General features: G+C 45.9%; 4 protein-coding genes across 8 annotated transcripts; 1 reads left to right on the top strand and 3 right to left on the bottom strand.

Moving 5' to 3' along the window:
* Positions 1 to 6,608: 6,608 nt before the first annotated feature.
* Positions 6,609 to 29,313, bottom strand: LOC148821387 (uncharacterized). Of its 2 annotated transcripts, none has more exons than XM_088933268.1 (10): positions 29,227 to 29,313; positions 23,408 to 23,668; positions 19,098 to 19,281; positions 18,337 to 18,573; positions 17,663 to 17,775; positions 17,176 to 17,323; positions 16,074 to 16,126; positions 15,429 to 15,526; positions 13,789 to 13,948; positions 6,609 to 12,982 (listed from the first exon to the last, which is right to left on the bottom strand). In XM_088933268.1, exons 1-10 carry the CDS (start codon positions 29,245 to 29,247, stop codon positions 11,213 to 11,215), a joined length of 3,045 nt encoding a protein of 1,014 aa, XP_088789394.1. In that variant the 5' UTR covers positions 29,248 to 29,313; the 3' UTR covers positions 6,609 to 11,212. The 2 variants fall into 2 exon arrangements, with proteins under 2 accessions (XP_088789394.1, XP_088789395.1); XM_088933269.1 differs by having other exon boundaries at positions 6,609 to 12,979.
* Positions 29,314 to 32,664: 3,351 nt separating this feature from the next.
* Positions 32,665 to 48,951, bottom strand: LOC148821386 (hexokinase-2-like). Its single transcript, XM_088933370.1, has 11 exons — positions 48,876 to 48,951; positions 46,970 to 47,070; positions 43,503 to 43,665; positions 42,623 to 42,771; positions 41,779 to 41,898; positions 40,447 to 40,542; positions 39,749 to 39,848; positions 39,482 to 39,665; positions 37,556 to 37,711; positions 36,329 to 36,562; positions 32,665 to 35,439 (listed from the first exon to the last, which is right to left on the bottom strand). The coding sequence occupies exons 2-11, from the start codon at positions 47,048 to 47,050 to the stop codon at positions 35,253 to 35,255; spliced, it is 1,470 nt and encodes a 489-aa protein (XP_088789496.1). The 5' UTR covers positions 47,051 to 47,070; positions 48,876 to 48,951; the 3' UTR covers positions 32,665 to 35,252.
* Positions 48,952 to 50,711: 1,760 nt separating this feature from the next.
* Positions 50,712 to 69,549, bottom strand: uimc1 (ubiquitin interaction motif containing 1). Of its 3 annotated transcripts, none has more exons than XM_088932984.1 (17): positions 69,173 to 69,549; positions 68,096 to 68,165; positions 66,907 to 67,031; positions 66,152 to 66,226; positions 63,397 to 63,933; positions 62,606 to 62,669; positions 62,047 to 62,159; positions 60,553 to 61,464; positions 59,576 to 59,631; positions 59,143 to 59,222; positions 58,403 to 58,464; positions 56,940 to 57,156; positions 54,137 to 54,215; positions 53,763 to 53,862; positions 52,652 to 52,703; positions 51,634 to 51,676; positions 50,712 to 51,032 (listed from the first exon to the last, which is right to left on the bottom strand). In XM_088932984.1, exons 1-17 carry the CDS (start codon positions 69,281 to 69,283, stop codon positions 50,849 to 50,851), a joined length of 2,880 nt encoding a protein of 959 aa, XP_088789110.1. In that variant the 5' UTR covers positions 69,284 to 69,549; the 3' UTR covers positions 50,712 to 50,848. The 3 variants fall into 3 exon arrangements, with proteins under 3 accessions (XP_088789110.1, XP_088789108.1, XP_088789109.1); XM_088932982.1 differs by having other exon boundaries at positions 65,705 to 66,226; positions 69,173 to 69,546; XM_088932983.1 differs by having other exon boundaries at positions 50,865 to 51,081; positions 65,705 to 66,226; positions 69,173 to 69,546.
* A 2,094-nt stretch (positions 69,550 to 71,643) lies between these two features.
* Positions 71,644 to 79,221, top strand: znf346 (zinc finger protein 346). 2 transcript variants are annotated; one of them, XM_088933256.1, is made up of 7 exons: positions 71,644 to 71,770; positions 73,439 to 73,542; positions 74,097 to 74,192; positions 75,188 to 75,335; positions 75,616 to 75,843; positions 76,348 to 76,447; positions 76,816 to 79,221. In XM_088933256.1, the coding sequence occupies exons 1-7, from the start codon at positions 71,713 to 71,715 to the stop codon at positions 76,928 to 76,930; spliced, it is 849 nt and encodes a 282-aa protein (XP_088789382.1). In that variant the 5' UTR covers positions 71,644 to 71,712; the 3' UTR covers positions 76,931 to 79,221. The 2 variants fall into 2 exon arrangements, with proteins under 2 accessions (XP_088789382.1, XP_088789381.1); XM_088933255.1 differs by having other exon boundaries at positions 71,712 to 71,770; positions 75,598 to 75,843; positions 76,816 to 77,574.
* The last annotated feature ends 23,758 nt before the right edge of the window (positions 79,222 to 102,979 follow it).

Genomic DNA, 102,979 nt, shown 5'->3' with positions numbered 1-102,979 from the left:
AGCTGCTTACATGATGATGGAGTCCCCTGGCAAGGAGTTTATTCATGTCTAGCCCGGTGAAAATGAAGAAAGGGATACACAGAAAGGAACCGATACACTCCACTCCTCCAGAGAAAGACGCTTTTGTGTCCTCGGTTTGTTGGAGCCACACCTCAAGTGGACAGCTTCGGTGGAGTCCCCTTGAGAGACGAATCAAGGCCTTGCGTTGACCGCCCTGAAGGACGTCTGCGAGTGTGGCGCAGGGGTGCAGAATGCTATTCTAACTGTGGTGTTCAAGCCCGGTCAACAGAGAGGTCTAGGTATGATGTTCTGGGCAGGAGTGTCCAGCGTCTGCAGAGCAGCTCCTGTAGAGACCGAAGGCAGCCCGACTGCACGGAGCTACACTGGGACCTTCCTGAAGGCTCGTCCTGATGGGACAGGGTCCCAGCAGGACAACACACAACACACAAGGGCCTTCTTGCCAGGTGAGCAGCTGTGCCAGGGAGGCCCTGTTCAACACATATAAAGCCTGATGCACATTTGTGTGTTGGGTGGGCGTGTTGGGAATATGTGTAGCATTTAGGGATCAGAGACCAGTGCACAGGTTTGTCCAGGAACATCGAGAGGAATCATGCTGGGAGAGAAAGTTTCACTAAGCATCATCTGCAACCTGGTGTACGCTAAATCATGCTAATGTAGTTTTTGTACGGCTTCCAGCATTCCCCACACATGCCATTGGCCTCTGAAGACCTCCCATCAACTCTGTGGATCACATATTTTAATCAGCATAATGAGTTTACCTACTGTACATCACATCTGTCAATGATTCTCCTTACACTGATAACCTTGTGAATTTGAGTTATGCAGTTTGTTTTGATGTTTAGTATATGTACCGAGTATGTCCCCTTTATACACGATGTTAAAGATCATCTCCAATTAGAAAATGTAGGCATGCTTGTTGATATCACATTCAGCTTCTGTCTTCTTACGTTCTACATTTACACGATGTTCCAACACTGAGAATATTCATCTCTGCTGCTGGAGAGCCACTGTGTCTATTGGCTTTCTTTCCAGCTGGGCTCTGAAATGCCTAATTCCTTCTTCAAGCGAAGGAGTTCAAATACTTTTCAGGTTTTTGCTCATTGACTATTTAAGATTGGCTACAAAACCTGCAGGACTGCAGCTCTCTGATCCTTAGATCCTGAAGAATTTGGTTTCCTTTCATGTTTCAAGTTGAGACCCAATGATGAAGAGCTCCAATTTCCACTAGAAAACTCTGAAACTGACTGAATTCAAGGAGCTGTTGCAGCAAAAGTAACCTTCGCTGACAAAGAAAAACAAACCTAGTTTTGTTAGTGCTAATCATCCAAGAACATGACATCATCAGTGAGGATGTTTACAATTTACCGTGAACCAAGTGTTTTAGTAGGGATGATCTTGTTATGATGGCCTTAAATCATTGCTTTGTAGGAGTCTTTGAACCCTTTATTTACCTTCCAAGGGGCTGAGCTCATAAATGTTGAACTTAACCCAATCTCCCTTCTGTCTCTTGATATAAAATGATCAGTTGTGCACTCTTTCCTTCTGTTTTGTCTGCTTTTCAACGAGTCTTCATTGAAAGTAGCATGAAAGCTGTGGCTATTTAAGTTAAAACCTCTGGAAACACAGTAACCACGCAGAACCTACATCCGCAGTCCTACTCCTGAAGAGAGAGTTTGGAAGGTCTCCTAAGTTAAACCCGAACAGTCCTTGAAAAGAGACCAGCATACTCCATTATACTTTTCAATGAAGCAAGTAACTACTAATATTCAAAGCTTAACTGGCACTAAACACCAGAACACATTATGAGTCTTCAGGAGCAGGGCTAAAGTTACTTGTTTTATAGTATATGGTGATTCTGTAAGAGGTCTGCAGATTTAGATGAGCCCTTGTGAAATTTAAACCCAAGCAGTGGCCATGGCATCATTCAAGCCTCAGACCTTTAGCTCCTGGAGACTCTCTGCCATGCCTAATAACCAGGCCATTAAAACGTTAAGCGATCACAACACCAGTCATGACCACTGGTACCTATGGGAGTGCTGTTGCATTCTTCTTCCAGGACGACACTGTGTCGTCTTAGATATTGCAGCGCAAGGAGTTCGAGAACAGGGTTATGCGAGATGAAAAGTGCTCATACGTTTGTCAGTCTGTAGACACACCAAGCATGTTTGTTAAACTATGCTCTCCTGTGAACGTGTTCTATATTCAGCACATTAATTCACCCTGGGAAGGTGTAGTCTCACTGATTTATTTAATATACAGCATGGAAACGCTTGCCTCCGCAACTGCATTTTTTTACACATGTACAGTATGTACTGTATATATAACCTATACAGAGATCAGGTAGTAAACAGGCAGTTACGTGTTCTCCCTGACTATGACACACACAGACAAGAACCCCCTCCCCCCACCGGCTCTCCCCACTGCCTAATGGGGCACCCCACATCCTGCAGCCTCTCCTCTCCGTAAGTGGGTTAACAATAATTAGTGCTCAGTGCTCAGCCAATCCCTGAGCCCCCAGACGGGCGGATGGTGGAGGTACCAATTATTTCAATTGTGATGTTGATTACTCTCGGGGAGACATCTGCCCAGCGCAATCTGGGCTGGGAACCCAGAGCCCCCCTCCTCCCCTCGCACCATGTCAGACCAGCATCGTATTTCAAGCTCCTCTGTCCCCCGGTGCAGCAGCGCTGGGCTGCCACCCTCCATCAGAGCGATCAGAAGGGCTGCCCTTCTCGGCCCGAGACTGACCGCAGCTGGCAGCTAAGGGCTGTGCATTTGCACCTGCTCTCAGACCTGACGCGAGCCGACGGAGCTGCGCTGCCAGGGAATCGTGGAAGGGGTAGGAAAAAAAATGGTGGGAGTGATCAGAATTGATTCATTTTTAAGTAATCCTAATACCCAGAGCTCCTCAACCTACAGTATAACAGTTTCCATGAGGTTCATGCTTATTATAACAGCTGTTCATCAGAAAATGAGAAAGATTGCAAGCGAGAGGAGGTCATTCAGCCCATCTGGGCCGTTTATTAGTTAATTGATGTGAGGATCTCCACCAGGTGTGTCTTCGAAGGAGCCAGGGTTATTGGCTTTGACAAAATGGCTGGGTATCCTGTTCCACTCCTCCACTACCCTTTGCATAGAGAGGAGCACCCTGTCCTCAGTTTTACAAGCACTTCCAGTTGCATGCAGATGCAGTTGCTGGAGTCCATTCCCTGGGCTCCTTCAAGAAATGGTAGGGAAGTCTGCTGGATCCACAAAAGAACAGTGACCCAGCCGGCGAAGGGGGAGGGGTTGTTTACTCTGGTAGCCGATTGTATGCTCTCATGGAAAATTACAACCAGCGGTGTTTTCATAACGTTAACTTTGATTATAACTTGGGGATCTCAGCACAAGTCAACACCAAGCTGCAAAGCAGATGGCTAATGCGTGCTGGGAAGACAAGGCAGTCAGATTTATAGATCCAAATGACAGAAGAGTAAAACCAATTCATTAACTAAGCGACCCACTAAAAATTGTTTTTGTTTTTGGCACAGATAAAGCACATGCAGGCTGGCTAAACAATAACCCATGGAATGTCCCATCAAAGATGGGAAACTTGGAAAAATTCAAAGTGCTTTGGGGGAAAACTGAAACCTTCTGTAAATACACCATCACTTGACTCACAAACATAATTTGCACCTTGAAAGCTGCTTTCAAGGTGGAAAATTACAAACTGATACCAAAAATTCCCATTACTTTACCTGTAAGACTTTTCGGGTCATTCCCAAGATATAGCAAATTAGTTCTCATCATTTGTAGTAAGATTATTACAAGTTTCTTATTAGTATACTGAGAGAGTACCAAATCGTCAAAGAACACCATTGCACCCTAGTATGGCAATTAACAACCTAATTAAAATGTATATAAACTCTGAAAACACAAACGCACTGAGGACCTGTAATGGGGAAAGTCTCTCTTTGAGGATGATGTCTTCCGCTGAGCTATGAAGGACGTGCTTTTGTTGCAGCCAAAATCTTGTTGCTGCAAAAAACAGGTGTGAAAATGCTTCACCACCCTGAAGGCCCATTAACCTGGGTGTTTGGCCATGGAACCGCAGGGCATGACTGCAGCGTGACCACCCTGTAGCCTGCTCCTCTCTGGCCTCAGGAGCCAGGCAGGGCTGGAAGTGAGGGTCCGGACCAGACTTTCCAAACCCGTCCCCCAGTGTGGTGAGCAGAGAGAGACCTTGTGCTGCAGGAGGAGCTTTCATTCAGATGATCGCTGAGGTCCTGATTTCTTTTTCATGAAACATCCCACGCCACAGTTTCTAAGATAACATACAGTAAGTGCGACAGTTAGGGTTGGAATAATTTCACTTCCTCCGATCCGGACACGCGGCTCTGATGAGGGATCGTTGAATGTCATGCCCAGGCAGAACGCCCATGAAAGAAAAAATGGAGCAATGGCGCATCAGGGGAGGAAAATGCCATGTTTCTCCCCGACTGGTTCTTACCCGTGCACTCTGCAGTGAACCATGTATACTGTACATATCTGCTCTGGTGAGAGCAGGAACGCGCTTGTTTTCTCTCCCTGTGTCCTTGTTTAGGCTGGAGGTCCTGACAGGCTACAGAATTAGCTGAGCAGCTCAATTCCTGTCTGCAGGGGCACCACAAATGTGTCAGCACATCATGCGTGTGTCTGCTGGCTAAATTACTACAGAAATGCAGACACACAAAGACCATGTTACCCAACGGGTCATCTTAACTTAAAGCGCAATATAAATTTAATTCCAATGCAAGAACAGGACATACTGTATATACTGCTTCAGAGCTTGCATTCTTTATGCAATTTATAGAATCAATCAATTATTCTGCAATAGAATATAGAATTACCTCTCAGTATGGTGAGGAATATTCAAGTTTACCTGTCTACATAAAAAAACATTACATCACCACTGAGAGTAACATAGTGCGTGAATACTGCATGACCCGTACTTTGCTGCACAGAAGCTCTCACCAGTGGTGGGATTTTTTCTGCACTCTATTCACCTATCAGGCTGGACTGACTGCAGAACTGCCTGACATTCATGCATCATTCAGTGGTGGGATGCATCTCTTAAACTGTCCGCAGGCTGCTGCCAGAGCAGGCTGAGCCCAGCAGAGAATTAAATGCTTACAGTGAGAATAAATGACACAGGAAGGAGCTAAAGCTACCAATCCATCCATCCAGGCCTCACTGAGGAATGTTGAATGATCAATTCAGCATCATGAACAGAGGAGACAGACAGCCCTGTAGGCCAGAGCTCTCTCAAGGTAACAGACTTACAGAAAAATTCCCATTTCATGATATAATAAAAGGTTGTGGAAGTGAAATTGTAGCACTCTTTCCCTAAATGGCTGCAGGAGCAGCACGGAAACAGGGCAGAATAATGAACCAAAATATTTTCATCCCTGCAACTCAAGAGGTATGGCCTAAAGTATCTTGCATGCATGACACCTTATAAACTCCGATCCACGTTTCCTGAAAGCGCAGGGAAATGAAAATAAAGGCAGTCTAACAAGGATGTAAAAGTCATCATATACACGCGAGGTCAATGAAAACCACAGCCCCTTCCTCAGCCCCATGCTTTAGAGAACTGGCTCAGTCTGATGACCCTCATGACAGTGCAGGTGAAACTACAGACAGCAGCTACTGTACATCACCCTGCAACTCACGCTGGGAGCCCCCTGGAGCCCAGCAGTGTGAGGCAGGTGGGGGCTGCACACTGCTGGTGGTGGAGGGGATCCTCATTAGCTGTGAAGCACTTTGAGTGGAGAGTCCAGAAAAGCGCTATAGAAGTGTAAGGAATTGTCGTTATTAATTACAGACAGGCATCTTCTAAAGCCAAGGTGTGAACACCAGGCTTGGGATGAAGAGGGCGGACTGGTACAGCTCCAAACAAACCAACGGGCTTTACACAAGCGGTAATAAAGATCCATTACATTTCCCAGAATCACATCCCGCAAAAAGGACATCAGTCTGGAGGTCATCAAGCCTGCCGCCCCGCAGGGGGACCACAGCTCTCCAGGTTTCTCCAGAACTCCACAGTTCTCCGGCAGATGCAAAGGAATATGGGGTCATCCTAATCACTGGGCTCGCTAGGTTTCAAAAGTAGGTTATAATTTATATATACAAATGTAAAAACTGTTCTATTGAGCAAAACTCAGCTACACACTTGATTCTCTTGAAAGCTGCACCAAGCTCACTAAGAATATTCAGCTTGAGTTGCAGTAGGAGGGCACTTTGAAGAGAAAAAAAAAGAAAAAAAAATCTTGCAAAAAAGCTGTAAACACTCATTTATGCTTAAAAAGGGTTGGATGAGGTCAGGCTAGGTGGAGGGTTTTGTGAACTAAAGAAAAAGTCCTAGCATCTGACCAAAGTCATTTGGTACCCCAGACGAATATCTCCACCTAGTGGCTCTTTTCTGCTACTACATCACATAACCTAAAAAAAGCCTCACCAATCCCTACATTTTTTCGTTAAAGAGATAGTTCCTTGACTTTGTTTTATTTACGACATCCAGTAATAATAATCCAATAATGAACTTCAGTACAATTAACACAAGACAGTGCAAGGTGCAACACAAACCTTTAATATAAATATACAGTGTTAATACAATTCGATGACCATCTGAACAGGTTTGAAGTGTCATTTTTAAAATAAAGATAAAACCAGTATCACTGAGTCAGCCACTGTATTTACAATGGCATCTATTACACAAAAGAAATCATTTAAGGTCTGTCAAGAGAACAACAGCATCTGCTGAACAAAGTGACCATGAGCAGAACAGTTCATGTCTTATACACAGGTTTAACAAGACCAGCAGAATCCCAAAGTGAGTGACCATAGCAGGCATCACTCAGGCAATGGAAAAAACAATCTTTTAAAATTTGCAGTGAACAACAAAAGTAAAATGCCTGTGTAAAAGCCATGTTACACAGTGAAAAATGAATAATAAGACCATGGCTTTGGAGTGTGGAATGATTGAAAGTAAGACACTGATTTGCAGCACTTCACACTTGACGTGCTTCTGTAATTCATACCATTTGTTTACTGATCTTTGTCCCAGTTGTGGTGGAATCAATCTTCCTGAAACACATACCATCCCATTAACTAGCCCTTTCCACAGAATGCAGAATGCTCGAGTTAAGGAGCACAGTTCAATTTTAGCATCTTATAAAAAGTCACTGGGATCATGCTGTAAAAAGAATGTAAACCATTGCATAAGCTTTTCTTAGGATATTGCAGCATTCTCATGTGCATATAGTGTAGACAAGAAGCGTGGTTACAGCTTGCTCTGACACGGACAAGTTCATATAAAATTGAATTAAATAAGCTTAAAACATTACAAACTTGTAGTCACAGGGAAAGATATGGATTGAAACTGAACAACGACAAAACAGCTGACTGAAGACATCTGAAAACAAGAACGTGGCGACAAAGATCAGGCTAAATGTCCGACATCTCATCTTAAAGATTACACTTCCAAAAAGTACAACAACAACAATTGCAAATCACAACAATAAACATCAAAATGGAAATGACAGTTTAATAATTAAGATTTCTAATTTACAGCCTGGAGTAACTGCAGTGCTACGCCAGTGTGAAACGCCACCATACCGCAGTAGTGGATTATCTCTGAACATGGCCAGACTTCGCCGTATACACTGAAATGAGCTATAAGGGTACCATCCTCTCATCCACAGATAAAGCAGAACTAGTCTATGGACTGACTTATTTACTTGGAAGTGGCTTGAAGTCTTGGATCACTGATGAACCAATAGGAGGTAAAGATAAGTTTGAGAGAAATGTCAGGTGTACAGTATTTCCACTTACACACTTGTGCAGAAACCTAGCCCTGACATTCACCCCCTCTTTATTTAATAAGTAACAAAACACAAATAACTTACCCTTTTTACCACTGACAAACATCAAGATAGGAGGCAATTCAATGTTTCCGAGTTTCTGAAAAATTAATGCTTGCATCACTTCTACAGTTCAGTCTTGCAGGTTTTCCCCTGAGGCGATGAAAAACATAGGAAACTGTAAAAAAAGACAAGCTGCATACAGTACATGAAGGCTCCTGAGAGGCTGAGCTGATCCGGAGACTGGAGGCCTGTTCAGGTCACAGGCACGGTGTCCACAGGCTGCCTTGAGCCATGGGATTCCCTACACAGCTGTACACCACTGGCCCAGTACACAGGGGTTGTAGCAATAAGATAAGCAACAAGGAAGTACACAATGGCAGAAAAATAAACATTTTGGAGATTCCAGTTTAAAAAAAAACTGGACCAGTACCTACCAAAAACCCATGGTTTGCTCCCTAGGATCAAATAACCAACATCGTATAAAAACATATCTAAAAAGATATTTTTGCTCCCAAAGAAGAAGTATGAAAAAAAACAACTCAATCTTCAATGACAATCATTGAATTATTTTATGAAGAATCAATAACTCCTACACTTACAGGCAAAAATCACTGGCCCGTACACCGGATACATTTAATTTTTCAAAATTAAAAATAATGTCAAGCCAATTGATTAACAATCACTCCTAGACTCAATATAGGATAAGATCAGCTGCAGTATTTCCAGCCCTCTATCTGCATTTAATCAATACTGCATGATCACACACTTACAACTTAAATCTGAAAGATAAACCACAAAGACAGTGTGCTGGCATTTCTCTTTAAAGAACAAAAAAAAACGTTACCTCAATACCAAAACTATGATTAAAACCATAATCAACCTAATAGCCATCAATAAAATCTGACAGATGTCAAAATACCTCGTCAAGGAGATGATTATACAAAAAATTAGTTGATTTGACAATCTTAGAATATTTAATGCATTAAATACATAAAATTAGTGTTTGCTTAGAGTTAAGTATGAAGGCAGCATGGTGTGTAATACAGTATCCGTTGTTCAGCACAAGGAAGAGCTCATCGGTCGTTTACAGCCTTGCTCTGCTCCCTGTATGTGTCCACTCTAGAAGAAAAAGGCGTCTAGGACCCCTTGGAAAAAAAATTAAAGATAAGGAGCTTGTAACAGGCTCCCAGAATTTTACATGCCACCACATATCCACACAATCCTTTCTGTAACACGGCTGACAGGCGCAGGACTTCGGTGAGCGCCTCCGCTTCCGAGCCCAGGCCCGCGCCCATGAAGGGCTGTGTCCTGAGGGAGGTCTTCCTGTCCCGACTGCAGAAACCCCCCTTCTCCCACACTCGGGGGGCGCAGGAAGAGCGATGTACATCCGACACCGGCAGCTACTCCAGCGACACGTGAACCGGGGATCAGCGCTACTCCTGCACCTGACGCCCCCCCAGCAACCCAAAGATCTCTCTTTTCTGCTCCGCGTTTAAGCGTCAAGTGGAGTCCCCATCCTTCCCTCCAGCACCTCCCGCACTTCTGGGATGAAGTCCCAGTCTCCCGAGAAAACGTTTTCCTTTCTGGAAGGAAGGTTCACTCGAAAACGAGGACCCGGGACACGACTTGCGACGTGTTAATGGAGGCCCAGCGTATGACTTCGGGGGTCTTGCACTTTCGAATGAAAACCTGCAGCCGTCAACCTGCTGGCTTGCTGGCCGCTGACGTCGTGGCCATCTGCTGTGAGGGCCGCTGGGCGAAAGCACGGGGCTTGGACAGGAGTCTACAGTTCGCCCAAACTCGGACGCGTCCTTTTTCAAAAGAAGGTGCCGATACGGACGCGGCACGGTGCCACACAGTTTGGAAAGATCGGGAAGGACTGTCCAATTGTCCTCTTTGCTCCTTCTCCCTGCCCGCTGGCAAGAGGAGCAACATGACAACGCGTGGAAAGATGCAGGGGTGGTGCAAGATGGGACCGGACGCTGGGCCCAAGGGCGAATTTAAAGCGAGGGCTTCTGACACGGGATTTATCAGCACCATGTCGCCTTGACCTGAGCCTCAGCTGGCCACTTCAGCAGCAACATCTTGGATCTGCTGGCTTCCAGGAGAAGGGCAAGCTGTAGACGCTGCGAATTAGCGAAAAACAGAACGTCGTCCTGTGCAGCCTTTGCCACCATCAACTACGAACTGACAGGTCCACTGCGCGTGTCTGCTCAGACTGAAGGGAACCGCAAGACAAGTCTGAATGCCAGGTTGCATACTTTAACGGGGGATTAAATCTACTTTTTGGATATGCGTCCGGTGCTAAAAGAGGAACAATACACACCAGTGCTCTAAAAACGGATCTAAAAGATTTCTAAAACAAATGGCAACCTTTCCCGGTCCTTTTAACTGTGATTAGCAATGAAGACAATTTGGTTTGATCTTAAACTTTCCAAATGATCTTGCACGTATGGTCCTGAAACAGGGATACGTGGAGCAAAAAGTCCACTTGCAATGGAACAGCAGCAGAGAAAATCTTCTGGCTGCTGGTTATGTTTCTTGGCCATCATACTGAGGGTCCTTACATCTCGGGACAGACTACACTGGGATAAAATATATCCTACCCATAGCGAGACATCACTTGCTAAAATCTGTCACATAGACAAGCCTTGAAGACTTATCTGCTGCACAGAAGGCGCTCAAAGCACTCTCACATTTTGAAAACACAAGCAGGGATGTTCAAGTCAGTTGGATTATTCAAACTACTGCATCAGGAACTGGAACGGAATAATCTTGTTTGGATACTTGATTCTTTTCGCAGGGAAGTGACCCCAGTTTCTCCTTCGGTTGAGCCCTCCGGCGTGTATTTTTCCTGCTCGTCCCAAAGAAGTCCACCGGGTCTATTCCGAAGCAACGACGAGCAGTACTCGATAACGAGAGTTTGCATAAATAAGAGAAACGGACTCTAGAGAGCGCCAACTTCAATGGTGCCCACCCGAGGACTGCAGCGTGCTCCTCAGGAGCGCGAGAACAACGGATAGGCGTGTTCTCAGGGGGCGCCTGCACTGCTCCAGTCCCACTTACACATGGTGCACAAGTCACTGCCCGCAGTGCAGGTTTCATGAGACAGCCGTGTCAAGAGAAGCCCCTATGCTCCGAGTACGCGATAGGACTTAGTACTTCCAGAAACTTGCCAGGAGGAATTCTTGACCACAGCTCATCCCTCGAGAAGCCCAGCGATGCCTTTTTTCAGAACCTCTGCTAACTCCCACGTGGGGGACCCCTGGCGGTCCTCGTGTGGCACAGAGGGGGGCAGGGGGAGGGACTCAGCGGCCATGAGGGGAGACGGGCCAGGCGGACTGGCTCTGCAGCGCGCGCTGGGGGGCGTTGAGCAGCGAGGCTACCTCCGAGGAGAAACACTCGGGCTCCACCTGCTTGGCACAGCTCACCTCCGTCTCGCCCAGCGGCCCCTGCCTGCCCCTGAAGCGGTACAGGGGGCAGGCTGCGGGGCTCGCTCTCCTCTCCTCGGCCGCAGCCGGCTCTTCCTTGCCAGCGGATGTCCTCGCGCGGCGGCTGGCACGCTCCTGCCTGGCCTTCGCCAGCGTCGAGCCCGGCGGGGAGACCTCCGGTGCCTCCGCCCGCCCGGGGGCTGCAAGCCCGCAGAGTCCGGCGGGGCTTTCCGATGCTCCTCGTCCACCCGGCACGCCCGCGCAGGGAGAGGCCTGAGCGCCCGGCTTCGCCGATCGGCAGTCGAGGTCAAAAGAGGCGGGTCTACCGCTGCAATGCACTCCCTGTGGGGAGCGGCTTCCCTGCTGGGCGCGGTCTTCCTGCGGCTTGGCCCGGGCCCGTTCAGGAGAGCTCAGGTCGGCCGGCTCCTCCTGGGCCGCCGGGGCGACCGGGAACCGGCCGCTCTGCTTCAAAGGGCGACCCGGCTCGTTCGCTGCCTCCCACTCCGGTCTCGGTCTCTTGGCCGGCTGCGACGATGGGCTCCCAGAGTGGCAGGGCGGCAGACCCTGAGCCTCCAGGTCATCGGCTGGCCTCTTGACGGTGCAGCGCTTGCTAAGGTTAAGGGGGACGATTTGCTCCGGAGAGCCTGAAACGGGGCTCCCGTGCTGACGGGTCTTGCTCAAGTCCTGGGCCAGCACCTCCGAGAGCTTCTTGGTGAAGCAGTGGAACTGTGAAGACCCCAGTGGGGTCCGCATGAGCTGCCGTACCTGCAGGCTGCAGTCAATGTCCAACGGAATGATCTTCAAGGGGGGCATCGGGTGCCTGGTCCTGCCATCCCGAACTGGCGCGTCAGAAAGACCGAGGCTCGGTTTCTGAATTTCACCTTCGGCTCCACTCCCCAGGGACAGGGGCCGCCCTTCCTTGCCAGACGCAGTCTTATTTTCCGCTGAACCAGCCTTGTGCTGGAGGAACAGGAAGGATGGGTGAGGGGCAGAAGTTTTCCCAGAGTCCCCCGAAGTCATACTGGGGTGTTCCGGAGTCCCCAAACCCAGTCGGGTTTTGAGATAGTCTAAGGGAGACATGTCCTTCGGCAGGCTGATGCTTCCCATGGCGTAGAGCCTCTGTAGTCCAGCCAAAGAGGAAGGGGAGAGAGGCTGAGTGTGGTCGATCTTCTCCGGGGAGAGTGGGTCGCCGTCCCCCTTGGAACCGGCCCTCCTCCCTGCTTCTTCTGCGCTGGGCTGGAGCAGAACGAGAGGCAGGGGTGTGGAAGAGAGCTGCTTCCTCCGGGGGTCCTGAGAAGATGAGGCCAGGCTCTCCGAAGCACCATAGCCCAGACGGCTCTTGAGAATGTCAAGGGGGGACAGCCCCTGGGTCAGGGGAAACGCCCCAGAGACTCTACCAAGGCGCAGCTCCTGTAGAGGAGAGAGCGGGGGGGCGGCTCCATCTTTAGGGGCCACGGGAAGCCCACCTAGGGCTGATCCCGGCTTCACCTGCTGGGCGGGGAGCACAGCGCCCGAATCCTTCGTCTTGATCTGGTGCTGCCTGCTGCCGCTGCCAGGCCTGCTGGCTCCCCCCGCAGGGGACGCCCGGCTCCGCGCCCTCGCCTGCTTCGGTCCCTCTGCACCCTTGAGTTTCACGCGGCTCTCCTGCTGGGACAGAGAAGGGCAACACCAGCGCGAGCAAGTCAGAATCTGCTGAAGCACACACAGAGCGGCCCACCGGGCGCATTCTAGATAGCTCCAGCGAAACGTCACTTCAGGGCCATTTTTAAAGTCAATTACTTCCGAGTCGTACATGGCTTATTTCTCCTAGCTTGGGTCTCCCTGGTAATTATTTTCCGACTTAACTCCAGGTCTAGCAAGGTTAATCGTTTCATTTTATGTATATTGCTTTAGGAAGTCGGGATATTTGCAGGGAACGTCTTCCAAAAAGAAACACTGTAATACTGGGACTTATCCTGAGACAGCTTGCATCTGGTGGCGCTGACCATTTCAGACAGACACACACGCAGAGACCCTAAGACTTCAAGATTAAGAAGTGCTGCTCCTTCTTCTAGGTCACTCATCTCACCTGACCGGGTCTTGGAGAGCTCCCATTCAGGCAGGAATGGAGCTGTTCAGCGGTGATCAATCAAACAGGCGCTTTGTTAACTAGTTTAGAGTTCTGAAGACCCTTCAGCCCTTAAGAGCAGGAGTTACAGTAACTGAACTAATTATATGCAGAACTGATCAACGGGTTACCTGTGTTCTCAGTCTTCACAAACAGGTGACGTGGGGTTACCTCGACGACATAGGCTGGAGTTTCTTTAAAGGACTACGATTTCCAAACTAAGAACTTAGACCAGAACTAAGCCGTATTTTCTCTAAGAGAGCTATGTTTTCCAAGGTTCTCTCACCGGGGAAGCACGATTTCAAGGTTCAGGAATTGCACAGCAGAAACCGAACCCAGCGCTCACCTGGCTCGGCACACTGCAGGTTTTCGTCTCTTTCTCGATCTGCTCCTGTGCTTTCCTTTTTGTCTGGGCCTCTCTGCTGCCACTGGGCGTCTGGGGTGTGGGCAAGGGGTCCGATTCATCATCCTCTCCTTTAAGGTGCCGGGCGTAGGGAAGGATGAGCCTAGACGACGTTGACATGAATTTCAGAGTCGCACGCAAGACTGGCTACGCTCTGAACTGGGCAGTGTTGACACAGATGGCAGTGGTGTTGAAACTAAATGGAGTGGTCAGCTTTCGGTGTTCAGTTCTGTTCCGAAACTACTTTGTTTTTAAATGTCTCTCATACTCACACTTAAACACATCAAACTAACAAGAACTTGGGATCCAATAACTTTATTGCTCCTTTCAGGAAAAGTGTCACATGATTGTCCCCACAGGTGCACCGAGCCTAACAGCCAAGGGCAATTTCAAAACCACACCTTTTAAATGAAATGTCTTTGCCATTATGTTTTACTTGAATTGTTTTTTTAAACATTGTTAAAAGTCACTCTGCAGAATTAAGACTTTATAAAAAGGATGGTGGCTGTATATGAACTACTAGTGGAAGAGCTTACCCTCATTGCAGAAAGAGCTACATTCTCGTAGTGTTTACAATGGACTGGGTGAAAGCAAACCTTCAGTAGTTTCCTGAAAGGTTCATTTACTTGGCTGATGCTTTTATAAAAGGGACTTATATTTGGACACCTGTATACAGCTCGGCATCCCACTAGACAAATGTGAGGTACTTTGCTCATGAGTACAACAGCAGTGTCTCACCCGGGTTTAGAACCCAGAGCCTTGCAGTTATAAGTACAGACGCCTGATCAGTGCTACACACTAAAGGTCCCGGAAAGCCTTGTTCTTGTTGCTTGCACAACTGGAACAGTGTGCAGTACATTAAAGTGAATTAACATAATTATTCGCCCAGATGGGGTGATAAACATGACATTTGGACTACATTTCTGGAGAGGTACGCAGACAAGACACTAAGGAGACTTTCAGTAAGGCTGTTTCGTGGATTACTCTTGATTATAGCATAATTCTTCTGTGCATCAGATAAGTAATGCTCATCAGAAACATGCTACCTGAAGGAAATGCAGTAAACAAAGGACTCAAATACACTCATTTTGAAAATGGCCATGTTTTTTAGCTTATCATGAGACTGCAAATTTTTTAAAAGAACAGTAATTGGCTTAAAAATGTACGTCCTAAACCACAAAAAGCAGTAAGCATACCCTTTTATAGTCTAGAAATGCACTATTTTTATGCCTGGCTCTTGCATAGAACAAAATAGTCTATTTACTCATCTGGCTTCTGTATGCATTTTGTTGTACTCGGGTAACCCAGAATTTAGGACTGAACTAGCATTTCCAGCTGAATTTCACATCGCAAGTTTTCAGTCACATCAATGATTGAGAGAATCCGGATCATTTTATAAGTGATCATTTTGTACCTTCAAATAAAGGACAACTTCGTGCCCCAAAGATGTCAGAAGAGGTGCAAATACAAAAACTAGATTTTAAGATGTATGGCAACATTGAATTAAGATACAGTATTTAATATAAAATGAAGACCGAGCCTGGAAATGTTAGTGCAGTCCAAAGATAAAAGCCCTCGCTCACCTCTCGTAGTGCCTCCGCGTGCACGTGGCCGCACTGGTGCTGCCCGGGCTGCCCCCCAGCTCGTTGTACACCTGTTTCCAGAGGCGCTGCGCCGTCACCTGCAAGAGCCCCCGCACACGGTCATGGGCCACCCCCAGCGCGCATCCCGAGACATCCTGCCTCCCCCGCGCTCAGTTACAGCCGCCACTCAAGCACAGGCTTCGTTTACTCATGAACTCATTCATTCTTTCATATCAATATGATCCAGCAGAATGATGATGTATATAGAATTATCAACACCTGACACCTGAAGAAGGCTCCACGGCTGAAATGTTGTGTTTTCTTTCTTCTCTTTGCAGCACGGAATAAACCTTTACTTGTTCCATAGAATTATTAATATTATTAATAGTATCATTCGTTATTTATTTATTCAGACCTTAGCGTTTATCAGCTGAAGCAACTTGAACGACAACAGCAGCTAGGGGCACAGTGGCATCCCGGTTTCCAGAGTCCGGGAATCCGTCGTGCAATCCCGAGACGACAAGGGCAGGAGAAAGCTCTCCGGTAGCGCAGCTGGCAGCCGTCAAGGCGTCCTCAAGCCCCCGCGCTCTCGTTCTGCAGCTGAACCGCACACGCCAACGAACCCGCGCCCAAACGCGTGCTTACCGTCTCGTATCCTCCCATCTTCTTGACAACCGTGAACAAAAGGAAGAGGTCGACTGGAAAAAGAAAACACACACACGAAGTGACTCATGTCGTGAGTGAAAGGGCTGAGACCTGACGTGAAACACATTTACTGCAGTGTGCTGGCATATCGTCCACTGGGCTTGTACATCAACATTTCAAGGCTTTCTTCTTTTAGGAAAACATTTAACTCACTGGCTTTGTTCCCTCAATCTGAGATTTTCTAAACAAATTAAATGAGGACAGGGAATGTCTACAGATAACCAGACAGTCCTATCCAAATTATTTCATATTACAATTTAGTTTCTTGACTTCACTGATGGTGTCCATCTGTCTTCTGCACAGTTTATACTCACTAACAGGATAATCAAAACACACAGCGCTGTTTATTTCTTGTGTGGTTAGAGAATACAGAGGATGGCAAAGCACTTTGTAAACTAAAGCTCACAGTGATCTGGCACGTTAAAGAAAGATGTTTGTGGAGAAAAGCAGTACAGTTCTGAACACAGGAACTGTATTAGGTCGTCGCCGAGCAAAACTACAGCTGCTCGTCTTCAAAAGAAAAGCATTTTGAACTTGTGAAGCCAGCCATATTTTCTCCTGTTCCAGTTCTGCTCCACACATTGAGAAGGCATACAATAACGCTAAGGTGTCTGAATTCTGAAAACAACATTTTTTAATCAAAGTAGATCCAGAATGTATAGGCCAAAACCTAGTGCATCGGGCCCCCAGAAGTAACAACAACATCAACAACAACAACAACAGCTGGTACTAAATTCTGAAATATCTGTAACTGTCCCATTTTTCTAGGACTGCCCTCAGGTTGGCGGTTTATGGGACTGAACCGTACTACAGGGACTGTGGGTTTACAATAGGATTTTTCCAACATCTGGGAATAGTTCTGGTACAGGAGGGTGATGCATCAGTCTTTTGGACTGTAGGCAGATTACTTTCATCTGGTACCCGCCAGATGAACAAGAGAAGACCGAAGTCTCTTTGAGAGCTCCACAAGGCAGGAAGTGACCAGGGCCGGGGACAGGAAGCAGGAAGTGGCCCTGGGGCGGGGCCCGGGCTGCGTACTCACTCTTTTTGAAGCCCAGGTTGGGCACCTTGCAGATGGGGGAGCCCCTGCGTTCCATGAAGAGATAGAGCTGGTCGAGGAAGTGCTGCTCATCCGCCTGGGGCAGCCAGGTGCTCTCGCACTGCGCCTCCACACTGCCCATCACGTTCTCCTGCGCACAGACCAGGGGAGATAGTGAGCCGCACGCCCCTCACGCGTCTGGCCCTCTTTAGTGCAGCCCCAACACGTCCATCCAGCCATCCTTTTTCTCTAAATGCTTCTTCCAGGGGTTACTAGAGCACCTCCCAGCAGGCAGTGGTACACCCTGGACAGGATGCCAGTCCCTCGCAGGGCACACACACACGGGCACACACACACTCATGCCAGGGCCCTTCCAGTATGTTCTTGGACTGTGGGAGGACACCAGAGCATCCAGAAACCCACACAAACGCAAACTCCATGCAAATAGCACCCCAGGTCCCCATTGTTGCGAGGCAGCATGCTGGCCTACCTTCATTCGCTCGATCCAAGCTTCTGATTGGTTGTGATGCCGAGACTCCACCCCCTTCCCATCCCTCCCTTTCCTCTTCCGAGTGCGACCCTTCAGGCTGAGAGAGTTGCATCCTGGGACAAAATTGTCTCCATTACAAACAAGAGAAATGGACCAGAGGCCTCATCTGCAGGCTTTTGATGCTTTTTTAGCAAAAGAAAGTGGTTGACAATCATGACAAACCTCACCTGGCACTAATTCATAGCTACACAAAATTATGAATTCGTTTTTTTGTATCTGAATAAGTTAACTAAAAAGGATGTTGTAATCCTTCTAAATTTTTATTAAAATAAGTTTTGAGTTTTTGGATCTAAAAATCATGGTTGGTAAAGGCCAAAGGGAAACATGCTGGGATTTTTAATGGGACCTCGGTTTTACGTCTCATCCGAAGGACAGCACCAGTTTACAGTACAGTGTCCCCATCACTATACTGGGGCATTAGGACCCACATGGACCGCAGGGCGAGCGCCCCCTACTGGCCCCACTAACACCTCTTCCAGCAGCAACCTTAGCTTTCCCAGGAGGTCTCCCATCCAGGTACTGGCCCGGCTCACGCTGCCGGGCACCAGTGGGCTGCCAGCTGGGAGCTGCTGGCACGAGACCGGGAAGCAGACGGGGCGCGCTCGCAGACGTACCGAACTCCGTCCAGACGCTGGAGTTGCTGTCCAGGGTGGGGTGGTTGAAGGTGTCCCGGCAGTACAGGATCCTGGTGTTGCGGCTGGACACCCGGACCCCCCCCAGGGCCAGCAGGTGGGGGTCCCGCAGGCCGGAGCTGCGGGCCCGGTCCTGCATGCGCTTCTGCAGCGAGCGAAAGCGGCAGTACTGGGGGTAGCTCAGCACCTTCACCCGCAGGCACTCCTCCGCCCCCTCGCCTGCAAGACACAGAGGTCACGGCCCGGTCAGCACTCCCCGGGGAACGCAGAGCGTCAGGCTGGACACAGGCGGCTCGCTTGGTGGTTAGCAGCTAACTGCCCCGAGAAGCCAGGGTGCAAAGCGTTACAGGGAACGAGGAACACGCTGCCCAGCCGCCTTGTTACTTTCCATCAAGAAACGACATGCAGAGATCCCTTGAATCAATAGCTACCAACCAGCTAACGGACCAGCTGGGCCGAACGGCCTCTCGTTTGCAATGCGTCTTGACGCAGATGCACAGTCCATCTGTCCCCAGGGTGCACAACCACCGTGAGCTTCTCGTTCGCCCCCGAAGAAAATCACGTCTGGTTTTTGTGCATTTCGAATCAAATCTCACCTCACTACCTGAGCTGAACAAACCGGATATTCACTGCCCACTTATTCCCAGGTGTAGACGTCAGTTCAATGATAATGAGAAAGCCGAGCTAAATACGTGTGAAATACATTTTTAGATGGCGGGTGGGTTCCTTCAGGGCAGACGTACCTTGAGATCGCTCCTCAGACGAGTCCCCAGCCCCCAGCAGCTGGGGGGTCCCTTCTGTCTGCACCCCACTGGGCTCCCTGTCCTTCTCTCCGGTCCTCCTCCAGCCGACGGGCTCTGGGCAGGTCCACTTCACCAGGTCCTCCACCCGGATCACGATCTTCCTCGACACGGCCAGAACCTCATCCTGGCATCAGACAACACGCGATGGGAATCCGCCGCGACTGACACACGCGCAGACACACAGACACACGCATGCACACGCATATGTGCTGGAGACCACAGAGCTCACTGGTCTGTTGCACCTTTTACCCTCGTACCAGGACCACCTTTTCACTTGTGAAAATGTTGACGAGCTGCACAGCTCAGAACAAAGTCCGTCTGTACATTATTTAGCCATTATTTTGACAGCTAAATCACAGGATACGTTAGCCCTACAATAACTGCTACTAAGTCATCAGAAATGACAGTTTAATTGCTTTTTTCAAGTCAACACCAGCAAAGCTGGCTGAAGCCACAGAAATTTTTTGCATACATCTGAATTCCAGCATTATGTATCCATCGTAACCAAATGAAAATTTTTCACAAAATAACTGGAATAACCAGAAATTTAACACATGCATAAATCCTCCTCAGTTATTTACAAATCTTCCTGGTGAACCCAGGACTGAATAATCTGTTCACATACCTCTGTGTGATCAATTTTTGTCTTGGGCAAATCTACTATCAATCATACAACCCACTCTTCCTTTAAGACCTTACTTATCCAAGAGCTGAGTTGTATGGCACTGTATAAAACCGATGTTTTTTATTTGAAAAAGGACGTTTCACCTTCCTTGCCCGTTACACACTTGAAACAAGAGGGTGTGGATGCATCTGCATATAGAAAAATAAGACTACAAGGACCAGATCTTAGCAGTTTCCAGTTCCCTCTTCAGAACACAAACACATTTACAGCTCTGTGGAGCACAAGAAGATCCCGATGCGTGAACGAGTGCCATTCAGAGGCTGTTAATGGCGATAATGAAACACCTGGCCCGCAGGCTAAAAGAAATGAGCACAGTTACATTTCTCACAAAGACGAGATGACGGGGAGCCTGTTTGCCATTTCCAAAAGGGTTTTCAAATTCCATTCCTTGCGAGTCAGAGAGATAAGACAAGTATCTCTTACCTGATCCTATTGTGTCTGGCAGATTGCTCATAAAAAAGACGGAATTTTCTGCAAAGACAATGCATCACACTAACCAGACTTGAGCTCATTTTCAGAGGGTTTTATTTGACTATTCTCAGGAGAAAAAAAAATGTGCCTTGCTGTGCTTTTTGCTTTTCCAAGTAATTAATCCATATTTATTTTCATAGATTTCCCTGACAATTAAAACGTTGCTTTTTATTTTCCTCAATGGAAGTCTCGTGCACTGCATGCTCCTTACAGGATATACTGTATAGGGTGTACCTTCCATGGGACATCTCACCCTTCTAGAAAAACAAAACATGAAGAGCACCAGCTTTCTGTTCCCTATGACATCACCTGACATCAGTGCACTGGACAAGAAGACTCGGGGGTCAAAGTGCACATCACAGGAGAAAGAAGCCCCCCCCCCACGCACACGCACACGCACACGCACACGCACACGCACACGCAGAAGGTTAATTCAGCAAACTAAAAACAAAAAGGGCACCAGATCACTGTAAGAAAGGGAAATGACACGGTCTCTCATATAGCTCCGATTACTACTGGGACAGTGCAATGCTCAAATTCCTGAAAAGCCTATGACTTCATCTTTAAAGAGCAGATGCTGGCAGAGAAATGAAATTACAGAAATAGAAATTCAAGTGTGTATGTAACATTCTCCACCATCACAGATTCCTGCACTCATTTTTCACTATGCCTTCCAGCTTCTTCGTCGCAAACCCAGAAAGAGCCTGTTGACACCCCACAGGCTGGATTATCACACAACCTCAACACTTTAACGAGCGATCTATTCAATGACACAAACATGTCGTTCAATTAATTCTGCTGAAGTCGGCGTGCCCAAGACGCGCTGACGATCTTCAGGATTCTTCTCTTTCTGACGACTTCATCTTCTACCCTAACGCAATCACCTGGCCTGAAAACTCATTGTCTTCTTTAATTAATCATTACTGCCAATCAGCACTTGTGTTTCGTCACTCCTGCGATTAGACGGGGCTAAAAACAAGTCTGATGACTCAACTATCTTTCGGCAAACAAAGACTGGATTTGCTTACAGGCGTTGCAGTTTCCTAAGAAAGCATGAATGCTGGCGTATTTGTAGGGCCTTCCTCCATCATACAGAAAAAAGAAACCTGACTAGTTGGAGATGCACATAAGGATGAAAGAGAACACAGAAATTGATAGCTGGATCCCGCATGTTTTACTTCCTGTCTCAGTGAAAAATACTCGTGGCTAGCCCACGACACTCCAGCTCCTCGATTTTGCAGAACCGCAGCCGAGAACACTTTCCCATTGTGAGGTGCAGCGGGCTGCAGGGTCACCCTCTGTGACCTCAAAACCCTGTCTTGGAGACTACGTACATTGCAAAAGTAAAAAGTGAGACACAATTACCTGTGGAATTTGGCCTTTAAACACCAGTAACATGTTTTCTCCTTGCAGGTGACCATTCCCTTGGAATCGATTTGAAACTCAACGATAAATAAGGTCCACCCTGTCTATCCAGAACACACAAACTCCAGGCATCTGACCCTCGCCTAATGAGAGGCCTCTGGATAACGAACGGATGGAATTAATAAGAGGATAATGAGCCTGTAGGGTGGGCCTGACACCTGGCTTGGGTGTGACCAGCAGTCCTCAGTACAGACGCAGACGCATCACGGCAGGCAAGGAAACAGCAGCAGCAACACGACAGGAGAAGAAAAACTACACATCCGGAACCAGCGTTCATCCAGAGAGAGGGTGGTGCATTTACCCCTAGATCAACTTCCAGTCTTTTTTACACCTGTGTGAGGTCGCTTTGCAGCCTGCACCCTGCCATCTTTCAGCCCTCGCACCCCATTCCCAGCAGCCTGGCGCACGGAGCGCATTCCACGCTGCTGCGGATGTCAATGCAAATGTTGAGGATTCGTGGTCAAACGCTCAAAACGCACCCAAAACGAAATGCGGTTTGGGACCGACAAAACGGTCTTAACCCAAGGACCTAAAGTTTGAGTCCCCTGGGACCCTCATTTTAATGGGGTTCACTTACATGGTGCTTACTGACTTAAGGAGATCAGCCATTTCCTCAAAAAGCACAATTGAACACGTTCCCTGACCTCTCTGTATAGGTCCCTCTCCAGGACGAGGGCTGCCTATGTGTGAAAAAGTAGAGCCACACAGGACAGTTATTTTCGTGCGGGTTTGCGAAGGGGAGCAGATCATTTCTCAGGGCAGGGAGGGGCTGTTTTTTTCCCTCTGTATGTGGACCAGATGGCTTCTTCAAGATCGGGAATTACACTGAAACGCTGCAACATGTAGAAATGAGGTTTGGGAGCAATTCAGGACAGAAAACCCCAGATGCTTCGCGACACAGAGCATCCTGGCTACAACGTCGGTGCTGCATTCACGTGATCTTTTAAGACGCACTGATGAGATTCTGGGAACTGAACAAGTGAACAGGGCCACAATGTTTATGATTCCGATCAACATGAAACAGCCTTAAGCCTCTTTAAGCCTCCTTAAAGGTCTCACTTGCTCTCTCGCAAAGTGAAGCAGCTTCTTTTCCCAGCTCCCCACAGTATTAGAGATACGGTCTTCTAGCCGTTGTGGAATCATACATTTAAAAATAAATGCCTCCATCCTGTCATGCAAAACCCGTTCCAGAGATCTCAAAAACAGAAGAATCCCATCCTTTAGTCATCCAGCAGGGGGCGCTCACCCTGAGGTCTGTGTGGGTCCTAATGCCCCAGTACAGTGAAGGGGACACTATACTGTAAAAAAAAGGTGCCGTCCTTCCCAGGGTGAAAATCTCAGGGTGTTTCTCAAAAAGAGTAAGGCTGTTACCCCGGTGTCCTGGCCACATTTCCCCCTGGCCTCCCAACAACCCCCCTCTCTGAACTGGCTCCATCCCTCTGCTCTCCTCCGCACTGAGAGCTGCTGTGTGGGGAGCGGACTGGCGCATCATCCAGGTGGGGGTTACTTTACCAGTAAAGTGCTTTGAGTGGAGTGTGCAGAAGAGCGCTATATAAGCGTAAGGAATTGTTATTATTATTATTATTATTATTATTATTTAGCGTGGCCTGCGGATGAATGCCTCGTCACAGCTAACCTGCAAAGCGCCCCCTCCCGCGCTCCCCCTCACCTCTCCGTGCTCTCCCGTCCGGCCCTGCGGCGTGTCCTCGGGGAGGAAGTAGAGGCGCGAGCTGGCCAGCAGGTGGCGCTGCGACTGGTCCTCCCAGAGCAGGGTGACCTCGGCGATGCACACGGGCTCCTGCGGGCCGCAGCGCACGAAGTAGAACTCCCCCAGGCGCCACACGCCCGGCCGGCGCCCCGCCTCGCCACAGCAGCGGAAGGACTTGTAGAAAGCATAGGAGCCACGAAGGCAGCAGGGAGCCCCCAACCACTGCGGAGAAGAGGGGAGGAGAGACGGGCTGGTCACACCTCTGTCACAGGCAGCCACGAGAGGCCGGAGCGCCTCGTCTGGGTTAAGAGAGAGATCACTTTATTGGCGGTACACAATTTCTTGCATTAGGAACTTGTCTTTTCGCAGACCCCAACCTGCTCTCCATGAGACACACAGGAACACAGACAGGGAGAGAGAGAAGCTGGGGGGTCAGAGGGCAGGGTCAGCCAGTTATAGTATACGGCGCCCCTGGAGCAGCTGGGGTTAAGGGCCTTGCTCAGGGGCCCAACGGAGTAGGATTCCTCTGCCGGCCGCGGGATTTGAACCGGCAACCACAGGCGCAGATCCTTAGCCACAGAGCCACTGCTCCGCCCCTAGGGGTTAACCAGTGCAGATTGGCCCAGACCTATTCCCTCTCCTTACAAAGCAGCCGGTCACAGACATGGAGTTCCAGCAGGGAGCTGCGTCAGCAAAGGCTTATTCCCTGCTGGAAAGAGAAGAAAAGAAACACGTCATCTCAGCTGTGGAGCCTTTTCTGGGTGTGAAGAAGAAGGCTCCACAGCCGAAACATCACATTTCTTTTCTTCTCTTTCCAGCAGGGAATAAACCTTTACTAAATCCTGGTCATAAACATTTTTAAACGATGCATGCCAGTTGAATTCTGCACCATATAATGTTAAGTACTTAAGAGAAACACCTATTAAACTGTCCTTTTTCTCATATTTCCTACAAATGTGGACTGCCCCTCTTTCCTGGATGATTTGGATTTTTGGGGGAAGCTTAATCATTAAATGTTTTTCACTTTGTAAACTACAATGAACTGCACATTCGAATGTTGTATTCTAATACTATTCTAATTAAGGGGAACAAAACTCACAAATAATAACAAAGGGATTTGCAAAGCTCCAGAAAGACTGTGTTCCCAGTTTTCTGAAAGGCAGCAGCAGTCAAGAGCTAGTAGAAGCAGCGGGTTTGACCCAGGAGTTTCGGAAATTGTCATGCGAATGTTTTCACCCAGAATGGTCTCAAATCTTCCAATATGAAAAAGGTCTCAGTATTGGATGGGTTACTTAATGCCGGGCTGTGCTCACACAGACAACACAGCGCTGTGGGATCTTGTGGAAGCAAGCATTTAAAGCATTAAAGAGCACTTTTAGTCAGAAGGATGATTTAGGATGTTAAGTACAGCTATTTATGCACAGATAACAATCCTAATATTCTGTGATACATCTTTTCAAATGGCAGAAATCTAAGCAACCCAGCCGAATCCACACAACAGGTTCCACAGACAGAGGCTTGGCACGGCACCTGTGATGAACCTGGCTCATTTTGTGTTTCAGAAGGACATGAGAAATCAATTCCCCCGGAGTCACCAACAACTGCCTCAGTCTCCTGAGGGCCAGAGAGAGACAGGTTTCAACTGAACGGCCAGCGATTCCCTGGAATAAGGTAGAAGTTCACTCGCACCAGACTCTTTCAGAGCAGGCAAGACTGCCAACAGAAGTCAAATATCATACTAGGAGGGCATATAATTTTTCATTTGTTCATGAACAGTTGCTGAGAGAGTTCTCAGCTTCCTTTAGAAGTTCTTCCCAGTTCTTTTTAAAAGTTTTGATCACAAAGTCATGAGCCTAAATACCTGCTGAGTAACACGCAACAATGGAGGAATTCCATGAGCTCTACTGCTGCTGCAGTAACAGGAGGTACTGTTTCCCTTACTGAAACAGAAAAGCAGCTGATGGAGTCCTTGAATATCTTCTCCTTTCAACCTGCATTCCTTTTTAATTGAAGCATTGGCTCTTTCTGATGTTATCAAAGAAGTTCTGCTCTTGTCCCAGGCAGGTCTTCCTTGAACATCACATCACCAACAGATGTGAGAAGGGTAGAACACTAGACCACAGAAGAGACTAACGTGTGTTTGATTAAGAGCAAATACAGTCACATGCAACATGTGAAAAAATAAATGTGATTTAATACCACACAATGAACTGTGTCCTGACATTTTTATTTGCAAGATGCTAAGTCTGCATTTATTAATACAGGCTGTACACTTTGCCATCATTGCTTCTACCATTTGCTTTCTATAATAATTGTTTGAAAGAAAGGGGCAGCAAAAGGTCTATTCTTAATTTGTCCGTATACTGCCAGTAAGATTTGTACCACATTTTTCAGCAGTTCAAGAGCTTTTAAGTTAAAAGAAAGAAGGAGATAGTAGAAATTTAAACTTGATTTTCAATTTCAGATTACACCAGAGATGAAGATGCTCTAAATACAGTACAGACACATTAGACTACAAGAAATTACAAAAAAAAGTCTTTGGTGCACTATTTACAGAGCACCTCTGCCTCCCAAAGGCAGGTGTTGCCTATGGCAGTATAGGAGTTCCAGAAAGTTCGAGCGACACCCATTAAATCACCCCTTTCTAAACACGTGGCACAACTGGTGATCAACCATCATTTTTGCTAAATAAAAGCAATAAACACATCTAGAATACAAATCCCAATGCCTTTCAATCTAAAGCGACTCTGGCTGGCTTTAATTAAACATGCTAATTGCTTAATTGATTAATGACACACGAGTACACCCAAGCTGTGATTTAGGGTGACCCGCGAAATGTGCTGAACTGGGGCTCTCCAGCATGCATGGTAACAGAGAGTGTTATACTGATTTGTCTGAAACCGTGTATAAACTCATCGTTAGGCCAGTTTCAGCCCCGCGTGCCTGTGAACTCCTGAGTCCCACATCCAACACACTGCCACTTGTATTTACCAAGAAGACCCCAGACTCGCTCCCCTCTATCTCCACAGGAGCATAGTATTGGCTGGTTTGTGACCCTTAGCTGAAACCCTTGAATCCATCAACAGCTCGCCTAATTGGCAGCGTCCCTTTTCAGCAGCCAAACAAACGTTACAGCTTTGAAACGCGCTTAACTGCAAGAATAAAACTCTGCACTCTTTAAAAGCCCAAAACATTTCAGTCCTTCAGATTTTAACGTCACTTAAGGGTTAACTACCAGAACTCCCCCAAGACACTGGGTCCAGCAGAACCAGGGGAAACATTCAACCCGTGTTTCTTTCAAAACACAGATAAAATGTCACAGTTGCCTACAAAAGTTTCCTGATTCCGTTATCCAATATGCTACTCTTCAATTAGAGTCAAGACTGAACTTTATCACTCTTCTTCTGCACTGAGTGCAACAGAGCTCAAACTCCCATCACTATCAGCTTCTCGCGGAGACACAGACCTGCTCGAAACCAGTAACTAATTTAGTGAATCAATCAATTGATTAACAACATACACATTTTCCCCAACCCCATTAGCAAACCACAATTTAGGGTGATCTACGAAATTCACTGAACTGGGGCTCCCCAGGATTAAGGCCGGAGTCCTGGGGTGTAGTATTTACACAGGCGTAAAAGTGAATTTTTCACCATCACATATCGCCTGCCTACCGCAGGTGTTCCACGTCAAAAGGTAAAAATTACATACAGTATTATATTTCACAGTCTGGTTCAAGACCAGTACTCCTGTAACACAGCAGGAAGATACTTCATGTACAGTGGAGCTGAGGAATACAGCTGTAGAGCTGAAACAAATAGCACACAGTGACTCCATCCTTCTGAGGTATATACAGGAGAAGCAGTGTGGGCAGTGGGCAGGGGTCTGGGCTCAAAACTGTAATATGGAGGTTGCGGGTTCAAATCCCAGGTGAGACACTGCTGTTGTACCTTGAGCAAGACACACTGTTCCTCTAACATACCCCGTGTGGATAAGAGAGGACGAACAGAAGACACTCTGGATAAAAGCGTATTACCAAAATGTGCCATTTGCCATATTACCGTAGTGTCAAAACGGCTTTAAGAAAATAACACTCACTTTACAGCTACTGAAACTTTTAACATTCAAGTCCCGTTTTCAAATGCAAACAATAAAAAAAGAGACATATTGATCAGACAGAACGACGCGAAACAAATGATTCCACGTGACCATTTCACATTTTTATAGCCGGTATATATATATATTTCTTACTTTCATTTCTGTCCGAGTGCCTAAATACGAAACCGTATTTTTTTTTCTCAGACGTGTGTCTCTATTCATATTTCACTCGCACATAACGCCGGCGAATACGGCGTGATATTCAGTTCTCCCACGAAACTGCGAAACTACACTTCCGTTTATGTAACTGTTTGAATATCTGGGTTTTAAACAAAACAGCTACACCTGAATTCGTCAGCGCCTGATGTGTAATGGCTCCAAAAATTAGCTGAGAGGAAGTCAAGGATATGGAATAAATTCATACTGCTAGCGCCTATAGTGACCTTGGGAATTTCCATCATCCTTAAAAGTGTTTCATTAAATAAATATCCGAAAAACTTTCAACTAGCATACATAATACCTCTACGGTATTATTAATTGTTTAATTTTTCACATGCTTCCGTCCTTGGTCGACCATATTCTTTGTGAGTCGTTTTCACATTAAAAACGATACAATGACGGTTTTTTCATAGCCAAATTACGTGTTCTCCAAGGGGGGGAAAAACGCTGAAAATACATTAATTCGCTACAAAAAAAAACCCGAACTGAATTGTTTAAGGAGAAGTGCTAATCCGGTAATCTAAAAAAAATGCAAGTACAAAGTACAGTAATTTATTCCTCAACACCAGCATTCCTTCAAATTCCTTCAACTGTACAAGGGAAGTACAGTTTGAGAGTAAATTAAAAACTCGAGAGAAAAAAGCCGGCCATTTATGTAATAAATCAAATGCTCCACCTAGTTATGCCAGCAGAGTTTTTAATTTTTAAGTAAAATTGATATCGATAATTCCAACGTTCACGCTCCGGTTTATCTATAAAGGATCGGTCAAAAAAAAACACCCGAAATTAAAACTAAAAGTCGAACTCGGTCCGAAACAAAACAATCTGTCTTACATCGGGGTTTCTCTGATTATTTACAGATGCCCGAGAAAACAGAGATTAACACACACACACAAAAATGCTTTTTAAAAATAATTTCAAAGAAAACTTCTTTCATGTGTACGTGTGGGGGGTTGGGAAAGCGAGGAGCAAACTCGACACGACACACACAAAAGGGATTATTAATCATTGACAGAAAAAAATATCGAAATTTTTGATATTGTAATTTAAAAAAAAAACCCCACCGCGTTTCATCGCGTTACAAAATTATTACTCGCTTATGTCAGCGGCTGGCGAGGGGGGAAAAAAAAGCCTTCTGCCCCCTTTTATTTAAAAAGAAACAGCTCAGGGCAGGAGGTTTAGAAAAAAAAACACACACAAAGTTGCCACTCGGCATTCAAAGCGAAGTTTAAAGATTTCAGAAGCGCCCCCCGAACAATCAATCCCGAAACAGGCGAATCCAATCTTTCAAACTTTGGTTTTTTGTTCCTAGAGACCGGGAACGCCGGCCGCGACCGACAACGAGCCGGGTCCCGGACCCGAACGGGCTCGAACCCCAGAATCCGAACCCGGGTCTTTGTTTTCAGAAGCGCCCCTGATTTATTTTCTCAGCGCTATAAAAAACCGGGGGGCTTTGACTTTACCTGGATCGTATTGTGCTCCATTGCTCCTCCGCATTCCCTTATACCCCCCCCTCCGCTGGCTCCTATCGAGTTACACAGCCGGGTCCTCACCGGGACACACAAACAAATGGTACTGAAAAAGCCTTCTCTTTTTGTTAAAATAGGACAGGATCTAGGTGTGGCCAAAACTCAGCTACGCTCAAGTACAACTTCGTGGAAATGCCGGGGCGCATAAATATGTATTAAAAGTTTTTTTTTTCACTCCGCAGTTAGAAATGCGGCTATTATTATTATAATTTCCACCACCACCCAGCCACCCATCCACTCCCCCGTCCCGACTCCCCCCCAAGCCGAAAACTGCAAAACATGAAGTTCACGTTTGACGGAATATGAAATTGCAGCTTTGCAGGTCTGGCGTTTTTTACGAGCGAGCATGCGTAGCCAAACTTTTTTGAGGGGTGATTTATCCAGAATTTGGCGATCGCTAATTCGATCCCGCTGTTCACACCGAAACGGGAAAGCGAAACGTGTATTGAAAATGTTTTTGGGTTTTTTAAAAAATAAAAATAAAACAGAGAGACGGACTGTTCTCGGGGAGGGTTTTGTAAGGCTGGAATTGTGTAATTGATCGCTCGGCTCGCTTACACCAGCGGTGTTGGAAGACGAGGAATTGCAAAAGACTGCTCTCTGGACGCGTGTGGTGACGATGAAGTTGATATTAATTGTTGGTTGTTGTTGTTTTTTTTTTTAAAAAAAAAAAAGGCTTCAGAATTGTAGACGGTGTCGATCCCCTATATTAGCGGGCCCTCTCGGGAGTTTGCAGCCAATCGATCCGATCAAAGTATATTTAAAGGAAAACGGGAACAACAAAAAACAAAAAAAATACTCAAGTAGACAAGGCGTCGGATATATCAACATCGACCTGAGCACGTGTTTACAGTCGGTGCCCTGTACAAATTTGGATTTTTTTTTTTAGATTTAGTCTGTAAAACCTTAAAAATAAATACACAGTGCTCTGGAACACATCATACAGATAAGCGTTTGTGTAATTTTTGTGCATTTTTCTTAGACCAGAACGTATAGACACTCCCTGCGGCCCGACCACAATGTACTGCAGTGGAAGATCACACAATTACACAAACTACACAATTGTGCACAATGGTTTAAAACTATCTGGATACGCAATTTTAGTTTTATGCATACGAATATACATAAATTAAACGTATTTTTTTTACGAAAAATAATTCAATTAACGCCATTAACTTTATTCTCTTAATGATTGCTCTTTGATCACATATATTGAACATTTAATGCTGTACTAGTTCTTTAGAATTGATTTCGCTAGTTGTGTTGCACCGGTTTTGTTCTGTTTTTTCTCCGCTAGGGGGAGCCATTTTAGCTTCTCTTTTGGAATGGTAAAAACACTAATCATTTCCTTTCAACTCTTGAATTCATTCTCATTTTTCCAGCCAGCTTTTAAAAATTGAGAGTTGACCACAGAGAACAAAATGTCAAACTTTTAGTTCAGTTTCAGTTTTACTGAGATATTTTTCTTTGGTGTGCTTGATGTTTAGCACAACAATAATAAAATTATTATTAAATAATACAATTTAATAAAAAGGTGTATTTTATACTTCAAGAGAAAACAATCAACGCAGGTGAAGAGCATTTTACTGTGGAGAAAGTATTTTATTCGTGGAAATGTGTGCATTCCATTTAAGAACTGTTTAACAGAAAATTTATTAAATTATTAAAGGGATGACAATAATTTAATAATTTATTGAAGGGGAGACAAGGGGATGAATGCTCAGGTTATGGAGGTTTAATTAGCAGAAAATTAATTTTAAAAAGATTTGGTGAAAAAATCAAGATTGCAAAAAACACCTGGCAGATTATGTTTTATGTAGACAAATGGAGAGTTTTGCATGCAGGTAGTAAAAACATAAACTATAAACACAAAATGGGAAACACTGAGTCACATTGTTTACATCATCCAAACAATTTAGTAAAGCAATTAAAAGGCAAGCAGTTTTGGGGACACAGTCAAAGGTGTAGAATTTAAACCAAGGAATGTGCTGTGAAAATCGGATAACACATCAGCTTAAGCCTCATTAAGAATATTCTGTATAATTGTGGTCACTTTGTTACAGACTAGATATTGCTGCTTAGGAATGAGTATAGTGACGAGCAACCAGAAGCATTCTGACAGGCTGGAGGAGCTGGTTTCTTTTAGCTTTGAACAGAGAGCATTACAAGGTCTGATCCGAGTACTCAATAATAATAAGAACAACTGCTTACACTTATATAGCTCTTTTCTGGACACTCCACTCAAAGCGCTTTACAGGTAATGGGGACTCCCCTCCACCACCACCAGTGTGCAGCCCCACCTGGATGATGCGACAGCAGCCATAGTGCGCCAGAACGCTCACCACACACCAGCTATCAGCTAGTGGGGAGGAGAGCTGGCCAGGACGCCCGGGTTACACCCCTACTTTTTGAGAGACACCCTGGGATTTTTAATGACCACAGAGAGTCAGGACCTCAGTTTCATGTCTCATCCGAAGGACGGGGCCTTTTTTTTTACAGTATAGCGTCCCCATACAATATTAGGACCCACACAGACCACAGGGTGAGTGGCCCCTGCTGGCCCCACTGACACCTCTTCCAGCAGCAACCTTAGTTTTTTTCCCAGGAGGTCTCCCATCCAGGGACTGGGCAAAGCTCACAACTGCTGAGCTGCAGTGGTGAGTTGCAGGGTGACATGGCTGCTGCCTTTAAGATCATTAAAGAGACTGACAGTGCCATTCCAGTAGACTTCAGACTCAACAGTGAAACAAGGACCAGTGGACAGAAGTGGAAACTACGTGGAAGTGCATCTAAACCCAAGAAAATGGTTATTGGGGCACTTCTTTACCCGGAGGGTGGTGGGAGTAGGGAACAAGCTACACGGCCGTGTTGTTGAAGCCGATATGGTGATGTCTTTCATGAAATGGTTAGATGAGATCCTGGGATCAATAAGGTTCTTCTAAATGTCCAGAAGGGCCAAAAAGCTTCCTCTTACTTGAAACATCCCTTATGTTTTTATGTTCTTTTTCACAGCACTCCGATTCCTTGTCCAGCAATGATGTTACAATGTGTCGAGCCTCTTGTTGAGCCACTGTCGTTATTGGATCTCTGCAATTCACTACATGTGCAATTCTGCACTAGCTCAAAAGCTCTGCACTGTAAGGGTTAAAATGCCTCTGATTACCATCAACATTATTTTAATTCACTTATTCGGGCTCATTGCTAATGACAACCACACAAAAATCCAGAGCATAAGGTGCAAAGGAATAAACGTACTTGAGTGTGTGGACCTTTTTTCCTTTGGTGTTTTCAAGCTTTCAGATTTTTTGCTTTCAAAACAATGCATAGAGAATAAAGTACAACTTTTATTTTTCAGATTTATTTTGTTGCAGGTTTTATTTAAATTCCATTGGAGCACCAGCACAATGAACACAGTCAGCCATAAATAAGAAACAAAACATTGTATTATAAACTTATCAAAATGTAATACTTTAAACTATACTGTACTTAAATACAGAAATATAATTTCAACGCATTATTTCAGAAGAACGTTGTGCAGCACTTGCATGATTTGGCGTGTAATAGCTAAAACTGTTTTTATGTTGCTTAAAAGCAGAACTAAGCTAAGCTTACGTAGTTCTGAAACAAACTCAAGCAGAGCAATGAAGTCGCTTCTCATACATTTCCTCCTGCTTGTCCACAGTCCGATTTTCAAATATTATCTTATTACTTGTTACAGACAAATTCTTACGTTTTAAATGATGTCTATTGAAAATAAGGAGTTTAAAAAAAATCTCACCTGCACTCAGATTTTGGAAGGTATTCAAAGTCGATGCCAGTAAGATTTATTCCATAACGTGTCAAAATAGGATTTTTCACACGGCGCAACCAGTATTCTATATTAAAAACTGCAATATTTAAACACTGTGCTTTTCAATACGTGTTTCAGCATTAGAAACAACTTTGCCCCCTTTTACAGTATATTGACAGCATACAATATTTAGGTATGTATAACTGTTTTATTACCATAAATTTGATGCATTTGTTTAAATTAATTTAAAGCTATTCAAGACCACGATGATGTCAGTGACATCATTCATCTCTCAGGTGCTTGGATGAACCCAGTCTGATGACTAGTCAAGTCGTCTCTGTCTGTTCCAGTTCTAGCTCAGCTCATAAAGCCTGCAAAACTCTGGCCCTGGAAATCCATTATCTCTGTCCTCCACCAAGGTCAGAGCCACCTTTAAAATGACGATTCGGATACAGCTTTTACAAACTGAATTAAACTTAAATTTAAATTTACAAACAAGATCGTCTTGCGCCTTTTGGAACAGGAATGTCATATTGGAGAATTACACAAAATAACGAATGGCCTGCTCAGAACAGAGAGGGGAAAAAATCAAGGAATATTTTCTACCAGGAAACCGAACCTCTCCCATGCTGGCTGACTCTGAGATTATATTATTATGGCTGTGCAGCAGTCTGATTCATACAATTCAGTACTTCGCACTAGGGAGATGTCTCACAGATTGCTTATTTCAATCAACGCGTTAAGTACTTATAATGAATACATGTAGAGAATATGCAGTACTGTTACACATACATCATGTATGTACTGCCTATCATTTTGCATTACAAATTATCCTCAGATGTGAAACCAAGTATCACTAAGCATAATTTGTTTTTAACACATTGTCAATTTAATTATAAAAAAACGTATTAATTTTTGAGCCTGACTTTGCAATCTCACGTTCCTTCAGTTAGATCTAAAGCCTGAATTCAAAACACAGCTCCGGACATTGGAGAAATCTGTTTCAAGTGCCATTATTTTCCAATGAACAATCTCTCGGTATAAATTCTGAATGCACTGCTCTCATTTTCTTAGACAAAATTCAGTTCTCTGCAGGTGATTACTGTATGTTGTACTGCGAGAAGACAACAGACCTACAAATGGTTAATTTTCAAACTCTTCAGCAAATGGAGGGTGTTTAGGGTGACATAGTTAACTAGACGTCTCTGGTCTCATGACTGGTGGGTTGCGGGTTCGAGTCCCAGCTGTAGACTCTGCTGTTGTACCTCGAGTGAGGCCCTGTGTCCCAGGGGCTCCGGTCCACCCAGCTGTGTGAGCAGGGACAAGAATGGCTGGGGGGACAATCCCTGGGACGGACAAGTGTGGCTTGGATATGAAAACTACAGCAACATGTGCCTTGTCTTAAATCCCAGGACTCTGTAAAAGAATATTGTTCCGCGCTCCAGTCCGGTCGGGGTGCTAGAAGGACAGGGAGTCAAAGGATTCTTAAATCCCACGTCCGTGTTCAAAATACTGTTTTTAGCATTACGTGTATCTTCAACACCAACTCCACCACTGGCAAACTGGAAGATCTAGTGCGATAACCCCAGTCTTATTATCGATGGTCAAAGAAGCCGTTCACTGAATTATTTAAAACAAATGACCAGGTTTCACTGTTTCTTCACAAAGCCATAACAGGAGGCTGGTCACTATAGGCCAGCTAGCTGAGTTTTTGCTTCAGATAGCCCTTGCCCAGTATTACTTACTGGTCTGCATGTTCCATGCCTGAAGGAAGAGAGATCAGAGCGATCGTTTCCTCTCGCTCGCATGGCTCAAGCCTAAGAGCTCCCTGCAGCAGCGCACAGGGCCGGCCCACGTAGCAGGAGTGTCACCGGCGGGCGTGACCTGAGAGATCGCCACAGAATATTACGCGCGGGTGTCAATAAATATCGAGGGGGTAGAACAGTTTAATGACTACAGAAAAGAAAAGATCGATGTACCCCAAAAAGGACTGTACCCACGCAACTGGGAAGGGGAGGGAAGGGGGGGATATTAATTCTGTTCGTTATCTGAAGACATGAAGACAAGAGTTCCAGCTTCTCAAGCGATGTTCCCACCACGTGCTCGAGGTGCGACTGGGACGCCCCCCATTCCTGGTCTCCGGGCGGAGGAAGGCGTCCCGGGACGGCGGTCAGCACCGCCCCTCCGCCGCGGTGTCCTCCTCGCTGTCGTCCAGCAGCCGCGACTGGCCGGCCAGGCGCTGGGCCACCGCGGTCACCATGGCGGCTCCCTTGCCGCTGCCGTCCTCCGAGAGCAGGAAGGAGACCTGGCACTGCGGGGCCAGAGTCCGCACGGCCTGCTGCAGGCGCTCGCTGAACCTGCGGGCGGCAGGGGCACGGCCGTCAGCTCCGGGGCTGGACGCAAATCCCCAGTCACGCGGTGACTCCGCGCGGCCAGAGCCGCTGCCTAGCTCCGGTGTGCTGCACACGGACAATACGGCATGTACAGCACACATCTATCCTCTCATTTGATGTCAGAAAATGTGCTGTCCCCCCCGATATTTCTACAGCCCTGGGGTTAACAACAGTCTTCTGTATCTGTACCTGCAGCTTCATGCACAAGGCCGAGCTGCCAGATAATGAGGTGTTCGTGTCTGCTTGGTGTTGTGCCTGGTGTTGTGTCCGGTCACGTCTGTGTCAAGGACAGTCATTTTGCAAACATTTACGTAATGCAGATGGTGATATGTGGCAGTTCCTAAAGTCTGGGGACACATTTCCAAGTCAATGTACTGCTGAAGTGCTGTTTGTTGACTTTCAGGTTTTGAAAGAATAAACGTAAGAAAGAGCTTTTTACACATTGAAACGTTACTGCATGATTTGAGGGAATGTGATGAACTACATTACTGATCAGAACAATAAACACCAGTTTTTATTAACTTTCACTCCTGACAGCTGCAGAATTATGCAAAAGACCAGGTCTCACAGTGCCTTATCGAAGCAACACAAGAGGCTTGGCACGATGGAAGAGATCTTTGGCTACTGTTCAAACACATGCAAGTCACATTGTTTCCACAGATCTTAGAATGTAATAATAATTCTAACCTTAAGCACAGCCACAGCTCCAACACCCTACTTACCAACGTTAACTCACTAAGAACTCACAAGACAAAGTCCAAAGCAGAACAATCTGGTTGCCCCACAGCTTCCACTTGAGCTGCCCCTTCTAATAATGCCTCACGTTAAATCGGCTCTTGCCTCACAGTCTTACTTGGGGTGTTTTTTGTAGACGGTGCCATCCACCCCCACCGTGGTGCGGAGATGGTCCAGGCCGCGGTTGCTACGGATCCGGTTGGCGACGGTTGCCAGGGCTGCGGCGCAGAGGTGGGCGGAGCGCGTGGACACAGTGCTGCACACGTGCCGCACAATCCCACAGTCCTCCTCGGTGGGACGCAGCCCCAGGTCTTCCAGGATCTCTCTGGCCCGAGTCAGCCCCTTGCCGTCCCTAGCACACACAGCAGAGGGGCACAAGAGGCGTCATCAGGCCAGGCCTCCGGCCCCAGTGTTTAAAAGCTCGCTAACCGTCACAACTCACTGACACACCTTTTCACAGCCAAGAAAAAATGTTATTTTGGACCAAAATATCCTCATCCCGTTTTTTGCTAACAACTGAAAAAATTAAAAACGTGCACAGCCAGCAAGAGACAAGAGCACTGAGCACAGGACAAAAACAGTGTCAAGTCTAACATGGAAAACATTATAATACTACATGCTGTAGTAAGGTCGCACAGTGTCTCTCATAACATTCATTTCATGCAGCTACAGTACCTTCCAAGATAACAAAAACAAGTTTTAAACTCGTTTTGCTCTGCAGAGTTGTGGAATTGTCTGAATCGAACTGGAAACTTGGTGATAAATGTGGGACAGCGCTTAGGAACTGTGGGTTCTGTGTGTGGTCTTGCAGACATGTTGTATCATTTAAAGGTAAAAGGACTTGAGGAGCCAGTCTGTACTTGCTGCTCTTCCCGCTGTCTGCAGAGATATGAATGAGATCTTTCATACACTGCGATATACATATGGAATGATCTGAATGTTTCAATAACTGAACAGACGAGAGCCAAGATTTGTATACTGCTCATCTTTCTACATTTGTTTGTGAGAGAGCAATTCTCTAACAACCAGTTTCTTTAATTTGAATTCCTATTATTCCGCTTTTAACTCTGAAAAATACATTTTCGCAAATGTTCTGACTCTGTAAGGCAGAACATTTATAAAATTAATGGATAAAATTAATGGATATCATTTATTCAAATCAATGGATAAAATGAATGGATAAGATTAACTCTGGCTCGATTCAAATCTTCTTTAGTGTTGTCAATCAAATAAATAGCAAATAGAGTGTGGAAGAGCAGGTCACATTTGTAGTACCGTTTTTGTCCTTGCTCAAGGCCTAGTGTTTACAGTTCTGTGTAGGTAAGTGGGCTTCTTTCACACATACTCCTCAATTTCAGAAATGTGCTTCGTTTCAAATTTGCCTGGAGTGAGCAGGGCCTCAGACATCTCTCCCCCGAACAGCAGCTTCTCCTGGGCCAGTCTGATCAGAACCAGTCGGGCCAGCTCTCCAAGGTACATCCCACTGATCATCTTTTCAAACCTGCTCGAGTCAAACACAGCAGCACAGTCACTGACCCTCACAGGAACAACACTGCAGACACACAGAGTCACTGACACTCACAGGAACAACACTGCAGACACACAGAGTCACTGACACTCACAGGAACAACACTGCAGACACACAGGGTCACTGACACTCACAGGAACAACACTGCAGACACACAGGGTCACTGACACTCACAGGAACAACACTGCAGACACACAGGGTCACTGACACTCACAGGAACAACACTGCAGACACACAGAGTCACTGACACTCACAGGAACAACACTGCAGACACACAGGGTCACTGACACTCACAGGAACAACACTGCAGACACACAGGGTCACTGACACAGGAACAACACTGCAGACACACAGAGTCTTTGACACTCACAGGAACAACACTGCAGACACACAGAGTCTTTGACACTCACAGGAACAACACTGCAGACACACAGGGTCACTGACACTCACAGGAACAACACTGCAGACACACAGAGTCACTGACACTCACAGGAACAACACTGCAGACACACAGGGTCACTGACACTCACAGGAACAACACTGCAGACACACAGAGTCACTGACACTCACAGGAACAACACTGCAGACACACAGAGTCACTGACACTCACAGGAACAACACTGCAGACACACAGAGTCACTGACACTCACAGGAACAACACTGCAGACACACAGGGTCACTGACACTCACAGGAACAACACTGCAGACACACAGAGTCACTGACACTCACAGGAACAACACTGCAGACACACAGAGTCACTGACACTCACAGGAACAACACTGCAGACACACAGGGTCACTGACACTCACAGGAACAACACTGCAGACACACAGAGTCACTGACACTCACAGGAACAACACTGCAGACACACAGGGTCACTCACACAAAAATGACACTGCAGACACAGGGCAACTAATTGCACTGCAGTTCAGTCTGTTTCAAACATTTATGTCATACAGCTAGAGTCACAGCCTTTGTATTGTGGATCTGTTATCCTGTTTCATCTTTTAACTTCAGGGCTCCATGAGACCAATAAGACCCGCTGGAATCTGGCCCTTGAGGAAACCGTTAGAAAGAAATTTGGTGGGAGATTATGTGGAGCAAGATGCAACTCATTCACACATATTTTGGTCATGCCCAAAAATACACCAATACTGGAAATCTATACATATAACTCTTAATAATTTAGTAAATGTGAATATACCATTTGAATTTCCTGTTATATACTTGGGCAATGTTGACTTTGATGATATTGAAGTAAAGGATAGATATATACTAGGGATTCTTCAAGCAGCTAGTAAAAAAGCAATTACATGAATATGGCTTATAAAAGAACCTCCAACACATGAACAATGGGTTAATGTTGTGAATGAGATCTATATAATGGAAAAAATATGTTTTTCTCTCAGATTGCAGGCAGAGAGGTTGAGCAAATACTGGGAAACATGGATTAAAATGTATCTCCCTACAGGGACCTGATTCTAGTTTACGAGAAGATGTGCAGTGATATCTATGTGGGTACTTTTTTATTGTTGGTTGTGTTTCTTATAAAATTTTTTTTTTGTATAGCCCTCCATACCTGCTGGCGTTGTGTAAACAGTTCATTTCATGTATACAATGTAACAAAAATGTAAGATGAAGGCAAATGTTTATGCTGTTTTTCTGGTTATGTTCTATTTGTAAACCCTTTCATCACAAGATAAAAAGTTTTTAAAAAAAGAAAGAAATTCGGTGGCACCCACATGTGCTGACCAGGATTGAGGGAGCGGCGATCCACCTCCAGGTCAAATTCTGTCTGGATGTCGCTCAGAGACCCGTCGTCCCCGAAGCCACCCCACTCCATATTTATGCACATGCGGCCATCCTCTCCCTCCACCCTCTTCACGTTCTTCATGTCCTCCATGTAGCACGCGTTCGTCCCGGTTCCTGCAACAGCGGCAGAAACGCTTTACCCAGTGTGATCCAGCTCTGCCTCGCTGCGGCGGGAATCTCGCTTCGCCGCGTCTCACCGACGATCATGCCGATCTCGCAGCTCTGGTCTCTGTACCCGCAGCTCATCATCGTCCCCACCGTGTCGTTGACCATGGCCACCGAACCGATGTCATAATCCTGGCGGGAGAGCAGACAGCTGAAAAGCAGAGGCCACCCCCACGCCTGCCCTCGTTGTCCCACTGTAACCCCCCGTGAAACAGAACAGCAGCTGGTGGCAAATCCCATTCCAATCAGCATGAAGGGGACAGGACTCTGAGACACATCCAGCTCAAGCGGTCTTTCTTCCCTGCGGTGGCCTGGCCCAACACAGTGGGCTCCTTCTCCTGTCTGGCCCAGTGAGCCTAGAGGCAGGTCATGTGAGTGCCCAGTGAGAGCAAGCACAGCCACAGGGGGGCTCAGCAAGGCTCATGCATTTTCACCTGGACGGCCAAAAGACAGAGCTGTGCTTTCACACTCCAAAGAGACTTAAGACAATTATATTTAAGTTAAAAAACAAATACAGCATCTTGTTTTGGTACCTTAACGGTCTCCTGCTACATGTGCAGACTTCAAAGTCAGCAAATGTTGTACAGAGGAAGCTTCCAAGCTCTCCAATTTTATGTCAGAAATAAAATATGCCATCGTCCCTGTCGTCTAAGACACAGGAAGTCAGATACAGCTCGTAGCTCGGAGCAGCTCGGAGCAGCTCGGAGCAGCCCGAGATCCTCTCACTCACCCCCCGCCTGTGGATGGCGTCTTTGAGCAGTTTGGCCACATCCTGTCCCTCTACTCCCGAGCATTTGAAGCCCTTGGTCCAGCAAATCAAATAACTCTGCAACAGCAGAGGGAGAGAGACCTGTGAGAGGCTGTTTGAGGACACAGGACAGGTCAGAGATGAGAGGAGCCGCTCAGCTCATCTAGATCATTTGGTTCCAGATCAGAGGTTCTCATCCAGCTGCTTCTTGAAAGAAACGAGGGTATCAAACATCAACAGCAGGGCTCATTCTAGACACCCACAAGCCTTATTTAACCGATAAAAAACACTTTTGAATGCAAGGCTAACTGTTCAAAAACAAAATTTAAAAAAAGGAATATTTAAATATATCATAATAATCTTCAATTTAGCAACAGTGTAATTTAGCCCTATGTATTAATATCTTTCCACGTACGAGCTAGTTTCATCTTTAAATCCTTATTAAAAATTCCTCATAAAACTGTCTACAACAGCAGGTAATCAGAACGCACACAGGGGAGCAATATAAAGTCAAGAAAGCAGAAACATATTTCAGACTACAATGCAATACCTACAAATGCACAAGTTTGTATTAAAAAGTGTCTGAAAATATTTTCTTAATTAAGCTTATTATACACTGGTCACATGCATTATAATAATTATTAATTGTTTATACAGCGGTTTTCTGGACACTCCACTCAAAGCGCTTTACAGGTAATGGTGATCTCCTCCATCACCACCAGTGTGCAGCCCCACCTGGATGATATGACGGCAGCCATAGTGCGCCAGAACGCTCCCCACACATCAGCTATTAGCGGGGAGGAGAGCAGAGTAATGAAGCCACTTCAGAGAAGGGGGTTTATTAGGAGGCCATGACTGGTAAGGGCCAATAGGAAGTTTTGCCAGAACACCAGGGTCTCACCCCTGCTCTTTTCAAGAAACACCCGGGGATTTTTAATGACCACAGAGAGTCAGGACCTCGGTTTTACGTCTCATCTGAAGGAACAGCACCTGTTTACAGTACAGTGTCCCCGTCACTATAGTGGAGCATTAGGACCCACATAGACCGCATGGTGAGCGCCCCCTGCTGGCTCCACTAACACCTCTTCCAGCAGCAACCTTAGTTTTTCCCAGGAGTCTCCCATCCAGGTACTGACCGGGTTCACACCTCCAGTGGGCTGCCAGTGGTGAGTTGCAGGGTGATATGGCTGCTGGCCATAATATTGATGTTTGACCATCCAGCTTAAAACCAAACTTTTCCGGTCAAAGGGCTCGTCCTCCACTGCTGCCTGCTGTCTGTAGAGGCTGCTGCCGCTGTGCTTCGGAGGGACCCACCTTGTCGATTCCTTTCTGCTTGCAGGGGAAGGAGAAGGTGAAGCCCAGTGGCAGGACCCGGTGCTTGATGCCCTGAGACTCGAGGAAGTCCGCCAGGCAGGCCGCGATGTGGTCGAACAGCTGCGCGGTTCCGTTCGAGAAACACAGGGCAGCTCTGTCAGGCCTCCATAGCGGAAATACAGCTTACAGCAACAAAACAACACTGATCCGGGAGAGATGTGTGTGTGGAGGAATGTGTTTAGTGTGTTACCCTGCTGGAAGATGAAAAAACCATCTTGAAATTGAAAGCAATATTTTCTATTGGATTAAAAGAGATGGGTTTTACAAGCCCGCTTGTTTACAACATCATAGCTCCGCATACGTCACTGGAAGTTATGTCGCCTCGCTCTGAATTACAGAACAATGCGCTGCGCAAACCTGGAAATTTAGTCTATTTGGTCCTGAAAATTGGAGGTTTTACACATTACTGTGCACATTTTATTGTTACTGCGGTTTGAAATGCGCTTATCAATGCTGATTCTTTCTAACCCCCAAAATATGAAAATAGCGTTGCAGTTCCCCTTTAAATGGGTTAAGCAGCTAGAAAGAAATAAAGAAAGACAACACAGCACTGGGAATGTCTGCTGCGCTGCTGTGACTGGTTATATGCGAGAGTGGACGAGGGTGAAATTCCAGTGGATTTCAGGACAGGCGCTGAAGAAGACTGCCTCCTGCTGCTGGAGAGAGGGCTCCAGCTTTCATTCTGCCCTCTGTACAACACCACGGTTTTGCACAGCCAGACGCAGAGCCTGCTCCAGACCTGGAGTCACAGCACACAGGGGACCCTTTGCTGAAGACAACTGACCTGTGTGCCTGTGCCCAGCATGATCTCCTGAGGTACAGGACACGTCTGGCTTTCCATCTTCACCACTTTCCTCATGGTCTCCTCCACTCGGACGTGCAGCACTCGGAAGTTGGTCCCTCCCAGATCCAGTGCGAGGAAGTCACCCGACTCTGTGGAAACAGGAAAGGCCCGCTGGGTCAGTGAGGGCGTGCACACAAACTCATGGAGGTCAGGACTGTTAGCCCTGTGAATGTGTGAAACCCTGGCTGTCAATGCTAATTGCTGTCCCATGTTCATTGAGCACCCATGCAGGAGGACCTCAGGGTGGAGGTTCTTGTCTAAAACCACATTCCCCAGAAGGCAGTTGGGAATGACCTGCCATCCTCAGTCACCTGAGCAATCGATGGAAGACAACTGGTCAGGTGACAGACAAAACGAGGAAGTGGAGACGTCCAACATGGCCAAACCTTTTTTTTTTTTGCTCTCCGGGATGAGCAAAGGAAGATTCTCTTTGTGCAGAAGAGTGGAGCAGAAGGAAGCAACTGACAGAGGAGCATGTGTTTTTTGAGTCTCGGTGAGAAACTGGCTGTTGGAACAGTATCAGAGAGAGACTTCATCCGTGCAAGACTTTTCAGTTGAAAAAAAAGAGTTTTGGAGCTAGTCAGTAGAAGAAGTTAGTAGCTCCAAGAGAAGAAACCTCGGCTTTCATTTATTTGTGAAATTTGGTTCATGAAGAACCACGCTCAGTCGCTCAGGCCTGTGAGCCGGGCCCTGCGCTATGAGAGAGCACATTCAACGACTGAAGCACATCATAGCCGCCCATCGCCATCTCCAGATAAAACCTCCAAACCCCCCGAGTCATTGCTGTCCCAGCTGAAACCCCGGCTGTATCTCTATGCACCTGTTCCGTCTGGAGTGGACCTCACGAATGTGGGCAGCATCTTGACCGGGGCTCCGCGGTGGCTGTGCTTGTCCAGGCCCTTCTCCATGTCCCTGAGCAGCCGGCTGGAGATGTCCCGCAGCTTCTCCCAGGAGAGTCTGAAGGGCTGCAGCCATTCCTCGACCTGAAGGGGACAGTCTGGATCAGGACAAGCGTCCAGTATAGCAGGACAACATCTGCGATACAGGAGAACCAGACTGGCTCGACTCTCCGTGATCTCTACCGAGGCTATCATTTCACAGAAGCGACTCTGACAGTCTTCAGACTGAAGGCTGGATTGTTAGGATCTGAAGAAGTGATGCAGCAGCAAAGATTTTCGGTACAAAGTCAGGATCTTATCAACCTTCAAAAGAAGCTGAAGAAACAAGACAAAGCTGCGCTCAAACTAGGAAAACGAAATTCTATTCTTCCCTGTACTTTAGAGCACACGTGCTGGAGAAGCAGATTTGTCCAACTTAGTGGAGAGGAGGTGAAAGTGAGTTGGGATTCTTTTAATCGCACTCCACAGAGTGTTCTCACACCAAAGTCATATTCAGAAACACTGCTGTGCAGTTTGACAGGGTAGCTCCCTTGCACGCACAGAAACTTGTAATTTTTTTTCTAAAGTTACAAGAATTTTTCGGTAGGCTAGTGCCTCCTTGTTAAGAATTGCATAATGTTTCTGCTGACTTTTCTTTCAAACACAAAGAATTAATCATTTCAGGTGTCTTTAAATCTCCCCCACCAGCCATCTTAATTATTAACAATTTATCTGGCTGAGGCTTTTATCCAAAGTAACAAAAATCATCATCCATCTATATATTATCATGCAGCAGCATCTCACCTTCCCGAGACTAATGCAGAGCCCTGACCACTGCTCCACACAGCTACCCAACCCCTTCAACACCACAAGCCCCAGACACAACCACATAACACCACAAAGCTACTCACAGAGTCTGTGACTTGCACTTCTCCTACGGCTGTTTATTGCTACAATATGCTTTCATGTTTCTGAGTCTTAGCACATGAACTGAGATTCACATGATGTCAGATTCTCAGTGCCCTTCTGTGCCCAGTCACAGCCCCAACCACAGCAGCGGAACAGAGATACAGCACCAGTGTGTGCAGCTCTCATGTGGTCAGAATGGTCTAGAAACATGACCTCAGCTCTTTCGGCAGCGACACAGGCATCAGGCACAGGAATGAAGTTTAGAAAACTAACCTGTGCTTCTGCCTCACAAACACCACATTATACCCCAATGACAGCTTCTTCTTAGCCAGGCTGTGCAGTATTGTTATCGTGTGTCAGCCGAACAACAAAAAAACAGCTGAAAACAGTTTAAAAACAGTTACAGGCCTTTATTCATGGATGTCGTGTATACAGTTGTACTAAAAGTCATTTTTAAACAAACTTTTGGATACTATTAATTACTTTCTTGCAAATTGGAAGGGAAGATTGTTGTCAGCAGTGGGAAGTGCATCAGAGACACATCTTCACTCCTTTACAGTACCTGTCAGTGAGCCCTTTATATTAATTTAATGATGCCATTTATATTTAAGTCTTACATTCCAAATCATTTTGGTAAGGATTATTATTATTATTATCATTATTATTATTATTATTATTATCCAGTGTTTCTGTTTGTAATCTTTCTTATCATCTTGCCTGTCTTAATACTTACCCATGATTTATCTCTTGCACTGTGCTGTGGCTGCATTGTGAGGGTACAGAGAGTGCCTGCAAAGGTCACCTCGTTTTTAAACTGTACTTCACCTTCTTTCTGCCCCCTTCTTCTCTTTGTTTTCAGAACGTTTTAACAGGCATAAGAAAGCACGAACACACTGCCCCACAGGCTGACCAAAGAACTGAAACTACAGAACAACTGAAAACGATCCCCTCTAGCTGTAGTGGTTTTCAGAACAAAGCAGTTAAACCTGTCCTGGATAGACCACGCTTGTCCAGCAGGTGGCGCTCTCACACAAGTGATTATAGTTTCCTGATCAACCCGTCATAAAGCACATCCTAGGACAGATAAACCCAGAATCCGAAACGGTCCCTTTCTACACTACTCTATATATACTGTATCTGAGCTCCATACAGTTATATATTCCATGAGATATCGTATGCTCACACTGAATAAAAAAACAATAAAAATCCCCTTCACTACAACAAATAATTTGTTATTTATAAAACTAAATCTAAAAAAATCTTTAAAGCACACCAATATAAGTACATCAGGAAACATCATAATCAATGTGTTTATATCAGTACAACACATCAAATCATGGCACTAACCTCGTTTTTCCTGTAGTACAAAAATAGCAAAAAGGGGTTTGAATATAAATAAAAAGCAATTCCTTACGTATCAGCAGTCCACTAATTACTGCTAAGAGCTGTCAGGGACCTGCAGGAGAACAGGCTGCGCAGCTCAGCTGTTAAGGTGAGTTAGTTGCCAGAAAAGGTCTGTAATTGAAACTCTGTTTCAGCTTCAGCTGTTCAACCTGTTGAACAGGGAGTTTACAGTAGCAGCTATACTGTCAGTTCAGCATAGCCAGCCTTTCTTATAAATGCAACTGGCTAAAATAATTTCCATCTTTTTCATTAGAGTGCTGGTGAAATTTGGCCTGAACTTCCCCCCCGAGTCCACTCACCAGTGGTCACCAGTGGGTGTCCACTCAGGAGCTACTGTCTTCGCTCTCAGCATTTATTTACCACAACAATGCTGAAATCTCAAATCAGAAAACGTCTAGCTCAAATCCGATCGAGATAAAAGAGCAGATTTTCTTTCTGTGCTCACCTGGGAAACATACAGTAGGTGTTTCCTAGGTGAGTAAGGAGATATACTCCCCAGGTTGATCTTGTGGAAATCAGAAACGTGTTTCCAGAGAGCAGGGAGTGGATCACAGCGCTGCTGCGAGACATACAGTACCTGGCTGCCAGAGGTCTCAGTGCCAGCTCTCCTCCCCAGAGGGCTCTGCTCGGTGGCTGCGGGCTCCTGCATGTGCCTGCCCTGCTCAGCCCAGCTCATTAATGGGGAGGCTGATCATTCTGTCTCACTCATCTGTGGCTGAAGCATCTCACTCCAGTACTTCAACTGCTATAAGGTGTCTTGGGCGTTGGGAAGGGGTTGCATTTAGTCCAGGCTTTTGTACAGTAAACACAGGAATCCCTTTCTTAACAGCATATCAGCCACTACCCTGACTGTGTTCTGTTTTGCACACAGAGAAAGGCACTATATACCTTTGGTTCTCATTATTACTGTAACGAATGACGTCTAAAGTGAATAAATCGTGCAGAACGACAGAGCAACAGGATGACTCTCAGAGCTTGTTCCAGCTCTTTCAGTTCACACCTGCCCCTGCTCTGCCTCTCCCCCCTGCGCTCTGTGAGCTGGACTCAGGGCTGCCCTGCCCTGCACTTTACTGAGGGAGGCGGAAGGGGGTCTCACGCGAGCCGGGACGTCCTGGCGGAGACTGGGAATCTTCACCGGGGCAGCGCCTGTGTCTCCATGGCTGTCCGTGCTGCTCATTGAGAGGTGAGTGTACGGGTCTGGGAGAGAAGGACAGCACAGCATTTAGACTGGATAGACCTCACGTGTCCGGCTGATTGTGTCGTGCCTGCTCATTCTCCTACCCGTTTAATTATTCTCTTACACCAACGTCCTCACTCTCCTACCCCCATGACCTCACTCTCTCACCCTCACTCTCTCACCCCCATGTCCTCACTCTCCTACCCCCATGACCTCACTCTCTCCCCCCCATGACCTCACTCTCTCACCCCCATGTCCTTACTCTCTCACCCTCACTCTCTTACCCCCATGTCCTCACTCTCTCACCCCTATGCCTCATGGGGTGGGATTAAGTACCTGTAAACTTCACAACTGCTCTTCCTGATTTCAGTCTATAGACCCGCAGTCCCTCTCTCTCTGCCTGGCACTGTAGACACTGTTATCACCTGCGCGGTCCTGCCATCGAGCTACACCACTACCAATCAGGTCCTGGACATCAAAAATAACACCTTGAATGACAGATACAAAAACCCTGTCTCTTAACTGTGTTATTCATTTCAATGCGTTCTGCTAACTTGTGCAACACCCTTACACCAAAGGAGTAACAGTAACAATAATGAGTATCTGAAATGTGAAATGTTAGGAGTGAGGATCTGGGTCAGCAAATTCGAAATGTTTTTGCAACCTGCCATTCACCACAGGCATCCAAAGGAACCAAGTTTGACATCCACAGTCGAAAGTCAAGGGCCTATATCACGCAGACTGATAAAAGCTAGGTTAATTTACTGTAAAAGAACTCTTCCCACGTCCCGGCACCCTGGTGAGATCAGAGGACACCCACTGAGCATGACAGGTGATGGTGGCCGGTAGGTAAGTAGTGAAGAAGACAGCATCACGGTGCCTTGAATTACGCTCTTTCTTCCCCTGCGTGCCCTTGACGAAAACATGTCGCAATTTGAAAAGTAAACGTATTTGTAGTGTTTGGCCAATACTGTATGTTGTTTTATTTCAACGCAATAAATAGGCACTAGTCTTCGGTCCCAGGTCTGTGGGTTTTACACTCTTAAATATATTAATATTTAATAAGTAATATGTATTTATATCTTAAACAAGTAAATATTTTGAGCCCTATCATGCCCCGTGTTAAAATATGAATTACAGTAAGGAGGAACTAAAGGGCAACGATCTCTCTCACCAACCCATGCAAACCGACGTTACAAAATATGTAATCCCGTATTTTTTCCTAAAAAAATAGTATGGATGCTTTCCACAGAGGACTCGCTGATTAATTGAGTGCAACGTTTACTCTGCTTCAGATTCACAAACGTGCTCGCGCTGTATTCCTCGACCTGCAATGAGAAGCACTCTATATGCGCTTCAGAATTAAAGTATACGGTGAACTGTGCGCAATGGGCCGATTTATCACAACAGAAAAATAAACTATTAAAAAGCAGCTGGTACATTTTCTAGAAGAATCACACTTTTCGCCAGACGCAATAGTCCTTTTAATACCTCAATTAATAAACAAGTTGGACCACAGTATCCTGCACGGCTTTTCTTTAATGTTAAAACTTTAACATTAAATTTAAGCAAGCGTGCTGTTTTGCCAGAAAAAAATAATTGGGGTAATATTAGATGATTAACCAGTAACGTCCTTGTACCTTTTTTTCTTAAATTTGGATTGCATTAAAACTGGACAGTAGCTAATAACTAATGCTCAGCGTTAACGGGCTTCTTCAAAAGTGCTCCTAAAACATGTTACCAGTCCCCCAAAACACAAAATAAAACCGTTTAAGCTGACTTTCTAAACATTACTATCCAAAAGGCATAAAATATACGGTTTTACCTTCAAACCACAGGAACGTTTTCCTTCTGTATGTCTTGGGTGACTGGGACTGTCTGAAGTTCAAGTTCCTGGTATTAAAATCATTCCACTTGTTACTACAGTATACCCCGCAATATTCGGACACACCCCGAAGACATTACGCACTGTTAAGGTATGGAGACTTACAAGAGACTTTTGCTTAAAAAAACTTTGATTAAACCGCCTTTTCGCTTTGTCATAATTACGAAACTCCCGTCATCCATTCTTACAAATGTTGATTACATTCTGATGTTGCCCAAGAACGATTCTTAGTAAACTGATGGATGGCACGGTACAGCAACGATGATTACGACTGTGTGCAATTGTTAAGAGACAATTTTGTGAACATCATGTTAGGGTGCATTTCCTTCAATCTAAATATCTTCTGAAACTCTCATTGCATAGCTATTACATACTTACACGCTAGTCTTGGGGATCTACTAATGAAATGTGCTGCACACGCGAATTTCCATGTTTATGCATTCATAAAAAATATATACTAGTATGCACCATGTAAATTCAACAGCGATGTGAATTCGTTTCCGTTCTTCCGTTGCTATGAAAGCACATGGACAGTATACATGCCATTAACTTCGTGCTGTAGACAAGGATGTGCGAGCGCACTTTGGAAATGCATGACCGTTTGACTAAAGTGGCACAAGTGTCATGACCATTCCAGTCTGGGCAACACAGGGGAGAACCGCTGCACTAAACTGGCGCCATCAAAAGCAAACCTATTTCAATATGTGTATTTTAACAGTACTCATCCCATAAGATCCAGCTAGAAAAAAGTTTTGAAAAAAAACAGTATGAAAAAATGCTCTTTTTTAAAAAAAAGTCTGTGAGAAATGCGTTACTGGGTGAAATATATAAACAGGTAGCCATATCGGACCACATACAACCACAGAGCAATCTGGTGCTGGGAATATCAGTGCTACAGGTACCGTATGACGCAGAAGGCCCTGACGATGGCTTCTGTTCTGTGCCTCGGTAGCAGCAATGAGCAACCCCTGTCTGTGGGCTTTTTTCAAGAAATCTGTTTCCTTCTGGAATTGTTTGACCATGGCCAACAAAACTGGAGTTAGTCTGTGATTAAACTTCTACTAAGCACTCTTATTTTGATGCCTTAAAATAAATAATTTCCTGACTTCAACAACCTGTACACAAAGTAGCAGTTTTGAGACTTTCAAGCCGTCAGAGCACTGCAAGACCATGTGGGGAAAAACAGCTGGAATGTGCGGGTAGCTGGAGAGATGAGTGCTGTTGAGTTCCATTTTATTTCGAACAGCTTTATCAATGTAAAAATGAACTTAAAATAGAAATGGGACTGTTCAGGAAAAGATGAAGTGTGCTTTTGTGATCTTGTTTCTAAGGAAGCTGAGAAGCAGGAGATGTCATGTACTTGGGTCAACAATTCTAAGAAATAAAGCTGTGCTGATACACATCCTGGAATACTGGCAGAACTGAGCGGCATTTCTTGACTTGGAGAACTACTGTAGTTCAGGCAAAAATCAGTAAGGCAGGTCATCCATCTTGCATTAAAGCAGTTCATATTCTTTCTTAAGTCTTTTGTTACTAAACCAAGTAGGGCGATTTTTCATATAGTACTGTGTTTTCAAAAACCGTGTCTCTTGTAAGGTTGGTCTGGGACAGGCTGGGAATTCAGAAAGGTCTCCATGTGTGAGATTGTGTTATGAATTCACTTAAAAATAAATAAAACATCCAGGGCCTTCACATAAAAAATAACATTACGGCCATGATCTCGGAACCTGAGAATTCACCGTTACAACAAACCTACCACAGAGACATCACTCTCACTTGAAAAAGATAAAAAAAAGAAATTTAATATAAAACTAATATTAACTGGGAACAGTTTACAAAAAAAAAAGATTCAGGTGTAAGAACACAGTAAAAACTTCCAAATTCTGCAACAGGCAGTTTAGACACATGAAAATCTATCTCTTCAGCCTCCTTCTCTTCCCAGCCCTCTGGCCTGTCCTGGAGGCAAACTGCTGTTTGAAGTCCACAAGGCAGTCCTTGGCCTCGGAGATGGGGGTGAAGGCTCTAACTGGGGAGTCGCTCGGCACCTGGTCCTCTCCAGCAGCGTCATCCTCGTGGTCCAGGAGGGAGACCGGCTCGCTGGAATAAACCAGACCCGTGTCGAACGCTGAGCCTTGCAAGGCACCGTCTTAACAAAAAGGAAACATCTGAGCAGAATACCGGGAACATAACTGATCACTTGCTTCTAGCAAGTGAAAGTCAAACAGATCAGAAAGCCCCATTACTGACTGGATTCCCGGAAAAGGTGAGAAAACCAACCGCACGTTTCACCGGACTTTAATTTAATGAGCTGGATATAACTTCATAGTCACTGCATATTTGGTCCAAACACTGGGCTTAGCACCCCTACTCTTTTACTGTAGATCTCAACAGGGATCTTTAATGACCACAAACAGTCAGGACCTTTGCTTCATGTCTCAGTCAAAGGGCAGTGCTTCTTGCACTGTCCCCTGGTAGCACACTGCGGAATTGGGTTGCAATTCTGGTCCAGAAGGGAGACACTACTTGTCTCCACCTGAGTACCACCTCAGGCAGCAACCCAACTTTTCTTGCAGGTTTCTCACTCAAGTACGGACTTACCATGGATAGTTCCTGCGATCTTATCTGATCGGGCTTCAAGGGAGGCAGTGTGAGGCACCATGTTATTGAAAATAAAAATCATATCCATAACTCGGCTTACCTGTATTTTCTGTGCTTGAGTGATGAATGGTAAGATTCAGCTTCTGCATTTCAAGGAGAGAAAAAAAATTGAATCCAACATGTCCACTGTTACCTAATTAGTTCTTTACGAATATGGATGTGTAATGCTGTTGTACAGCACAGTGTTGGAGAATCTTCCTAGCCTTTTCCTTGATAGCACATTTAATGGATACGGGGACATAGGTGTTGTTCACATGTGTATATTCACATTCCTTTGAGTTTGGAACCGTGATACTCTGGCATTTCTGATTTTAATAAAATGCCAATTGTGTTAATTATAACCTTTAATGCATAACTGCATTTATTTAATTTTTAAGCTTCAAATAGTTTATATTATATATACTTTATTCTAATTTAATTTTAGAGCAAAGATTCATTATTCTTTAGCACCGCCTTTATAGAAATATGGCTATATACTGATTTATAGCCATGTACACATTAAAATATTCAATAATGCTGCTATAGTAGGTTTAGTAGTTTCATGCAAATTTTCAGAACAGCTGAATACTGAAACTGTAAAGAAAATTAACAGTTCTTCTGTGCAACAGAATTGCAAAACCTGCTTATTACTTTAAGAATGGTGAAAGAGGACCAAAGGGTCTCTTTGTCAAATAAGAAACAGGAAGGAAGTGTAAGAGGAAAGCATTGGCACACAGAGAGCTTTATGCGAAAGTACCACTGTTACTGCAGCTCACTTTTTACACTCTTGAAATGACATTATATATAAGAAAAGCCCGTGACTGATTTAAAAAAAAAATCTACGAAATAATGCATAATCACAGTCACGGTAGTGCACTTGTTATAGTCTGGCATTCGTCTTAAATGAATTTTCTACGTTTACACGTGGTGCAGTGTCGAGTGTGATCATGTTAGAAGAGAAGCACACACGCGGTCTCATTTCAGACTGTCTACTTTGCGTTCTGAATGAAGGCAATGGTTTTAGCAGGCCGTTTCCTCCAAGCAGGAAAGAACAGGAAAAAACCCTCCTGCAGGCTTACCGATATTCTTCTGTTCAGACTGCTCCAAAGCAGTGAGGAAATCCTCTCGTCCCTGTACCAGAAAACAGGTCATTCAATACTTCAATAAGGGTACTCTAGCTCTTCCTTAGTCATCCATTTACAAAAACACTAGCCTATCATTGCATCAGATAAAGCTTACCGCCTAGCTTGAAATTGGTAAGGGAAAAATAATTTTTATCATATTATTATCCTTTAATCTTTACAGGGCAAGCTGCAGGTTTGTCAAGAATATAGCATTATTCATCACTCAGTGATGGTTGCTACAACCATTCTGGTGGCGTTAGGCCTGTAGCTCATCTTTGCAGAGCTCAAAAGTCACAAGACCTACAGTCCACAAAATTAGCTTTCAAGAGAACAACAACAGAGATGTTACTGTCTTAACTGCCTGGAGACAACAACGCAAGCATGTTAAACAGGTGCAACAACATGTTCCAATATATTAACTGACAGTTCTTACACCCTTCAAAGATTTGTGCACCAGTGCAAAATTTGTCCCACTTTTTTCTTGCTCCTATTAGGCACGCAAGCATAACTGTCCGCATGAAAACAATAAATGTTCATTTCCCTTAATTTTCATACCTAACTTCTTTCTAAGCTTCTTTCTGAAGTTGCACAAGTTGCATGGTGGAGAGCGGAGGGGTGGGGGGGTTTGCTCTCGAGAAGAAAGTTCCAAAAACGGCTTCCCGTTTGTCTTAGTCATCCTCGGCTGAATTTCAACTGAAATTCCTACAAATAGGAGGCGACTACTTTCATCCCCCACTGGTGTGACACACTGCAGCCTTACTGCACAGCATAGCAGGGGGAGGAGTGAGAGGTTGCTGCACCAGTTAAGAGGGAACACTGGGTTGACCAGAATGTATGAGCCCACAGTGGAATTCAGGCCGGACACCTGGATTAACACCCCTATCCCTTACGAACGGTGTCGTCAGGACCTCAGTTTATTGTTGCAATGGAAGGCAAGATCTCCACAAGCCTTCAGTCATCTTGGTACACAACTGGCTTGCAGGCGACAGCTGAAGGTTGAATTTGCCATTCAATAACATCGAAAACAAAACCGTCAGGATGAGCACCTACAACACAAACAATGTACCTCATCTCCTCTTCGGCGGATGCAGGACTCCGTGTGCCTCTCAAAATCACCAACAGGGACATAGCCTCTGCAGATGTAGCACTTTTCCCGTGAAGTCGACCTGCACAGCGAGGAGCAGCAGCATGAGAGCAAACAGAGAAAGTAACCTGTATGCACGAACCTCTTTTCGAAGACCACATTTGTTAGTTAGGCACTTAGTTGTAATGGTATACCTCTTCAGTAGTACCACACTTAGGTTTTCAAGACTTAATTAAGGGTGCTTAACATTTTATTCAGTTTAAGCAAAGAAAAACAGAATGAATACCCGGACTCTATAATGCAGTCCTTTACAAATTCTAGCTTGCAAGTTATACATTTAAATCTGCCATACTTACTTGCTAAAGGCTGAGGAAGTGGGTTCATTCTCATCAATGACTTGTGCTTTCCTACTACTTCTTCTTCTTCGGGCACAACCTGAAAATACATCACACACTGCTGAAGTGCACATTTGCACAAAGCATTGTCAGACTGCTTGGCACCTGCACCTGTTATACTCTAAACTGCGGTCTGACTTACAGCTCAAAAGATATTCCAGTCATTTACTCATTAGACAACCCCACCACCTCAGAAGTAAAGGTTTTATATTTCGGTAGTTTTGCTGACATCTCTCATGATGTTTGGAGTGTATTGTATAATTTGCTGTTAATAACACTGTAGGTAGGGGTCCCGATCTTTCATGTGATCACAGATTTTAAGGACAGGGAGCATTAACCACTACACTCACCTCCCACCACCACTGAGCATTTAAGGAAAACTCAAGGTGCATTATTTCAAGGGGATTTTCCCCAGGAAGCCTGCTCCTACATTTCATGTGCATCTTTCTGCAAGCTTTTCACAACACGATTACAGATGTAGCCCTTGTCCCGTGAAGTCGACCTGCACAGCGAACAGCAGGAGTATGAGAGCAAACAGAGAAGTAACCTGTATAAGCCATAGCTTATAAACATATATACTGTATAGCTGAACCCTGGCACACCTGTTATGATGGCAATTATACCACATAAATCATACAACCGACCAGCAAAATTGACACTTTCAATTTCTCTGCACACTGCACTTTGGGGATATTGTAACTTGAGGAAACAGATACTGGGGTTTGCGCAAACAAATGACAAATAACGGCAGCATTATTCACATGATATTAAAAAAAGCAGAAGCAAATCAAATCGACAAAAAACACAGGAAGAGACCTCATGCATTGCACTTCATGTTAAAATGTAGACGAAAGGCCAGGCCGAGCTCTCTGCAGCTAAATACTTTACCAGGCTTAGCCCTGTGCAATGAGCTCCCCACTGCCCTGCAATTCACCTACCATTACGCCATCGGGCACTAGAGTTTCAAGCAATCGTGTTCCCCCCAGGACCAGTTGATTGCCCTTGGTATTCTTAAGACAACCAGTTTTGTCGCAAATATAAATACAGTATCTAAGAAAAATACATCTCTGCAACTATAGTGCATTCTGCATTTCACAATATGTCTGCTGCTACATTTCTAGGACATCAATACTATTTTTCAAAGGCACCATGCAGATATCCACACGGGACTGAGGAAAGGCCACTCAGAATCAAAACGGCAGATGACCAGCCAGCTGACCGGCACCAGACGACAACGCTAGTTGGGAGAATGAATGGAAATGTAAGCATCAGTCACCAGCTGCCACTAGGTGTGATGATGTTCAAGTCCAGTCCCAAACCACTGACAAGCTGCCCTTCTCTAATAAACTCTTGTGGTGTGGTATATTATGGTCTCATCTAGGAGCTGCTGGAGGACCTTTGCCCTTTTAAACTGCTCACCAATCAGGCAGTAAGAGGCTCTCAGATAAAATCTGGTCGCATCCCTTCGAACATAAGGCTTAAAAGCTGCGTTGGCTGAACTATCAACCACAACCACGTCCAGACAGCTTCAGCACCTGTATTCTCAAGCGGCACCCTCCTGGCATTGCGCAAGTGTGAAGAGCTGCAATGGATAGCTACTGCAATGGTCAGCGACATACCAATGATGAGACTGGTGAGACAGTGTCATCACAGCGTGAGCTGTGGCAAAACAAGGAACAGGTCAGCATTCTTCTCTCCCTGCAAGAAAATCTGCTATGCAGGCTCGGTACCTCAACAGGCATCCACCTCGCATCGTGATCATGCTTCACGGTAGGAGTTAGCCTTCAGGGCATATTACCTTGTCCACTATACAGCCTTGCAGATCAGGCATCATCTACTGCAGTTAAGCACCTGTTTTCCAAGGTCTAGGAAGACCTTCAGGCCCAAGAGATGATCTAAGATGATCTAAGGTCTGAGAAGATGACATTCTCTTAAGAGGCTACTATTAATTACTGAAAACCTTTGCTTGTGATTCGGCCAGTCAAACATACATTCTTTTTCTGTATTTCAGTACAGTTACATTTAAACACTGATTACTGAATAAAGCGCCAAACAGATCTTACCACCCAAATACCCAGCGATTTCAGACACCTTCTCTCCTGCTTTGCCTTTCAAGACGTACTGCTTGGATTAAAGTGTGCAATCATTTCAGTGAACAAGACCTTAACCAGAAGATTCCCACACATTATCCAAGTCCTCTGAGTACACTGTCTCTGGCTTTTACATAGAGTAGTGAATTATACTGAAGAACTAGGTCTTTGACTGCCTCTGTCAGGCTTGCAAATTCATACAAAGGATTTTTCTTCAGACATGTTTCCCCATTTAAGCCATAGGTGTAAGAAAACATTCTGTATGTGCTGCTGTGTAGGTTACCAGTCATGACATGGGGACAGTTGGGTCCAAAGTACTGCTAGTACACACCGAGACGCAAAAGCTGCTGGCCCTGTTCCTACTGTATTTACGAAACTTTGTGAATGAATGACTCTAAACTCGAAAACACGCAGGAATGGCCCTCATCTGGGGCAAAATAAAAAGAACTAGAACCAAGAGGAACGTTTATTGCTAAACACAATAAATACACAGACATCAGGTTGATCGGTCCAGGGTAGGCGCTCTGCTGCTCCTGCAAGGTGCACGTGCGTCCCGCTAGACCGAACCAGCAGGAAAGTTCCCAGCCCTTCATGACTAGTTTTGAGTCTTCCCTGGCTCCGCTCAGCGCGGGTTCAGAGGTCAGCGGAGTTCGGCCACGAACGACCCATCTCACCCTGCGAGGCTGCCTCCTCCAGGAGCTCCTCCTCCCGGGGCCCGTCGCAGTAGGCAGCATGCACTTCAATGCGCAGGAGAGGAAAGCTCTGCATGCAGATGGGGCACTGCACGTGCTCGGCCGGCGTCTCTTTCTCCGTCACCCCCTCGTCAGCGGCAGCACTACCCTCCTCCTCCTCCTCTTCCTCCTCCACCACCACCACCACGACAGGCTGAGGCTGAATGAACAGGGAGCAGCAGGATAAGACAGGTGTAGGACTGTGTCCAGTGAAGTAAGCCGTACGCTGAGCCAGTGCAGTGTGTCAATAAAGTTCATTAGTTCATTTCACAAGAGCGGTTCAGGAGCTTTTCATACCAATGTAGTTTGAGGCACACAAATGAGACGCAATAATACACACCAGACGGCACTATCATCGCGGGTTTCCAGAGTGTTCAGAAGGCATAAAAACCCCAGCACAATTAATAATACTAAATAATATAATAATAATACCCTTACAGTTACATAACGCTTTTCTGGACAGTCCACTCAAAGCACTTTACAGGAGACTCCCCTCCACCGCCAATGTGTGGCACCACCTGATGATGCGTCAGCAGCCAGACAGTGCCTGTACGCTCGTCACACACCAGCTATCAGCAGGGAGGAGAGCAGAGTGACGAAGCCAGTTCACAGATGGGGATTATGAGGAGGCCATGATTGGCAAACGCCAGGGCAGCAACTTGGCCAGGACACTGGGCTAACAACACTAGTCTTTTCGAGAAACTCCCCTGTACAAGTGCCCGTACACGGTCACACCCACACACATATCATGTGCATTGCTCCACAGTGCACTGTCAGAGACAGTGTTGTAAGAATAAACCAATAAAACTTCAGAAACACCTGCACAACTGCATCAGGATACCAAGCAAAGGCAAGAAGAGCACAAGCCAGACTATCTAAGCTTCGTAGCTCATGCAAGGCCTGAAGCAGAAACTCAAGGACGAGGCCAGGCGTCTACGCATATTCGTTTTAAACACGGGAGCTTAATTACCACAAGAGAATTTGAACTCATGTTAAAATAGTAGGGATGTGTATATCAAGCCAAATTCTGTTTATAACAGATCACTTCATACCTTGCATTTCAAAGTGCTGTATAAAGTTTGCAATGCACATGCACATGCACATTTATTGATCAGGAAGCTATTTATTCCCCATTAAGGGTCATGGCAACCAGGAGCCTATTCTGGAAGTACAGGGCTCAAGGCGGGACTAACACTCTTAATAGGCCAGTCAACAGCAGGGGGACACATCATAGACAACTACAGGTGAGAAGATTATTACTCAGTTTTCACAAAGAAAATTAGTTGAAGGCTAGGGCATATACATAGGATGACTGATTAAAACCACTCAGCAGTACAATGAGATAAACAAATATCTTTGTTTACCGTTTCAGCGAGACAGTTTTACAGTCAGATGATTAACATTACCTGGAAACTGGCAGGTCTCTCAGAAGACAATTGCTGGGTGCCCTCATCACACAGCTGGGTCTCTAAAAATAACAAAAAGGGTACTTTAAAAAAATCAGATTTCCTCTGTCTATACACACTTGACTCTAAAGTACTTTATGTAATCTGATTAAACCTAAACCTTCTCAAACCACAAAAGAAATAGTTTAAGTATCCATAGGGATCGAACTCTATAAAGCATTTTCAAACTGCTCCAGTGCAATTTACTGGTTTTGCATTTATCTTAGGGAGCGCAGATAGGTCAGCAGAAGATGTGGCACATAAGCTAATCTACAGTACACACCTCGCATTGCAGCGCTGGTTAGCCAAACTGGAAGATTAAGGGACTGCTATAAAACACCACCAACACCTGCGATCCCTCAAGGGAACAGCTGAAAGCCTTGCATCAAGGAGCAGCAATGACTCAAACGAGCAGGTTGGTAACTGTTCTGATGTACTCCGAGCAGTCTCGGCATGCCGACAGCACAACCAAGAAACATCACATGACACCTAAAACCAGGAGCACCAGACATCAAACCAGCAGGATTTGGCAGGCAGAGGTCAGGTGCAAATATTTAAAATGGAAAGCCGAGTTATTTCAGCAAGAGGTGGTGGGGGGAGAGGGTTCTCATTTCGAGACAAGAGAGATCCATTTAAAAAACAATAAAATCCGATTGTAAAACTCGCACGCTCGATTCGCAGCACTCTGTGGCTCTAATTACCAGGACAGACGTCGAGCTCTGGCTCCTCTTCTCGCGGCTGGGCTGCCTCAGGTGGGCTGCTCTCTCGCAGGCCACGCCTCCTGTTAAAGGAAAAAGAGCTCAGCACGCTGAACACAAGAGCTATGATCCCGTTTATATGCATTAGCACTGGGTCGCTCAACTCCAGTCCATCCTCACAGAGTTCCAAGTTTTCTATTAAAACTAATAAACTAGACTATATCAAAAGACCAATATTCCATTATTTTGTAAAAAGTCTTGGATCTTGTGGCATGATGTTCACCTTTAAAGCCACAAGAAATCACAACTACAGAAGCTTAAATGAACGTTTACAACAATACATTCTACTTTTTATTTCTGGTGTTGTAGAAATGTTACAGCACAAATTCAGCTTCCACTCTGTGGTGAGCTGATTTCGGCACTTGGCTTGTCTCACCTCAAAAACAATCGCTTCCTATGGGATCTTTCTCCACTGAACAGCAATGGAGAATCCTATAAAGACAGACAACACAAGCCATCACCAAAAAAATATGGCTTCTGATTACAAATGATATTGCTTTAATCATTAAGTCCCATTCCCTTTTATAATAAATCCCAGCACATACAATATTTGAATTAGATAGAATTAGATTAGTGCATACTCAGCTCAAGATGCATATTTTGTCATCACAGCTGTGGTCTCTACCACATTTATTATTTTTAGTTAAGTCCTGTGCAGGTATCCAAATTTGGGTTTGAACTGTATTCTCAATGGGGTGCCACCTCATCAGGAAGACCTAATCAGACTTTGCATATGTGTCTGTACTGCATATCACGTACCGCTGTGATTTGTCTTACTCTTTTTCCTCTTAATTTTGCACTTAACAGATTTGAAAAAAAATCTGTCCTGGAACAAACCGCCTAGCCAAGTTGCCAAATATCAGGCGTCACTCAAGACATGACTGAGGATCTTTGATCACGTAAGACACTATTACATCGAACCGCTTTCTAACTGCTCTACCCGATACAGGATGGTGGGGGAGCCAGCGCTAATCCCAGCAAGCACGGCACACTCTGGACAGGACACCAGTCCATCGCAGGGCGCACACAGACACACTCACACCAGGACCAATTTACCCAGAAGCCATTTAACTTGCCAGTATGTCTTTGGACTGTAGGAGGACACAGACATACACACAGAACATAGGGAGAACATGCAAACTCCACACAGACAGCACCCCAGGGCTACGGTGTGGCCAGGCAGCAATGCTAACCGCTGCGCCACAGTGAAATACTACAACACTGCAAACTTAATGAACAAGAAGGGTTGAGCGGCCTTATTGATTGGTATTACAAAGATATTGCTTTTCTACAGGCAGCTTTCTGGCGGTTTGCAGAAAAAACAACCTGACCAAAAGAAAAGCCACCACGCACCTCTTGCTCCTCCTTCTCCGCATCGTTCATGCCCCCCTCACCGTCCTGCGGGTCATCTTCCCCCCGTCCAGCGGCCGAGACACCCTGCCGGTCCTCTTCGGGGGCTCCCTCCCCTTCGCCCTCTTCCTCCTCGTCCCCCCAGCCTCTCTCCCCAAGCTCCTGTATCCCCCGACTCTCGTTCCTTCTCAGCCTCCGGCGTTTCTTGCACGGGGGCTCCTCGGTGGGGGCTGGCAGTACGGGGTCCCCCCACTCTGCCTTGCGCAGCAGCCCCCTCTGCGCCGCCTTCAGACTCCTCTGGTACACGTCCATCTGAGTCAGGATCACCTGCGTGTACTCGTCCGGGTCCAGGCCCTTCGGGCAGAAGGGCACGCCCCAGTAATAGAGCACAGCTGCCTGGTCTGGCCCCCTCTTCCCCGGTTCTTGCTGTGGACCGTCTCTAAGCGACGAGGCCGGCCTGGAAGGGCTTCCCCCCTCCACAGCTGGGCTCCCTGCAACGCTGGAGGACTTCTCTATTAAAGCCCCTGGATCTTGGCCTCCAGATGCTGCTGCGGCGCCGGTATCTGGGACGAGGAACTTCCCTGGGAGGCAATTTCCTCCGCTCTCTGCCCCCGGCGCAGTGCCTTCGTCTCCTGGGCCTCTCTTGGGAAGACGAGGGCTCTGCCTGGGGTCAGGAGCTCGAGTCTCCTGGGTCCGCAGCAGGAACCTCGACTCCCGGAAGCTGCCCGCCAGCTCCTGACTCTGCCGACTTCTTTCCTCTTGCTCGAGGACACAATCAGTGACGTTCCCAGACTTACACGGGGCACAAGAGAAGGTCTTCAGCCGGGTCTCAGACTCTGAGGAGCTGGCATCCTCCAATAACGCATTTTTTTGAGAAACATGAGTCTGGTCTGTCTTGTGCCTCTCCTGGTTTTCCTGAACCAAAGAACCACACATTTATAGTCTCGAACAAGGAAGACTACAGGGAGACCTAATCCATGTGTTCAAAAAGAGACCGACAAAGGCAAGGCAGTCTTGAGAATTGACAGTGAAACAAGAACCAGGGGGCATAAGTGTAATGGAAGTGCATTTAAAACCAAGGACAGGAGGTGTTTCTTTAGGCAAACATACAGGAGAGTGCTGAACAAGCAGATATACTGAACACGCCCGACAACCTGGTTTCATTTAAGAAGCATCTGGATCAGATGAATTAGCTACTATCAAACTGGCTTGATGATACAAAAGGCTTACTTTTAACCATTTTTACGCTCCCTAAAACCAATCAAAGACTTCCACTGATAATCAAAACAATTATTTTCATACCACTCATCTATGTAGATTTATGTGAAGAAAAACCTAACAAGCATAAAATACGTGGCATTCTGAATTTCAACATCTACAGCCTAACACACCTCAGGACTGGAGAGATACACGCTTTAAGTGTTATTATTAATTACACTAATAAACCCAATCAAAAATACTGAGAGAGAAAACTGAGATACCAGACTGTTCATTAACCTTCTTGGGATCTTCCTCTTCATTCTCGTCTTCTTCCTCAGCCCAGTGCAAGGTCATTTGACTTGGAAACCCATCGTTCAGTTTCACACTACAGGTGGGCAACTCGTCCTTGTCTGAAACAACAGACCCGCAGGAGCTTTTATAAGCTTTCCCAGTGTGCCCTGCCATTTTTAATTAGAACAGAACAGGGTAATGACATCACTCTTGCACAATGCACAGTGCACAGACCCTGTATAACGCACAAGGCCATAATACTGTATTTGTGCATGGTCCTGCTATATATATACAGTATACTGCTCGCTGTTCCTATATCCTTACACAGCAAGTTATTTTTTATTCTTGCAAAATGGCTTATCTTCATGCTAAACCAACCTTGCACCCTGTGCTTCCAAGATAAGCCTCAGGGTTGTTGTGATCGTCACTAGGAATTAGCGTTGCTCTCCAAACGAATGCATGGATTTCACATGCTACGGCTGCTGCTTTCGTTGCACTAGGTTTGCCGTCATTTTACAACGCTATTGCTCGCGCACAGAGTGAGACGATACACGGGGAAACTTACTAGGCGTCTGCAGCCTGCTTTGCTGCTCCCTGCCCCTCTGCTTCAGCTGTCCTTCAGCAATTTCCTGAGGTCAGAACCAAAGCAAAACAACAAAAAATAAATACATGCGATACATTCTGGCATTTCATTCTAGTAGCCACGGTGTTAAAACGGTGTAAGAATAAGAAAGAGGACAATCAATTTCTTTGTTAGTTATTTTTTTGTTAGTAATCATATTTCTTCCCCGAAGTTACCTCCCTATGCGAGTTTAGACATGGAGTAGCAATATTTATGTCTGCATAAATATGTACAGAGATTGTAAGCACGTCATATCTGATGGTTGGTTAATTCGCATGACATTTTTAGTTATGCTTGCTAGCATGAATAAGTAATTAATAAACTTCAGAGGCCAGCAGCAGCAAGTATTGCTTTACTAAGTACTAAAGCTTAACAGCAGACATGTTTTGTTGTTACTTTCAGCTGCAACTTGAAGCTGGCGTGACTATAACACAATACATTACCAATTTAAATCCCAGTTGACGATGAAATGATGCAGATGTTTACCAACGAATATACTATGAAATCAGTGAGTTAACTCACTGTGTTATGAAGTCGTTCTTACCAATGAGGATGAGGAAGCATAAAACGACAGTAAATTTGTTTAATTCCTGAAAGTCATGTTCATCAAAGGCATATGATCATTTTGCAATAACTTGCACAGATGTGGAGTAGGCGATCCCAGATTTCTCTGCAAGAGTTTGCTTTTAGGATTGTCAAACCACAGTGATTAATCTGCTCCAGTTCCCTCCTACCTCAGTGCATCTCTCCTCCTCATCTGCCTGCGGCCTTCTATTCTGAGCAGGGCTGTTAAAGCTCCCCTTCCTTCTTGTGGACAGCCTGCGTTTAGAGACCTCCTTGTCCCCGAGATCCAGGCTGCAGGAGGGCAACTCTTCTAAATTCTCTTGTCCGCCCGCACCTCCATCCGCCTGCTCGCTGCCCTGGAGAATCTGCCTTCTTCTGGTGCTCACGCTTGGGGCTGTCGGTCTCCCCCCTGCGCCCCCCTTGGAGAAGACAGGGCTCTCAGGAAGTGGGGGGCTGAGTCCTGGGGAGGACTGAGAGCTCTCCGAAGGCACGTGGTCTTGGGAACACAAAACAAATCCCGTTTCCTTGCAGCTGCCCACCACTTCTTGACTCAGCTTCTCCAGGCGCAGGACGGGCTTGTGAAGTGTCCTGAGCAGGGACTCGGAATCTGAGGAGCTGCCATCCTGAAGCTCTGGGAATTCATTTTGGCCCTCTTTAACCTGCCTGGATTGGGAATTTGGGCGTTTTTTCCTGGTGGGACGTCTCTTCTGCAGAAACATTTAAAAAACAAACAAAAATTTAACGAGAAACAAAACACACAGGAAAATCACAGCAATTTCACATGGCACAAGTCAAAGACTATCACTTCAGGTTCTTAAGACTACTGAATGGGACACGGAAACAAAAGGAACAGAATCCAGTTACAAGGCTCAGCGATAATTACACGGTTGCTCTGGGCTCTCTCTGTGTCCTGCTCTCTGGCCCCAGAACCGTGATCTGCAACAACAAGGCAGTCAGAAAAAAAAAACGAAAAGACAATCAGATGCTTAAGGAAAAGGAAAACTTATAACTTATGTTTGTTCTCCTTGAGTCAGATTTGGAGAGAGCTCAAAATAATCAGTTGGTAACATGGTGAGAATTGTGGTATGTTGGTGTAGTAACAGGTTTTTTTAAGAACAGATTTCTGAAGAGCTTGGAAGTCAAAGAGTATGCAGCTAAGCACTGACCGGGAACAAAACCACAGGGCAAGTGAATAAACAGGGATTCATGCAAAAGGGACATTAACCACCTACTCTAGATTCTACCCACACCAAAGAGACGCCAAAACAAAGTGATTTTTAACCAGTTTTGAATCAATTGCATTTGCCACAACAGAAGTCAAACTAGTTAGCTAATTACTGACTTACTTGGCTGACACTTTTATCCAAAGCTGACAACTGAGCCTATTTACACAGCCGAGTATTTTACTGAAAGAGTGAAGGTGGAGCACTCACTCCAGGGTTCAACTGCAGTGTCTCATGTGGGATTTGAACCCACAACCGTTCAATTTCAAGTCCAGAATCCTGACCACTGCAGCCCAACATAGCTGCATAACTAACAAATAAAACCTACCAATGGTTTGTACGTTTCTCCTTTGACAGCCTTTGCGTTTTTTCTGGAAAGATTTCTCTGATAGTGTTAGACACTGAAGAAGAAAACAAATATTTAAGTTCAATTGTAAAATTAACTTTTTAGTCGTGTATTTGCCCAAGAAGCTGACAAAAAGGAATTAAAAACAATCTTAAATGAGCCTAAATTAACAGAAAACCTGTGGGAGAAATTAGCCTTGTAATTACTGTAGGTTGACTTACAGTGCATGCTGAGTTTACTCAAATACTCAATACAAATTTCAGCCCTTCTTGCTTCCAAATTTACACTTCCGCTCCTACAGGTAGGTCACAGCGTACAGTACTAAAAACAATTATCAACCATTGAACAAAAGATATCCGCATTTTGTACCAGCATTGTACCAGCATTTTGAAAGGGTTTTTTTAAAGTTTCAAACATGAAAAATATATTCCTTTGAACTTTTCCTGCTGAACAAGAAAATCCAGGCCAGTTCTGCGGGACACAAGGCAGACCCTCAGAGTACAGCTTGAAGAATTGTCTCAGTTTAGCTGTGTTTAAGAACTATATTTCACACTTAACATTTGTTAAAGTCTTATATGAAAGAATCACATACCCTGCATTCACAGTTTGAACTAATTATTTACAGCCACACCATGCTATCTGACATGCCTCCATTGTTCAAGAGCAGGGTATTGAAAATCTGGTCTGTATCTGTGGAGGCTGCCCATACTACATTTATTACCGCACTAACATATACAGACAACATCTATTTACTATAGTCCACATTGTTTAGGACTGCACAGGAATTTCTTACTCCCCTAAATGTTTACATTATGTCCACTTAGAAAGGAAATGTCCAAACAATGACACAGCCCACAGTCAATGACAATATTACATTGCAGAAAGACGTCAAGCCTGCGTTGTACTGACCTTCTTGGACCACAGATCGGACCCTGTGCTCTCTATGAACGGAGAGTGGGACTGCAAGCTGCCCTGTCTCATTCTCTCGACGGTGCCAACCGGCGTCACTGGAGAGATCCCACCACTCCTGGCTCCCTTCCCTTCAGCACTTTCCCAGACTGGGAGCACAAGCTTCCACCTCGGACACTGAAGTGACCTTTCGGGGACCGCAGGGCTCCAGGTCAAAGGAGGAGGAGGTCCAGAAGCTTGGCTAGGTGTTGGCGTTACCGGGAGGCGTTGAGAGAAGATGACACACCCTGACTCCTGGCAACTACGCAACACATCTGGGCTCAGTTTCTTCAGGAGGAGGACAGGAGTCCGACCCAAAGTGCTCTTTCCCGAGCGGAACCCGGGATCTGACTGGCTCTCACTGCTGCGACAGGGCTCATGACGGGAGTTCTCTTTCCTTTTACTTACTGTTTTCTGGGCAGCAAACTCTTCTCGCTCTTCAAACGAGCTGGTCTGGTCAGGATCATCACACCTGCTGCTTTCCTGAAATACCAGAAACGTTAACTCATTAAAACAAACAAATCGCAGACAGATTTCTGTGCATCCTAATACTTTATTTGATTACATTGTTAGAAATTAGTAAAATAAACTGCGTCGCCAATGCCCTAAACTTTACGAAAAATCTAAACTCATGTTAAGAGGGAACATAAAGCACCTGTGAAAACAAAAGCACTACATACTGTACATAATTTGCAACAGGCTGCTGGAAGTTTCGATTGAATCTACAGCTAAACCAAACTAGTGAATGAGAGTGGCACACGTGCTTGTGATAGTGTCAGGGTAGAGGTATACAGGATTAATAGATCAGACCCTGAATACGGCATAGTGTATTTCCCCTCTGTAGTCTGAAGACTACAATTCCCAGAAAGTGCTGGGGTTCAGAACAGAGTTTATGATTAGAAACACGTTACCTACTAGTAATTCTAGTCGTACTTAAAGGGAAGGGCTGCACTACGAGAGGGAGACTGTGAGAAGTCTTTGCATGAGTACAGACCTACGTATTGGACAAAACCCTCGAGAAAAGGACGTTTCTGTATGGAATTTCCCCCCCCCCACACACATCCAGCAGCATGAAGGAAATCCCTGAGCTTTGCCTTCTCCCCACGCGCCACACTTCCATTCAGCATGCACGGGACAGCTCTTAGAATAAACACATGAAGTACATGTAGACTCTCCGCTATTGCCCTCCTCACGGCTTCGTCCTCCTCCTTGTCCTGCTGCTTGGTCCGCCTGGCTTCCTGTTCGCTCATTCGCATGGCCAGGCTCACCATTTCGTCTTCCGTCATCTCTGAAGAACAAGAGTGTTTCCATGACTCAAGGGACAGGCCTGTCTCCCAGTTAGGTTGCTAAGCGGCTTAGTACAGCATCTGGGTAGGAGGGGGGAGGGACAAAGTACGACTCTCAAGGTCATTTTCCATGTCCCACAGAAAGAAGGGCCCCCCTCACTAACTTTCCTAACTTTCTTCTTTTGGTGGCACGATGAATTTTTATTGTTTATTGTACACTGTACATCCCCTTAGAAGGCAATTAACAATTATAATATCTTCATTGTTAAGAAGTCCGAAAGTGTTAATTAATCATGGATATAGTATCGTATTTTCTACATTACTAACCATTACCGTGCCTTCTGTCACAAAAAAATATAATTGAGATGCCTTGTCCAGCAACTCTCCATGAGACACACAGACAGGGAGAGAAGCTGGGGGTCAGAGCGCAGGGTCAGTCATTTATACAGCACCCCTGGAGCAGTTGGGGTTAAGGGCCTTGCTCAGGGGCCCAACGGAGTGGGATTCCTCTGCCGGCCGCGGGAAACAAACCTGCACAAATCTCAATTGTTAAGGCAACCTTTCAGAACGAAAACAATTAAACAGTTCAAATTAAGGTCAGTTAAGGGTCCAACCTACAGGTTCAGGACTGGGAGCACCTGACCTAGACAAAATGACTTAACATCACCCAACACCGAGCACACAAGGGGCTCGTGCAGAAGCCTGTCATACGAACATGAAATGCACTGGAGCCCGTGGGGAAGAGCACTACTCCTGCTTTAGGAGGCACTTAATGTGGCAGAATAATAATAACAACAACAACAACTATTTATAGAGCACATTTCATACAAATAGCAGATCAAAGTGCTTTACAAACCAAGTGTAAAAATAAAATCTTAAAATTAAGAGATATACTTCCAGTTGTAAAGGAAAACAGTAAAGTAATACAGTAAAGCAACATTAAAGTCAATTTATGCTTCAAAAATAAATAAATAAAAATTAGGAAAGTCGTAATAAAATAAGAACAACAAAAGATAAATAAAAAAGAAAGATAAATAGAAAGAACACTTAATAATTAAAAACCTACCTCGAGCCTGTCCGCTCTGCTGTCGTGCCTGCGGCCTGTCTTCCCTTGACAGGAGAACGTCGTGCTGTTTCTGTAGGTAAGGACACAAAGGTGGAGCACATTTCATCACCAAAGCTGCTGTTTCAAACTACAAGAGATCACTGCATCGTGAACATACGAAAATTGGCAAACGAAAGGAGGCCATCGGGTCCACTTGGCTTGTTCGATGTTTTAATCGATGACCGAATTTAAAATCTTTATCGGGCAATTTTTTTTTTTAAGTACCCCAGAACTTTGACCTCAACCAACCGACTGTTCCAGACACTCCTTATATATAAAGGTGCATTTCCCATCCGCCGACCTGAATCAATTTTAGGACAGAGAAAAAGCTTCCAGTTGTGACACCACATTCTTATTTCACTTCCGATCCTGATATAGTCCTCTGTTTTTACTTATTTGAACTTCAGATACTTGATCCAAACCTCCTCTTAATCTTCTCTGCTCTAGAACAGGGGTGGTTAACTAAATTCCTGGAGGATGTAATGTCTTCTGCTTTATTCTTCTTCTTCTCCATCAGAAGCTCACACCCCTGTTCTAGACTCAAGAGGTCTAGTTCCTTTAACCTGTCCATATGTAACAGTCCCAGAAATCAGGATTGGTAAGGGCTGATCTTCTTTGGAACTCATCTAAGACAAAAATACACTTTTCGTGGCATAGGGCGGAAAACCCTATACAAGTCGAAAACAGAATCGGGTAAATAAAAAATAAAGGCATGCAGAGCTCCTATGCGTTTCAGTTCCCGACAACACTTCAAAAGCTGCGCCCAAAGCGGACAGCCGGAACTCAACCTGTTACTGTTGACAACCCGCAGACTCGCTCGGAGGGCTCATCTCGCTCGATTCCTCAGTATCCTGGCCCGAACACGCGTGAATATAGCCTAGTCACCTGGGTCTTTGGTACGCCCCTGTAGACTTTTTCCTCCCCCCCCCCCCCCAATAAGAAGGGCAATACTGAATAAAACATTAAAATGAAGACGGTACCAAAGCCGCGTCTGCTAACTATGATAAAACACTTTGAAGGACAAGGACCAGCACAAACCTCGCTTTCTGCGTCAGACACAACAACAAACTCGCCATTGTTTTCAGCGAGATGTCTCTTCTTGGGCACTTGGTCCGCTTCTCTCGCACGAATTCGCCTTTTCTGCGGCATACCGTCAACATACTACATACCACCACCACCCTGGCTTTTACAGTATGGAAACAATAGCCGAACAGGCTGGAATAACTTTCTGTGCTGTTTCCAGACGTGCTGAGAGATGAAAACCTCAGTATGGCTGCTCAGCCTTGGTTGCTTGGCGCACTGGTGGGTACCACTTATTATTCAACTCGCAAAATACGAATTATTGCAGTTGCACTGACAGCAGACCTCTTACTGTAAGAGAACTCGCAAAGGTCGCCATCTTTCCCTCGCTCACGTGATCTCCCAGCCGCAAAGAATGCTGGGTGCATTCTCGTCTGCAACTGTTCAGTAACGCAAACCAAGAGCAGGTGTTAATGTTTACGCTTATCTAAATGTGGCATGCATAAATATCAACACATTGTATTGATTCACTCAACATATTGAATCAATTGTTTTGGACCTCGTAATTCCAGTCTGTAAAAACCCGCTGAAAATCTGAAAGCTATCAAAACAAGATTCAGAACATGATTTCTAAGAATTGTACTAAGCGCTCTTGTTTGCTTTTGTTGTATTTTAAGAAAAATGTCTCCGGTTTATGAGTACATTGACCGAATATTTATTTGTGAAGTGAGGAAATGTAGAACACAACGGTGTTTTATTTCTAATTTATTACTATTGAAATGTGGGAGAGTAATCTTATTTGCATTTGCAATCACAAGGGATAAATCTCATGTGTCTTGGGCTTTAAAGGATATGGCGTCTCCAACAAAGGCAATCTTCACCACGAATTAATTACTCCATTTAATGGTTTGTCCGTACGAAAGCCCAATCCATCATTCAGGATTCCAGCCATCCCAGCCACAAGCCGGTCTCCCCCCCTGCGGTACCGCACTACTAAAGCAGTGACCATTAGACTCAAGAACAGCTTCCACCCTACTGCAGCGAGCATCATAAACAGCTAACTGTGCATTGTCTCAGAGGACAGGGCACCTCTGCACTCCTGACTTGAACTACCATGCATTTGTGTTCACTACCACATATTTGTTCTCTACTGTGTATTTATTGTTCTGGTTCATTTGTTGACTGTACATACCATCATTGTTTGTTACGTACTGTTTTGTAATGTACTGTCTACACTGTGGTGCTGTACTGTACCTGTGCTGAGAGATCAGTGTGAATAAGAATCCCACTGTACATGTACATATGGCAATAAACTCCCCTGCTCTATTCACCCCAGCAATTGAAGCCAGTGTCCCATCCCCGCAAACCAACACTACTAACCCCTGTGCCACACTTGAGCCACCGTTAACTATAAATAAAAACCAGTACATGATTTCTTTAGAAAAGCACCACTTTAAAAAGGAAACACTCGTATTCGTTCATGATGTGAAGGAATAATTCTACAGAAAAAAACAGAACTAAAATAGGAAACACCAGGTGAGCCTGGCAGATATAGATTGTGCTAGCTTCATTTTGTGACTGCTGTGTTGTTCCCCCCCAAAAAAAATACAGTTACTCATCACGGCCGATATGAAAGACACTGGTGCTAGACTGTCTTCTGTAGGACACTGAAGTTTAATTGACATTAAACACGTAAGAATAGTGGACAGGCTCAGCTGAAGCAGCCCGGACTGGCCAGCTCGCAGGGGCTCAGTAGGCCTGGTCAGTAGTGGGATTGGGTCTCCGAGGAAGAACAAGGTTTGCGTTATAAGCTTTATCCCCCGTCCGAGGGGACACAGGGGCTCCTTGCGACAGAGGTGTCATCCTTAGGACAGGGTGTTAAAATTGAGATCAACTACTTCATTTGTCTGAACGCATTTCTCATTCCTCCACACTCTACCGGCGCAGAATCCTGCTGCACGTCAGCCAGCTGGGGCCGACTTCAGTAAGGGCTGAAAGTGGGTTCCCGCCTTTCTAGAAAGAGTTCTAGGATATTTTGGGAATAAAAGTACTATATAAATGGAAGACATTTTACCCGGGTGCAGTTAACACTTAAACTGGGGAAAAAAAACCAAAGCATGTTTATTGGGATGTTTTGTTCAGAGTAGTGTACTACACAGGTTCTCGTCTTTATTAATTCTTTCATACGTCTTTTCTTAAGAGGAGCTCAAGAAGTCCCTCGACAATTTATGTAATGATGATTACATCTTTTAAAAAAAAAAAGAAATTAAGTTTATTATTGTTTATTAGAGGTCAAAACACCGTACAGAAGTCAGAACGCACCGGGGGTGAAAAGAGTTCCGTGCGATCCAAAATATCAAGACGTTACTTGATGAACAGACCTGTTACACTTGGGGGGGGGGGGGGGGGGGCGAGATATGAAGAGTTCCCTTTGCCCCCCCCACCAATTTAAACAGGTAGCACACAGCGCCCCCCACCGACCGGAGAGCAGAGACCTCAGGCTGCAGCTCCCCCTCCTGCCGCTCGCCAGCGTGCGCGGCTAGGCGGCTCTGGGAAACATGGCGGACGGAGAGCGGAATGGAGATTTACCCGCTGTGCCGTCGGGGCTGGAGGAGGGTAAGCGCCTTCACCCGAGGACCCGGAGTCGAGCGGAGTGTCGCAGATATCGGGGAGACTTGTGCGAAGCTGGTTTTCCCCCCCACTAGAGGTGGAGGAGGAGTCGAACACACGCGGGGAGCTCGGCGGCTGACTACCTTGGAAATAAGCGCTCCGAGATGGAAGCTGTAAAAAAAAAAAAAAAATGCATCATTCAAGGTCGAGAAAGCGAGGCAGAAAACAGTTAATGCTGTCCGCGGACAGGGTATATAAAGTGTGCACGGAAATTCCTGATCAAATGCATTCTGCTACTCCCGCAGTCTCGGCGAGATGTTTTACGTTACTGTCAACATGCAAAACCGAGCTGCGGGTCTTCACTCTTAAAATGCCTCAGTGGACGCCAATAACATCGCTCCCGGTGAATGAAAACTTTTTCGGAGTAAATGTCCTCGCCCCTTGCGCCTAGATACTGTATGCTCAGCCGTGGCCTTTCCGGGAAGCTGCTGCACTCTCCAGAACCCTGTTCTTATTGAGCCCCAATCCAGACAGGTTTATAGGTCACCTTCTTAACAAAGATTGGCTGCACCTCTGTGTTATTAGCGTATTAACTCTAATAAAGGATGAAGGATGAAGAAAGAGATCTTAGATTTGGGTCCCAGATCAATGTCTAAAGTACTTCATTTAACTAATCACCCACTTAACTCATCACAATGAAATCATATCCTTTCTTCACATTTCGGGGTGACCTACATTGGGGATGTCCTGGTCTATGGCTGGAGATCCCTGTTCTAGAGATCTAATTAAATATTTCCCATGTTGCAACAAGGGGGTTTATGTCATTCCGAAGGTCAAGAGTAGAAATCGTTTTGCTACATGGGGGTGTTCAGTCTTTGTGCCCGAAGTCCTTCCTCTGGCTAATTCTAAATTAATTAACTGACCTGCAGCGCCTGGACTAATTAAGCAGTTAAGGGTCCTTTCAGTGCTGCACTTAGTGGAAGTTCCAAAGTGCTGTAATGACCTGGAATCAGGTGTCAAGGCTGAGATCCCTGTGCTAGTGACAGATTTTCACTCCGAAATGCACCTGAATCTTGCAGCTGTTTGTTGGCAGAAAAAGTCACTCTGCATTAGTTCAGTCCAGTTTTGTTCAGTTCAGTTTGTCATATGCACAAGTGCAATGAAATGCTTATTTGCACGTGTTCTCCAATACAGAGACATTAAAGGAATCGCCAAAAACATAAACACACAACAGCAGCAGCAACAAGTTAAATAACATACAACTTTTAAAAAAAAGTCGGACAAGCAAGTGTGAGAAAAAAAAACATCAGTGTGCTGATTACTGAGCTCTGCCTAACTCTCGGTAGACAGTCCAGCTACATTCTAATACCAGAAATATCAAGTATTGGCACTGCCTGAACTGTGCCTGGATTAATGACATTGCAGAGAATTCTGCATTTGGGATCCAGCTGCTCGTAAGTGCTTTCAGTGGGTTTTTCTGCTTTATCATTTAATCAACATAATGTATTGATTTTATTGAACTGTACATCACCCAGGATAAGAGCACCTACTAGGCAGATAATGTGTGTTGACGGAAAAGTATAGTTTCCAGTGTACATTGGATGAAGCTAACTTTTGCTTCAGTGCATGCCCCAGAGCTAGTGTTAATAGTGCCCCGTTTTTGTTCTTCAACAGTGAACAAGATGATCAGCGAACACAGTCACCTCTTCTCTGACACGCAGTGCAAAGTGTGCAGCGCCCTTCTCATCTCCGAATCACAAAAGCTTGCCCATTACCAGGTGGGTAGATTGCTTGGCTGTTGTTTTCTGTGTTGTGTCTCTGCGCTGCGTGCTTCGTCCGGACGGCCCCCTCTGCCATGTGGGAGAGCGCAGCCTTGAGACAGACTTAACAATGCAATACCACAATGAAGTGAGTTGGGAAAAGGGAAAAAAATTGGACATGTCAGGCATTCGTTTGTCTTTTTAATTGCTAAATATTATGACTCGGAGAGCCATCACCCCTCTTCTCTTGCAGTCATGGGCTTATTGACAAGTGTTACAGTGCTCTCTCTGATAAAAGGGTGTTCAATACAAAATGTGAGGCAGCACTGTGCTTATTAAATACTCCCGCTGAGCAATGCAATACATGGTCTAGGATATGGATCATCACTACTTCTTTGGTTCTGTAGACATCATCTGTGTGGCATTATCAACCAGTCTGTGCATAGTCTTCATCCGGGGACTGGACCAGCGTAACGGTTCCCAGCTCTGGGAGACATTTAGATCAGGAATTCAATGCTTTTTATTCTTCATTCTGATGTTTAATAGTTTAATGTTTTTTTCCACTTTTACAGAGTAAAAAACATGCAAATAAAGTACGCCGATACATGAGTATCCACCAGGATGAGGAACCGTCGTTGAAAAGGTTCAAAGGCCAGTCATCTGACAATGTAAGCATGAAGCAGTGTTTCTCTGAAGAGCAGGATAACAACAATAAGTTCATGAGCCCTGATCAGGGGAGCAGGCAGGGGTGCTTTAAATTGGCACATTAAAGTAAAGCTGAATAGTAAGCACCAAAACAGTGGTTCAGTATTAAGTAAATTTTAACCTCTCTGAAATAAAATACTCATTGGGGTTTACTTATTTTTGTTGGCCTCTGGTGTTGGAGTAGCCCCTGTTTGTGTAATGTGGTGAGTCTCTTGTCCTTGTTGCCACTGTAAATCAGTTATTTCTCAGAGTAATTCTGTTACATAACGGATAGCAAGTGAGTTTCTGAATGTTTTTGTTCCAAATGAGTACTCAGGTGCTGAGTTGCAGCGTTATGAACTTTCTTTTTTGCTTCAGAGAGAACGTGAGTGTTTAATATTTTCCCCATTTCATAACAAGTCTGCTCATTCGGCAATACAAGAAGAAAATGTGAGAGGACTCCGTGCACTAGAGCTGGGAACACACTGCAGTCATGTGTTTTGCAAGTAAAAATGTTTCCTATGAACAGATTAATCCCCTGGTCCATCCCCTGCACATTTCTACTCAAGGCACCCAGGAATGAAGTAAACGACTACAATAGAGCCCCCACGAAACAGGGCCATGGCTGTGTTAGTAGCAGCAGTGCCAGACTCCTCTGTCCCCTGTTGGCACCGTGGAGCACTGCCAGGCCAGGCTGAGGATCCAGGGACAGCAGGAGAGGCGCCCAATGCAGCGTCAACATTAAAGAAGCAGCCAGGCCAGCTGGCCAGATCGGTTTCTACAACCTGGGCTTTTAGCGGGTGGGAGTCATCAACCAACAAGAGCATGAGCGATCTTCCCTGTTCAAGTTAAGGAACGGGGAAGAGACTTTTCCTTAGACAGGCTGCTTTCATCCCATCTTCTCCAAGGCTGGGACTTAGGTCATGGGAGGCTCCTTCACTCCATTAATTGACTTTAGTGTTTCCTGTTCCTTCCTTAGGCAGGCAGCAACGGGGTGGTGGATCGCAACAAGGCGTGCTCCATCTGCAACATGACGTTCTCGTCGCCCGTCATGGCCGAGTCCCACTACCAGGGCAAGGTGCACGCCAAGACCCTGAAGCTGAAGACTCAGGGCTTCCAGGCTGCAGGTAAGACAGCCAGCTCCTGTTCTCTGCCGCCGACAGCCGAGCTGGTGGGGGGGCCTTGTCTTGTCCTGGAGGGGTCCTGACTCTCCCTGGTCATTAAAAATCCCAGGGCGTTTCTCAGAAAGAGCAGGGGGTGCTAACCTTGGTGTCCTGGCCAGATTCCCCCCTCAGAGGGAGGCGATGTGATGTAGAGTAGAAAGCGAAAGGCCTGCTCGTGTGTCGCTGTCGGCTCTGAGGTCTCATCCCCCGGCCTTTTTTGACGGAGGCTACAACTCCTGCACAGCCTCCTCCCCGCCGCCGGCCGGGACCCAGGCCAGGAACCCCCCGGAGGGACAGAGCGCGGCGGGGACTCGGGGGTCTGCCGAGGGGGACCCCGACCGCTTCTGCGCCATCTGCCACGCCTGCTTCAACAACCCACTCATGGCCAGGCAGCACTACGTGGGCAAGAAGCACAAGAAGCAGACGACCAAGATGAAGTTGCTGCAGACCTACGGCCCCTCCGGCGCGCCAGGTGAGCTTCCAGCCTCATACGGAGACAAGAGCCAGGAAAACGCACACTCCCTAATCACCTCTCAGATCACTAGCGCACACACACACACACACATTCACTACTCCCCTGTTGTGAGCCCAGTGATGGACACCGGTCCACTCCACGGCCCAGTCACCCCACTGAGGACTGCAAGGGCTGCCCGAGAGCGGTCGCTTTGGCACCTGCTGCAATGCAGAGAGCTGGTACTGTGGCGTGTTTTTTAAGACTCCGTCCAGTCTGACCTGCCTGTTCTCCTTACAAACTGGACATAGAACGGAATGAAAATGAATGGATGTGCTCGGGCACAAAAAAAAAACGGGCTTTGGTCAGTGTGTGCGAAGTGAGAAATTCTGTCATTTCTGCCCCAGTAGCAGAAGTTCGGTTTTGTTTTCTTTTTTTAAAGATATCGAGGTTTCTTCTTTTTACAAACAGACATGTGAAACGTTTAACAAAGTTCCTCCTTCTGAACAAGCTCTTTGCTCTCAGCTTCCACAGTGAGAGGGTATCCCTGTACGATATGCAACATTGAGCTGAACTCTGTGGAGCAGTACCAGGCACACATCAGCGGCTCCAAACACAAGCTCCAGTAAGTACCTGTTGTACAGAAGCTTAAGGCTGTATAGCATTCACCATTTTCATGGTGTATGGTACCGTACCCAGCTCTGGGTACTGTGGGCCACAGTCGATCAGCAGTCCACATGCCTTATTCAACTCAAAGAGGCACAGCAGTGAGGTTCTCAAAACGGTTCTAAAAAAAAAAGATGTCTCAAAGAAAAAATCTTAAAATGTGCCAATTGCGTAGAAAAAAAGAACAAATAAAAAAGGGGCAAAATTGCCTGGGTGAGGTGAATTTGTTCATGCAGTCCGGTTGAATAAATATGTCCAAAGCGTCTGTCTTGATGGTGATGCTTTGGGAACAGATGCTTGTTAACTGTGGATGTTGTGTGTTGACAGTGCGGAAGCAAAGAAAAGGGACTCCAGTCTGATGCCCGTGGCACAGGACTGCAAGTCTGCCCCCCAGTCACCCAAGACAGAGCAGTCACAAGACAGGGAGGACTGCGGCCAGTGACATTCTTCTACTTTTTTTCACCCACCAAAAAAAAACTACAGATGTCTCACGGCTTTCACCACAGCAGACAGAGGCGATCTCTGCGGAGCTCAGAGCATGGACTCAGACCCCTCAGGGCTTCTTTCCCTGAAGACTGCTCTGTTCCTCAGTCCTGCCACGCGGCCATTGAGAGCTTTCATGTTGCCTGGGTCTGTGAAAAGACAAACAAGACTGCTCCTTTTCCATCTCATCTCAGCTCTAGTGTGCAGCTCGTAGAGTAGGTGTATTTAACAAAGTTCTCCTAACCACAGCGGCACTTATCCTGACGTGGGATTCTCTTTAGACTTTATTTCTGTTAGTCTTGTTTTGAACCTGCATCTCTGGTCAGAGCTCTGGTCATTTTCTTTTCTTATTAAGATGTTTTATTGCTTTATTTTTTAACTGTTTTTAAAGACGAACTCCATTTTAATCAAAGAGAGTGTTTAGAGTGGATCAGAAATGTGGGTCTCTGCTCACGGTTGGTTAGTTTTTATCTTAGTCCTTTTCGGCAAAGGAAACCCTCAGATTTGTCCTATATTTTTTTAGTTTTTTCTTTGCTTTTGTTTTTACTTACCTCTTTTCTGTGAGTGGTGCATATCAGTTTGGGGGTTCTTCTGTTTGTGCATTTTTTTCCAGCCAGTTCTTTTTGTTCTTAATAGTTGCATCCATTTGCAGTTGAGCCTTTTTGCTGTTATGATGTCGTTTTAAAATGAAACTTTTTGTTCAGCTTTCATTTTTTGTGTCCTTCAACAGGCAAAGTTGGGTTGAGTTGAGTTTTTTTAGTATGCGCCAAGAGCCTTATGCTTTGAGTACTATGAAAAGTTTCTAGTTACCAGGAGATGTTCTCGTTTTTATTTGATGAACATTATCTTTGAATGTGCTCTTCATATATATCAGCGCATCTTGCAAGAATATTTGCCCCCCTTGTAAAGTTTTCTGTATTTAATTTTATTCAAGGCACTGTCAAATAGGACTTTATATTAATAATCTAAATAAGATAAAAATATAAAGTGTAGTTAGTGTGTACATAAATGTGATGTTTAAAGAAAATTAGAAGATTCTCATTTGCATAAGTATCCAGTCTTCTTTTGCTACAGCAAGCAAGTGAATACTATGAAAGGTTCCAAAAGTAGTGTCTCTGTGTGAAATCAAAGTGATTTTACTTGACTTTGGAATAAATTAACCTGTCTCCCTAAGTTCAGAGGTTGAGAGGCACAGATCAGGATAAGATTACTTCCCTCATCAAGAAGCAGAATTTTTACACCACCCAAACACTGCACATATCAGGCCACCCTTCCAGACAGCAGTGGAGCAAGCAGGGGACTGGTAGCCAAAAATGAGCCTTTGTCAGCTCGTCTTATCATCTCGCATGAGAGGTACCGCAGACAAGAAGTAGCGGGTTGTATGGTTGGATGAGACCTACTGAGCTTTTTGCAAAGCCTAAATGCGACGTGTTAGGTCTGGCACTGCGCATGCCCCATACAGCACGCCACCCAGTGAGCACCACCCCGGCTGTTGCCTTTCAGTGGGGTTGGCGGTGAAAAGCTTGTCCAGCAGGCTGCATCCTCACCGCTACCGCATCTGAAACCCTTCCTGAGTGAATGCGTAGCAAGGTTAATGTAAGAGCATAAGGACTTCGACCTGTTGACCTGGCAGAAATCCCTGGTCAGTTTTATTCTTCATTTGTGATGTCATTATATAGAGACAAACCTGTGAACATGGGAAGGCGTCATAGCCGTCATTTATTACAAAGACCTTAGTTTTCATTAAACATGACAAATTTAACAAGCAGCACTTCCTCCACTGTACGGATTTTACTAGTCACTAGGTCATATTCTGGCAGCACTGGATTCCAAAGTTCTGTAAAAGACTTTCACAAATGAGAATTTTTTTTTTCTGCTGGCTTTGATATCCATAATAGATTTAGGTCTCAGGTTTTGTGACTAAAATATTCAGTAACAGTGCTTACAGTGCTGTTCTAATAAGGGTTAGAAACATTGTCAGGTATTATTGATCGTCATGGAGCTTTAAAATATTCTGTAAAATACACATGTATTTGAAAATATAAACATCTCTGTATTCCTCCATAATGACTAGCTTACGTTATCGTATTGGGCTCTTTTGTTTGCCCAAATAATGCTAAGGAAATGTAAGTCTGATATTTACATTTTAATAAAATGTCCCTTTTTTAAGTGTTAACAGACATACAACATTCTCAGATAAGATTAATCCTCCTGTACATTAACAAAATAAATGAATGTGGTTTCATAGCGTTTATTTGGCTTGTTTTCCTTGTGGGTAGGATAGTTTCCTGGTTACAGCTGTAGTGCCAGCAGAGGGCGCCCTTGCCCTGTCATGATTTACCCTTGATTATGACAGCAAAAAGGCATCTATGTTCTGTAGAGGTCACTACATGCTGTAAAACAGAAGACAACGAGGTTCTCATTTCATTCATGTTTCTCTCACAAAGTGAGATATTAAAAATGAGGGATTTTTTCACACATTGTTTCACTGATTGCTGTAAACGTGGAAAATTCAAAAAACGTTTTGGTGCAAATGCAAAGTTGCCGAAATAAATTTCCTGTGTAATACAGATTGCCGTGACTGAATCACAGGCGAGCAATTTCAAGTCCTCATGCTGCAAAACAAACATGTGAAACAGAGTTCGTGAGCATGCTTCAGACGTGTTCAATTTCTGAACTGGAATGGCAGGACACAGTGTAACTGTAGGGAAGGTGTTTGGCGATGAGAGCAGTGGGGGACAAGTTTTCTTTTCACTCTGTACATCCCCCATGTAAGGTATGTAGGCGTCCAGGGTTAAAAAACACATTTTGGTGTTTAATGTTTAAGGATTTATAAATATGAAAATGTGCTCTGTATCAGTTGGGTTCTAAGGCAGAACTGTGGGACGCCCCACATTTCTTACTGTGCTCCTCTCTTCCCAGCTGGTGCAGATGGATGACTAAAGGAGCAAAATGGAATTTCAGAGGATGACAGAATGATTCGAAAACCCTAAAGGTTCCAAGAGATTGTAATCGTTACGTCAAATACTACATAATCAGATTATCAGTACATATTATTGGTATACCTAAGGATATCAGAGTCACCCTCCCTGATCTCTTTCAAATCGAGACTCTGAAGCTTCTTAACAGCGCCTTAATTGAACTGGTGCTGTGTCTGCTGGCCCTTTGCTTTCCTGCTGTACTCCAAACCTCAATTCTAACTGGAATTCTGCTGTCTGCTCTCATTGTGTGCTTTATTCCTGTTATTATTATTGTTGGGGACTATTCGATCTTTGTACACACTGCAAAGTGTACCTTTCTTGTTTGGGAGTGTATATGGCAGAACAGCATTAGCCAAAAAGCATCAAAAGTTATTGAGCATTTAGCACGTCTTGTACTTCTAATCTAGAACATCCATGTAAGAGACGTGCTCTATCAGGACATGCTAACAGAGCAGAAATGGAGTGCACACAACAAAACTGCAAAGACACATTCACAAACCAAACAATCTGTGCCCATTGGGTGGGTTTGTTTGGGGGTTATTTTTCCCTCCGCAGGAATAATTCTCCATGAATTTCTGTTTTTATTTCCCTTTCGTTGAACAAAAGCCCCCAGTGTGTTCTGAGCTGGCACGGTTACAGCTCCCATTCATAAAAAGAGGTGGGGGGAAGATAAGGTCTGTTTACACTGCGGCTCAGGCTCCCCATTCACAAACCAGCCAGCCGGGTACGGAAAGCAGCAGCAGCGCGGAGCCAGAGTCTATCTTCCCCCCCAGGCGCCAAGGTGGGTAAACACACAACCGGCGAACTGCTGGCTGCTGGCCGCGCAGCACCCAGATTCACCTCGTGATTAGAGCCCACCACTAGAGGGCAGCAACGTCCCCTCCCTGGAGGAGCAGAGTCCAGCAAAGCTCAATGTGCAAAGGCTTATCAAGGGCCATCTGAAACTCTGGGAGTGAGGAGTTCAGTCTTCCCGCAGCATGGACAACGGACATCCTCATTATTAAATGAACGTGCTCACAATATGTCACGCAGCTGTAATAAACCCAATCTCGTTTTCCCTTGTTGGAAAGGGCGAGATCGCAGAGGGCCAGTGATTTATGGTGCGAATTTAAGAGTCTTTCGGAAAGTTTAAATGTTTCTCTGTGTTTCGGGAAAGTTGGGAATTTTGCTTTCCCTTTAAAAAATGTAGTTGGCTTGCAGTGGTGGAACAGGGAGTTCTGTGCGTGGCACAAAAACACAACTGTCTGGCACGGCCTGTGAGCTACGAAGGCTCTCTGAGAGGCGGTTATGCTGTAAAAACTGTTACAGCTCCTGAACAAACTCTAGTCAGGTAAATGGTTTGGAATAACATTTATGAGGCTTGAAGCGAGGGCTCGTTAGCAAAAACTCTGTTAATAGAGAATATTAAAATGAATGATGTGAGATTCTGGGAGATTGAATGGGTTCTTTTCTGCCATTTTAGAAAATACTCTGACATATCACAGCCAGCCAGTTATTTGTGGTGAAGGAAAACTGTGTTCTGTGCATTTGCACAAAAAAAATGCGCTTTTGATTCTCAGGCAAATTTCGTTCACCAAAAGAGAAGGATTCAGCTGTTCAAAAACATGTTGTAATTTCTGGTTCTTAAACAATTTGTCTAAAAGACAGCTTTAGCCAACTGCATCAGAGACTTTACTAGAATTTGCTGCCAAGAAATGGCTTGCATTGCAAATCAGCCCAGGTTAAAGAGTGACCTTACGAAAGGGATCTTGCACTGCTTGTAGACCTTATGCTTAATCAATGTTTGACAGCTGTCTGAACCTACATCACCACTCAAGCCTTAGTTTAAAAGTTAGGATTGGTGTAGTAAGCAATTCTTCATATTTGCTCTGTGGTTTTCGGCTGTTCTGTATCTATTTCTCAAAGAGGCTGTCTCGTAAGTGAAAAGACATTTATCATCATCTCCAGCCTTCATCAGCCCTCTGCTGCAGCCAGTGCCTCCTCAAAGCTTGTTGGCAGTCTTCTGTCTTCAGCCACCATCATCCACTTCACCCCCAGGAACATCTTGACTTCATCTGCTCTTAACAGGTGACATTCTTCAAGTCTTTTTTAGTCTCTTGAGAAGCCGGTTCGCTTTCTTTGTGGTCTTGCTGTGTGTCCTTCCCATTGGCTGCAATGGCAAACATGATATTCCTGCATGATATTATTTTTAATTTGAAACTGACAAAAGAAAAATGCATTATCATGACTCTTCTTGGTATTATAGAAAGAACTATTTAAGTTTCTAACAGCTCAATTGAAACAAAGGTTTAATTCTTAGTTAGCTAATTTATTGCGTGTCTTTCAGGGTTGCCTTTAACAGTCTGTTCCTTTAACAGTCTCAGAGGGTCCTGGAATGATGTAGTTAGCAGTACAAAGCTGATAGACCCCTCTGGCTCCCTGCTGACAGGTCATGAGGCACTGTTTAAAGACTCAAACTAGGTTATTTCCTCTAAGGTCCTTTTACAAACTTTTGTGACTGTGTGAAACTGTTATCTTGTGTGTTTGTGCTGAAAAGGTATTGCTGAAATTAGGTCATGGGGCTCACAGTTCATAACAGTGACAAGTTAGAGCCCTGTTGTGCTCAGAAGCTAGAACGCACGTTACCTCACAGAGTGTGAACTGGGGCTGTGAGCTGAGATGGCCAATATGCAGCACAGAACTCGAGCACCTTCATTGGAGCTGTTTCATAAAGATTTGCATCTTGTTTGCTTGGATCGAGGTGCCATGCAAGTCGATGCCTGTGAGTGATTTTCTGTTTGTGTGTATTAACCTGCCATCTATAACAACAGCAGAAAAGACAAATGGGCCCATTCTGCCCGCTGAAGTCAAAACTCCTAAGTGAACAGACTTGCCCAACTTATCTACCTTTTTCCTGCCAAGCGGAATTAAAACCCACAGGAATTTTATAATTTCTCTCAATTTTTTCAGGTTTGGGGGTGGGGGGGGGGGGGGACAAAACAAAAAGGAGAACAAAGATTCATACCAGGGTCAGGTAAAATATACACTCACAGGCAATTTTAATTCTACAAATTCCCAGGTCTTGTTTGTAAAGTGGACTCGTTTTTTTTTTTATCGTGTTATTGATTTTCCTTTTAGCCCAGTTCCTCCGTGCAGCTGTCCTTTCTTCTCAGGCCTCCTACTGAAGGCCCTGCTGTTAGCTTCAGCCCCTGCAGCTCAGATTTGATAAGAATCTGGGGCCTCGGAGAGTGGGGTTACATTCAAAAAAACCAGTGGAGCCAGTTTGGGGGCAACAAGAACAACTTTATTTGTCTAATGTAAGGCTTTACTGCGTCACTTGAATGTCCATTAGTCTCAGACCATTGAACGTCTCCTTGACTTCGGAGGCAAAAAAAACCAACACAAAATATAAAAGCTTTAAATTGCAGGCAATACCAGACTTACTGTCTCTACTGCCAACAGGCTAGTGACCCAAAAACAACTATGTTCTTGTAACCAGCACTGGTGGTGGAGAGGGTTGATCTTTTTGTGTTGAAGACTTTGTTTATGGATTACGTGCTGGGTTAGCGTTCAGATTTTGTGAGTGTAAATCTGAGGAATAAAACTAAGCCAGGCTGGACCTGGTCAGTACTGGGCTGGGAGACCTCAAGGGAAAACCTGTTAATCTTCTACGTGCAGCATCCTCTTGAACGTAAACACGTTTGTGATGTGATCAAAACAAGTTCAAATGGATGTGGTTCTGTACTTTCTTTCTCACTCGGGCTGTTATTTCCAGTACTTTCCGTCCTGTGTGTCTGGATAAACGGCCCTGGAGATGCGCTGGGTGTCAGGGGAGCAGAGGCCTGCTGGGATTGTGCGGCGCTGCCAGGTGCCTCCCCTCCTCAGAGGCGACTCACCTGTATTATTTTGGCTTGATATCCTTCCGATAATATTCCATATGCCGGGGGCTGTAAGCCCTCACACACTCCAGGACACGTGCTGACAGCAAGGAAAACCTGTGCCGGGGGAAATGGGCTGCAGCCACTGGCTTGGTTCTGATTGAGCAGCTTAGTGCAGTACTGTTTCCTGTTGTCTCTTAGAAACCTTTTCCATTTTGGAATGGGCAGGGTCTCTGTTTAAATAACCCGATCTTATAAGTTGCAGCTTTAGTTTTCTCAGTGGCTTTTTCTCTCACCCAGGAGTTCCACACTATGCCGGCCCAAAAATATCCAAAACAAGGGTACTTGAGGGAGCTGCATTCTGTGTCATAACATCAAATCTGTTCTCCCGTGGGGAGATTTTCGGCTCTTGTGGAACATCTACATGTTGTGATTCACTTCCTGCCAATACTGAGAGAGAAAAAAAGAGCAGCCCAGTGCTCTGTGTCAAGTCATTTTTGTCAATATGGCTGTTTGCGAGGCTGTAGGCTAACAGAAATTATTCTCTCTCACGTTGGAAAATTAAAATGACACATTGAAGCAGAACGTACAGTCCAGGCTTTGCAACTACCACAGAGAAGCAGGGTGTGGAAAAGAAACGTGATTTTCACTTGCGTCCTGGGTGAATGGCAGATGGGGACAAGAGGGGGTGGGTGTTCAAAGTGAAGGACAGGCCCATCATGTTCAAGGGACAGCTGGCATCTTCCTGGTCACCCTGGAAACTTTAGAACAGCAGGAAGCAGGAAGCACTGGGCCCTCTCTGGGTCAGGCAGGGGTCAGGTCTCGCGCTGCAGCATTATTTTTGAAAATAAGAGAGGAAGAAGAGCTCAAAACAACTCTCTCCCCTCATCAATCAGCCATTGAGAGGCCTGTCAAGAGCAGGCAACTGTCTGTGTGTTTACTCTCGGAGCGCCAAAGCCAGGATGTGGGGGCAGAGGGTTTACCAAACCTGTACTGCCGCCAGCGAGGGAAGAGAAAGAGGGAGAGTGAGGGGGTGTGGGCGGGGAGGGGGCTCCTGCTCAGGACTGTGTCTGAGCCCCTCTCTGTCAATTGGCAGGTTATTGTCCTGAATGGAGACATCCGGAGGTCAGTGCCTCTCCGTGTTTGAATCGGGGGCTGAAAAGCACCATTGAGAAGCAGAACGCAGCAGAGGAGGACAGCAGCCGAGGGCATGTATAGAGCCATCCGTGATTAGGCAGACTGAAAAAATAATACCAGGTCCTTTTCATCTTCTTAATCCTGAGCATCATCTTCCCTCTGGAAAACATATTAGTGTTCCCAAATGTAGATCAAATAAGATACAAATATTAGCTGTTCCCTTATTTATGAAAGCCACTTATTCCAAATGAAACGGCAAGGGTAAATGCAATTGTGTCAGTATAAACTGATTACGCTGTAATAAACTATGTATGAGTAATATGTGGTGAGCAGGGTGCAACGAGTCATGCATGTGCAGCAGAAGTGATGTGTAATGGTCTGTGATGTATTTTGATGTACAGAAGCGCCGTGTGTCCACAAAATCCCCCTAGGGGGACAATAAAAGTTTATCTTATCGTATCTTAACACTCTCACTTGAAAAGGGCTCTGAGCATGTGTGCAAAGAAAGGTCTTCTAGTGTCAAAACATGGAAAGCAGCTCGGGGCTGATTGATTTCCTTTATATTTTAAGCCTCCTTAATGGAGGGTGCTCCTTGGATAAAAACAAATCCAGTGTCTACAAAGAACACGCTCTGGAGTAACTGATGGAGTAGGGAGAGCAGCAGAGAGATGGTAGAATGCAGAGGTATTGCTGTGCAATAGAAAATACATTGTTTGGCAGCAAGAGGACAGAGCTCGCTGTCCTGCGACCAGGCTGCAGAGAGCACAGTGGTCTGGGTGATAGGAAACAAGAGAAACCGTTCTTGGGATGTGAATGAACAAGGCTGGAAAGAGCAGTACAAGTGGTGATTTTTATTTCTGGAAAAGCCTGGCAGGAAGTAAGTACAGGAATGTCAAGTCTCGTGAGCCAGAGTGTGAATTCCTGGGCCTGTTTTCTGTAAACAGAGAGCGAGGAGACCAGATCTGTCACTCTGAATGGGGGGCTAGGGAGGCGGGCCGTCACAACAGCGGAAAAGGAGAAGCAGGTGTAAGTCAGGGCTGCTGTAAGTAGTATCAGTGGACCAGTAGGTGGCGCTCTTCCACCTCAACCAGTATTTTTAGATCAGTGCCCCATGGTGCCATGTGGTAACATGGAGTCTTGTTTCAGGTCCGATATTAAATTGACGATTTGGTCATTAGAGATCTCGCGATCTCGCTGTTCCTAAGAGGAGGGGGTGTTAACTTCGTTAAATTCCTCTTTGTGTGCCATCTGGCAGCCCTGAAGTTCTTCTTTAGTCTACCTGGTGAAGCAGTTTCTCACTTCTCCGGAGGATCTGCTGTGCTGTGGGGCTGCTGGAGCAGAAGCTCTCCCGTTCATCAGTCGGGATGAGGTGCCGCTCTTGAGATGAAATTGGTGTCTTCTTGTACTGTATGTAAAGCACACTGGGGTGCTTTGCAAATGACATGTGCTTTAGAAGTGCAAGCAATCAATTTTTAATTAGAGTAATAAAGTATCAGTTGGTGTTCTATGAAAATGGCTCCAGTTATCTGTGGCATGTAGAATGAAGTATTCATTCCAGCGATGGCCTGCTATCTGGATTTTAAGGAGTGCAGTCAGGCCCTTGTTAGCCTACATCCTGTAGGTATAACGTGACCTTCAACAAGAACATTTAACTCAAGTAACAGCTTGGACTATTTGATAACCAACACTCTAGAAAATCTTCCTTGAAGCTATTGGATTGTGCTGATCACCTGCTTTGATACAGTATGGTATTGATATAGGAAATTACACCCCAAAGATTAAACAGTCGTTTCACTGTCAAGCACATTGACTCCCATGACCCGCTAGTTTGCAAGAAACCTTATACGGAAATGAATCCCCACTAAAATCTTTTAGTGACTTTCCATAGTACAAAACATTTTATACTTCCTCTTTTCTGTGCATCTGTGTTTATCTTTTATAAATTTGCCGTCCCATAAAGCGTGCTATATAAAAGAACAGCAGTGTCATTTTCAAAAATGTTTCCTCTTTGAAGCCTATCTCAGATTTAAAACCCAGAATAATGGGGCCAACTTTTTTTCTGTGGATTTATTATGGAGTGGGAGGTTTGCCACAGAGCAAATAAGAATGACAAACTCTGCAAAAAATTCAAATAAACTATTGGGTTTAAACTTTGAAGGAGACAACCGCTGGCTTGTCACGGACGCCAGCAGCATTTCACAATGAGTTATTTCCTGAGCTGCTTGTTCCAGAGAAATAATAAAAACTGAAGCCAAATACATGAGTGTTTTTTTCTCTCTCTTTGTGTTCCGCCGCAGTGCTTGGATTGTTGTTTGCTCACAAAAGAGCAGCCTTGCGTATCCGTGGAGAAAACACTTAGCCGTGCTGTTACTCGTGAAGGGGGCGAGTGTGGGCGAGAGGGCTCGCGGCGCAGAGCGCCCGGCGGAGCTGGGGGGGGAGAGGAAGGGAAAAGTGCTGGGGCGGACAGGTAAGAGATTGCGTTTGCTCGGCCCTGATCTAAACACCTGCCTGTCGGCATACCTCTGCTGACCCAGGTCCCCCGTTCGCGCCCCGGAGCCGCAGACACCAGAACGAGGGAGAACAACAGTAGGGTGACGATGTGTCATCGCCTCCTGCCCTGGCAGCCCCTATCCGACGGTATCTCCCGCACACTGCTGGTCTGAACGGCACTTTTCCCCTCTGGGGCTGGGGGCTGCAGGGAACCACGGCAGACTAGCATATCCGGGGGAAGAACAAAAGCACGGTCATCCAGATTGTTATTGTAGGGGTGTTACCCCGCCATCCTGGCCAAATTTCCCCCTGGCCTTTATGAATCACGGCCTCCTAGTAATCCCCCTCTCTGAACTGGCCTCATCACTCTGCTCTCCTCCCTCCTGAGAGCTGGTGTGTGGGGAGCGGACTGGCGCATCATCCAGGTGGGGCTGCACACTGGTGCTGGTGGAGGAGAGTCCCCATTACCTGTAAAGCGCTTTGAGTGGAGTGTCCAGAAAAGCGCTATATAAGTGTAAGCAGTTAATATTATTGTTATTGTAATTGTAAACCGGCATGCATAAGGTCTGCTAGCCTGGGGGTTTACTATCCACTTAGAATACAGGTAGGTGTGCTTGGAGAGCAAACGTGGTCATTGCAGTGGTCGAGGCAATGTGGGTCTGAAGTAGAGAGGCTTGTACTCCTGTCTTGCACAGGGTTTGAGGAACTGGGATGGGTCCTGGGGCTCTGGAATAATAGCATGCAGATATGAGTGGATACAGGTGGGCTACGTTGGAAGCTACTGTATAAGACTGTATTTGTACAGCACCTTCCAATCCTGAAATGCTGCACCGTTTAAGCTCACCTAAGCTAACAGCTCAATGCGAGTCACACACTCGGGTCGTTAGTTATTGTCAAGGTGGCTCATACTGTACATGGAATGTGAATGGGTCTCTGTGTGGTACAGAACTATAAGAAAAGGGCAGAAGGGGTTAACTCGTCCCAGGGCAATCGTGAGGCCCGATTCGGCCATTAGTAATCCCTTACAGAGTTATCCAAGCGTTTTATTACATAATCGCTTTCCTACTTATGAATCTTGAATGGGGATTAGTCGTCACAGACACTGCCCTCCCTGTAGCCGCAGAGACGAGGGCCTGAGCCTGGGTGCCGGTACAGGTGGCTGGAGGGCTTGAGTTACTCAGAGACGAAAGCTTCTACAGCCTGTGCCCCCTCCTCCTCCTCCTCCTCCTCCCCCCTCTTCCCATCGTGTTCCTGCAAATTCCTCAGGATTACACTTTAATTCTCCTGACAGATGGGCACATTTATATGTGCCCCGGCCCAGGCTGGGGGTAAACACAGCAGCACCTGTTGAGGGCAGGGTCAAAGCCCCCCCCAGTTGCCTGCAATGGTGGGAGCACGCAGGACAGTACGGCCCTGCAGAGCCCGAGAGGCAGTGTGTGTCACAGCTGGCTGGCCTGTGCTCAGCTATTTAGGTGCTCATATTTACTCATGCAGATTACTCAGTGCTGTATTCAAATCATGTGAAACATGAATCAGATGACACACGTGAAAGCCAAGGGGCTGTGCATTAATAACTGAGACCAGGAGGCGTTTCCTCACACAAAGGTTGGTGGAGGTGTGGAACAAGCACCCCTGGCCATGTGGCTAAAACTCTGGCTTCTTATCAAGAGCTGGGTGAGATCCTCACATCAGTCAGCCATGAAAACTGAACTGAACTGGTCAAATGGCTTTCTCTCTTTTGCAACATCTCTTACAGTCTATAGTGCCCGACCTCTAAACACAGAAGAATGCCCACCTCCAGACCTGTGGCACAAACATGCTCTGCCTGCCTCGGTCCTGCTGTCAGTGAATGCCACCCTCCGGCTGCAGTGTTTCCTGTCTGTGCTCTTTTGTGCTTTGTGTTGTGTACCGTACACATTCTCTTCCAGTCAAAGCTTTGCCTTCATCTTTGGCGACCTCCAGGATTGGCAATGGGTCTTGAAATTCGCGGTTTCTCTTTCAAGCTGGGTGTCAGCTTGCCTGATATTCTGAGCTGCTCTGCAGAAGGTGAAGTTACACACACACACGGGGAAAAACTTCATTCACTCGGAAAGGCTGCCTGTGGGGTGCAGTGATTAAAGGCTTTGTGTTTAATTGAGACTGAACATACATAATGTTCAAGACATGCAAAAATAAATCCTCAGACTGCGCAATATTCCCAGCAGATGAATCACATTAGGGGGAAACTCAAACCTAGGACACCACCCCGAGTTGAAACGACTCAGGCCAGCCGACAGGTGAGCAGTGGATGTTAAATGCAGGCAGAAAATGCTGCTGTTTTAACCTCTTGCACTTTTCCCGAAACTGCTCCCCTGGGGGCCCGCGTTATTGCATTAGGAGGCCTGCCCCCTTACTTTGATCTTCCGAATCTGGAGCGGGCCGGCCGCCTCACTGGGGGAGAGGGAGCCCGCGCCCACGGTGAGCCCCCGAGACCGGAGGGAGAGTGGGCAGGGACCAGGGCTCCGCGGACAGCGGGGTTTCAAAGCCCTCCTGCCCCAGGCTGGCAGGCCGCCACCCCGCCGCGCGTGAGCCGACAGATGTTTGAAGAGTGAAATCTAGGCCTCACGAGCTCACCGGCACACAGAGCGCTGCAGCGGACTCAGGTGTCGCCGGGCTTGAGAGAGTTAGCTCACGTCTGTCTCAGTCACGCGGGCCATGTTGGCCATTGGAGGAAGGGGCGTAGATGAGAAAGCAGTGTGGCACTCATGCCCAGCAGCTGGCATGTGACTGTCCCCACTGGCAGCAGACCGCCAGCGTCCAGTTCAGAGCAACCAACCGACTCGCTCTGCACCCCAGGAGAGGGGAGTCTCCTCGAAAAAATGAGCAACAGGCACCCTGCACCCTGTCCATCAAAGTGGAGCTTCGACTGAACGGCTTCTTTCAATAGTCTTTAGAAAACGCAGCCTGAAAGTGAAATGCTTGTAAAATTTGGCCTTTGCTATGACCAGGACTCTTTCCTGGGATCCAGCTGAAATGTTCAAACCACAGCAGCTTCTCAGGAATCAGCTCCATGGGTGTCCACATCCTATTGCATAAGGCAGAAAGAGATACAAAATTAAAAATGTATATTACAGAACATTTTCTTACTTTAATCCAATTGTGTATTATTGATAAAAGGTTATTATCATAGAGAAGCGTGAGACTAGCTATGAGTTATATGTACAGTAAGACCCTTCAGCTCATCTGTCCGGTTTGGTTTTAAGCTAATTGACCCCGGGGTCTCATCCAGGTCTCTCTTGAAAGAAACCAGGGTATCAGCTTCAACAGCACGGCTTGTTCCATACTCCTACAACCCTTTGTGTAAAAAGTGCCTGAAGTGTTCTCAGTTTTAAATTCCACTTCCAACTCTTCCACCCAGTTTCCACTTGTGTCCCGTTTTGTGTCTCTCTGTTCATTCGGAAGAAGTGCGCTGGGTTGACTAGTTCAAAGTCTCTCAGGATATTCAGGCCTCGTAATCTTTCTTGCGTGTTCAACACTTAAAAGGTTCAGTTCCTTCAGTCTGTCAGTGTAAGACATTGCTTTAAAACCCGGGATGTATCAGGTTGCTCTTCTCTGGACAGCTTCAGGAGCAACAAAATACTTCCAAAGACATGGTGACTACATTTTTACACAACTTTCTAAATGTGTCCTTCTTCGTGCATCATACAATTTAAACAACAAACTTCAGATAACTTTCTATACTTTAATTAGATATCCTAACACTTTGGTTGTTTTTATATCTTATAAAATCTTTTATTTTCTCAACTCAATCTTTATCACAGACAACATTTTCTGCTTTGAACTGAAACTGAACTGAGCACTGAAAACAGAAATGAGCACAAATTTCAAACAAGCATGTCTTGCGCTTGGTGGATGCATTCTAACCTGTGCTGGCAATTTAGTGCCCCGCATTCTTTGCTTTTTATAGACGAAACGTTAAAATACATGTATTTTTTCAGGCATGTCTTTCCTTTTTGCATCAGTTGTATTTTTCACTATCTCTTAGTTTTAAGAACCATTTTAAAGGACCAGCTGGGAGACAAACGCTTAAAATGAGGCTCTTTTGGCATCACTGAAGTTAAGGAAGAAGACAAAAAGGTCTTTGAGATTTCCTGTTGTACCTATAATAAGCACCTTCCCTGGTCACCACTCCACAATGGACGCACTGTGCAGCTGTGAGAGAAATGGCCCGTGCACAGCTCTCTGGCCTTCTCACTGGTTGGCTTTAGCCACCCGGAGCCCGAGCTCTGCACAAACACACAGACACCCCTGGACATCTCCTCACTGCTGTGGACTGACTTAAGAAGCTTATGTCTTCTCTTTTGTGAGAAAAGGAAACAGGGTGAATGGATGAAAGAAAACAGGGGGAAGAATAAGTGCATCCTCCTTTATCCCACCATCCCTCGGGAGGTGACAGGAATTGTGGAATTAGAGGGGAAAAAAAAAAACAGGAGAAAGCTTTTTTTCCTAGTGCTTGCCTAACCCGTCATATTCCGTTTGTTTTCTGGGTGTCAGCAGCCTGGAGGAAACGTCCGTCCAAGCCTGCTAGATTTTAATACAGCCAAACTTTTTCTAGCAGATGAGGTCAAACAGCGATATAACTTATCCAAGAGCCATGCATCTGTAAGAAAAAGCATTCGAACTCTTTTGTACTTGCTAGGGCTGCTAGTATGTGAGACTTACTTTCTTCATCCAGCTGCTTGGGAACTGTAAGAGCAGTCAGCGGGGTCTGTTTCTTACTCGTATCGCAGAAATCAGAGGGGCCAAAACCAGCTCAATGGCGTTTCAGGACATGCCCTCTCTGGAAGGCTGTAGTCACATCACATCACTGAGCCAGGCACTTGCTTTGGATCAGTGGGAGCCAGACTGCAATCAGTCTCATTAAAGTCAATTTCAACCTTAATCATTGTGTGGAAAAAGGAGGCTCATAAAGACATGTAGTTTTAGCAGGAATGCTTAAACCTGTAAGCCTTCCATTTACAAAAATGTGTTGAATAATTCCTGCAAAATCCCATGTAATTGCATGGCCCAATGAAAATGTACTGCTCAGATAATGAGAAAACATCTGGCAGTGTGAACCGGTCTAAAGGATCAGCAGAACTTTCAGAATATTACAATGCAATGCAGTGAGTGCGAGGTTCCCCTTCTGGGGACAACCTGATGTAAAACTTGATATGAAGTCAAACAGCACCGAAAAACGTATTTTTATATGTCTTCTGCACACCGGAGCCAGGAAGTCCTCTCTCGGAATGCCAGCGGGCTTCCCTGTCGCTGTGCTCACCATGCTTTGACAACTCTCTTCACACTGCCCGGCCAGCTGTAAAATTGGGCTGAGAGGCGAGAGCCCCCCGCGGAAAACCAAGGTGTCGCTCTCCCTCGGATGGGCTGCTGCTAGCGACCCCTGAAACTGCACAAAGGGGGCACAGCGTGCGCACGTGATTCCTGCTTCCTGTGACTTCTTCCGCGACGTCGCGGCTTCCTGTCCGGAGATACTCTGCTTCACGCGGTATTCCGGCTTCATGACACGGGCATTGTGCAGCACTAAACACACACAGATTAGCATCACAGTCCCTCTAGGAAAGCTGTCGGCATTGCAGCTTCCTCCGGCGGAGATCTGCTACGTGACCCATCCCGTTCCAGCTTCACCACATACAAACATGCTAAGAAAAACCGAGCAGCACCGAAAAACACGTTCTGTGGCACAAGAGTTTGTCTCGACCGGGACAGTGACAGCTGTTGTGTGTCGAGGGCTGGGAAACTGCACTAATTTTACATCTGAATCCTGTCTAGCTGTGCTTCACTGCACCGAAGGAATAAAAAGCAGTAAAAATAAAAATAAAAATAGTGGATTTAAGGACCAAAATCCTCATTCTTTATCCAGCAGACAGTGTAAGGGTCATTGCTTATGGCCTTAAAGAGCTAGTCTTTTTGGCTCATGAACTTAGTGCCTATAGTCCCAGTTCCAATTTTAAGGAATATGCTGCACACGCTAAAGATAAAGTGAATTTGAAAAACTGAACTGGAAATGGAGATCTCAGCTGTACCAGAAGCTACTGTAGAGAAACAATTTATTTTCAACAATGACAAGCCACAGGAACAGTGAAGCGTAATGTGTATGGTTCGAATTTCTGCATGATTTTCTTGTGCCTGCACAAGAGAACGACCCAGGGAGCTCTTTCCTGATTTCTGGAATGCCTTCGGCTCCTTGTGAATCAGATACATCAAAGCCTTTCGAACAGGTGCACCCACTGAAGCATTTAACAGGCTGGTGGAGCCTCCACCAGGAAGGGAGAGTTCAGCTGGGCTGTGTTTCATTACAGCTGGACTTCCTTCCTGTGTAACTCTGGTTCTGAGATGTTTTCTCATCTGGCCTGTCCTTGGGAACTGACTTTCGTTCTTTTCCTTTTATGCTCCTGCCGATGGGGGCAGCACGGGGGTGCCGGGGTCAGTATTGCTTCCTCGCAGCGTGGAGTTCGTATGTTGTCCCCCTGTCCGTGTGGGTTTCTTTCTGGGAGCTCTGGTTTACTTCCACAGTCCAAAGACTATCGATACGTCAACTAGGTTCTGGGGAAGACGGGCCCTGGTGTGTGTCTGGGCCCCCCCTGCTGCGCCCTGCGATGTTCACTCTCACCCTTGATTGGACAAAGCCATTCGAAAACGGCTGGAGGCATCCTCTTGGCGAGGAATCACAGCTGGGGTTTGGGCTGCCGGTGCAGAGGCTGCAGGGGAGGCCCAGTCAGTGCAGCGCGGCCAGGGCTCCAAGCCCATGGCACCGTAGAACAGGTCCCTTCAGAGACGGAGTTTCTCATGTCACACCACCAGATCCCACGCACTGTGATCCTTGTGCCAGCACGAGAGGAATGACAGCTGCGCGTGCTTTCTTCGGCCTCGTGCACTGCCAGGCCCCTCACCGTTCTGCCCACTGCAAAGTCCATGGTGCCTTGCAGGAGAATTAGCATCACTGAAAGGCTTGATGCAGCCCTCGATGACAACATTGGCAGCTTGAGAGGCAAGGTGAGAATTCACTGCGCAGTTTAAGCCAGTAAAGGCCCTAGCAGCTCTGAGCTTGGTCTCAGACATCGGCACTGCAGGAGAGCACAGCTCTGAGCAATCGCTTGTGCTGGCAGAGAGTGTGATGTACATGATGGTCCCTTATATACATGGTGCATGGACTAGCTCCCACTGTTACTCAGCTCTCACTCCCCCAGATGTCATTCACAACAGCAAATAACTGGTTTAATTACGAACTCAGGTCGAATAAAGACCAGAAGACTCTGGTCCTCAAGGAGTGGAGCTGAGAAGCTCAGGAGCAGTGTGACAGTCTCGTTTAAGTCGAACCCAGAGGAAATTAGTATAGTCCTGTTAGCAAAAGGCAGCTTCAGTAACTTCTTCAAAAGAGCTCTGAAACATTCAACCAAGGGGCACACAAGCACACAGCAAAGCCAACACAGTTGCGTTAAAGAGCATGTTGTGAGAGGCTACTGTAATATTGTTTTCCCTGTAATATCAGACTGAGGGGTCAGTGTTTCGCTGGGAAAAGAGGATCCTTGTTTCTTGTGGTGCCTGCAGAAAATGGAAGATTTGAATCCGGACTCCCAGCACTGGCTGAAAGGAGACAGTGAGGTGTGACATGCTGTTACTCAGACTCCTATCGCAAGAGCGCTGCTCATGCCAAGACTAGCCTCTCACCTGCAACCCTGCGCTGTTTCCTTAGGCAGCGCGGAGTGTGAAGGAGCTCTGTGTCTGTGGGAACCCACTAACAGGATTACTGACAGTCTGGGAAAAGGCTGAGCGTTACTAATTTCTCCCCTCCTTTGAAACAAATGTGGGGGAATTGGCAACGAAGGTTATATTTCATAATCCTCGGCTTTCCCCTCCCTGAGGTCCATCTTAAATTTTAAAGACTTTTTTTTTTCTTTCCTGCTGCTCCAGGAGGAGTCTCCGTTTCTCCCTGCTTGTGGATTTTGCCGGGCTCATGCAGGCTTTGCCGAACTCGGGCACAATGAAGCTGTGGCTGCGGGAGTTCCCCGCCGTGCAGCCCAAGCGCTGCGCACGGGGTTCCAGCAGATCCGCCGCCGCAGCGGGGCTCTGTCAGGCTGGGCTCTGTCAGGCTGGGCCCTGTCAGGCTGGGCCCTGTGCGGCTGGGCTCTGTCAGGCTGGGCCCTGTCAGGCTGGGCCCTGTGCGGCTGGGCCCTGTCAGGCTGGGCCCTGTGCGGCTGGGCCCTGTGCGGCTGGGCTCTGTCAGGCTGGGCCCTGTGCGGCTGGGCCCTGTGCGGCTGGGCTCTGTCAGGCTGGGCCCTGTGCGGCTGGGCCCTGTCAGGCTGGGCCCTGTCAGGTTGGGCTCTGTCAGGCTGGGCCCTGTGCGGCTGGGCTATGTCAGGCTGGGCTCTGTGCGGCTGGGCCCTGTCAGGCTGGGCCCTGTGCGGCTGGGCTCTGTCAGGCTGGGCCCTGTGCGGCTGGGCTCTGTCAGGCTGGGCCCTGTCAGGCTGGGCCCTGTCGGGCTGGGCTCTGTGCAGCGCCCTCAGACCCCACACAGGGAAGGTCAGATTCCACTGGAAGGGTCTCCACACATACTGTTTGAACTTTGCAGATTCCCCACCTGCTCGTGTGGCATCGTGTTACACGGTGGGATTGTGGAACGCGTGATGCACAAACACGCACCCCGCCAGATGGGCTTGACGGGCCGAATGAGCTCCTCTTATTTGTAGCCTTCCCTGCGTTCTCATGTTCAGACAAAGCTGAGTTTATTTCGGCCCCTCTTCTTCTTCCCGCGTCTAGATGCTTATGGATCAGAGGAGCTCTCGAAGGGTCTTTGGGACATTTCTCCGGTGGCACAGACTTTCCATAAAGCAGCGTTTTGAGTTTTCATCCCCGGACTCACTTCCTGTAAACCCTGATTTTGCAAAACAGCTCGAGATATGAAAACATCAGATGACCACGGCAGCCTGTGTGCTCTAAGGTGCTGACCTCGGCGTTGCACAGCGCACCCTGAGGACAGGTTGACTGCAGTGTTGACCTGTAGCCGGGCGCAGGATTCACGACAACAGCTGCCTGGGCTCGCAGGGCTGTCCAGGGACCTCTGAGGTCAGCGGGGGTCTGCCGTTCCCCTGGACACATAGTGTGAGATTCAGGCATGGTGGAATAAACAGGAGTGGAACAATACCTAATTGAGAATAGTGCCTTAATTGGACATAGCTGAGCAGGAGAAGGGATGTATCTGAAGGCCTTGTTTTATGTGTGATTACAAGATTATCATCTTTGATAATCTGGTGTGCGTCTAAATTCTCTCTCATTTAATTGTTCATTTTCTTATCTATGTTATCTATTGCACTGGGAGAGTGCTAAACCATTTTCTTCACGACAAGAGAATGAGTCTCCACCGTACAGTTGTTAATGAGAAAAGGGCCTGCTGATATTACAGACGTGTGTCTCAGATGGGGGGGGGGGGGGGGGGGGGCTTCCAAAATGTAGAAATACAACATGAAGAATTCTGGGTGAAATCGAGCCTTCCTCACTCTCTGTCACACACACAGACTCCATATTGTGCTCTGCGGAGTGGAACTGATCCTCAGGGATAATATTTTCCCAGAAGTGGGTTCCTCACCCAGACGCAGCATGCTCGGTGAGTGTGTGCATGGGCTGCAGGGGTTGTGAAAGCTGGTGGTTCATTGCAGAGCTAGGATCTGCCCCCCTCCAACCCCAGCTATCGCCCTCCCATCCGTACCTCCTCCCCCTCACGCACTCGGAGCCCCCGCACGGCTGAAAGATGTTTTCAGCTGTCACTGCTGACTGTGTGAGTGGCTCTTTGTTTCTTGAGCACCGTGAAGAACTGGCTTCGTCCTCTTCCAGTCCCTGCATGTCCCCTCTTAGAGCAGAAGCGCAGGTCAGGGGGAGCTCACCTCTCTCAGCCCGGCACGAAGGACACTCCTTGCTGCTGACCATGGGTTTTTTTTTGGCTTATGCTTCACTTCCAATAGCTAACAACCGTGAGGTGAGGCTGCATCTGATCCTGTGTTATTACATTCTTGCACAGGTGCTCTGCTGAGGCTACAGGCTACCTTGGTCTGATGGTAAGAACAGATAAATTTGTTAGCAGCTCAAACAAGAACAAGAGCAGTTAGGAACAACACCAGGCTGCTCTGCTCTTGTCCCTCAAGGGATTACCAGAGGTGGAAGAGATCCCCAAACATGTTTCATTAATTTCTTGAAGGACAGTGGTGTCTGCGTCAGCAATTTGGTTGGGGACCTTGTCCAGACGCCTGTAATTACTTTTGTAAACTGGAGCCTCCTTTTTTTCTGTTCACAGTGTTTAATTTCCTCTTGTGTGCCCACTTCTTTGAAGTGAAGTGCTTTGAATTCTTGAATCAAAACCCCTCGTAGCCACCCTTCCTCAAAACCCAAGAGGTCACCCCTGTTTTTGATGCTGAGGGCGGAAACGAAGCAGCTCAATGGGATTACCTACCTCACCCACACAAGATCGTGAACTGTGTATTGGGGTATTCAGATACATTTGAACACTTAAACGCTGACCGTAGCTGAAAGTTTTCGGTTACTGATTTCATCTAAAGCAGTTTTGCTAACAAAAAGGAGACAAAACGAATGGGCTGTCATCACACTAAGACACCAATGCCTGCAGTATTTTCTGAAAAGAATCTGTCCACTCTGTATCTGTTTGGAGATTGGCGGACTTCAGTGAAGATAAGGGAACGATAAGGCTCCCCCAGCCAGCCTCCCTGTGCTTCTCCTTCTTCTTACTGTTTCCAAGCCTTTGACCAGTCTCTTTTGCAGCACGCACCCAAGTTCAACTTAAGGACTTTTGTAGATGTCCCACATTCAACTTAAGGACACTTGAGATCTCGTTTACTCATCTTTTGTTGGAGTGCTAAAAGTTCATGATTGAAGCAAGAACAAAATATTCATACTCACCTTGGTGAATTTAAAAAATCACCTCTAGCATTTCGTTGAACTCAAATGAAAATGTCTCTCTCCACGTCCAAGCCAAACCCACTATCAGGGTGGGGACTGGTGAATGTGACAGGCCGCCTAGCGCTGCACCCTGAATGGCGTGTTTTACAGCACAGAACTGATTTCCTGCCTCCGTGTCGACCGGTTCGGCACACAGGCCGGTTTCACACGGGATTCAGCTGACATGGAGAGCGAGGGAGGGGTAGATCTGTAACTAGATATTCACTGATCTGTTTGCAAATGAAGAGAGAAATCTCGTGGAGTCAGAAAACCCAACTGGTGGTCAAATCTCCGGTGCGTGTGACTAATGGGAGGAACTGAGAAAGAGGCCTCTTGACAAATGACATTCTGATAACCTAATAAAGAGTGCATTCCCTGCGGCTTGCTAGTATTAATTAACATCTACCTGATATCAATCAGATTATATATTTCCATTATTTATTGTTAAATGGTATAATTAATCACGGGAAACGTATGACCAAGGCTAGTATGTACAGTAGATGTCCCACATTATTGATTTATCGGCAGTAATAAGCCATGACCGATCACCTTTGATGGGGTGGCGTGCTATTCACAGCCTCTCTCGAGTTAGCTCACACTTTATTTTCTCAGGGAAGGGAGAAAGATGCCCAGCTGGGGAGTCAGTATATCCGTGCCCGCCGCGCATGAGCGTGACATCAATACGACAGATTCTGAGGACCTGAGGATGGGAAGGCTTTCCAAGCTCCGAGCTCAGCCTGCAGAAGCTGGGGCGGGCAGGAGATACATATTCCTGTGGCCCGGGGTTGGGTGTGGCAGAGGCGCGCAGTCTCTCGATGGCATTGCTCAAGGCCTCCCTCTGAGTGGGTGAAACCAGCGGTGTGGTTTGAGGTGTCTGCCCAGCAGGAGGGGGGCTGGAGGGGGTGGGGGTTCGGAGACAGGTTAAGACAGACCGGGGGTCTGACCGCGTGTCTGCTGATCTGTTCTGGTTAATGAACTTCGTGGCGGTCGTCGTCACAGCTGCGATAACAGACAAGCATTCAAGAACCGGACAGCACGATAGAAATAAGCAGGACAGGAAGAAGGACAGAGAGAAATGGGGGAGAGGGCACGGAGAGAGAGAGAGAGAACGGAATGCCACTAGCAACCTCCTCTTCCTCACGGCTGGTGCCAGGCTCTGCCCGCTGGGGTACACGGGGGTCCACAGGGTGGGTGTGGGTTATTTCGAGGTGCTGGTTCCTGCTGTGGCGGGTGTGGGAGGCCGGAGGAGCTGGAGCCAGGCGCAGGCTGCGAGGTGTGAGTCACGAGGTGTGGCCGCCGAAGCCGTTGGTCACCAGATCTGGGCGGTTAATGCCGAACAGATGCGGGAGATGCTTCTGTGCGCTCGCGGCCAGAGCAAGGGGAGAATGAAAATGCCTCCAATGATGAGATAATGCGCTGCCGATAGAGCCAGCTTTTCACTGCTGTGGTGCGTCCACATTCAGAGGTTTAACCCCGCTGTGGCCAGAGAAGCCCAGCTGCAAATATTTCGATGAGCAAAGCTTATCCTAAGGTGTGGATATAAATGGGGGAGATTTTTCAGTTCTCCCTTTTCTTAAATTTTATCTAACCCTTTGAGATGTCACAGACACTCTGAGCAATAGGTGTCAAACTATGAATTTCAGAAGGAGCCTTAAGGAGTCTGTCCCATTCCAACTGGAGTCACCCAATGGCAAACAACAGCTTCAGCAGAACAGCAGAACAGCGGACCATGAAAACTACAGTTACATCAAAGTTCTCTGACAATGGCAAGATATTTTTTTCAAGACATCGTTTTTGCATTTAAAATATTAAGAACTACACCGTGATAGTAACTCTTATTGCAGCTAACACAGAATCAGATGCCCAGGCGTCTGTGGCAGTGCAATTTAAACTGTATCTTTTGTTTAGCCAACCAAAGCGAAAGATAAATCAAGGCATATTTAACTAAAGTCAGTTGAGAATAAATCCTTGTTCACAACGACAGTGTGGAGAGTACCTACGTGAACACATCAGGATGTTTTGCAGGAGTGATCTGCATTTGCTCACAGGTACAATAGCCGTCAGTGCAAGGATGTGAACTCACAAAGTCAGAGCTCTGACCACGACTCCCTGGACCTAAATTGAGATATAGAGACAATAAGAAGGTTTTCTGCAGAGACACAGGACGCTGCCCATGGTTTTTATAGTGTCTCCTGGGACCAGACTGAAAGGTTACAACAACATGCACCTGTAGTCTAAAAACATCTGTGAGCAGTCACATGTGGCTCTCTCATTTAGCTTTCACCTTAGGTTTGCATTTTAAGGTTGCAGTACAAAAACAACTAGACAGATTACTTATCAGTAACCTAGTACTGACTACATAATAATAAATACTTTTCTTTATGTTTTATGCTAGAAAAAGGCTTGAGATAAATACCAAATGCCATTGGTGTACATCTACTTAAAGTTCGTGTCTGAATCCGTTTGTTAAATTGCATTGTTCTTTGTTTAATAAATTGCCTTTTGCAGGTCAACCAAAACTACTTGGAATTAAAGTTTTGCTGCTTGAAATTCGGGGCTGTCCAGCTACAGTGTCCCAGACCAAAGACAAGTTTAAAGCAGCAAAACCTTAATGAAGACGGACGAGACACATTCAGCTTAGGTTCCTAAGTACTGATCAGGAGAAAGAAATCCCTGTCATGATCAATGAATATATAAGAGAGGTGTCATTGCTACAGGCTTTCAGACATCTCCAAAAAAGTAATTAAATCCTGTCTTCAGCAAACAGCCACTGGTGGTTTTTTTGCCAGTGGCTGCTAAGAATGCAAGACAAAAAGAAGGAGGTGAAAAGAGAGGGAGCTGCGCGGCCCACCGAGTTCATGTGATACATGTTTGTGATGTTGCTGCAGTGTCCAGGAAAGATGAGCCATGGAGCAGGCCCCTGAGCACACAGATCAAGAGAGGGGGGAATGAGTCACAGTGCCAGAACTCAGCCTGACGTGTCTCTCCTAATCCCCAGTTCCTGTTTTGTATAAACGTGGAGGCCCAGAGGAAGTGCGGGATCTACTGTATGTGACAATTAGAGAGATAATACTCTCCCTGCCAATTACCTGAAAGAGAAACAGAAAAATAGGGAGAGGGAAATAAATTTGTCTGGACCGGGCCTGAGGCTACATTTACCCTGGCAGAAGGCCTTTTTGCAGAGATACTGCTGTGTCAATAACAGCTGTGGTGGGGGGGGGGGGTTAGAAAAATAACACCTGTCTTAATGTTGTCAGCACTTTGGAGTTCTTTGTCCTCGAACTAATTATTATCTAATTGAGTACTCTCAACACATGGGAGAGTCTCGGCTACAGCTCCTAGCTGTGCTCCGAACCTTGGCACTCCGCATTCAGAGCTGCCGTTTCTGAGCTTTCTCACACCTCCATCAATATAGCTAACTGGACAAGCAGGGACACCTTGTTACGTGGGCCTCAAATCCTCAAGACGCATATACTGGGGGTTGATCTGATGGTGAGCACTGAGTTTGTTCCTGGCCACTTCATTTTGAAGAACACTGTATAAACATATATCGCATTACTTTCCAATGTAAACCGAACAAGTTTGAGAAGAGTGATTTTTGACGGATTTGATGTCATGTAAGCAGGGCAAAAAGCATTCATGAGCGCTCTGCCGAGGAGCATATTGGTGCTTTTTCTTATGGGAACAGGCATAAAAGCCTGCTAAGGGTCACAAACAGGCCCGATGTTTGACTATGAGCAGAGTGTGGAATGATTTCTGAACAGCTGCCTGCCATGGGTCTGCTGGTGGAGAAAGTGGTCCCCGTCGGGCTGTTGCATCATTGTCATGGCTTGAAGGTGGTCTTCTCCTTTCCTGCTGGAACAGGAAAGCCCCCCAGCAGTGCCCACGTCTGGTCTGTGTTTGTTCTTCACGCCACCTCTGCTGGAGCCTCCCCGGACACTTCCCGGCTCCGGCACACATCCCGGATCCGCGGTTTCCTCTTCCTGTGGCCCCCTGCACCACGCAGGGTCCACAAGGAGATGGAAAACCTGGGGGATGTCAGTGTGTAAAGAGCTAAAAACCGCAGTGCTTTCTTCAGGGACCGTGCTGGTGTCGAGGTTGGTGGAAATGCCAGACCTTTTTGTCTGTTGATGCAAATGACAAACCACAACGTCCTCAGTTCCATAGAGGATTCTCATGAATGAATCAAAGTGATTTAAAAAGTCAGCGTGCTTAACCAGACATCTAACAGGTGCCTTAACTGATGGGAATGAAATTCTTCTGAAAGCTCACTCTCAATCTGTCGGTTACTGTTTCTTCTGACCGCCCCGTAGACAAATTCCCAGCGACTTTGAAAGCCGGGAAGTTTTCAAAAGCCAGTTTGTAGGAACTGTTCTTTATGTGTTCTTGTGAAACGGTGAGGTGTGTAGGTACCACAAAGGTTAAAACTCCAAAATAAAATTGAATATATTATTTAGAAAGATAGATAGCACTGGGAAGCTTCAGGACAGAGCGGCTCTAACTGAGAGGCAAACTATTTGACCTCTTCAAAAGAAGACACTATATATACTAATATACTAA

The sequence above is a fragment of the Atractosteus spatula genome, chromosome 14, assembly GCF_055471065.1.
Source record: "Atractosteus spatula isolate fAtrSpa1 chromosome 14, fAtrSpa1.hap1, whole genome shotgun sequence".
Taxonomy (NCBI): Eukaryota; Metazoa; Chordata; class Actinopteri; order Semionotiformes; family Lepisosteidae; genus Atractosteus; species Atractosteus spatula.
The sequence above is the reverse complement of the archived record's forward strand: the minus strand, read 5'-3'. Positions and strand labels throughout refer to the sequence as shown.

Coding starts and splice junctions, on each gene's coding strand:
- LOC148821386 (XM_088933370.1), bottom strand. CDS start 47,050: ATGAGCAGCACGGACAGCCATGGAGACACAGGCGCTGCCCCGGTGAAG. Junction 41,899..42,622: donor TGCTGGGCACAGGCACACAG/GTCAGTTGTCTT, acceptor GGAACCGCGCAG/CTGTTCGACCACATCGCGGC. Junction 36,563..37,555: donor CACATTTCTGAAATTGAGGA/GTATGTGTGAAA, acceptor TGTGTGTGCTAG/GGACGGCAAGGGGCTGACTC.
- LOC148821387 (XM_088933268.1), bottom strand. CDS start 29,247: ATGGAGCACAATACGATCCAG. Junction 18,574..19,097: donor GTCTGAGGAGCGATCTCAAG/GTACGTCTGCCC, acceptor TGTGTCTTGCAG/GCGAGGGGGCGGAGGAGTGC. Junction 17,776..18,336: donor CAGCGTCTGGACGGAGTTCG/GTACGTCTGCGA, acceptor ATTTTGTCCCAG/GATGCAACTCTCTCAGCCTG.
- uimc1 (XM_088932982.1), bottom strand. CDS start 69,283: ATGCCGCAGAAAAGGCGAATTCGTGCGAGAGAAGCGGACCAAGTGCCC. Junction 57,157..58,402: donor AGAGACCTGCCAGTTTCCAG/GTAATGTTAATC, acceptor CTGTTCATTCAG/CCTCAGCCTGTCGTGGTGGT. Junction 54,216..56,939: donor GGAGGAGGCAGCCTCGCAGG/GTGAGATGGGTC, acceptor ATGTATTTTCAG/GTTGTGCCCGAAGAAGAAGA.
- znf346 (XM_088933255.1), top strand. CDS start 71,713: ATGGCGGACGGAGAGCGGAATGGAGATTTACCCGCTGTGCCGTCGGGG. Junction 73,543..74,096: donor AAAAGCTTGCCCATTACCAG/GTGGGTAGATTG, acceptor CCACTTTTACAG/AGTAAAAAACATGCAAATAA. Junction 75,336..75,597: donor TCAGGGCTTCCAGGCTGCAG/GTAAGACAGCCA, acceptor TTTTTGACGGAG/GCTACAACTCCTGCACAGCC.